Here is a 133,306-nt window from a genome sequence, read left to right as displayed (position 1 = left end):
TTTGCCCTCGGCAGCGCCGGCGGCAGCTTGATGGCGGGCTACATCCACGCCGACTATAGCTGGGCCACGATGGCCTGGGTAGTATCCATCTGGTGCGGTGTGGGCGCTCTCAGTGTCGCTTTCGGTGTGGGCGAGTTTCGTGTCGGTCCGCCGGCCAAGCCAAAATACAACTCTGCCATGGACGCTGGGGCCGTGTTGGCGCGTGCACCGGCTGCGCCTGAGAAGACGGCCGGTGGCCCTGTCTCTGCACCTGCTCAAACATTTGGGGCTGAAATTGGGGCAGCCAATCACTCTAGCGGGACTGCGGCTGCCGTGACGGGCACGAAGTAGCACCCCCCAACACACGACGTCTCAGAAACAGGACCGTCGGGTTGCGGCCATCGGATGTCGTGTGCTTCTGTGCGAATGGCCGATGGATGATGATCGCCACCGCGTTGGGCAGTAATGCAGTCCGACGGAAATGGCTGTGGCATCGACACTTTACACCGTTGTGAGATATGGTGTGACGTCGACTGACGTGACGAGGCGGGTGCAGGTGCAGGTGCAGGTGCAGGTGCAGGTGCAGATGGGAACACGACTGCGGATGCAACACCAAACGTTCGAGTAACCGCCCTCACCCGCCTCATTTGCACAAGAACTTTAGACTACGTCCACCCTCCAGGATCTACATTGATTCGTCCGACAAACCATAGACACCACTTTGTATAATCAAAAATATATAATATATTAACAAACGTATTGTCGTGTGCGTAAATACTACTCAAATCTCAATCTCGACGCGCCCAATGCCGCGGCTGACACACGACAACATGCTGTTGCCCGCAGCCTTCTCTTCGCTTGTCAATGCTGTGCCGCGGTGGTCGATGCGTCCGGCGCGCACAGTGACTTTGCATGTCGCACAGTTGCCCACCTCGCACGACGACGCCACTGCATCGACACCAAACTCGCGCTGCAGCACCTCCAGAAGCGTTTCGTCTTCGCCAACCCGCAGCGTTTTGGCCCGCGCGCCGCCCGCGTCGCCGTTTGCGTTGTCGCCGTTGGAGGCGTCTTCTGCCTTCCGCACCACAACGTCAAAGGGATCACCCGTCGTGTCGGCCGAAAAGGCTTCAAAGTGCACGTCGCTGTCGCTCAGCGAAGACGCACGTGTCGCCTCGAGGGCCGCGTCCATCATGCGCGTCGGACCACAAAAGCTAATGTGGGCGTTCCACGGCAGGCTGCTCACAATCGAGGCAATATCCATGCGCTGGCCTTTGGACGCGTCGTAGACAATCACCACGTCCGGCCCGAGTGCCTTGAGCCGCTCGGCAAAGGCAACCTCCTCGGCGCTGCGCACAGCATAGTGCAGCACGCAGCTGTAGTTGATGGACGTCAGTGACTCAAGATGGGCCAAAAATGCCGTGATGCCGACCCCGCCGGCCACATAAACGTGGTGGCTGGCGGCGGATACGATGGGCACTCCCGCGGCAAAGGCGCTGGCATGGACAATGCTGCCGACAGAGACAGCCTCGTGCAGGAAGCGGGATCCACCGCGCGACGTGGCCGCGTCGTAGGCAATGCCGAGCTCGAAACGGCGCTTGTTTCCCTTGACGATGGAATAGGAGCGGACAAGGCCCCCGTCTTTCTGATCCCCACCATCGCCGTCACCGCCCAGCCGCAGCCTGACATGCGAGCCGGGGTCCAGCTCGTCGTCGTTTGGTTCGGCGTCGGGCTTGGGCGGGTCGACCGCCTCAAACACAAACGACACGATCCGGGGTGTTTGCTTTGTCTTTTCGACGACGCGGAACGGCAGCCACTTGTCGTCCGGTTTGCCGTCGCCGCCCTCCGCCAGCCGCGCCTTCTTGCGCTGCTGCGCCTCATGCTTGGCCAGTCGGCTCTTGAACTGGTTCTTGCACTCGGCGCCGAACTCGTCAATCGCCGCCAGCTCTTCCACCATGGCCATCTCGTTGGGCGACCGATGCAGATACTCCTGCACGCGCTCCAGCGGCCAGGCCGGGTTTGGCCGCCGCACCAGCCGCACCTCGTCGCCCGCCTGCACCGTTCCGGGACGCAGCACGCGGTAGTACCACCCCGTGCGGCTCGTCTTCCACGTGTTGGGCGCAAAGTTGCGCAAGCCAAAGCGGTGGTTGAGCTTGAAACAGGGCTGGCGCGGCAGGCTGACTTGGAGCAAGAGACAGTCGCCCTGCAGATCCTCGTTTGAGAGGCCCGTGTGCGTCTTGCCGTTGATCTTGGGCCCCACGGCAAACACGTCGCCTATGTGGATGTTGCGCTCGTTGAGGTGCGCAAAGACGAGGTTCTCGCCAAAGCCACCGGAGCGGAAGCGGGCGGCAGCCGCCGGGAACTCCCGCTGCCACGTGGGGTAGTGTGAAGCGCAGTCTGGGTGGTCAGTCTGGAGAGCGAGGCAGGTACGGCGGGTCAGGCGGAAGGAGCGACTTACACCCGTGAACGGCCTTGTCAATGCCGCCATGAAAAGTGTAATCGTGTTCACTGCCGACGATTAGACAGGGCACAAAAATACGTGCTTCAACTTGGGCGCACACTCACTCGTCGACAATGCCCGTCAAACCCACCTTGACGCGGCCCGTACACAGGTCCTTGTCAATGGCCGACGTGATTTTGAGGCCCTCGAGCGCCTTCATCTTGCCACTGCGGACTTCTAGAATCACATCTGATGTGATAGGCTCGTAGAGGTCGAGCACAGGAGCTGACGGGGTGGCTGCTGGGTTGGTCGATGTGTTGCCCTGTGAAGGATCGGCCGAAACGCCGCTCTGGGTGCCGCCCGAGAGCGGGCTTTCCGGCGCGCGCGTGGTCTCACCCATGATTTTTTGGTTCTTTATATGTTTTTCTTTCGTTTCTTGCAAGTGAGGCTCAAAGAAAGAAATCAATTTGTTTGTAACGTGGCTGCACCGGCTCTGGCTGCTGTCGCGTGGGACAAAATGTGACGAGTGTGATGTTTTGTAAGCCGGGTGCCAGTGACTCTTCGCCCATTGGATTCACGAGGTCGGGCGCTACCTTTGCCCCGCTTACACAAGAAAACATGCCACTGTTGTTCGATACGGCGACTGCGCAGTAATTACTCCGCACAACAGAGGAAGAAGAGACTAATGCTAAGAATACGAATTGCAACGTTCGAGTTGCCGCTAATCAGCCCAATCAACAAAGGGCAATTCCGAGCGGTGCAAATTGTCTTCGAATCGACAACTTGAAAGGGGAAATGTAAACGCTTTGCTTATGAATTTTGGCTTGAGTCAACACAGAGATGGAATCAGCAATCTATGCCAAAAAAGCCAAGGGTAGGAAACAAGGAAAAGAGAAACAGGATTGAAAGGGGGAAAATAGAAAACCAAGAAAATTCAAACGAAAAGAGAAGAAGCCAATCTCCACAAGGAAATAAAGGGCCAAAACATGAGGCTGACAAGACCTGGCAAGGACCACAAGCGACGAGAATGGCGGTGTCGACTTCCAAAGCCAGGCTCGCAGAGTCATGAGCCAATAGAATGGCCCAATGCCTCCTCGGATCCTGCTGGAGGTTTCCACATGCGGCTCTATGTGGCTCGCCTGTCTCGCTTGTAGAGGAACCGCGAAAGCCTTGTGCTAATAATGCTCCCGGTCTGGACCGTTTCCCTTCCTTCTGTGCCGCCGTCCTGAAATATCTGGCAGATCGACGATGGAAGCGACAAAGGCAGAGCGGCTTCTTCCCACTCTTCCCCTTCATCACGTCGTCACCCACCATTTCGCATTTTCTGGTACGACGTAATACTTGCCACGCAGACGTTCCCTGCACGTGTGGTGCACGAGGCACGTCCTTGCTATTCCGCACTCTGCGGGACTGGTGCGGCTCTGTCGCCTTTCTTTCGGGGCATTTTCTTTTTGTCTATTGTTTATTTACGAATTTTTTTTTCGTCCCCCTCTCGGATCGCGCACTGCACAGCACGCACTCTCCGCACCCCCTGTGCCACCGTGTTTGCCGAGTAATGAGGTCGCTTGGTGGTTGACCGGTCCGAGGTTGAAGTGGCCAATAAGGCTGAACCGGGAGGCTGCCTCCTTGTCGTTTTCACCTTGTCCCCCTTTTCTCCCTACTGGGACTTTTGACCTCCATCGGCCACACACTCTGTGTCCGTTGCCCGACCGATTACTTAATAGCTTCCAATACATTGCAGTTGACGCAGCTGACAGGCCAAGAGACACGCCGTGACATGCTGTGAGACGACGTGAGGCGCAACGGAACATGGTAGCGTGACAGGCCAACAGAGTGGCAAGCTGAGGAATACGATCTGGCAAGAGGAGGCCCCAGAAGCTATAACAGGGCGGCCAACGGCGGTACGGAGCCGCATTCAACAAGACGTAGTAATCATCGACGCCGACGTGGCGCATATAGACGACATGGCTCGGGAACGGCTTTTGGAGCTTGTGTGATAAGGTGTTTGTTATTGTTTTTGTCACAGATCATGTCGTGCAGCGCGGAGTCTCACACGAACACCTGGTCCTACATGCCGTGTGTCTTGGGTCTCGATGGTGGTTGCAATTGCAGAGGGTGTGAAGTATACAAGTGACCAATAACGAAAGCTGTGGAGAGCTACGGGAGTCCAACAGTCTTGTGCCTCTTTTTATGGGATTGTTTTCTTTACACCGTTAATATTTGAAAACAGGGTTTGCCCAACGCCCGAAAAAGGGCTTGTGTCTTATGGAGGGACACGAAAGGCAGGCGAAGGAAAGACAAAATAAGTGGAAAGGCCCGAATGCGATACGCTTAAGAAACAAAAAGGGCAGCAGTCATATTTTGAGCCTCATTATTTTCTGTCGACTGGAGCGCTGAGCCCAAGCTCCCTCCGTACTTCGCTTTTTGTCCGTCTAGGACTGTCTAGAGATGGTTATGCCTGGATGGGCATGGATCAAGGCTGTTTGCCCCTCGCTGAGCCGTGATAATAATAGGCCTTGGCGGGGGAATATATTTGTAGTAATTAACGCAGAGCCTCACTTCAGGGACAAACGACAGGGGTGCCAAAGTGACCGACAAACGAAACGAACCAAGCGACCAACATGGAAATAAAGAAAAGGAGCAACAGACGTGAATGTGAGTGGGGTAAATAATATATCTGATATGATCGAAGTATACTTTTTTGTCGTTTCTGTCAGAGAGCCTCAAGCTCGCCACATTCAGGCGGCCGGGGCGACGGATTCTGGTGCTCTGGCCTCTGGCGGGGTGCCACGCAAGGTGTTCTGTATGCTGCTATGAAATAATCGAGAAAAATTCAAAGGAAGCAGGTCAATACAAGCAATCGACTGTCGAAGTACAAGCTGCAGTACACCGTAAAAGGAGTAACAACAAAAGCCCAACAAAAGAAGAAAAGAGCCGCCGATCCACTAACATCCCCATGCGCGGTAGCGCGCTTTGTCCCTTCTCATCCCTTTGACCTTTGTATTTAAATGCGTCTCATTCCTCTTCTTCCGCCGCTTCATTTACTTTTGCTCTCCATTCCATGAGCACATGTCCACGTTCTATATTTATTTCCACCTTCTAAATTCACCTTGATCTTTCAAATGTTGACTACGGCTTCCCTGTGTCCATCCGTGGACAGAGTCGTCGCCGCTGCCGTTTGCCCAACTTCCCTGTCGGCCGCTCTGCCTCTAGAGGCCTCAAGAGCCTCGCCATGTGCTCGGTCACTCGGTTCTCCTCGGCGGCATCCATCACTCGCTTGCCCAATGAGCTGATTTGGAACATTGTGCAGCTGCTCGACGTGGAAGAGGCATTCGAGCTGAGCAGGTCGTGCCGCTTTTTCCGCGACATTATGCGAGACGACAGCATCTGCCGTATGCTCATGGAGGTCAGTCAGTCAGTCAGTCAGCTTGTTGACTCTTGTTTTTGCGCTTCATTTTCTCCTTCGCCTTGTGCACCTTCTGACAGCACAGAGACACTTGCCTTTTTCAGACGAGTGCGTTCGCATGCGTCCGGCATGGCAGTTTGCCGCTGCCCTGAGAGCGGTCGCCAAGCGGCATCTGGCGATTGCCCATCTGCAGCCGTTTGCGGCCGCCGTGGTCGCTGAAGCGGACGTCCCCACTTACGGCGGCCGCAGCGGGAGTGTCGCCGGGAACGGCTCCACTTCACCCGGCAATGGCGGGTATACCCGCAACCCCTATGTCCGACCGGCGTCAGCACCGCCATTTGTCTATGCCGGCCAGACGCTGCTCTACATGGTCGGCCGCACGCTGCGGATTCTGCCGCTGCACGGCGGATCGACGGTCCGTAGAGAGATGACGGTCCATGTGCGGCGGCTCTTGAACGAGGCCGTGCCGGCGTCCCATGGCAAGCGCAACTTCCATTTTCGGCCGCTGCACTATTCCAGCGGTATTGTGTCGTGCGTCTACGTGCACCGCGTGCCGGGAACGGGCCACCAGGAGAGCTGGCTGGTGCTGTTCAACCCCGTGACGCGATGGTGCCGCAGCCACCGTCTGGCGCTGCCGCATCATCGGTTGTTTGTCCGCAACAACAAGGAGTACCTGGTCTTTGGCACGTATACGAACCGACGGCTTCCCGAGCAGGACACGGACGGCGAGGGCCTGGGTGGCCATGGAAGCAGCAGCTTGGCAGCGAATGCGTCAACGCCGACGCACAGCGGTCACCGGCGCTGGGTGCTGCGGCACTACAGTATTTTGGACGACGCGTGGTCGACCAAGGCCATCTTTGTCGACAACTCGATTGGCCTGGCAGATCTGGGCAGCAGCCTGTGCTTTGAGGTACTGGACGGCTACTTTTACGCGCTGGCCAACCAGCAGCGGTACTTGGACGAGGACAACACTGATGTCGACCGATACGACGGCGAGGAAGATGAGGAGGAGGAGGATGGCGACGAAGCTGGTGATATGGGCACTGGTTCCGATGCGAATGGAGAACAGAACAACAGCAGCACCAGCACCAGCACTAACGCGCTGTCGGGCCGCGCAACAGGCCTTTTTGCGCCGTCGTCGTACTACACTTGCGAGCGCTTCCTACTCAGCGACCCGCAGCGCCGTGAAACCCCGACGCGGTCATCATTGTGGCGACGGCGCAACGACGAGGGCCCCGTGGACGACCGTTGGACGACGCTGCGTCTGGAGAAGAATGAAGCCACGGGGCAGATTATGGCCGTCGAGTCGCGCAAGGAGTGGCTGCGTGTCAGCGGCGCGAGCAGCAGTAGGCGGACATACTACATGCAGCCGCTGGTGTGGAAGAGCCAGGCCCGAAATCAAAATCGAGATCAAAATCGAGATCAACATCCAAATCCAAGAGACGGGACCAGGATACAGCGACGGTCCGCAGCGCAACTGGCCCGCCGCCCCGAGCACGTTCACCCCGGCGACGATGCCGCGCGCATGATGCCTTTGACGCTCAGCCGCTGTGGCGCGCGTGTGTACAGCTCGGGAAGCCGTACGTTTCTGGATCTCTACTACCAGAACACGCCTGCTTGGGCGGACCCATTGGCCAGCCGCCCCCGCCTGGTCCTGCGCGCAGGCACACGGCGGACGCGTGTGCAAAGCGACAAGAATGACACCGACAACGAAGGAGGGGACAGCCTTTTATACCCAATGCGGGAAATCAAGAAGCGCTACGTGGACCGCGACGTGGTGACCTGGCCACGGCCGTATGGTAAAGGCGAGAGCGACAACAGCGACAACAGCGACAACAGCGACAACAGCAACAACAACCCCACCAAACAAGAAAAGGCGCTCAATGACACCCTGAACCCGCCAGGTTACTGTGGCGCCATCACAGCGACCTCGTGGGACGACCGGGTGCTCGTCTACGCGACTACCAGCACTGGCAGCGGAGAGGTTGGCACGCGGCAGGCCATTGTTGTCGTCAGTTTCGACCCTACACTGTGTCTTCCGGGGCTGGACAGGTGGGGGGAGGAAGAAACGGATGCCAAGGAAGACTGCGGAGCAGAGGAGGAGGGGCTGCCTCGGCCGGCTTGTCTTGTTAGCAGAAAGCGCAAGCTGTGCGACCTGGGTAAGGAACAGGAGCACGATGCGGGAGAGGTGGAGCAAAGCCAGTCAGGCCATTCGCAGGCCATCGACTGTCAAGCCATCGACTTCAACAGTCAGATGACAACAGTGGCCGATGAGAGGGGAAAAGGAAAGGACACCGTGCTGCTGTCGCCTCGTCCCTCTCGTCCTTTGTCACCCATGGATGTGGACGAAGAGGAAGAGGCTCAACGGAGCTGGGTCACGTCCGTCGAGCCTATGTACCGCGCCATCGGCCGTGGTTTTGATTTTTCTTACCACAAACGGAGCCGGACAGGGGGCTACAGTGGGCCATTGTGACATTTACAGTTGCATACGTTATGGAGAACGGAGAGGGTGAAAGGAGAGATGCCATGAGACGTTTAAAATATCATTATGTTTTTGCTGCCTTTTTTGCATGACATAGCTCATAACTTTCCAACAATGCAGAGAAGTGGAAAAGGGACGACACGAAAAGGTGTGAAGGAGTGAACAGAACGGACAGGCGAGGGTTGGGGGAAGCTGGGGCCCCTCTTTTATGACACAGGGCAGGCCGGCTGCGATATGGGGCAACGTGTGTACTGTTGTTTGGCCCTCGGGCGAGTAGGTTGGCTCGACATTTCCTCTGTTGAAAAAAGTGAGGCTGAAAGGCAGACAGAGGTAGGACTGAAATCGAGGCGGAATCGGACGACGGTTGGAGTGAAATTGTTTATGTTGGTGTTTTATCTCCGCCGTACCCCTCGTATTTCCCTTCCTCGCTGATACGAATTACGGCATGCTCCCTTGGCTTCCGTGTTGGGCACGCCATGCCATACTGTCTAGAGAAGGCGTAGGAGCTGCAGCAAGGATTGTTGTTGAAAGAGAAACGATGCAAGGTTGAAAGACTGAGATGGTATGCCTAAAATGACAGAATGCTAACCTTCTTTGGATTTATTTACAAACCGTCTTCCTTCCGAACTGCGCACAGAACTACCCACCGGACAATTTTAAGGACATACGGCCTATGCAAAGGCAGGAACATAGAGCTGAAATGCGATATAAAGCACAGAAAGAAACGAAAATAAAGGCTACGTTCGACGCACGGACGAGTTTGAACTGATACGTAAACCCACCCCACCCATGAGAAAGACTTCACTTTCAGTCCCATGACGCCGACTGGACAGAGAGCCTCAGCCTTGTCGAGCTTCCGTGCATCCCGCTTGTATCGAGGCCCCCTCTTCAGGCTCCAGTCTGGAGGCAACCCTTTTCTTTTGATTACGCAAACTGGCTGGTCCATGGCAATGCGGACATCTTTTCCATGAATATCATTGTAGAATTGCCCGTTTGGGCTTCCCGAAATGTGCAGATATGCGTCTTCGCCCCGCGTACCGTGGATTTTGGATCCCATTTTGACTTTCGAGCGGCTTTCCAAAACAGCGTCTTGCATGAGGTGCCCCAACAAGTCTCAGCATCTGCAGTGTACGTGGGGAAGACACCTCATTATGCAGGGCACAAAGATGGCGTATATGCCGCATGGGGGTGAGTATCTCGGCAGCAGCGTGTTCTGAGCCTGGTGCTTTGATACTAGCAGCGTCTTCTTCTCGGTCTCGGGCTCTGTCCCCCACGATCGACAGAGTTGAACGCCAGTGGCGTGTAATCTAGCCCATGGTCGACATGGAGACGCATGGGGGCTGTGGAGAGTCTTGCGGTATTATTTTATATTTTTGTAATTGTGCGTCTGTGATGGTTCGTCTCCTCCCTCTGTCTTCGACCATCACCACCCCAAGTCCGCGGCTATGCTTTGCGAAGCAAAAGACAAAAGGAGTGAAACGAGAGAACACCGCAAACAACACAACCGAGAAAAGTAGGACGACTGAACGGCAAACAAATGCAAAAGCCTTTGGTATACGAGTATTATCTATATGGCATATTGTACTCCATCCGTTACGATGACCGTGGAAATGATAATTGCAGAGCAAAGCAGCGCAAACGAATAAAAATGTAAAGTATGAGACAAGCCAGCTAGCGAGGCTTTCGGGGCTTCTAACCGTCAACCTGCACATAGTTTCCTGAACAGACGTCAGTTGCTAAATCATAACACTAGGGACATACGTACACACCATGGAAGACATACCTGGGAACTGCCCTTGCCGGCCTTGCAGCTTGCCCGTCCACCACTCGTTGACATTGTCGGACCGCGTGACAATCTCAATCACGTCGCCCGCCGAGAAACTCAGGTCGCCGTCCTGTGCCGCTGCATAGTCGTACAGCGCTGTGGCCGTCTCGGCTGCGGGCACGGCGCTCAGGCGCTGCGGCTTGGGTTTTGGCGGCGGCGGCTTGGACTTGGCGGCGGCAGCGAGGGCACTGGCGCTGCTGCCGACGTGGCTGCCGTACTTGGTCATGCTGTTGCTGCTGTCGACCTCGGCCGAGTACGGCGGCGGCGGGTGCTCGGCGGACGAGCTGGCGCGGCTGCGGTAGGGGTAGGTGGCGGTGTTGCCGGTGGCGGGCGACCCGGGCGGCGATGCGGAGTCGTATTCGCCAGAGCTGGGGCCCTGCGTGATGGCCAGTGGCCGGTCCTTGCGGCCCTCAATCGCCAACCGGTTGCCGTACTTGGACTTGGGCGGCTGGCCCGGCCGCCGGCCGCCGGTGGTGCGGAACTTGACAATCGACAGCTTCTCGGTGCGCTCCTGGATGTCGCCGCGCTTCATGTCAAAGGCTTCCTGGACGTCGAGCGTCAGGTTGAAGTAGCCAATGTCCACCTGCTGCATCTTCTCGTGCAGTGTGTAGAACACGTTGAGCTGCATGTAGTAGAAGGACTGGAAGAGTGGCTGGATGAACTGGCGCTCGAGCGAGAACAGCTTGGGCAGCTCGTCCTTGAGCAAGTCGTTAAAGTAGTCAAAGTCCTGGGTCGACTGCTCCAAGTCCGCCTCCGCCTTGTACAGCGCCTTTTCGTCTTTCAGAGACTTTTCCTTCTTGTCCTGCAGCTTTTTGAGCGCCGCCCGGTGCCGGTCGTAGTCCAGCTTCTTGTGCTCGCGCTTCACGGCGCATTTGCGGATCGCTTGGATGACGACCAGCAGCTCGTCGGCCGGCTGCACAACGCGGCTCTCAATCATTTCCAGCTCCGGCTTGAGCGTCTCCTGCAGGTCCTTGACCACGGCCTCGTACTCCTCGCACGCGCGGATGCCCTCGACGTTGCCCTCTGCAATAAACGAGTCCGGGTCCGACACGCTGCCGCTGATGGGTTTGTAAATCTCGGCAATGGCCTGCGAGAATTCGATCTGGTGGGTGAGCATGCCGTTGATGGCCTCGGCGTAGCGTTTGCTTTCTTCGTGCAGCTTCTTGGTCTGGGCTTCGAGGTCGTCGAACCGCCGCTCGGCATCCAAATAGATGGGGTCCTTGGTCTGCTCGCCCATGTTGAATTTCTGCCGGAATTGTTGAGGGGCCTGATCGGTTAGTTGTCTGTCTTTGTGTCTCTTTGTGAGCAGCGGCCCAGAGAGTCAACGTACCCGGGCAATGCCCTTGGAGAAACCCTTGAAGCTCATTGTGACGAGCCGGGGGGGAAGGTCAAGCCGTGAGAGAGAGTCGTGAGAGAGTCGCGAGAGATGCTGTGGATATTTCGAAGCCGTCGAAGCCGTCGACGTCGTCGATGATATTGAAACAGAGGATAATCGGAACGCTCGGCGACGTTTCGAGACGCTGGGACGGGCAAAAAATGTAGTGATAACGCTGAACGAGGGGTGAAGAATGCGTCACGAAGTGAACAAAGGTCGATTCGAAGCCAGAAGCCAGACTTACGTTGGCACGATACCAGGAAACGCCGCTGCCTTGAAGATTGCGCCTGTTGGCCAAAGCCAGAAAATCAGGTTCAGTGCCAAAAGGCCTCGGCGTGGTTTGGTGCGGCTGGCGGGCGTTTTTGGGTGACCTTTCGGGGCTTTCTGGGAAGGAGGGGATGGGCACCAAAAACCGGCGCTCTTTTGCACCTTCCCCACGATTTACGCTGGAGAAGGCCTGATGACGTTGTGTATTGCTTTTCTCAGTGCTGTGTCGCTCCTGCGGTTTACCGGCTAGCGATGGACTGGGTGGGCAAAGCTCTGGCTGCGCTTTGCTTTCTGCGGCGCTTGGCGAGTGGGTCTTTTGGCTTTCAGTGGAAGAGTGGGTAAGAGTGGCGTAGATCGTGGCAGTGGGCAGGACGTAACCGACGGGCACTCCGCGGGCAGGGAAGGCGCAGGGCGACAATGCGTCGTCAACAGAGAAAGAGAGGCGTGATTTACGGGAAAGAGCCAAGGAGCAATTTGGAAACCGATTGAGTGCGACAGGCGCAATTCATTGCACTCGGGAAGTCGCGATTGCCAGGCGTCGGTTGGCTGGCAGCCGACAAGACAGAGCGCCCGGTTAGCTGCATGCGAAGCGTTAAAGCAACTGTGCGAATAAAAGTAATCCAAGTACCGATAGGGCGTTGCAACGCCGCACGACACACACAAGCCAAGTAAGAGGATTGAGATGTCGAACCGTTGCGATGCTCAGTCGGACCAGCTTAGACGGGAATGGCTCTTCACATTCCTCTCACTGTAGATTGACTGTTTTCTTTGTTTGTCTGTTTAGTCGCAATTCATTGCCATTGATGTGCACTCCATCGTGCCTTACAGTGCACACTCAGTAATCGCAGGTTCCCCCTTGCCGAATTGGTCTACAGAGCGACTTCGCCTTGTCCAGCCCACGAACACTGACAGACAGCTGAAGCGGGGCAGGAGCGAGCTTTCTGACCGCCCTGACAAAACGAGAACAGACCCACCGGCAGAAAAGCACCCCACAATGGGATCTGTTGACCTGATTCGTCCAATCGGACAGTGGCAAAGTTGCTCCGATGTTATCACCGAGTGTCCTTTCCCCAGCTGAATTGCCCGTTGGAAACGGGAAAAATGGGAAAATGAGAAAATCGGCGTCGCAGGCGAAAAACACCTCCTCCCACCAGGACAGACGGAGTAGGTGAGCAACAAAGAAACGCGTGCAGGCAAACTGCATCTGAGGCGTGACAAATTCACGCCCTTCCTTTGATACGTCCGGTCTCCCCTTGCCTCCTTATCTCCATTTTCGATCCTTGACTCCGTTGTGGTCTTCCTCCTTTTTTTCTCTCCCTTCATTTCATCCTTCCCTCTCTCTCTCTTCTACGTCCTGTCCCATCTCCATCGCCATCGCCATCACATCCATCACCATGCCTTGCATCACATCCCAAGCCTTATTATTAAGGCAGGCCGCGCGCCTTGCCGCGCGGCCATCGGCTCCGGCTGCTTCGGCGTCGTCGTCGGCTCTGCGGAGAATGCACAGCGGACGGCCGCGGCTAGCAACGACGGCTGTGTCACAGTCGCAGACGCCTGCACAGGCACGGAGGACGTATGTGTCCGAGTCGAAGCGCGACAATGCCCAGGTCGCCGAGGCCACCAAGAAGATCGAGACCGCCATCCACCTCAACAAGAAGGACTTCCAGAACGCCCTCGGCGAGGTCCCCGTGCCCACTTCCGGCGCCGGTTCCGACGTCCTCGTCAGCCCCATGGCCGAGGTCCTCAAGCAGGCGACTGTCCTCGAGGAGGGCCAGCGGCCCATCTACCTCGACATGCAGGCCACCACCCCCGTCGACCCGCGCGTCCTCGACGCCATGATGCCCTTCTACGTCGGCATCTACGGCAACCCGCACTCCCGCACCCACTCGTACGGCTGGGAGAGTGAGAAGGCTGTTGACGAGGCCCGCGAGCATGTCGCTCGTCTCATTGGTGCCGACCCCAAGGAGATTATCTTCACGAGCGGTGCTACCGAGAGCAACAATATGAGCATCAAGGGCGTGGCGCGCTTCTTTGGCCGTTCTGGCAAGAAGAAGCACATCATCACGACCCAGACCGAGCACAAGTGCGTGCTCGACAGCTGTCGCCATCTGCAGGACGAGGGCTTTGAGATCACCTACCTGCCCGTGCTGGCCTCGGGCCTGGTGGACCTCGAGGCCCTTGAGGCTGCCATCCGCCCCGAGACGGCCCTGGTCAGCATCATGGCCGTCAACAACGAGATTGGCGTCATCCAGCCGCTGGCCGAGATTGGCCGCCTGTGCCGCAAGAAAAAGGTCTTCTTCCACAGCGACGCCGCCCAGGCTGTCGGCAAGATTCCCCTCGACGTCAACGCCATGAACATTGATCTCATGTCCATTTCGTCGCACAAGATCTACGGCCCCATGGGCATCGGCGCCTGCTACGTTCGCCGTCGTCCGCGCGTGCGTCTTGACCCCATCATCAGTGGTGGCGGCCAGGAGCGTGGTCTGCGCAGTGGCACACTGGCCCCTCCGCTGGTTGTTGGCTTCGGTGAGGCGTGCCGCATCGCACACGAAGAGTTTTCGGTAGGTTCCCTTTTTTCTCCCCAGGACTAATGGCCATGACCATTTCATATCGGCTCTGTTTGCTCTTTTTTTTGTTGGCTCTTGCCCCTACCCTTCGATATGATGATTTGCTTTTAAACATGCATGGCTTTCTGAATGTTCCTCTTTGAGGAAGAACCATGTTGAGAATTTGAGCTGCGTCTGATCTAAAGCCTGCTTGGGCTTGCTGCGTTGTGTTTTTTGCTTTATTGCTCCTCTGTTTCTGTCTTGCCCTGCCTTCCATTCGCATTGCTTTCAAGTTGTGTGCGATCTGACTAACACGCAAAAGTACGATTCCAAGCGTATCAAGTATCTCTCCGACCGTCTGCTCAACGGCCTCCTGGCCATGGAGCACACGTCCCAGAACGGCGACCGTGACCACTTCTACCCGGGCTGCGTCAACGTCTCCTTTGCCTACGTCGAGGGCGAGTCTCTTCTGATGGCCCTCAAGGACATTGCCCTGTCCTCGGGCAGTGCCTGCACGTCCGCTTCCCTCGAGCCGAGTTACGTCCTGCGCGCCCTCGGCAACAGCGACGAGAGCGCTCATTCGAGTATCCGCTTTGGAATCGGCCGCTTCACCACGGAGCAGGAGATTGACTACGTGCTACAGGCGGTGCGCGAGCGTGTCAGCTTCCTGCGCGAGCTCAGCCCGCTGTGGGAGATGGTGCAGGACGGCATCGACCTCGACTCGATCCAGTGGACCGCCCACTAAACTGAACGGCGAACTTTCGCTCTGGTCATGATGTTCATTTGTTCGTGCTCTTATTTTCGTTACGGTACTTTACGATTCGTCACGGGCCTTTACGGGTTGCGTTTGCGTGTCAAGGCTGGCCGAGAGTTGCTACGAAAATGAAACCTACATGCCTGAAGACTGTCTACGGCGGCTTCTTGTTTTCTTTTACTACCTTTTTGTTTCTGGGCTGGAATCTCTCCTATGGCCCTTTGGCCGGTCATTGTCATGCTTACGGTTATGCTTCATGAAGGTTTTGTCTTTGCCCACTACTTTCTCTCGTGGAACGGCCATCCCACCAGACAGGGAGATGATAGAATGAACATATCTGACGTTCCTCTCTGTCTAATGTACTATTTTATTCCCTTCCATCTCACTTGGCAAATGCTGAAAATAAGCTGCACTTTCGTGAACACCTGGTGTCTATAGTCCAAAGGGCGGGGAGACTTAATCGACTGACAAGCCTTAACAATACGTCGCACCTCGTTGACTACTCAGAATGTGCCATGAAAACGGACCCTGAATGCCCTGTAAATTATCACAGTTTAGCGTCAACGGCTGATTTTCAGGGACAGCACCACGCACTTCGATCGCGACAATCTCCGAGCCACATGCCCGCTCCACTGCGAAGAAGCCAATCGAATGTGACGGAGGACGTGAAGCAATCTATTTCGCAATCCGCACATGTTTCAATCCATAGGACGTGGCTCTACCATGTACAGTTGCCTATTATGGGAGCTTGGCCGTGGATGTTGTGGGTGCACTTTTTACAGTGACATCATAGCTGGTCTGGTCGCTGCGGGGCTCCCTCCAAAGCCCACTGTAAAAAGGGCACAGAAAAGTATATGACGTCATCGTCTTCGCGCTGACCTTTCTCTCCTGTCGCGCACTTGCGAAAGCCACTTCCTGTTTTGGACAAACATCGAGATCAAAGTACTGTCTCTAGTAAAGTCGGTAGAACGCTACACCTGTCATTGTCTAGTTAGGGGTCCGGACCTGCACGTTTTCGTCAGTCGCCATCGCCAACGAAGCTCACGCAAGGGTCGCGCTTGCCCCTGACAAGTCAGACGCGTCTGTCAACTATATAAGTCCCTACTTTCTCCCCTCTTGGATCGTCAGTTCTCCTCTTCGAACACAACCAACATTCAAAACCTTCACTCAGACACTCAGACACTCAGGCAAACAATCAACAAAATCCTCACCCTTTTACAACAAACCCACCCCACCAACCCAAAATGTCTTCCTCCAACACCAACAACAACGGCCCCTCCACGGTCCAGTCTTACATTGACTCCGCCGTCGGCACCGTCCAGAGCGCCATCGGCAACCTGACGGGCAGTGCTGGCCAGGAGAACGCCGGCGACGCCAAGAAGGAGGGTGCCAAGGCCGAGTACGACGCCTCGCACGCCACCGTCAAGGGCCCCGGCTTTACCGCATCGTCGGCCGGCGCTGTGACGCGCGACGACCCCGACCGCGCCACCGGCAGCTGGAACCAGACCATTGGCTCGGCCAAGGAGGCCATTGGCGGCCTTGTCGGCTCCGAGTCGCTCAAGTCGGCCGGCCGCGAGCAGAACCGCTCAGGCCAGGAGCAGGAGGCGCGTGGCCAGGTCAACGACTTTGTCTCGGGCGCGGCAGACCGCGTCAAGGGCACCATCGGCGGCGGCGTTGCAAACCTCACGGGCAACACCGGGGCCGAGGCTGAGTACCAGAGACAGCACGATGTGGGCAAGACGCAGCAGCGCGGCGCTGAGGTCGACATCCAGAAGCAGTCCGAGGCGGAGCGTGCTCGCCGCGAGTAAAAATACGATTTGACGAGTACGAATCATTTCTCTTTTTTCTTTTAGTTATATTGCTACATTTGACAATGTCACTCTATGAAGGAAATAAGCAATGCTAGCGGTTTATGAGAACATATATAGCGAAAATTTGAAAACAGTCCTTTTCGAGAACTCTTTTGAAATGATAAGGTGAAGAAGTGAAAAAGTAAAGTTTTGCAAAATATGCAAAACAACGATAGTCCAACAGTAAACAGTATTCGCTCCGTAACATTCCATGTTGAATGCGCTCATGTTGAATGCGATGTCGTTACGCTTTCCTTGAACCATCCCAGTGAACACGCCTTGGTGAAAGTACAGCAGTAACAGAAACCCGAAAAAGACCCAATAAGAACAGCATCGCAATCTATAGATAGCCTACTACATTTCGCTCTGAGACCATCGGCTACTCGTCGTCTCCATACTGCTCGCCGTACTCGGTCACAACCCACAAACAAAACTTCTCCCACTGCACGCTCCACTCCTTGAGACGCTGCGCTTTGATGCTGTTGCCCAGAGACGCCTCGCGGATGTGCTGTGTCCACTCCTCGTTGGTCTCGTCCTCAAAGGCCGACCACCGCACACTATTCTCGGCGAGGGAGCCCAGACCCGCGAGGCCCAGGTTTTCCCAACCCTGAAGGGCCTGCCAGAAGTCGTGCGAGACACCCTCCAAGTCTTGGCCCAGGATGGCCGGGTCGTCGTTGTTGAGGCCGCAGGGCACGCCGCGCGCCAACAGGGCAGGCAGCGGGTGCGACAGGATGCTGCCGCACAAACGCAGAATCTCGTTACTGATGGGACACGACTCGATGAGGATGCGCTTGTCCTTGACGAGATCGATGAGCAGCGGGTGCTTATACAGACTGAAGCCGTGGCCGATGCGGCGCGTCCCCAGCAGAATGGCGTCAAAGACGTTGTTGTCGGTATCGTCGCCGTCGCCCAGGCACTCGCCTGCGTGGAAGAAGAAGGGAATGTTGACGCCCTCCTCCGCACACTGCTTGCGGAACCAGAACAACTCGGGCAGCAGGTCCTTGAGTGGACGGCCCAGATCCTCCTGGCCCACAACGTCGTAGCCGGCAATCATCTGCGGGTAGGCCAGCTTGGTGGTGATGCAGTAGTCCATATTCTCGGTAATGGCGCGGGCGCCGAAACTGCGCAGCTCGGTCCAAATAAAGCGCAGGCCCCAAAAGGCATTGTTGGTCTCCTTGCGGAATTTCTCCACCTCTTCCTCGGCCACGCCAAACAGATGCAGGTAGTCCGGCTCGGGCTCCTCGCTGCCCTCACGGTGGTAGTCGCAGGGCCACTTGATGCGCACCTCAACCCAGCTCAGGCCGTCGTCGAACATTTGGCGCATCAGTTGGCGCAGGAACGCGCGCCACACGGGCTCGTAGTGGATCATGGCGCCCATCATCATGAAACATTTATGGAATTTTTCCCAGATGTGGTCGAGGCCGTGGTGCTGTTCGATGGCATCGAGCTGAGAGATGGTACAGCGTGTCTTCAGCCAGGCAACAAAACCCTTGCGCCCACCATCAGGGAACGCGTCTGCCGCCTCGGTCAGCAGCACCGGTGTGCCAGCCACATAGCTCGGGTCCCAGGGCGCCGGGTTGGCCTTCTTGGTGCCGCCGCTAGCCTTGCTCTCGGCCTCGGTCACAACGTGATGTGCGACTTTGCGGTAGGGAAAGGTCACGACACGCTCGGCGAGCTGGGCCGGCGTGGCCAGCGGGCCCGAAGTGCCGACTATGTGCAGGCCCGGCGTCTCGAGCAGCACGTTGAAAACAAACTCAAAGTTGACAATGGCGTCACAATGGGCGTGCAGAAGGGAGCCCTTGGGCAGCTTGCGTACAATCTTCCAAAGTGCGGTTTGCTCAATTAGGCCCTTGGCATGTGTGAACACTTGGCCGGGGTAGAGGGTCATGCCTGCACCGTCATCGCGGCCAGCGTCGGGTCCTCCCTCGCCCGTAGCAATCTTCTCCTCGAGTTTCGGCGTCCAGATGCGGCGGCGTTCGTCAGCGCGGATGCGGTCAACGATCGCACATGCTTTCCGAGCAATGGGAGAGAGTCCCTGGCGGAAAGCATAATCTGGATTGGGGGATTGGTAGGGAATGGATTAGCCTTCGAGCCTTTGAGCACACGGCAAGGCACGCCGAGCTGAGAAACTGCACATACCGCTCCTCTTTTTATGCTCCTCAGCGATCAAGCTCTCGCGGCCTTTGAGATACTGCTTGATGACGGCATCTTCTGTGGTGGGCAGCTCCGTGGACACGCTGGCCCAGTCTTCGTCGGTGAAGCCTCCCATAGTGCTAGAAAGTGTCGGATTGCGTGAGAGGTTCTGCCGCAGATATTATGACATTGGCTCCTTGGGTGTCGTGATTTTCCTTTGTCGAGTGTCTGCACCCTTGCAAACTCTTATACTTTTGTTGCACAAGTGAAGCAGGACGTGTAGGGCTACAGCCGCCGTCCGTAAGCGGTAAGAACGGGCGGAATGTCTGTCAACCACTGGAAACTACCGTGCAAGACGTGCAGCTGCAGTCTGTGGAATCCTAACGGTCGCCGTCAGCATGAGTCAGAAGCGGGGGCCCGAGTGCGAAGGGTGCATACTAGGTGCATCCGGGCAATAATCCAGAGGCTTCAGTCGAGAGTAAGCAACGACAACGGAAGAAAGAGGCAATGCTGGGCAAGGAGGGCAGCAGAGCAGCAGAAGCAAACTTGACGGGACCGGAAGAGGATCAGGTTCTCTGTCCACACCGAGTGCTGGTACCCGAAGGATTCGGTATGTAAGATATCGCGGGGAGAGCAGCGAACGCACAGTGCTCGCCTAGTATTTGTAATACCGGTCCAAAATTACTCCAGGGCAAAGCTCCTGGCGATGCGAAAAAGGAGAGATTCGTTGGATGGAGGATGCTGGCGAAAGTAGCAATTGAGAGTTAGAAGAGGCCACCAAAGAGGACGACGTTGAATGGTTTGTTTCAAAATAGGCAAGCATGGAGGACATGATGTTTACGCCTATTGCGGAAGCAGCCACTCGCGTACATTTGCATTCCTGAGAGGCCCCAACATCACAAAGCACGAGGGGTTACTTAGGCAGGCACCATTGGCACCTTCTTGCTGTGCAATCGCGCTATCGACCCCATCCGATAAGGAAGGCATGGAGGGGCGATACGGCGATAAGAGCTCCGGCAGACCTGTCCGATCAGGGAAGCCACGACGGACCCGCTGACTGCCGGCAGAGCAGGAGGAAAGTACTTTCCCTCACAAATACGCAGGGAAGGTACGACCAAGCCAAACCAATGCGTCACGGGGCTGACCACCGGCTTCCCTTTCCGTCAATGTATTAACTTTTGAACCTCTCCGATTTTTCAGTTTCCAAACATCGCGATTTGGGATGCACAACGGAAAAGAAGAAGCGTCTACGATGCCCCGCGGCGAATTGATATATAGATGGGCAGCTGCTATCACCGAGGTTGAGAGTCGTTGCATCAACACCACTTTCATCGCCTTTAGTCCACTTTAGCATCTTCATCTGCAGCATCAAAGCGTTTACGACACCTCATTTCTGGATTACTTTTATCACTTTTGTCACTATTGCCACTTAACTGCTTCTTCTTATTCTTCCTCCGTTTCATCTTCCTCTATCGTCCTCCTCTTTGTTCTCCATTCAGCGTACAATGGCATCCACCCGCAAGGGCAAAATCTCCATCGCCATCGATCGCGGCGGCACGTTTACCGATTGCTTCGGTAGTCGCGACGGCGAGCACATTGTCATCAAGCTGCTGTCCGAGGACCCGGCCAACTATGCCGACGCTCCGCTTGAGGGTATCCGGCGCATCATGGCGCATTTTTTGAAGCGCGACATTCCACGCGGCGAGGCACTCGACACGGCACAAATCGACTCGATCCGCATGGGCACGACGGTGGCGACCAACGCGCTGCTCGAACGCAAGGGCGAGCCCATTGCACTGGTGGTGACCCGCGGCTTCCGCGACTGCCTGGCGATCGGCAACCAGTCACGGCCGCGCATCTTCGACCTGGCCATCCGCAAGCCCGACGTGCTGTACGAGCAAGTGGTCGAGATCGACGAGCGCGTGACACTCGAGGACTACGCGGAGGACCCGGAGCGGCGGCAGACTGAGGCCCACGTGAAGGCCCGTACGTCGGAAGCCTCACTGCCCGAGACGGAGCTTGTGTTGGGCGTGTCTGGCGAGACGGTGCGCATTCTGCAGCGGCCGGACGAGGCCGCCATTCGGACGCAGCTGCAGGCCGTCTACGATAGCGGCATCCGTAGCATCGCCGTTTGCCTGATGCATGCATACACGTTCCCAGACCACGAGGCGCTGATTGGCCGTGTGGCGGCCGAGATTGGCTTTGGACACATTTCTCTGAGCTCGGAGTTGATGCCGATGATCAAGCTCGTGTCGCGGGCCACCTCCGTGTGTGCTGATGCGTACCTGACGCCGGCGATCAAGAAATACATTGCCGGCTTCCAGCAGGGTTTTGCCGGCGGCCTGGGCAGCAAGAGCGTCAAGGACAAGTCGGACGCAGACAAGGCCAGTGGTGCCGGCCGTGGAGCGCGCTGCGAGTTCATGCAGAGCGACGGCGGGCTGGTCGACGTGGACAAATTCACGGGGCTCAAGGCGATCCTGTCTGGGCCGGCGGGCGGCGTGGTCGGCTACGCCATCACGTCGTACGACCCCAAGACACGCATCAACGTGCTGGGCTTCGATATGGGCGGCACATCGACCGACGTCTCTCGCTACGGCGAGGGCCGCTATGACCACACCTTTGAGACAACGACAGCGGGCGTGACGATCCAGTCGCCGCAGCTGGACATCAACACAGTGGCGGCCGGCGGTGGGTCGATGCTCTTCTTCCGCAACGGCCTGTTTGTGGTCGGCCCCGAGTCGGCCGGCGCCCACCCTGGCCCTGCATGCTATCGCAAGGGTGGTCCTGCCACCGTGACCGACGCCAATCTCTATCTGGGCCGCCTGCTGCCCGAGTTCTTTCCCAAGATCTTTGGCAAGAACGAGGACGAGGGCCTGGACGTGGCCGCCAGCGAGGCGGCCCTCCAGAAGCTTACGGACCAGATCAACCGCGAGGCCACGACGGGCAAGACGATGAGCGTCGACGAGGTGGCGTTTGGGTTCCTGACAGTGGCCAACGAGAGCATGACGCGGCCGATCCGCTCAATCACCGAGGCCAAGGGCCACGACCCATCCAAGCACCGCCTGGCAACATTTGGCGGAGCGGGCGGACAGCATGCGGTGGCGATTGCGCAGTCGCTGGGCATCCGCCAGATCCTGGTGCACCGCTACTCGTCGGTGTTGTCGGCCTACGGCATGGCGCTGGCGGATGTTGTGGACGAACAGCAGCAGCCCGAATCCAAGGTGTGGCAGGAGGGCGAGAGCAAGGGCGTCGTGGGCGAGCTGCGCAACAAAATGGACAAGCTGCGCGAGCGGTCGCGCGCCGCCCTCCGCGAACAGGGCTTCTCGGACGACGAGATGGTGTTTGAAGAGTACCTCAACATGCGGTACCGCGGCACGGAGTCGGCGCTGATGATTGTGCAACCGACAGCGGATGAGGCCAAGGAGCACTTTGGCGGTGATCAGTGGGCGTACGGGCAGGCGTTTGTGCGGCACCACCGCTACGAGTTTGGATTCACGCTCGACGACCGCGACATCATCGTGGACGACGTGCGTGTGCGCGGCATTGCGCGCAGCTTCCGGTACGACGAGAAGACGGTGGACGAGCAGCTGGCATCTGTGACGATCAGCGACGTCAAGGCCAGTGACAGCGCAAAGCGGCACGACCGTGCCCGGGTGTACTTTGACGGCGGGCGCGTGGACACGCCCATTTTTAAGCTCGAGGACCTCGCGGTGGGCGACCGCGTGACAGGACCGGCGGTGCTGGCCGACGGCACGCAGACGATTGTGGTGGCGCCCGGCACGGCAGCGACAAAGCTGGCGACCCATGTCATCATCGACATTGAGCGCGACGGGCGCGGCCACAAGGAAACGGAGGCCACGAGCGCCGGCGATGGCGCAAAAGACCAGGCGGTGGACCCCATCCTTCTCAGCGTGTTCGGCCACCGGTTCATGGCGATTGCGGAACAGATGGGGCGCGCGCTGCAAAAGACGAGTGTCAGCACCAACGTCAAGGAGCGGCTGGACTTTTCGTGCGCCATCTTCGACGCCGACGGTGCGCTCGTGGCCAATGCGCCACATCTGCCTGTCCACCTGGGCAGTCTGTCGACGTGTGTGCGGCGACAGGCCGAGATCTGGCGCGGACGGCTCGAAAAGGGCGACGTCATCATCAGCAACCACCCGTCGTACGGCGGCACGCACCTGCCAGACGTGACGCTCATTATGCCGGCGTTTGACCGCAAGGGCGAGAACATTCTGTTTTACGCGGCATCGCGCGCGCACCACGCGGATATTGGCGGCATCACGGCCGGCAGCATGCCGCCGCACTCGCGCGAGCTGTACCAGGAGGGGGCGGCGGTCAAGAGCGCCAAGATTGTGGCGGGCGGGCGGTTCGACGAGGACTTGGTGGTGGACCTGTTCTACAAGCAGCCCGCCCAGTATCCAGGCTGCAGCGGCACGCGGTGTCTTGCGGACAACATCAACGACTTGAAGGCGCAGGTGTCGGCGAACCAAAAGGGCATATCGCTGATCGAGACGCTGTTTGAGGAGTACGGCGAGGACACGGTGGACCTGTACATGCGGGCGATCCAGGACAACGCGGCGCTGTGCGTGCGCACGCTGCTCAAGCAGGTCAGCAAGCGGTTCGAGGGCCGCGACCTGGCGGCGGTGGACTACATGGACGACGGCAGCCCGATCCGGCTGCGCGTGGCGATTGACGCCGACAAGGGCGAGGCTGTGTTTGATTTCGCAGGGACGGGCCCCGAGGTCTACGGCAACATCAACGCGCCCGAGGCCGTGACGTACAGCGCCATTATCTACTGCTTGCGGTGCCTGATTTCCGAGGACATCCCGCTCAACCAGGGCTGCCTGCGCCCGGTCACCGTCAAGATTCCGGCCAAGTCGCTGCTGTCGCCGTCGGACCGGGCGGCCGTTGTGGGCGGCAATGTGCTGACGAGCCAGCGCGTGACGGACGTCATCTTCAAGGCGTTTGAGGCGTGCGCTGCCAGCCAGGGGGACTGCAACAACCTGACGTTTGGATTCGGCGGCAATGTGGCGGGCAGCGACACCGTCAAGGGCTTCGGGTACTACGAGACGATTGCAGGCGGCAGCGGCGCCGGTCCGGACTGGGACGGCACGAGCGGCGTGCACACGCACATGACCAACACGCGCATCACGGACTCGGAGGTGTTTGAGCGGCGGTACCCCGTGCTGCTTCGGGAGTTCTCGCTGCGCACGGGCTCGGGCGGCAACGGCCAGCACCGCGGCGGCGACGGTGTGGTGCGCGACATTGAGTTCCGCATACCGCTGCAGGTGTCGATCCTGAGCGAGCGGCGCGTCTACCAGCCGTACGGGCTGGCGGGCGGCGAGCCGGGGCAGTGTGGCCTCAATTTGTGGGTGCGGCGGGTCGAGAAGGCGAGCTGGGAGGTGGCCCTGAAGCGGCTGGAGGCAGGCGAGGCCGCCGACAAGGACGCGGACGGCGACGCGGACGTCGAGATGGAGGAGCGGCAGATCAACCTGGGCGCCAAGAACAGCGCGCCCATGAACAAGGGCGACCGCATTATTGTGTGCACGCCGGGCGGCGGCGGCTGGGGCCCGGCAGGCAAGGCCAAGGCGGTGTCGTCGACGGCAGATCCGCAGCGAGCCTGGCGCAAGGGCACGCACGGTGCTCGCGAGGACACAGCGCTGCAGGTGTAGGTGGCTGGGAGTTTCGCTTCTCTGCCCTGCTCCTGCGTTCTTGTTGTGTTCTTGCAGATTTGCTACGAAGTTTGTTGTCATTGGATATCTGACGCAGTCAACAAACACGAAAGCTATTAGAACAAACCCCTTGTAGATGCAACTATGATGGGATCCACCGGTCAGTCAACGGCTTCTCTGGAGGTGAGATTTATTGTGTAAACAGCTTCTGCCCAGGTTCGCCAAACCCGTATGATAAACTACGTGATCTATTTATGGAAATGGCGGTGGGTGAGCCGCCACGAGTGCAATAAGCCCCAGCATCGCAACAAGCCACGAGGGACGAGCCCTTGAAAAGCAAATATGGCGGGGGGGACAGCAGACGGGCAAACAGTGAGTGCAATCATCTCCCGCGTCCAACAAATCTGATACCGGTCAGCGAGGGTAAGTGGTCCATGCACACACAGACCGGGGGAGTGCAAGGTGGTCAAAGTTGAGGAAACGGAACGAGCCACCCGCCGAGGTACCATGAACACAAAAAGACGTACACTGGAGAGGCGGTTTGTCGGCTATGACTAGCCTGGTCTGACCTTAGCTGGCTGTGTCCGATGGCCTGATCTCGCGGTGGCCAGGCAACGATGGTGGATGAGACTTGTGTGCACATTGTGGAATATTCTAGTATCTTAGTACTGGATGCGGCGATTCTGGACTGACGACAAGGGTCGTAGCCAGCCCTAAATGTCAATGCAGCACAGCGAGACGAGACGAGTACAGGTTAGACGCAAATAAATTAAGATCCGGCTATGCCTGTGCGGCTGGGCGCGCTTAAGTGGCAGTCCAGCGCCTTGTGGTTATATTTTACTTTGACGTATTGTTATTATTGTCGTTGTTTCCTTCTGCCCGGAAAAGCATAAAATGCCTCGTGGATTACATGACCAGGGGCATACGGATACCTGGGAACCACCAAGGAACACAAGGAGAAAACAGGCGCGGCAAACGCTCCAGTGCATCATACAATAGGAGCCGAGAGGGATCTGACACCGGCTCTTGCTTGGTTGCATCGTCGTTGTAAGTAAAGAAAGGCACGGAAGACCATCAGGCCGCCGTGTATTTTCCCAATTTGACAGTCATAAGAGGAGAAACAAGAGGCTTGGTACTGTGGCGTGGTGCATAATGTGTATCGTATGCTGTGTGAGGATTGAATCAGACGCGCTGTTGCCGGTTCTGGCATTGCAGTTATTTTTAATACCTTATGCATGCCTTAAACGTGAGTTTTTGCTACACAATGGCGCCCACGCCTTGATCCGTCAAGACCGACGCGGATAGCAGCAAGGAGGCCAAGAATAAACCAAATGGCAAGTCAGACGGAAGCACCGCAAAATACGGCGAGAGTCCACCAAGGCAGATGGCAGCACTGCCCGACGTTGCCTCGAAAAACGGCAGCACTCTTCGCAAGCCGAGGACGGCCAGGTCCGTCAACTAGGCTGTGCGATTATATGATCTAGAGAGTCAGAAATTAGGCAGGGAGCAGGCTGTGAGACGAACAGTGTCATACTTGATGTGGCACGTCCAGAAAAGCATGGCTGGCAGCGACACAGCTTGTTTGAAAATTTTTTGGCATTGATTGCTCAGTGTCCAACTGTTCAGCTCCTTCGTCCGAAGTGCGTCTTCCGTATGGTACCATATTCTGACGGTTCCTGGGGTTCTAATCCCCCTGACATACACGGACCGGCCGTGAGACAGATGTAGAAAAGAAAAGAAAGACCAGAGACCAAATACCAGAAAAGCCAGACGACGACAAAATCTGCAGACGGGAGGAGCAGAACAAGACAGGACGGTTTATCTGGTTCTAGACTAAAAGTTATATTGATGGGGTTTGTTGGTAAGCTTCCTTCCAAAGCCAATTGCCAGAATTGTCGTGTGGTAAGAAAGACTTGAGTGAGAGGCGAGACGAAATTGGTGACCCCTCCGACCTCGGACCTTGTTGTTTGCGTTCGATGCTTCGAGTTTCGTTTCCGTCATCCCCGTTTCTCATGGCCGTCTGCGTAAGCTGGCGTACTAAAATAAAATGAGAGACGGTGGCACTGCCATCGTAACAGGAACAGGAAAGTAGAATGACCTGCAGAACAAATGAGGGGAGTGGGGTGAGAAATGCAAAGATGGAGTGAGCGAGTCGGCCAGCGGCTTTCCCACTTCTCTCTGATTCTCCCAAGATGATCCCTTCGCTTTGTGCCGTCCAGCACGTTACTTTCCGTCCCAAAGACCTGTCGTTCCGTGATCCATATATCGTTAGGGAAAAAAGAAGAATAAAACAAAGCGAAAAACAAGAAGGAGGAAGGGGCCGTCCAAGCCATAAAAGATGCAAAAGGCAAAACGAGAGACTGCTTCCAGAGCAGCACATTATGAATACAATCAGCCAGAAATGCAAAACGCGGAACAAATCAAGAACAAAAGAAAACAGAAAATAGAAAGGCTAGACCCAGCCAAAATCGCTCCCAATATGCCCATCAAATGTGAAAAGGAAAAGAAATCCAAAAAGAAACACAGACCAGGAACCCTATGAGAAGAAGAAAAAAAAGAAAATAGAAAACAGAAACTCCGATAAAAGACAAACCCGTGGTATCCTAAAAGTACCATACTTTTCGATCCGTAATCCATATCCAGTTGCCAGAAAATCAAAACAAAACGCCTACTATGAGACCGTTTTCCTCTAATGCCACTGAAGAGACAAGGACAGAGGAAAAAGAAGAGACAAAAAGAGAAAGAAGAATAAGAAAGTGGTACAAACAACGCCTGCCCAGCGCATGGACTAATCGAGCCCGAGCGGTGGTAGGGAGGTTGAACGCTTCAGTAGGAGAAAAGAAGGGAAATACCCGCTGGGCAAGTGGGGGAGAATAGAGATGGAGAATGTAGCCACACTGGGTCGTAATGTAAACCACTGGTGGTCGTCTCACAAGAAATGAAGAAGGAAAAAATTAAGAAAATCCGGGGGGCGTGGCAGGAGGCAGATAGCCGTCCTGCCACGTCCCTATGCAAGTCCCAAAATCACGCTGGTCCACAATGTCCTTGGCCGATGCGATGCTGTGCTCCCAAAAAGATAAAAAAAAGAAAAAGAAGAAGGTCGAAAAGAAAGCACAAAAGGGGGAAATCACAAATGGTGAATATAAAGGAGCAAAAGGGAAAGAGGGCTGCCAAGAAGTGTCCAAAAAGTCAGAGGACCAGAAAGAGGGAACTGTGCTGCAAGATGCGAAAAACGTTGTCGGCCCTTTTACATATCGTCTTGAAAAGAGCAGTGTGTGGCGTCTCTTCTCAAGGCTGTCTTCGTCGTGTCTTCGGCAACGGATGGTTGGTGTTGGTGTTCGAGCTGTGCTGCCAAGCGGGTGTTCGTCGTTTTGTGTTGCCGACGATGAGCTAGGGGTGAAAGAAAAAAGAATGAGAGAGGACAGAATAGTGACATTGAGGAGTGGGAGGAGCGTGGGCCAAGAGAAACAAGCCGGTTCTGATGAAGAATTCTATGTCCTTCGTCTGATCCAGGAAGGTTTTGCTGGGCTAAGGCGGAGCGGAGCTTGACTTGAGACGATCGTGGCCAACAAAGAGATAGGAAAGCTGGGACGGCGAACGCACACTGGAAAATGGCCTCATCCGGAAGGAATAGAGATACCGCACCCAGGCCCAAAATTCAAAAATCTCAAACGGTGGCAACATCGTCGATGAACGACACCCCATTACCGAAGACAGAACACTTCACCGGCGCCTGCTGCTCTTGTGCGACTGGCTGCTGTAGTAACCCGAGTCCGAGTATGTGTAGGCATCGGAGCTATATGCCCCTTGTGGCGGCTCCGAGTGATCGACGCAAGTGTAGCCCACCGGAATTGTCCGCTCCTGGACTTTATGACCGGACTGACTGTACGCAGCACAACGATCAACGGCGTGCTTGTAGTAGACACATCCGCACACCGAGAAGCGCTCCACGAGACGATAACACATTTTGGCGATGCTGAAGCACTGATGGCACTTTGTTTGTATCTTAGGTTGGCGAGAAAGAAATGGCGAAGTCGTGATAAAGGAACAGGACGGCAGACTGGATGGAGCTCGCGTGTTGGCTTGGCTTGCTATTGCTCTTTGATTGTTGGTTGTTGCTCTGGTGTTTCTCGTTTATAATGAGATACTGAAAACAGGAGGAGGGGGTATCAGATAAATGGGCAGAGGAAAGAATATAAATACAAAGCTGCGTTGAAGAAATAATAAATAGTAGAAAGAAAAAAAAAAGAAGAAAAAAGAAGTGATGTAACAAAACAGGCAGGCTGGTGAGATCACTGCTTGTATGTGAGAACTTCGTGTGGAAATGCCGGAGGGGTACAGTGATAGGCCGGAGTTGAAAGACGAGACAAAAAAAGAATAAGAAGAATAAAATATAGAAACAAAAATCCCAAATAGGCGAACAAGGGTGGCTCAGTTCTGAGGCACTGGCCGGAGGGAAACTGAGGGAAGAGGGAACGGGGAGCGATGGAAACACAAGAAGACAAGACGACAGGAGGACAGTGGGACACGCGGACGAAAAGGCCACGCCAAGGCAGGACGTCGACTCAAGAAGGCAAACAATAGGATAAAATAAATAAGAGAGGGATCAAATTGGCGAAACAGAAGGACAAACGAAGGCAACAATCCTATGACTGTTTGTGAAAACGCAAAAGGACAAATGAAATATGGTGAAGAGCAAGGAGCATGGAGAGACTCATAGCCGGAACAACATGGGAAGGGGTGAGGGATGGTCTCGTAGCCTTATACTCCTTGGTAGCCTGGTGAGAAAGGCTCGTCATGAGGATGGGGATCATGTCGACAGTTGAGAGATTGGACGACCTGTTCAGGCAATCCACCCGGTGACTAAGGCGTACTTGGTGTGGGAGTTGCTGCAGCTCTAGTGGACTAAGAGCATGCAGGTGTAAGAACAGAAGTGGGCGCAGGGACAGGCACCGGAAGACAAGACGACATAAAACGAGAACGAAAAACGATACGCATAGAGGAAAGGAGACGTCCAAAAACTGGCCATAGGAGACCTTCCTGGGCTTCATTGTTTGCTTGGGCTGTCAAGGGCGCAGTCGGGGTAGAGATGGTGAGGAGGGGCGTGGGAGGGAAGGTGTGTGCCAGTATTACTATGTTTGTCCAAATATATGGAGAATGGGAATATTGAAGGTGTGGATGAGGCGGGTGGGAGTGTGCATAAGTGCGTGGGTTTAGCGGCAGATGTGAGTCGTGGGAGTCAGAACAGAGACAAGACGAGGAGAGGGAATAGGTTAACGAGGCTCAAAGTAGAGAGCAGCCTGCCGTAAATGAAAGCGCGAAACGAGAAATAAGACAAAAAATATCACAATTAAGGGCAAATCCGTGGGAAAGTAAGAGAAGGAAAGTAAGAGAAGGGTAACTAAACATGTTCTTTCTGGAAAAGACGAAGATGATTTCTGAAAAAACGAAAACGTGGGAGCAAAACTGAGCCAAAACGGGAAACGGAGTTGCGATGAAGGCAGGTTGTGCGGCCAGGCCTGGGGACCGTAGGATCGCGGTTCACCACCCACTGGATGGACACTGACTTGGTGTGAACACAGTTCTGCCCTATGGCCTGCATTTGCATTTGCATTTGCATTTGCATCCGCGTGCGTGTGCGTGTGCGTGTGCGTCTACCCGGTGCATCTGTGTCAGAATCTGCTGGCCACTGATTCTGCGGCCTTGACCCTTTGGCAAGATCCCGTCAGAATGCAAACATGCAGCAGGGCGATACACAGGGACTGTGTCTTGCACCCTCAGTCCTGCATCCTCAGTCCTGTATCCTGTATCCTGCATTCTGCGTCGTTTGTCCTATGTCGTAGGGCCGTGTGTGTGGGAGGGCGTGGCTTGTGATGCTGTAGGGCATTGCGTTCTCATTCTCACTTCCTCCCAAATGCGACAGCCGCGGCCAGAAAGGAAGGACAGTAAAGAACATCATGGCACGGCATGCCTGTAAGCCACGAGAGCGCCTATTAGCAGAACTGGAACTAGGCGGAAGTGCAAAGCCCACTTGGCTATGCCGGTCGCAAGGCACAAGGTGGAGAGCTGTCGGCCGCGCCGTTGACGGTTGTGGTATCGCTCGTAAACAAAGTCCGCAGCAGCTATTTCGAGGACACGGATCGACTGTCTGCCGGGGCTGCTCCACTGCCTAAAATGGGGTCCTGGGCCTCTAGAGAGAATGGCACTGAGAGTGAATGCGACGCAGCGTGCTTACGGGGCGTTTGCTCTTCGGGATGTTTGCCATTTCAGCTCTGTGGCTCTGTGGCTCTGTCATTGCTCTTGGTGCATCGGCATATGCAATAGGAAGCGAATCTGACCAAAGCCATCGAGCGACCGCCTGTTCTGGTGATATTCGTTGTTGCCTGGTTTGCCTGGTTTGCCTGGTTTGCCCAGCCATGCCTTTGTGGGAACCAGTAACCTGTGAGAATCCCTGCCTGATCCGTGACCCTGGCGCGAGTATGCAAGTCAGACTGGGACTGCCAGTCCCTGGGAGACAGCAGAGCACAGAACAAGGGCAAGCGTGGGTGCCGGACCTCCGCCTGGGATCGAAAATAACAGGTCGTTCCCCTTCCGATGCACTGTAAATTCAATGCGAACTGTTTTTATTTCGTCCTTTTCCACACTGGGACATATTTGTGCTGCCATTAGAGTCTTGTTACTGTTTTTGGTTTTAGTGCGTCTTGGGCTGTGGCTTGGGAGCTGGTATGATGATGATTCTTACCTTTTGTTACGAAACTGGTCCGCATATGCACAGTTTCCCCGTTATTGTTCACATCGCAAACTGTGCCGTTTACTCAATCGTCTTCATATGAGTGCTCTCCCTGAACAGGATCGTAGATTGGTTGGACGTTTTGTCGACATCACACTCCATACCGGCTTGTGACATAACCGCAAAACGAAACCTTGGTGGAGGCCTGGCCCGCTCTGGGCCTTACTGTGTGTGGCTTGCATATTGGCTGTAGGAGCAGCCTTGGGTTGCTCCAGCTCTGCGGCGGACAGCACCACGCACTTCGCATTTGATTTCTTTTTTCTCCAGGTGTTGTCTCATGCGAGCATCTGGTCGCATCCCAACATTCGCCATGCAGCAACTTAACACAGAATTGGTATGGGCAGGCCAAAAGAACCAGCTGAGGCTGAGAAACAGTCAGAAATGTTGAGGTGATCGTATCGCAAGCAACCCCGAGACGGCCTCCGTCTGTAAGCGCCGGCCTGATTCCCGAAAACTATGGGCTGCAAGCTGGCCTCCCCGATGCTTCCGTCATCTAACGTTCGTGTGCCCCGTGGGTTGCATCTTTGGTTTGCAAACCTCTTGCTCACTCTCGCATCGTGATGTGCCTCACGTAAACTGGCCCCCGCCGACCCCCCCTAGGAGTGGCAAATTGTCAAGTGGACATTGGGGATGAGGCCAGACAGACACAAAGCTCTGCGGGCCGTTATGTCCGAGTTACTTGCGGGTGACGCCAGCGTTAAACGTTGGCCGCGTCCATCTGTTCCTTGCGCCCCCGGCAATGTGTGCACCGAGAGGAGTTGCTCGTAAGGAAGGAGAACATGACGGAGGTAGATGCCAAATTTGGTCTGAGGTTGGAAAAGGTCCGTAAGGGCTGTGGCTGGGGGTGGGCCATGCCTGTCACTGTCATGGCGCGGTCGATCGGGGAGGAAGGGGGAGCAGGCCTGGCCAGGTACTGGGCTTTCGGGAGCCGTGATCTCCGTGCGACCTCGTTGTCAGCCCTAACAAGCAATCCTCGTACACTGGCCTGTGCGCCGCTGTATCGACAAGCCGGCGCATCCTCGATCATTGCAGGCCAAAAGCGTGTGCTTCTGGCGTGTATTGAGTGGGACGGCACGAAGTAAGAGGGCCTCAGTTCCACGGGCCTGGCGGAAGGCCCATGCCAAGCCCTAGTGTAAGAGCCAGCCTGGTCGTGGTAGTCTGGAGTCTGGCTGACTTGAGGCTGAGGGCTGCCGTTTTTAGCTTGGTGGCGAAAAGGGGAGCGCGGATTGAGGTGGATGGTGGTCAGGCACAAGGGGAGAGGCCAAGAGACTGTCGCGGAAGAAATGGACAAATGGGCAGATGAAACTGGCAATCGGAGAGGCTGGTGTTTATGCCCCTTTCCCCCTTCTCCTTTCCCCGAGGTCCTTCCCCAACTTGTTCCTTCCTCGTAGAATTGTTTGTTTGTTTGCCTGTGAACGGGGAAGGTGCCAGCATTGTTTAGAGCAAGACGGTCTTTGCGAACACCTTCCAGTGTTTGGGGAAGGAACGCCCCGTCCACAGCGCGCAAACTCCGGGCTGGCCAAAGCTTTCGGGACCATTTTGGCAGGAACAAGACCGTGGGAGAGGACTACAAGCAGACAAACCGCATTCAAATTAGGGAAGGAGAGACCGACTTCAGAAACATCCAGAATGAAGCGGCTCGTCGTCCACAGAGGATGGAAGGACCAAGAGGCACCCCGCACACCGTTGAGCAACGAGCGGGCTTTCAACGGTCGCCGCTTCCTCCCATTGCCTTACACCACTGTTCTGGCCATGCCGAGCCCCTGCTGACCACCAATGCTCCTTCCCCCGTTCTGCCGGATTTGTTTCGTTCGTGTCGTCATTTGTTTCTATTCTTAACCGCTTTGCATGGCGTTGTGTCTGGGTAGTGACTTCTGATTCGGGCAGTATCCTAATTCCTTTCATCGTCCCTTCCCAGCTCTATGTCGCCCTAGCTTCGCGCCTTCTGTGCCGGAATCCAGCACTGGTATCTTGCTGGAGTGGTTTTGTTGCTTGCTTATGGTCACAGCGAGTTTTGCCCTCTTTCAATCCTCACATCGACTCCAGCTCCCCCAAGCTTTCAACCCAATGAGGCGACTGATGCATGTCTCAGATAGCCCAACAAATGGCCGTGGGCCAAGATCGCCATGTCTTACTCGTCCCGCCCACGGCAGACGGAAACTCCTAAAGATGGTGGGCAGAGCGCGGCCACCCTATTGCTCGTTTCTTTTCTCTTGGCCATTGTAACAAGGGGGGATGAACAGGACAGAATTCAGACGATCCACTCGCTGCGACGACACCATGGAGATGTCAATATCGGCACACCACTACCCCCCTCCAAAACAAACTCACAGAGCTTGGCCACTATGAGTCTGTTGTGCTCGTGACTTGCTGCGGCGTCCAAGTCGTTCCTGGCACGGTAAGAGCACAATGTCTGCTCCAGGCACCAAAGGCGAAGCGGCTAGGAATTTGGTGTCGCATGATCCTGCAAGAGGTGCAAATGACACACTTCAGTGGTGGCCTTCTGGAAAGCTCAAGGCGTCAGCCCCCAAGACGAGGAGTCTTATTAAGACAAAGTGAAGGAGAAGGCAGAAAAGGTACTTGCAAAGTATGATAAAATAGGCCGTCACCGAATAACAAGAAAAAAAATACAGGCACAGGCGCTCTGCCTCGACACGCCCTCAGCCTTTCTGTGTCCCAACCGAGATCCTGCCGATGCAAGAAATACATGTCAGACGGAGACGACGATGGTTGACAGATGGGGATGTGGATGACTACAACGCAACAGCCAGGCTCGGCGTCTTACAAGGGACCTGGCTGCAACCGACGAAAGTGCGAGACACCTGCGATCCACCCAGGGCACGCACAATCGCGGTAATCAACAGTCCATGTTCCCTTAATGACGACAGTCCAGCCATGCTCAGCCTCACAGCTCCCGTGAAAGGCTGTCGACCAATGATGGTCGGGGAGGCATTACCACACAAAAACTGAGGAGATACACAACAGCGGTGCCGAGGCACTCGATTTCCGATTACTCATTCTATTTTTATGTACAATTTGTCGTGTTTGACGATAGTTTGCATCTGAGTCCAAGCATCGCCATGCTTGCTCGCTCTACAAGGCGTCCTCTACGGGTAGAGTGCAACCCTTACAGGAAGGAACAGGAAGTCGTCTCTAGCCCCACGCCTCGTCCCCAGGCTGGCGATCAATCAGCTGCTCTCCGTTTTGACATCAAACATCCCACACCTGTCAACAAGTTTATCATGAAACAGACACTACTGCTGCTTCGCGGACATATCGTCCCAAACGGTTCAAGGGGCCCAAAGAGCTCGAAATACGATCGCAAATGTCGGTTTGTCATTGGTTGGTGTACAAACTGCTGCCTGGGTGCTGCATCTGTGCCTGCAGCAATGCCTGCATTCGTCCCTTGGCCAAATGACCAAGGCTCCGGAGTAGCCGTGCCATTTCCCCCATTTGCTGTCTATTTTCTTGCAAAATCGACAGTGCTCCTATTTTCAGGTGCCTTTACCATGATGAGCGATGAAGACAAGGCGCAAGCACCAGACGACGCTCCTCCGACTTGCTTAGCACGATGTTTGATACGAACGAGGCACTTTCACGAAAACTGACCAACCACATCACCAACTGCAGTGTGTTCGCATCATCGCTATGTAGGTCCTTGAAGTGTGTGTGCAAATCGCAGATGTACCTGGCAGCATTGCACCCCACCGATGCAGTTCTGTTTTGTATTTGTCCTGCATGTCTCGGACGGCACCATGGATCGTGTCCCGTTGTATCTTCTCTTACCTTCGACTTTTTGCTATGTTCTGTGACGAGTCTGCAATAAGGGTGGGTTGTGGAATGTTGTTTCGGAAGACAGCCAATCACACTTGCCTTCAGCCCTAAACGAAAACCTGGAGAGGTGTGTGCCTGTGATCCATTTTGTTGGGAAAGTACGTGAGGACACAGAAACTCACCAGGTCAATGGCAGGAAAGGCCTCATGAATTGGATGCCATCCAAAATCCGACCAACCACGACCCCGGCCACCACCTATTTCTCCAACTCAGGGCTGCGCCTCGACGTCGGCGAGGCCTGTGGGTCCGAACCCATTTTGGTACATCGCTGTCAGTCGCAATGTACGACAAGGTCGTCGCCTACACAATGGTTGTACCTCTGCTTTTTCCCAACCACCTGTTCAATACCTCCCCTCTCCCCAAGGCTACTTGCGGAAGCCTAACCCTTCCCAGCCAAGTGGGAAGGAAGCACCATCGCTTAGGGTCTAAGCTACGGCCTCACCGGCAGATGGCCCATGAAGCGACCGTGGAGAAGGTCTATCCCTAAACCTCGTTTTGAGAGCAACGTGTTCGTTACGAGGAACGAGAACGATCAACATGATGGTTGTTCCCGACGACTGCGACAAAACGGGCAAGGCCAAATTCGGGCAACCTCCGCAACTTCCGTTAGCACCAACATACCAACGTGCTTTTGCGGCTTCATAGTCGAAATTCGGATGAAAACACTCCACCCCGCTTCGACGATACGACTTTCCTGTTACTGACGGTAAAAGGTCTCCTCTCTCATCTCGTCTCCTCTGGTTGTGGCCCAGTCTGGTATGTTTCCAGTTAACATCCAAGCTCGAAAACAAGTTCACTTCTCAACTGCGTATAAGAATCAGAAAACAGATAAACGGTGGACCAGATTTTACCACCCCCGTGTGGCTCGAGTTATTCAATACAGACGTCCGAGGGGTCGGTATCTCGACAACCACCAGCCACTACCAAATCATTGCCTATCAAGGTGGCATACACGTTCCCAGCCCAGGAGTCAGTGGAGAGCGGTCTGACGAAAAGAGTATCACGTATACGAGGGTACGCTTTGGATACCTTTTCTGGTTCAGACGCAGAGTTCAGTCTTCAATCGTCTTGGGAAAGCAAGTACGCAAGTACTCTCAGATATGGTGAGGCTCTGTCGTCCGTGCGGTGCAAGTCAAAAAGGCACATTGGTAAATCTATGAAAAAGAGTTGAAGAGAATGGTGAGTAGTACCCAAAGGTTGACCTTGGGATGCCTGAAAAAGATCACGACTATGAGTGTATGGCTCTTCAATGAAGATTTGCATGTGAAAGCCGACCCTTGACAGGAGCATAACCAACAGAAGTGGAAGCAATTACGAGCACGGCAGATACACAGACCCAACGCTCGATGAGAAACCATAGGGGAAGACGAAGGAAAAGCAGTCGGCAACCCACAGAGATCCAAAGTTAGACCAGAAAGCCTTGCCTGCAACTACCTGCACTTGTATGCAGGGCAGACGCCAAAGAATGGGACCTACAAGAATGCCTTGCGAACGATGAACGCCGAAGGATGGCCTTTTTTTAGTGGAACGCACCCGCCGTATCACCACTCCATAGTGCCTCAGAGCCCACGAGCTCACTCGCGGGCAGGACCGCTGGGACCACAAGGCCCCCGAGGCCCCCAACATCCACTTCAGTAACACAGGGAGAAATGCAGGTGCTGCCAAAAGGGGAAAGGCCCGTTTTGCATCTGCAGGTGAGAATGGAGACAGCAAGAAAAGAAGACCCAAACCGTAAACTGCAAGGTCAAGACGCAGAACGAGGTGAGCATATTTCGTATGGAGAAGGAAGAGGGCGGTCCAAGACGAGTGGCAAACGTCTCTTGTGCCTGGCTCGTCTATGTCGGTACATCCATCGTGTAATTTTAAAATCCAGCGAGTCGTGAGCCGCCATTGCGTCTTGTTGTCGACCTCTTGCTGCATCGCTCCTCCTCGTCCCCTCTCTCTTGCAGATACGTGTGTGTATGCCTGTATTACAGCGGGGTCCTGGCCCTGTAACCTAGGTGCGTGCCTGGTTAAAATCCACCAGCCCAGAGAACCATGCTTCGTAGGTGTGGCTGACAGTCTCTGCCCCTTACATGCACCCTTCGATTCTCTTACCTGCATACGACTGAATAGACACTGACAACAATACCATGTATATCTGGGGCGCGGCTGACAGGCGGCCTCCGGTTCTCTGACCTCGCGTTCCTGCGTAATTCTCGTTCCGCATCCCATGAAGCATCGTCAGCCAAAAGACACGGGATATTGCCGACCAGGTATTGCATTACTCATTCAAGAACGGGAAGTCGAAACGAAACGAGAGTAGGACGGCGCCAGTGTCACAGATTTGGCTTTCACATGTCAATCGACGGATGGATGGTACGAGCGTCGTTTATTGGACGTCGTGTAATGGGTTTATTTACGTTTGTGGGAAAATGTGTGTTTTGCTATGAACGAAACCTTTTGGGAAAGTCGTAACGAAACATGTAACATATAGAGCAGAATGAAGAGGAACAGTAAGTACCACAATTTGGAATGATAAAGAAACAAAACTTAAAACATAAAAATAAAAAAAATTAGAAAGTTCTTTTGAAGATATTTCTAGTAGACTTTATCAAAAATTTGTGTCTGTTCCACACCGCTGCGAGCCACTAATTATCATAAAATAGAATTGTAAAGTAGTGATTGGCATGACGTCTGATAATATCTACCCGATTGGGGCTCTGATTAGGCGGGCTTTAGGCTTTATGGCTTCCGCTCCGAATTAGTGTTAGAAAGGCCATTGTGTATGTTTATGAAATCATCATCCACTCCATTCCAAGAAAACCACGTCCGGACCCCATGTAATGAGTAGACCCTGTTTTGTCGTTTCTTCCTGTTTTTGTCTTACCCCTAAAACATCAAGCGCAATGGACTGTATGTACGCTGCCCCAGGTATAGGACTCACACCCAGAAACGGAAAGAGAAATTGAATGCGCCGTTCTCCCATGTAAGAATCTCACTTGCCCACTCCAACGTAACACCGGCTCCAATCTATGTGTCTATGTTTCATGCCCGCCGGGTCATGGCGGCCGCAGCCCCGGCGGCAGCCAGGTCCGGCTTTGACACGCTACTCCCGAGGGAGCCGCCGCTAACAACACGGCCAGCCGCCCGTGGGAGATTGCTGGTCAAGCCCCCCACAGTGCCACCGCTTGTGCTGCTGCCGCCCATCCCTGCCGTTCCGCTCGTCCGCTTGCTCATGCTCGCCGACGTCGTCGACGCCGATACGGCAGAGGCCCGTCTTGCTGACGCAATGGTCGGGGCATTGATGGACTTGTGGGCGCCGACACCCAGAGACTCCCGACCGGCACGGAGCGTCGGAGCAGCACCAATCTTGACGGTATTGCTGCCCCCCGATGTGCTGTGAGGGGGTTCGGGCAAGGGCCGTGGCCCGCCCGTGCCAGAAACGGATATGGTGTGGTGGCGGCGCACTGGCGAACCGTCGCGCGTGCTCAAGCTATGGCGGGGAACGGGCGGGCGGACGACGGCTTTTTGGCCCGTAATGAATTCGTGGCGGATGGCCTCTTCGGGCTTGAGGCGTCGGTCCGGATCCCACCGCAGGCAGCGGCTCAAAAAGTCGAGGAACGCCTCATCGTCGCACTTGATGACCTGTTGGAGAGTTTTGGACGACGGACGGCGCCGACGGCCCTTGGACGAGACGGTTAGGCGCGGCTTGCCCATGCTGTCGAAAAAGAGCTTCTTGCGCGTGCTCTTTTCGATCAGGTGCTTCTCGGGGGGGCCAAACACCTCCATGATGCACGCCAGTTGTTCCTGCTCGTTCTCACCGGGGAATATGGGCACTCCTGTGAACAGCTCAGCCAAGATGCAGCCCAAACTCCACATGTCAATGGGCATGCCGTACGTCATGCCCAAGATAACCTCGGGCGAGCGGTAGAAGCGGGACTGAATGTAGGTGTAGACCCTTTCGTTCTCAAAACAGCTGGAGCCAAAATCAATGACCTTGAGCTCCGTGTGCAGCGGGTGCCGTAGCAAGACGTTCTCAGGCTTCAAGTCGCAATGGATGACCTTGTGCTGCTTGAGGAGCATGAGTGAGCTGAGCATCTGCTTGGTGAAGCGCCGGACGAGTTTGAGCGAAGAGCCGCGGAACGAGTTGGCTTTGATGAACTCATAGAGGTTCATGTCCAGAAGCTCTGTCGAAATGCAAAGGTGGCCGCGGAAATAAAAGCTGTGCGTGAAATTGACCATGCTATGTTTGTTTTTCGGATCCTGTTACAGTTAGAATCTAGGCAAATTACTACAACAGTAGAAAAAAAAAGTTGCACATACCCATTCGCGAAGCTTTTGCAGGATGTTGACTTCGACAAGAGCCTGCTGGTGGAAACGCTTCTTGTTCCGGATGATCTTGACAGCAACAAGGACGCCTGTTTTGTGATCGATGCAGCGCACGACCTGACCAAAACTGCCCTTGCCAAGAAGATCGATAATCTCGTAGCGGTAAGCGAGGTGGTCGCCGGCAACGATAGCATAGTCACCACGTTCGTCGTCGTAGCCAAAGTTGGGAATCTTGTCCGAGTCTGGGTTGCCGGCCACCTTGGCTGCGTTTTGTGTACCGCAAAAGTAAATATCGTGGTAGTCGACAATCTCGCCACGCTCATAGATGTTGAGCATGGCAATGCGGGCAGCTTCCTGGTGGCTGACGCGCTCTTTGGGTGTGGCACGCTTGCGCAGGGCGTCGAGTGTGCGGGCCGCCAGCTCGGTGTCTTTGCGCCGGGCACCCAGTTTCCGCATTTCCTCTTCGGCGACAAGGTCGTCGCTGTCCAGGTCGGCAGTCCACATGTCATGGTGGTGACGAATGGACGTTGTAGACTGCTTCGTCTTGAGGATCTTCTGCATGACCGAAGACGTGTGCGAAGAGTGTGCGGTGTGCATATGGGAGACAGCCGTTCCAACCTCGGAACTAGCCGCCACCGTTGAAGACGCAGACGCGTCCTTGGCGTGAGGGCGGTCACCGTTGGCCCACGAGGGCTCAGGCTTCTTGTCATGGGCTAGAATGGCGTTAAGGCTCGAAGCAGAGCTCTTGCGGCGTCTCGAATCCAAGTACGTCCCCGGCGTCTTGGCAGCAGCGGGCGCCACGAGTGTCGGACTCTGGCTCTTCTTGGACGAAGGCATCTGGTTCATCGTTGCCGACTTGGGGACGCGGGGCGGTGGCATGCCATCGTGCTTGTCATTGATCGAGATCTGCCGACGGTGGCCGGTGTTCTGACGTTGGTCGTCTTGCTGCTGCTGTAACGCGGGCATTTGCTTGTAGTCGGAAGCAGGCATATCTGCTGGCTTGTCCGAGATGGAGCCACCCTGGATACTAAGGCTCGACTTGGAGTTGCTCCGCTTCCATGATAGGCTCAGCTTGCGACGCAGAGACGAGCCTATGGACGACGGCGTAGGGGGCTCGTCAGGGCTCGAGATCGGTGGCGGCGATCTTGGAGCCTGGCCCCCAGTGGATGTGGAAGTAGGCATGGGCTCTAGATACGATGCGTCTCCCGTGATGATGGTGCTGACGGATTCGAGCGGCGCAAACGCCCGGGATGGAGTAGGCGCAGGCGCGCGAGGTCCCGAAGGTTTCCGAATTGTCGATGCGGACGCTGATGCAGGGATTGGAGGCGGGATCGGGGTCATGAAAGAGGAAGGCGTTGTGTAGGCACTGTCACTATCGTCGCCGGGTGTCTTGGACGTGTTGAATGAGGCCGGGCCCATCGAATTGCCCTTTGGAGCCGACGACGAGAGGAAGGGCGAGATCGAGGGTTTATGGAGAGACGATGTCTTGGTCGCCTGCTCTGCCGCCGCATAAAAGTCAGAAGCGCTCGTGTCGTCATCGTCGCCGCCGCTGCCACCGCTGCCGCCGCTGCCGCTTTCTGTCAGCGTATTGTGGTGATGGTGGTGGTGGTGATGGTGATGGACAGATGAGCTGCTGCGCATGGCCAAAGTGAGCTCGGCGCGCTCCTCATTGCGCTGCCGCGAGAAGAACGAGCCCTTGGAGGCAGTCATGGGCGTGGTCGGTGTTTTTGCAATGATGCGCGAGGGTGGAGGGCTGAGGTTCCGGTCCGGTGTGGCCGCAATCTGCTCTTGTAGCGCTGCAATCTTGGCGGCGGTGGGCACGCTGAGCGGCTGCAGATTCATGGGAGGCAAGCGAAGTGGTTGCAAGTTCTTCTTCTTTCCAGTCATTGACGTTATGCCCGTCACAGTGTGGTTCGCCTTGTCATAGTCCTTTGTAGCTCTTGTGCTTGCCTTCCGCTGGATCTTGACGGGTGGGTCGAGACCCAGCGGCTGGGTGCCCGAGATGCTTGCCGTGGATGCGCTGTGTATGCTGCTACCATCGTAGGCCAAGTTCGACTTGCGCTTCTCGAAAAAGGACAGCTCGGCCGGAGACTCCTTGGGTGAGTCGTAGACTTTGGGAATGGCAGGTACCGGGGGCACATCTTCACTGTCATCAATGTTGGGAGTGGAGTTGTGCAAGATTGGTGGCTTAGGAGCAGGCAGGCGAGATCCTGTGTTGTTGATGCTCGACGCACCTGCACCTCCCTGGGGTAAGCGGGGTTGGATCGAGCCGGTCGAGCTGCGCACGGTGTTGAAGCTCATGGACGAGCCGATAGAAAAGCCGGAGCTGTAAGATTTGCGGTTGGGATCCGGTGTTGTTCTCGAGGAAGACGGAGTGGATGTCTTTCGCGGAAGCATCGAGGGCGAGCGCGACGAAGCGCGGAGATCTGACGAAGACGAGGAGGGAAGAGGAACGTTTGATGTCTGGGGAACATCCCGGTTGTTGTTGTTGCCGTTCGCGTTTCCTGTCCCGGTGCTGCTGCTGATACTGTTGCCGGCTGACATGGCGGAGTTTGTTGATGGGGGCATTATCGACATGCGCTTCATACGACGCGCGTCAGTCGGACTGACAGTTCGTGCACCGAGGCCGGTAGCGTGCGATGCGTGTAGAACCGGCGCCATGGACATGCGTTTCGAGGCGGTCGAGTGACCAAACGTCGCAGACTTGGTACTGAGGGTGTTACTGTTGGTCGATGCGCTGCCGTTGAAGTTACCGGTGCTGCTGCTGTGGCTGACGGTCCTTGGTGGCCGTTGGAAGCCCGAGCCCGACGCCTTGGTAGGATCGAGAGCGACAGATATGGATGCGCGGGACGACTGCTGGAAGGAGCGCGTTTTCGAGGCGCGTGAGCCATTGAGGTTCCTTGTAGCATCGCTACCGCCGCTGCTCCCCAGCCGGTTGCCGCCATCGATGGAAGACCGGGCAGAGCCGGAGATGGGTCGATCCGAGTTTGACGCCAAACTAGGGCGCCGCCGTGAAGCCGAGCGCCCCAGACCTGAGCTGAATTCAGAGTCCAACACGCCCGGGCCCATTGACTTTCTCGGCGGCTTGCCGATGTTGCTGTTGGACACTGGCGGGTAGTGGCTCTGCCGACGTTGGCGCGACGACGCAGGGATGACTCCAGCATCGGGCGCCGTGGCAGACGAGGTTGGGCCAGACAAATTCATAGTCTGTCGTGTTGTGATGCTAGGACGGCGCAGAATGGAGCCCGATTTTGAGATTCGCGACGAGCTCGCTATTGTCGACGCGGACGCAGACTGTGGGCCAACGACGCGCGTGTTTGTTGCCGTCATATTGCCTGTTGCGTTGTTTGTAGTCGATCCGGTGCCTGATGCAGTGGCTGCGGCAGCCACCGCAGCCGCATTGGCCGCAGAGCGCGGGCCGCTGGCCGACTGTTGCTCTACCATCTTGTCAACGGCGCTCTGGGCGTCCAGGATGCTGCCGTGACCAGAGGGCGAGGGGAACTGGGCGAGCTTGAAGTCAGTGGAGGCAGATTCGAGGCTGCTCTGGAGGTCGTCGAAGCTGACCGAAGGCAAAAAGTCGTAGCTCGCGCTTAAGCCAGCCAAGTCGCCTTCGGTGTCGAGATAGGGGTCGTCCGGGTCGTCTGAGTCGTCGTCGGTGTGGATGATCTGGGGCGGGAGTGGCGGTGGGAGATGCTGTGGAGGTTGTGGATGCTTGCTACTGCTTGCGGCGGTAGCGCTGGTGCCATTGCTCCGGCCAAAGGAGAAGAGCGAGTGGTTGTTGGAGGCAGAGGCGCTCAGCATCGGACTAGGCTGGTCGGCGGGTACGCCCCGAGTTGGCGACTGGGAGAGAGAATGGGATGCAGCTGGTGGTCGGGAGCCCGCCTGCGGCTGTTGGCTCCTCAGCATAGGAGGGAGCGGCAGGTCAAGAGGCCGATGCCCACGTCGCTGAATCACTTGTGTATATGGGATATGGTGCTGCAATGGATAGGCGACAAATGCTGGCAATGGGCACGCTGCTGGGCAAGAAGCAGGAAAAAAAATAGGAAAAAAAATAAAAATAAAAATAAAGATGAAATAAAGACGAAAAGCACCCCGAGTCTGCAAACGAGCGGACAGGCGATTGGAGCGCGTCGTTAGGACACCCAGTGGATAGGCGGACAACAGGGCAATACTCTATCGACTTGAGACCCCAAAGATGAGGCACAAAGGCGGTCCGGATCGCGAGCCCGTCACTCGGTCCAACAAGACCTTGGAGAATGTAGCAAACTACCTCATTCCGCACGATCGAAAGGGGCTGACGAGAGAGGCAGGCAGTGTCGAAGAAGCCGGAGAAAAGCGTCGAGGTTCGAGGCAAGAAGACACAGAGCTGGAGTGGGGGTATAAGAGGTGAAAGGGATGCTGTGGGAAAACGAACGTCGACGTCGATTTTGGCGATTCGAAACTCGAAACAAAAAAGGCGGTCCCGTTGTTAGCGTGGAGCAGCGACGGGTCGCGGGACCGGACAACGAGAAAGCACCAAATGCACAGAGGAAACGAGAGACAATGCTGATGGCAACGCGATGCGAGCAGTTGGGCGGTTGGATGTGGTGGGAGAGGATTGAGGGCGGCGAGAGGCGAGGTTCGAGGTGACCGGGAGGCGTGTGATGAACAAAAGACGAAAACGAGGACTGGACAAATGCAGGAGCAGGTTGGCCGTGATTTGTTGATTGCTCTTTCCTGGCCACTTGGGACTAGGACGGGGAAGGAATGGGGCACTTCAACCATCGCACAGGGGATGGAATTGGGATTCTCTGGCTGTCAGGTCTCTGAGGAAAGCGCGACTACAAGATGTTGTGCCCGAATGGAAGGAGCGACAGGAGGGGATTGGCCTGTGCGGGACGGAAAGTGGGTGGATTGTAAGCTAGTGGCTGCTGTTTCTGGCGACGACAGAGTGGCACAGGAACAGTGGGAAGGGGCGACCTAAAGGTTCTGAAAGCAGCAGGCACGACCCTGCATAAAACCAGCACAGTAGTGACAGCACAAGCAACATCCAACAGCTGCAGGGCGTCTGGGCGCTAGTGGGGCGCCGTTACGGGGCAATCCACGGTAGCGTACGGTAACAGGCCTGGTGTATGGAAGCTAACAGGAAAGCGCGCTGGCACTTCAGGGGACGTGGGGACCTGCCACCAGCAAGGAAAAGGGGCTTGGAAGGCTGGGCGAAAAAGGAGAAATGGAGCTCGACGGCACCTCGCGGAGGAAGGAGCGACCAACAAAACGAGAGGTGGGAAACCAACGATGTCGTCACGTCGTACTTCTCGGAGAGGCAAGAAACAGCCACCGACAAAGACCAACCTGTCCTATTCGCAAGTCGCAATATGCAATTCCACAGTTGATCGTAACGTGAGCACCGTGTTCCATTCCTCCAATCTATTTTCCAAAAGCGAGACCAGGCCACCAGGCCCACCATGAGAAATTGGCCTCTGTGGCAGGCCAAAACGGTCTGCCAGGCAACTTTGTGACAGTCCGGATCTCCTTGGGAATCGGCCAGTCTTGTGGAATGTTCAATTGTTCACAGACTTATAGAGCAATTACGTCGCAATTGTTCCAACCAAACTTACAGCAGTCGCGGCAAGTAAGTTAGCTTGAGATGCATGAACCCTGAATCCAGGGGAAAGGAAATAAAACTGTCTGCCGGGACGAGCTAAGCTAAACGCAAGGTGTCGACGCGTTAGAAAGGGGCACATTAACCAGCGCACCAAGGCGGAAAAAACGAAAGATATTACGACGCACCACAGAGAGACCCCAAATAACGGGGCGCTGATGTGATGGGCCAGTAGCCGCGAAGCTGAGAGACGAGCGAGGGCAGTTGATCTGGCGATCGGCAACAGCCAGTCAGAGACGGCACCAACGGTTTTTGTTTACGGGGTAATTAACTCAGACTGGCTTCCCAGTGTTTTGCCAGACCATTTCAGTTTGTTGATATAAAAGGTCAGCTATGTATGTACCGCGATTGTGCGGTTCCGTGGCGGACTGTTACTTTTATTGCTGGTCATATAGCAGCAGAGTGCAAAGAAAAATTGAGACGCGTCAACAATGCTGCTGGACAGGCATGGCTGCTGACATTGGCCATGTTTGATGATGGAACCCGTCCCTGAATTTCTGTTTAATGGGAACGAGCACCGACACTGGGTGTTGCTGATGCAGTGAGGTGAGAGACATAAAATTTGCATGCTGCCAAGAATGACTTCATTTGCATTCCAAAAAAAACGAAGGGCAATTGTTTCTTTTTTGACCAGTTATCCTGCACATTTTCGTCTCGGCCTTCGCTTTCATCACATACTGCAGATGGAGAGATTACCAGATATCGCATCTGGCCTGCCTCACGGCCGTTTGCATGCAGGCCACGAGACAGATAGATTAACCACGCCGACAATTCAGGAAACACCGACTGCTCATAACGACCCGGTAGTCCGTGATATGCACCTCGCTCATCCTTCCCCGTCCCATGTTTCTTTCATCTAAATAAATTGGCGGGCTGGCAGTATTCGCGACTCTGCTTTCTTTCGGAAATGTGGGCGAGAGGGACGGGCGGGCTGGCCCCTGCCACACACAGCAACTCTTTTCCTGCGCGATCCCACGTCGTCCGCACAAGTTGAGCCTGGGTCGTCAATACCGCCAATGTTAAAGTGGTTGACGCGTCGCGTCGCAACCAAAGGACGCCACTTTCACAACACTGGAATGGGCTTTGCCACCTGTCAACCGTGCTGCCAAGCGAAAATAACTATGGCTGGAAAGAAATATTTGTCGCAATTGTCGTACGGCAAAAGAGGTCACGATGCAAATTTGCAGCTCAAACAATCCAATTTATTTTCTGGGTCTCATCCGCAGTAACAACCATGACATGTGTCACCCAACGCACTTTTGCTGACTTTACTGCCTGCTCGTCTCGCATGCATGCTTGGTTAGTACCGAGTCACTGCGTGTTTCCATACTTTGAGTCATGGGGGTTCGTCAACGTCGGCTTTCGGAATGTCCTACTTGACCAAGGCGAGGCCTGCAGTAATCCATACATGGGTTGACTGCTTGCCATTGCTGAATAATGACCGTAGATGATGATTCTAGACACGGTCTTGATGCTGATCTTTCGTCGAAATTGAAAGGTTTTTCGTATCGAACAACATGAAAGTGAAGTCAAATATTGGCATACGCTGTATCGCAAGTAGCTTTCAATACCCTTTTTATGAGTATTGAAATTGAGTGGCATGAACCGTGATCCTAACAATAAGCGTGGTAAGACACATTTTTCACATGAGAAGGGGTTTGGTGTTGAGTGAGATGTTTTAAAGTGCGTCGTTATGAAGATTAGAGATTGTGTGCTTTTTCCTGGCGCTGTCCTTCCCCGCAACCCACTCCACAGGGCTCTTCCCGCCACTAAGCATTCTGATGGTGGCAGGGAAAGCATAGGCTCTGCAAGTCTCGAACAAGGTTGCCTACAGAAGCACGAGCCGAGCTAATCCCGCTACGACAGCACTTGCCATACACTGACGTCGCAAGTTCTTTCAGTCCATCGCTCCTGCCAGCCTAGATCCGGGCATCAAAACATGGCATGTGACTAAAGCACCGCCAACGACGAACAACTGCTACCGTCAGCGTCATCCTTTTACGATCCCATCGACAGACCCTTCGCTCCAACACGTATTGTGAACTTGCGCCACCCGATCGACACAACCTGCAGGAACTGCATAATTACGTTGTACCTTTATTTTGTTTCCGGCTTTCTTTCCACCATCGTCTCGGCGTCCCCCGACGGCGGTCTTTGGCAATGGACGAAATTGCCTACATGTTTTTGACCGGCCACGAAGACGACCCGCCCGAAGAAGAGACGCCTGTACCCGCTCCTGTGCCAGCATCACCGTCCCCGGCGGTGAGTAACATCAACAAGTCCGGCCACATGAGCCATTCGAAACTCGAGGCCGTTGGGGAAGTCGCCGACGACCAGTCGCAAACCGCCTCGCCGCCCGTCTCACCTACACCAGCAACACACCGGAAGCGGCGGGGCTTCCGTGACTTTCTGAGCAAAGCCAACTCTAATATACAGGATCAGCTCTTAGACAAGTATGTGGAAGTGTGTGCAAACCGATTCTTCTTTCTTTTCCCTTGTACTAATGCTGGTCCCCAGACTCTTTCAACAGGTGATCCCAATCGACAATAGCCACACAAATAACGACGATGCAGATTTGGGCTATTCAGACCCATCGTTTGGTGCGCCGCCGAACGTCAGTGATAGCGCAGCAGACACGGGCGGTCATGGCGGCGTCGGTAGTCTCGACCCCAACGACGACAAGCCTGTGAAGAAGCAACGGCCCGGCTTCAGCGTCGCAATCATGTCCACCAACTTCCGCCGTTTCAACGCACGCATCGGCGTCGTCTTTCGTTTTCAGAAGAAGGTGGAGCGCCTGTTGGCCTGGCGCCGTGCCTCACACACATTGTCGTTCTTGGGCGTCTACACCTTTGTGTGCCTCGATCCGTACCTCTTGACGCTGGTCCCGCCTGCTATTCTCTTGCTCGGCGTTCTTATCCCAGGCTTCATCACACGGCACCCGGGCACCTCGACGACCAATACGCCGAGCCTGGCGCTTCCCTCCGAGTACTACGCACGCGGTCCTCCGCTGGCACCGCCACACACCGTGAAGCCTGTGAAAGAACTGAGCCGCGATTTCTTCCATAATATGGGCGATCTGCAGAACAGCATGGAGGACTTTAGCGTGGCGCACGACAAGATTGTGCAGACGGTCGTGCCGGCCACCAACTTTGCCGACGAAGCCTTTTCGTCCGCCTTGTTTGTCGCCCTCTGTGTGACGGCCATCCTGCTCTCCCTCGCTGCCCATTTACTGCCATGGCGCATGATGTTTTTGGTGGGTGGCTGGGTGGTCGTGTGCAGTGGCCACCCGACCGCGGCCCGCCTTTTGCGTGTGTGGAAGACGTCCATGGGCACACCACCACCACCGGCCTCTGCACCCCGCGGCGACAAGGCCACGACGGATGGCAAGAAAGACGGTGCAACTGGCGGGGCCGTTCCAAAGACTGAGCCTGCGTCAGCCGCCTCCTTGTGGAATGCCTGGGTAGCTGCCGACATCATTCTTGATGAAGCTCCTGAAACGCGCGAGGTTGAGATCTTTGAGCTGCAGCGGCGGTCGACCGATGCCGCCGAGTGGGAGCCGTGGGTATTTGGTCCGAGCCCATACGACCCTCTGTCGCAGCCACGCCTCAATGCCAACGCGCAGGCCTCGTCCCCTGCTGCTGCGTTTTTGGGCGGCAGCGGCGGACGGCCCCAAGGCGCGCGTTTCTTTGAAGATGTACTGCCGCCTCAAGGATGGGAATGGAGCGAGAAGAAGTGGGCGCTCGATCTCTGGAGCCGCGACTGGGTCGAAGAGCGTATCATCACGGGTGTCGAGGTCGAGACCGAGGGCGAGCGCTGGGTGTACGACATGTACAACGAGCATGAGCAGCAGCAGCAACAGCAGCACCAGCTGGCAGCTGCTGCGGAGTCGACGGGAGGATCTGGATACGGAGACAGCGATTTCTACGCCGATAGCACAGGCTTGCACCCGCCGACGGCAACGTTCCGGCCGCAACGGCGCCCGCTGGGCCCGAGCTGGGAAGAGGGCGAGGAGGGTATGGGCCGGCGGGGAGAGTGGCGTCGCCGGCGGTGGGTGCGTATGGTCAAGAGGAAGAAGATTACTGTCACTGCATAGATTGAGGGAGATACAGACTGGTCAACTTGGTCTATTGCTACCCCAACTACGAGCATATGGCTCAAATTCCTGATAGCATATATGGCAACCTACCGCCTGCGAAGACAGTGCAACAAACAAAACCAGTTGGTATCCTTAACTCGAAAAGGCCAGAAAATCCACGACCAAAAGACAAGAAACCCAAACCATGCCCCACAAATTCCGGTTACCCTGAATGAACCTGGTATAAAAGGTATAGAAACGTGTAAATACGAAGGAAATGCGACGTATGCTGTAAATGGCGGACCGGCGCAGTGCATCTAGTTGATGGCAAGGTGGTCGAGGATGACGTGCACCGCCTGGCTGCGGCCCTTGCCCTCGTCAAGCTCGTCGGCCAGGTTCCGCGCGCGCTCCGTGAGCACCTGCAGCACCTCCTTGGTGTACTCAAACGAGCCAGTGCTCTCCATGTGCGCCACGGCGTAGCGCTTGACCTCCTCGTCGGTCGTCCTCTGCTTCAGAATGTTGAGCAGCTGCAAGTTCGAGGGGTTGGCCCGGATGCTGTGGATCACGGGGAAGCTGAACTTGCCCTCCGTCAAGTCCTCGCACATTCCCTTGTTCTGGCTGTACTCGGACGCCATCAGGTTGCGGTAGTCGTCCTGGATCTGGAACAGCAGGCCCAGCAGGTTGACGAGCGGCACGCAGTCCACCAGCGAGCGCGACTCGGCCTGCATCAGCTTGATGCCCAGCCGGAACAGGCCGCCCGTCTTGTGGCCGACCATCTCGAGGTAGTCGTCCTCGGTCGGACACGTCAGCGTGTCGCGCCAAAAGAGGTCCATGCCCTGCCCGCGGTGCAGGTTGCACAGCTCCTCGGAGAAAACGACCAGCGCCTTGGGGTTGCGCAGCTTTTGCACCTCTTGGAGGGCCAAAAAGTAGATGTAGTTGGCGCTGTTGATTGTCTGCGGCACGCCAAAGATGTTGTGGGCCACCGGCAACCCGCGTCGCAAGCTGCTCGAGTCCTCGACGTCGTCGACCAGCAGCGACGCCGTGTGCAGCATGCCGACGATCCGCGTGATAATCTCGAGAGAGTCGGCGGGGACCTCGAGCCAGCCGTTGAAGGCGTTTATGAGCTGCGTGCGGAACTCCTTGCCGCGCGTGCTGTTCAGGTAGTCAAAGGGCCCGCACACGATGCGCTCCTTCTCGTCCGTCCAGGTGCGTCGCGCGCTAAAATTGAAGTCTTCGGAAGCGTACCGCCGCGGGTCGGGTGGGGGTGTTGGCTGCAGGGCCGTGGCTGTGAGCACAGAGGTGGCGACGGAAGAGGAGGAGCCAGAAGCAGCGCCGGCGAAGGGCTTCGATGTTGGTGGCACAAGGGGCTGGTGTTTTGTCGGTTCGAGGACGGAGGCGGAGGAGGTAGACGGGGTCGGCTTGTCGGTGCTGCCAGTGCTGCCGGCGGCCAGGTTGGGGTTGCCTGCGGCGGCAGCTGATGCCTTTAGGGAGGCCATTGTGATGGAAGGTTTGCGGGGACGCCGGGTACCGGGGTTGTGTAGCCAGTCGGCCTCGGGGACAGACCGCAGCACAGAGGCTGATTTGCCGGCGCCGGTGGATGAGGAGGACGAAGAATGGTGATGGCGCTGGTGGGAGGTCGAGGCAGAGGCAGAGGCAGATGCAGATGTAGATGCAGACGCAGAAGAGGAAGGTTGGGGCAATGACGCAGAGTGCTGGTGCTGCTGGTGCTGCTGGCCGGTGGAGGAGCGTCGTGGTGGGATGGCGTTGGGAGATTGGAGGAAGGCCGGTGATGTCGAGCCGGAGGAAGATGAAGCGACTGGTGCGGACAGCATGGTAGCTGGCTCTTTCTCTTTTCGGCGGCCGGCTGATGGAAACATGTGTGGCAAGAGCGGGACGGAGATTTGGGACGGCGTGCAAGTGAAGGAAGTAGGCTCCTATTTCAACGAAATTTTGTACCTAACGAGGCAGGCGCGAGGCCAGCAGGAGCTAGGCAGGTTGGTGACTATTGGTGTGCTGTCCTTTGATGTCATGCGACCAAAGGAGCAAGAACGATCCACTGTTCCGTATCCCGCGGGAAGGCACGGAACGTTGTGGAACGTGGAAGGTGCAGTGCAGGCACCAGCTAATTCCTTGAAGCGTTATGCTGTAGGACTTGTTTATTGTCGCGTATCAATTGCTTGGTCCTTCGGAAGGCGTGACTAGGGAAGAGCGGGCGCTTGCCAGACTGTTCTTGCTTCGCCGCCAATTGCAGTGTAGGCCTTGTTCCAGGCAGAAGGATTTTGGGCGCCGGTGTTATTAGAGTACGCCTTGCAGGCCCAACCAATGTGGCGTGTTGTCAATGTCTGGAGTCCGAAAACACGGTGTGATACAGCGGCGAATATGCGCAGCAGGAAACGTCGATGATGTTGACAATAAACTATGGTCAAATTCAATTGGTCGAGTGGATGATGACGGGGGCTTTCAATGTAAGGCGAAATAGAAGTCAGTTCGGCGGGCAGGAGCTTTGGACGTAATAATGCGCGTCTCTCTTTCCATGTGACAGCTGATGCGGGGGCGAGTGCCGGTGAGTGCAATGTGTAAGTGCAAGAAGGCATGCACGTCGACGTCGTAAGCGTCCTGTGGAAACGGAAGTAGCGACTGGTCGAAGGTCCACCGCGATGGCGATAATCTGACCTGAGCAATTTGATAATGTAAAAGATGCAATTACGGCGTGTGTTGTAGATTCAAGTCGACAAAAGATGCGTCCGGGACGTGTGGTTTTGTTTCCATCGGCTTTTCTGACAAGCCGGGTTCCCACAGCATCCCCTGCATGCTTGGGCTGAGTTTATGCAGGCCCCTTGACCCAAAGTGCGCGCGCTTTGACGATCTTCTGAAAGGAGAAGCAAACCCGTCTTGAGCGTGCGCTGAGACAGTCTGTTTTGAGGGAGGGTGTCGCTTGTATTCCTTTCGCCTCTCGCGTCTTGCCCGTCGCTTCAGACCCTGCCTCTGGCAGCAAACATGGGCATCGTGGCCCAGTTGGTTTCACGTTTCCACGTGCCACACAAAGAGCCGAAGCTTTAATACGTTTCAATCGTCGCTACGGAAATGAAAACACTATTCATAATCCGTTGTAGGTCGAACCCGGTATCATCTCTTCATTTACTTGATCATGCGTTGTGGTAGTGGCTTGATGGCGATGTGGTGTCGTCGTTTGTTGATATTGTGGTCTTTTGTTTTAATATAGCGCCCATTCCGCTGTTCTGCCCTATCTGTTGCCCGTCCAGTCTGCTGTATCCTACGCTGCGAGGCGGTTGTGCTCCAATTGGGCTTAGCGCCACCAAGGCCACCACCAGCTGTATGCAGCCCAATGCGACGGTCTTGGTTGGTGGGTAGCTCCTGCCGTTGCTGGGCCATTTATCGGTGATCTAAGACAGCCAAACACACGGCAGGTGCCATATTGCGTGCAGCTTCCTTTTCTTATCTATTCATTCATCTGAACCATGAACATCAGAAAATCTCATGTCTTCTCCTTTTCTTGGTGATATATTTGCAGCCTTTCGCATGAGCACGCCTTTCTTTCGTTTCCTGTATTATAATTTATTCCGCCTTTCTCTTCTCACTGAAGGCATTTCGCCCCCGTTGACGAGTGCCGTCACCATTGTTTTCATTCTCGTCGATATTTCAGCTCCAACTTTTCTCAAACTCTTCACGATACCTCCTTTCACGCATTCTCCAATCGGCCCTCGACACTACTCTCTTACCCTCTAACGAGCCTTTTTCGACCTCCTCCTCCTCCTTCGTTTCCTCTATCCGCACGGCACAATGGAGGCCCTCCTTTCACTCGCATTCGACAACCTGTCGTCCTATGATGGTCCCAAGATAAAAAAGGCCTCAAGCAGGTCGAAGGCCTGCTGGCACCCATTTGCCTGTCTTCGTCCAAAGCCAAGAAGCGGCAATCGGGCCTTGACGAGGATCACCAGCAACAGAAGGGCTCCTATAAGACGCTTGAAGAGCTCAACGATGACCTGGCGTTCTTTGAGTTCTTCAAGCTGCAGGAGGGCTTTGAGTGGAACATTGCGCAGCGGCTGCTCGATACGCTCGACCGGCTGCTGTCTCGCGGCAGCGATGGGCAGAACGACCTGTTGATCCTCAGCACGCTCGACCTGACGCAGGGCGTGCTTCTGCTGCACCCGCCTAGCAAGGTGCTCTTTGCACGAGAGAAATACATGAACGTTTAAGTTTTTTTTTTTTTTTTTTTTTTTTTTTTTTTTTTTTTTTTGGCCGGTATCTTCTTTGCTCCTCTCGTTTGTCTCGGCCGTTATCTGACACAGCCAAGCTTCTCCTCGACCTCCTCGAACCCGTCAACTGCCCAGCCATCCAGTCGGCCACGCTGCTCACCCTCGTCGTGGCGCTCATCGACACGCCCCAGAACACCCGCGCCTTCGAGGCCCTTGATGGCCTGCTGACGGTTACGTCCATCTTCAAGTCACGGTCGACGTCGCGCGAGGTCAAGCTGAAACTGGTCGAGTTCTTGTACTTTTACCTCATGCCCGAGACGCCGTCCATTCCGCGGGCAGACGCGCGGGATTCGATGCCGGCGATGCTGCAGCGCAGCCCGAGCAAGCTGGCCAAGGCCTTTGGGGGCGGCGGGAACAGTGCATCGTCTGGCCGCAAGCGGCGTGGCGACGACGAGACCGACTTTATGCGGACAACCGAGGACAAACAGGCGCTGCTGGGGCGGCACCTGCACAACGTGGACGATCTGGTGCGCGATCTGACGGCTCACACGCCCTTTGGCGGTGTCGTGTGCTGAAGCAGGTGATGGTCCTTTCACACAGTCCGCTCTTCGACCGTCTTTCTCGACCCGATTTTCTTTTCGATACCATTCGACACGGCGTTTAGCGAAGCCATTTGTTTTGTTTTGTTTTGTTTCTGTTTCTGTTTTTGATTTTGATTTTGTTCATTTTCCATTTTCCTTAGTGCCTTTCTTTTTCTTTTTGCCTTTTGCATTTGTATTTGATTTCTGCTCCTGGCGCAGCTTCTTTTTCGCCCAACAAAACCTGCACCATCGACACAGGGCTGTATTACCATTGTTGAGCGTATCGTTGTCTGGCCTTCATTCCGTTTTTCTCTCTTCCTACATCCTCGATCGTATCTTGAGCATGGGCCAAGGTTGCATTTGCACTTTATGGTCCTCTAAAAGCCGCGCGCACACGCACATTGTAATATAATAGACATTTTTGATTGACATTCGCTTCTTGTTCATGACCTTCCTTGTCCCGTTACTTCATTATTATGTTCTCTGATTATCATACACAGCTCATTCTAACCTCGGACCACCGCCTGGCCGGTTGGCATTCTCCATTGGTGACACGACCAGCTCGCCCTGATCACCTCCCTCGGCAATCGGTGTCACTGCGCTGCTATCGCCTGGCCGCTCGTTTGGCGAAACAGTCTGCTGGGTGTACGGCGTCGGCACCTCGGAGCCATAGAGTTCATAGTGCGGCGTAGGCTCGGCTGCTGCTGCTGCTGCTGGTGGCGAGACGGCAACGTACGGCGCTGCTTGCACAGCGGCAGCGTCCTTTTCATTGTCACCATTGTCACCATTGTCACCATTGTCGTTCCGCCCAATATTGTTCTCCGCGCCCATCTCGGCCACGGCCCGTTGCCGCGAATCAATTTCGACAGGCGCCACAATATCGTGCGGGCCGTGCGGTTGCATCGGCACACCACCCACAGCACCATTGTTGCCTGGCGCAACGGCTGACTGGGCCACAGTGTACGGGCCGGGAACAGCATTGGGGCCAAAGTAGTCCTGGGTCAATCCGGGGAGCCGTGCATCCGGTTCGGATCCCGTGGGCATGGCCGGCGTACCCATGCCCGTTCCACCTGCTGCTGCTCCATCGCCACTGTTGCTATACGCAGCTGCGCTGCCGCCGACGCCTGTGCTGGCGGTGTTGCGCCGGAAGGCGAGGGGATGGCGCCAGGACCGCGTGGCGGGCGAGCTGGCAGCAGCCGACACGCCGCCCAGGCCGTCAATCATGCCCTGCTGGCGCAGCTGCGGCTGGTGCATCTGCGGTTCGTTGCGCGGCTGGCTCTGCAGGTCGTCATAATCGTGGGTGCCAAAGGAGGCGGGCGGCAGGGACGAGTCGCGGCGGACGCTGCCGCGCTTGGCATTGCGGTGACGCACGCAGGCCCAGGCGGCCGCACCGGCGAGCGCGCCCGCACCAATCACGGCGCCCAGGGCAATGCCCGCCTTGGCGCCGGCCGACAGGCTCTTGCTGTTGGTGTCGGTTGTCGTCACGCCCGAAACGGTCGCGCCAGTGGCGGACGCGCAAAAGATGGTGCTGGACACGACGGTGCAGGTATGGCCGAGCGCGCAGCAGCCACCACCCAGGCTTTGGGGGCAGGCAATCTGGCTCGTGGTGCAGCCGCTGGGCAGGGCGGACACAAGGCCAGATGTGTCGGTGGCGGTGGCGCCCGTTTGCGTCCTGGAAGGTGGCTGGCTCGTCGAGAAGCACTGGCTGTTGGAGGCACAGGTCTGGTCGTAGTTGCAGCAGCCGCCGCCAAAGTTGCTGGCGCACTGGAACTGGCTGGTGCCCTGGCAGCGACGGGCGCAGCAGGCGGAGTAGACGGAGGTGGTGGTGATGACCGTGGTGATCTTGGTAATGACGGTGTTGGCGCCGGTGACGACGTTCGTCGCAGGATTGGTCAGCGGCAGAGTGGCCGTTCCCGACACGACAAGGTCGGTCTTGGTCTGGGTCAGTGTCTTGGTCGTGGTGGCATTGCACTCGTACTGAGTTTCGTTGCAAGGCGAGCCGCAGGTCAGGCCGATGGAGCAGCAGGCGGCCTGGAGCGTCGTCGGGTCGATGATGCAGTAGCGGTCGTTTGCGCAGCAAAGCGTCGAGTTGATGTCGAGGCACGAGTGGAAGCCGGCTGCGCAGTCGGCGCTGTCGCGGCGCTCGACGGTCGGCGCGACGCCGTCGAGAAAGTAGCGCGGCGACAAGCCCATGCCGGCAAAGCCGGGTTCGGCCAAAAAGGCATCGCGGCCACCGTTGAGCGCAACATCGCCGTCATAGGCGGCGCGGCAGGCGGGGACGATGGCAAGGAGAACGAAGAGGACGGCCCAGGCCGTGGACAGAAAGCGGGAAGCCGAAGCCGGGGCGCCTGTTGTCGGTGCGGATCGTCGCAAGGGCATTGTCGATGTGTCTATAGAGAGGATGGGGACGAAAAGGAGGAACGACAAGGGAAAGAGAACAAAAAAAAATCAAATAAACATAAAAAAAAAATAAAACAACTCAGAGCAGGGAAAAGAAATGCTGCGCAATCAGGCGAGAGACAGGCCCCTTTACCGCATCATCTATCAGGTCGCATGCAGCCAGGGCCCAGGACCCTTGTTCGTCGTTCGGGGGTACTCTGAGATTTCTTGGCTTTGTGGCACTGTTTTCTTTGTGCACATGCAGCCTTTGCTCCTTGCGTCCGGAAAAGGTGTAAATGTTATTTAAAGCTCCAGGACCAACAGACAAGAGCTCGTCCGCACAGACAAAAGACAAAGGAAGATACGTCGAGTATCAAGTGACGGAAAGGTCGAGATTGGAAGAAAACAAGACGAAGGATTAACAAAAAAAAAAAAAAAAAAAAAAGAACAAAAAGGAAGGAGAAAGGAATGGAAGAAAGCAGCAGTCAGATCTAACACAACGACCGACACGAAATACGATTCGCGAGAGATGTGCGTGCGACAACGTGCATGCGGCGCACAACTGTTTGTAATGACAACACTGCGCAGGTGGGCGGAGGCTCTGCCAACGAAATTAAATCGAAAATCAAAAATCAGAAAGTGCAGAAAATGAGAAAACGACCAGGGTTGTTGCGCATCCTTTAGCCGTTTTTCGCTTTTCGTCCAGGGTCTTCTCCGGCGCTTCGGATGCTGCAGGAGGGATCATGGACATGCAGAATCTCGCCGATCGGGAGTCCTGCAGGTGATTTCGGTTCGACGCATGTCATGCTTTGTTCCCTTTTTGCTCTTGTTCTTTTCCCTTCGTCTTCTTCGTTTTGTTCTTCTTCCTTCAATTCGTGATGGCCTTGCCAAATGTAGCCGATCCGACCAGATGCAAGCAAAGCTCCGAACGGAAAGAAAATCTGACAGGCAAGACAGCTGATAGTCCAAAAGAGACATACGGGCCGTCAGACATACACGTAATGTGTGGCTGCCGTGGATTTGGATTCGTTCGGGCGAGAGCGATGTGGCGGGAGCCTGTCGCAGCCCGTTTCCCAGCCCGCCCATGAGTAATATAAGGTTGCATCGGATGGAGAGAGGGTGTAAGATACCCAAAGCAACACGGCACAGGTCATCTTGATCACTACATCGCCGCGAAGCTTAACGTCCAAACTTGACGGTGAAGATTTGGGAAGTGAGGCTGGAGAGGACGGCAAAAGGACCAGACACACAATCGTATACGAGCCGACGCGCTCCGTTTTCGATCCCGTTTCCCGTTCTCGCCACCGTCTGCGCGTCTGCCGTAAGATGCGTGGTTGCGTGTGAGAGGAGTGAGGCGCGAGAGATTAGTGAGGCAAAGCGTGAGGTGAGACGACATCACAGAGTGGATGCACCTGCCGTGTATGACAAGTAAATACGTGGACAGAAAGTGGAAGGAGCGAGCGCTAGTACCTGAAGGAAGGAGCGACGGCGCGCGACGTGCTGCGAAGACATACAAAGTGCAGGAAATGGAGGTAAAGGTTGCTTTAAAACGGTAGCGAATGTCAATTTACAGTCTGAAGATAAGCTATGTAGATAGACTCTGCGTTGGAATAACTACATGTCGTAAGATGTACTTTCGTTGTCGAAAATGCCAAAGTGCCTGTTGAAAGGCGGAAAAACACCAAGATTTACTGTGTATGAGTGCTGGCAGTTGTTAATAGTGGGGCTACAGTGGGATTCAAGGACCGCCAGTCGTGCTTTCCTCTTTTGGGTACACGTCCACCGGCCCTTCCCGTCTATCAGCTCCTCACTGCCAACGTCCTTTCGGCGCCCCCGTCTCGTCTTCGCCACTCTCTTTACACACCGCGCTCGTCACAGTACCGTGCCACCTCCTTGGCCAGCGTCGCGCTCTGGCGGATGACCATCTCCATCATGTCGTCGACATCCTCGCCCAGCCGCGTCTTGGTGGCCGGCACCGCGCCCGCCGTCGTGCCCGTGGCCGCTGCATAGATGGCCTGCATTTCCGTCAGCACGGCCTGCAGCTGGTTCGGCAGCCAGGTGACAATGGGGCTGCCGCCCGTCGCCGTCGGGTGCGACGTGCGCTTGAGGATGTACTCCTTGCCGAAGCACCAGTGGCGCCAGCGGAAGTCGCGCACCTGGTTGAGGATCTGCAGCCAGAGACGCACGCTCTGGACGGCGTCCATGTCCTCGCCGCTGACGGCGCCGCCCCCGCTCAGCGCATAGTCCTTGACGCCGAGGTCGCCCGAGCGCTGCCGCACGTACGCCAGGAATTGGCGGTGGTTGCTGGGGCGGTACTGCCGGAAGTCCTTGAGGATGGCCGTCAGCGGCGTGTCGGGCATCGGGATCTGCAGGAAGCTGTCCATCAGGGGCACCATGGAGTCGTTGGCGCCGGACTCGCCGCGGAAGCTCAGGCGCGTGACGGCATCGGGACGCGCGGCCTCGAACCCGTCGGCGCCCACGCCCTCGTACGCCACGCCGTCGGGGAACATGCTCTGGGAGGTGATGCCAAAGATGAACGTGCGGAAGCTCGTGTACTGCTCGGGCCGCGACTTGGCCCACATGGTCTCCATGACGCCGTTGATGCGGGTCAGCGCCGCGACAATGCGCTCGAGGCCATGGTTGAACGCCTCGCGACCGCCCTGGCTCTTCTTCTGTGTCTCGACCACGTCCAGGCAGTCCACCGTGCCGGCCACCAGCGGGCCCGAGTTGCGCACCATGTCGACGTGCACCAGCACAAAGCCGGCCTCGCTCGACGTCGGGTCCAGGCCGTGCTCAAAGGCCCGGATCAGACGCAGGTTGTCATACTCGAGGCCCTTGGCGGGGTCCTCCAGCCGGTAGTTGAACAGCGCATAGCTGCCGGCGTACTCCATGAACGGCTTGAACCCGCACAGCCGCGCCGTCCGTGCAATCGGCCGCGCAATGCACGCCGGCAGCACGTCGCGGCCCAGGCCGTAGGGCTCGCCCTTTAGGAAACGGAGGTGGCAGGGCTCCAGGAGAAAGGCCGACGCCAGGAACGCATAGTCGCGGTACAGCGCGTTGAGCAGCGGCAGGTTGTGCTTGACGCTGGGCTCGTCAATGGCGTCTGTCAGGTCGGGCAGCAGCTTGTCCTTGAGAATGGCATCGCCCAGCTTGCCCTCCGCCAGCAGACCGGGCGTGCCGTCGAGGCGCTTGACGGGCATACGCGTCAAGAGGTCCTCGAGCGGCGCAAACACCGCCGGCAGCTCGACGACAGGCTCGGCCCGCGGCAGGAAGCCTCGGGTCTTGGACACCATGAACGCCGGCATAGACGTGTCCTGGGGATGGGCATCGTCGAGCACCTCGAACGAGGTGGCGATGGTAGGGTCGTCAACGATGATGGAGCCCATTGTCAGAGAGGATGTGTGGGGAGTTATGTGGTGGCAAAAAGGTAAGTTGGTGAAGATGGTGCTGATGGTGATATTTGGTGCTGAAGGCGGACTTTTTTTTGAAAAGAAAAAAATCAAAGAATGAAGCGTCTACGGAAACGGGGGGATGGCAGAGTACCGGAAAAGGGAATGGTAATGCCTGGGAAAGACTACCAAAAAGTCGTGGCCAAGTGGTTGCGGCCGTGTCCAAAGCCGGCGCGCGCTGCGATTATATGCATCGAGGCCGGAATGGTTCCGGCCACTTCGCACGCTCATATTCCGGCCTCATCCACCAGTCCAAGTTGGCCAGTTGGTGCCAGGATGACCGCCCACCGCCACTTTTTTAGTCAAATTTTTTCGCGCCTTTTGCCCTTTTGGTTTTCACCTATCTTTCCATGACACAGAGAAACTCGTCCCCCGCTCGAATGGAAATCGTTGGATTTCTGAAGGACTGGAAATCACGAACGACGAGAACCAGCCAAAAGCCAAATAGGGGCATCCGGCAAACACTCACTTTACTCGGCGTCACTTTTGCAAAAATACGTCCAAAACTGCATATAACGTTCTCGTGCGTCACACAACTATTTATTTGCCTGTCTGTTCTCCCTTTCGTCTTGTTTACTTGTCTTCGTCGCGATGTCGTCGTCGTTGGGTATTACAAGCGTTGTTCCGCACTCGCACCTTCCTGCACTGTGGAGCAAATGCAGTCCAGCGCTTTTGCTCCGCTCCTTCCTCACTTGCCCCTTGACTTTCTTCCTTTCCCCTTCCATTCCCCTTCTCTCGTCTCCACACCCCGTTCGCTCCTTCCCCTTTCTGGTTGGCCCGTTCGTAGCCGAGACCAAGACGCCGTGTCGAGATACCAGGACAAACATTCACGTGACGTTAGGCCGGCCTTGCCCGGCCTTGACGCCGACACCGGTTTAGGAAGGTGCAATCTCGCTCTGCTACTCCTGTGGACAATCGGCGCATTCTAATGCAAAGTGTGTTCGTATCTCTGTCCGGCCGTTGGCAATATCGAGAACCTGTATGGCCTGGTGAAACCCGGCTGTCGTTTTTCCATTCCTTTGAAAGGTGTCTACGAATGCCGCGTTCGCCAGGCGCACCCAATAGAATAAAATCAATATGTAAGAACACAACATTATCTATATTTTGCATACTTCGTATCTATTTAGATAACTTGGTGGTCCATGGAACCTATTCGTACACCACTTTGCCATTATCGCAGATGACGCTGGATAAAGGCGTTTTGATGCACGGCCAGACGCATACGCTTGCCAAAGACGTACAGCACCAGGCCGTAGATGCAGCCGACGCCGTGGATGGTGCCAATAATAAAGTAGACGCGCACAGGGCCCGACTTGGCCAGCCACGTGTTGATAAAAAAGGCAATGGCAAACGTCATGACGGCCTTGACGAGCGTGACGGCGGCATAGGCGTCCTGCGCATGCTTGCGGTGGCAGTCGAGCAGGTACGTGTTGGAGACGAGGGACAAGATGGAGCCCGAGAAGGCGGCGACGCCAAAGAAGAAGACGGGCGCGAACCAGTGGATCTTGTAGTGGATGGCGAGCCCAAAGCCCCAGTAGCCGGCGAGGCCCGTGAGGAGGGCGGGGAGGCACAGGATGTTGCGGAACTCGGGCTCGTAGACGCCGCCGTTTTTGCGCGACATGTACGTGACGAGCCAGTCGGCGACGGGTCCGGGGATGAAGTTGCCGACAATGTTGGCGACAAAGGGCGAGAGCACGGTGAGGCCGACGGCGCGGGTCGAGAAGTGATAGGGGGCGACGGTGAAAATCGACGACAGCGAGACGGAGAGCGAGGCCGAAAAGGCAACGGCGCATCCGTAGGAGTAGGCGGCCCAGACGACGCCGGGCAGCATGTAGGTGGCAAAGGGCGCGATGAGGGCCCTGAGGTAGTTCTCGTCGCTGTAGCGGCCGCTGAAGATGCGGAGGGACTGGGCGTAGGCACGCTTGGTCTCGATCTCCGCAGCCGTGCCGGCCGACTCTGCGTCGAAGTCGGTCGTCTTTTCGTCGACGTTGCCCCCGGACGGGAGGTGCTGGTCCGATACGCTGGCGCTGGCGGCACCGCTGCCTTCACGGACCTCGTCCGACAGCAGCTCCAGCACGTCCGTGTCGTACTTTTTGGCGCGCACATAGGTCGTCTCGGGCGCAAAGAAGAAGAGCGCCACGACATAGGCGGCCATGAAGATGACGGCATAGCGGAACGCCCACACGTAGCCTTGGCCGGCGACGATCTGGCTCGCAATCACCTGGCCCAGCGAGTTGCCGCCGGCCAGGGCAAAGTGCCACAGTGCGAGGTGGAAGCCGCGCTGGTGGACAAAGAACAAATCGCCCACGCTGGAGCTCACCAGGTACTCGAGGCCGCTGGCGCCGGCACCCCAGAGCGCGCGGCCGGCATAGAGGTATTGCAGGTTGTAGGGGTGTGCCAGCAGCACGCCGTAGCCCAGGACGGACACGAGGCCCAGCAGCAAGAAGATGGGCCGCTTGCCGTAGATGCGAGCCAGGGGCGTCGTGAGGATGCTCGCGATGCCCATGCACAGCATCAGCACGGCCAGCGAGCGGGACATTTGCGTGACCGTGGTGCCGACCTGCTTGGCCATGAGTGTGGCCGACGGGTTAAGGAAGTAGCAGGTGCCGGAGGCCAGGCCGGTGCCAAACGACAAAAAGTACGAGTGGAAGATCTTCTTGGCGCGCGGCCAGTTGAGCGGGTCGTTGACAGAGTCGGATGGCTGCGGCACAAGCACGATACCTTCTTCACGACCGCTGCCGTGCTTGAGATGCGCCGTCAGGGCGCGGAGCACGTCCGTGTCGCGCTCGACGTGGACGGTGCCGGGCACCTTGACATTTTGTTGCTTTGGTTCGAGGACCCAGAGACCCATGGCGAGGAGGAGACAAATAAAAGGCTATATAAAACAAGAGGCGATAGGGAAAGGACGTGTACAAACAAGGTGACGAGATGGTGGCAAGGACTCAAAATGAGGGATCAGCAGAAGAGAATGTTGTTTCTGGTCGGCAATCCCGTCCCTCCTTCTCGTCACAATTGCCAACGACTTCATTTTATGTATGGTGTTCGCCGCGTTGATGTAGCAAGGCCTGCATTGGACCTTCCACCGACCTCGTGGAGTCTTTGGTAGACTCGTGTAAACTCCCGTCGAGTCGCTATCACGCAAGAGGGATGCAATATTTTTCTATTTGCTTTGGTCCCGGACCAAGCCCTATGAACCGGAAAGGTTGCGGTTAAGACGGCATGGGGAGGATAGCCAACTGCCGCTCGGAGGACGAACCCGCGTGGAAGGTGAAAGCTAGGCTGGCTTGACCGTTGAGCAGCTTCTTTCTTTTGTTTGGGCTCAATCGTTGATTAGTTGACGTTTCCGAGGCACGCGTCTGGGACGGCGCGACGGTGTAGCCGCTTTGGGCATCGCCGGAGCCATCACCGCATTGCCGTCGCATCGGCCTTGCACCACGCCGAACGTGCACACCCATGGCCTCGTTATTCCCGCCGGACCTTGTTGAACATCCGGGCATTTTGTATTTCGACATAAGTCGTCACTCTCCGGATTTCCGGGCGGTCGCACACGGGATACAATGGACAAATCACCCAAGAGTCCATCACAATGTTGCCATCGGCTCGTTTCGCAGGATGTGTTGATGCGACGAAGTGACGACGGTCTAAATAAGAAGAGCCTACACGAGCCAAAAGACGGCCGTGATAGTCGATACACAGAAGCTAGAGTCAATGCATACAGTAAACGAATAGACCCTAGCACTGACACACGCACGTTCGACCCACGTTACCATGGCATCTCTCGAAATCCCTGCGGACCTGCCCCTTTTCCAGGAGGCCAAGGACAAGGTCGTGATTCTCACAGGCGGCGCGACTGGCATCGGCGAGGCGACCGTGCGCCGACTGCACAGCCTGGGCGCCATTGTCAACGTGCTGGACGTCGATCGCGCCAACGGCGCAAAGCTGGCCGCGGAGCTGGGTGCCGGTGTGCATTTCTACGAGGGGTCAGTGTCCGTCTGGGCCGACCAGCTGCGCATCTTTGACGGCGTCGTCGCGCAATACGGGCGCGTGGACATGGTGTTTGCCAATGCGGGCATCGACGAGGTGGTGGAGGACGTGTTTGTCGACGCGGTGGACGCAGCGACGGGACAGCTGCAGGAGCCCAGGCTGTTGGTGCTGGACGTGAATCTGCGCGGCGTGATTCTGACGACAAAGCTGGCGCTCAGCACGTTTCGGCGGCAGCTCAAGGCGGCCGAAAAGGAAGGCGCGGCCGGCACGGCAAGAACGGGTACGCCCGGCAACACCCGCAACACCCGCGGCGGCAGCCTCGTGATCACGGGATCGGCCGCGTCGTACCTAGACACTCCGGGCATCCCCATCTACAACACAGCCAAGCACGGCGTGCTGGGACTGGTGCGCTCGCTGCGCGACCAGCTGGAGGGCGAGACGCACGGCGCCATCCGCATCAACCTGGTGGCGCCGGCGTTTGTGCAGACGCAGTTTACAGCGCACGTGCTGCACCTCTGGCAGCGAGAGAACCTGCCAATCAACCAGCCGGCCGACATTGCCAATGCTCTGTTGTTTTTGGGACTCAACCGGGCATACCACGGCCGGGCCATCTACGCAGCGGGCGGGCAGTACGCAGAGATTGAAGGCGCAATCGAGACGACGCGCAACGTGTGGTTGGGCCAGCAGTTTGAGGACTGGATCCAGAAGCGCAAAGCCAACGGCATCCGGCTGGGGAAGCAGGACGAGTAATGGAGGTGGGTGGATAGTATGTTGTGGATAGTACGTTGTGGATAGTACGTTGTGGATAGTACGTCGTGGACATCGGCGAAGCCCAAACTAGCATAAGACGGACAGTGGGACCGCCAGCCTCACCATAACGGACATATCCCCAGGGTCTCAGGGCCTACCGCCGAAAGAGATGTCCGGTCGCCCGTTGGCGCCTGGGATTTGGCTTTTTACTTTGTTGCTAGCTCCATCGTTGCGTCTTTTTAATTCATAGCTCGTCTCGCATCTTATGACGCTCGTCGTCTCTGTCACACCATACATGCCGTCTGTATTCCCCCACCGCACCCACGACATGTCCGACTTTTCGTACCTCTCCGAGGAAGCGGCGGAATGGACAGAGTACGCCAAGACGTGGACGGCGCCGGTGCCGCCAGCCGGAGCGACGCCGCAGCAGATCCGGGCAGCCGCCAACACCAACACGGCCAAGCTGTTTGACGCAGTGGTGGGGCGGCCGGCAGACGGACTGACAGTGACGGAGCATACAGTGGGCGAGAGCAGCATTCCGGTGCGTGTCTACCGACCGACGGCGGCTGCTGGTGACGACGGCCTTGCCGTGTACATATTCTTCCACGGCGGCGGCTACTTCCTGGGCAGCCTCGACACAGAGGACGCCAACTGCCGGCACCTGGCCCTGCAGACGGGCGTGGCCGTCGTCAACGTGAACTACCGGCACACGCCCGAGCACGTGTTCCCGTCGGCGTCGGACGATGCCTGGGCGGTCTTTCAGTGGGTGGCCAGCCAGGGGGGAGCGGGCGGCGACGGCCTGAAGCTCGACACCAGTCGGATTGTGGTCGGCGGAATCAGTGCGGGCGCGACGCTGGCCATTTCCGTTGCTCTCAAGGCGGCGGCCGAGGCGCAGTCCCAGTCACAGCCGGTCGTGCGGCCGCGTGGGCTGGTGCTGACGACACCGGCGACGGTGCACCCGGATCACTTCCCGGCCGACTCGGTCAAAGGAGAGCCGTCGCTGGTGGCCCACTCGGACGCGCCGTTTATCAACGCCGCCCGTCTGCGCGGCTTCATGGCCCTGTACCAGCCGACGCCGCCGACGCACCCGGCCGTGTCGCCTCTGTTGGTGGACGGCACGACGCTGGCGGCGCTGCGCCTGGAGCGTGTGGCCGTCCACGTCGCCGGCCGCGATCCGCTGCGCGACGAGGGGCTGCTGTTTGAGGCGAAGCTGCGCGCCGCTGGTGTGCCGACGACGCTTTATACGTATCCCGGGCTTCCGCACGCGTTCATGTCGCACCCCAAGCTGGCGTCGACACAGGTCTGGCGCGAGAGGATGTGGGAGGATGTCAAGTCGATTGCAAACGAGTAGGTGGCGGGGCGAGCGGTGCATAAAACATAAAAGTCGATTTTTATACAATATACATGCTAGCAGTAATATACGAATAAACGAATAAAAATGTATTACACGCCCAGTCGACAGCATCGACCTCTCGTGGCTCGCGCCGTCACATTGTGTGCGTCCCGCCATCCACGAATATTTCTGCCCCGGTAATGTAGTCGCTCGCGGCGCTCGCCAGAAAGACGGCCACGCCTTTAAAGTCGGCGGGCCGTCCCCAGCGCCCGGCCGGAATCTCGGCGACGATCTGGGCACTGCGCTCTGGGTTGTCGACCGTCTTCTGGGACAGCGGCGTGTGGATCCAGCCGGGCGTCAGCGTGTTGACCTGGACGTGGTAGGCGGCGAGCTCGGTCGCCAGCGAGTTGGTCAGCTGAGCAACAGCCGCCTTGATGGGGCCGTAGACGGAGAACCGCGTCATGGCCCGATGGGCCGCCAGCGAGGCAATGTTGATAATCTTGCCGCCGCGGCCGCGCTGGGCAAAATGGGCGCCGAATTTCTGGGACAGGCTGTAGACGGCGTGGAAGTGGATCTGGACGACCTGTTCGCGGTGCGCGTCGGTCTCGTCGAGGACGGGCACGAAGCCGCCAGTGATGCCGGCGCAGTTGCAGAGGATGTCGACGGACCGCTGGTCTGCGTGGAGGACCTTGTCGACGGTGGCCGTGATCAGGTCTGGCTGCAGCAGGTCGACCTCGTAGACGTCGACACGACGCCCTGTCTCGGCGGCGAGTGTTGTCGCAAAATCGGACGTCTCGCCCGGCACCTGGAAGATGATGATGTCGGCGCCCGCCTCGGCCAGGCCGCGCGCCATGCCGCCGCCAATACCTCCATTGCCGCCCGTAACGACGGCTGTTTTGCCCGTGAGGTCAAACAGGGAGATGACGGGCGTCGTGTCGCCGTGGCACGGCGTGGCCACGACCGGGAAGGCGTCTGCAACAGGAAACGAAGGCATGGTGACGGCCGACGACATTCGTTGGCGGTCCACCGAGGAGCACAAGTACAGAAGCTTGGTCGGCCCACAGTCGGACTGCCAATCTGACGGAGAACCGCTTCCGACCAGAGGAGCTAGAGAGTTGAACGCTGGTCGCGATGGCGCAATCGCTTTGGGCTATCGCGGCGATACCGAATAGGTTAGGGCAATGGTGTAAGTGGAAGACGCTACGAATGAGGAAGAAAGAGGGTAGAACGGATAGAAAGAAAATGAAGAAAAAAGAAAATTAAAATAAATCAAATAAATCCAAGTAAATCAAGAGAACAAGTCCGGTCAAGGAGCTATCCAATGGATGCTTCTGTGCCTCTGTTGATAGAGGTCACAGTCGTTGTCGCTGGTTGATTCGAAGTTGCTGTCGTCGTCATACCCTTTCATTCAATCGAACACCTCCACGCCATCATGACTGCCCAAGACCTGCCAGCACACGGCGTTCTGCCGTCCACAAACGGCACGTCGGCCTCACCTGCGCCTTCGACGTCACCCTCGCCGCCGCTCCACGTCGTCGTCGTCGGCGCTGGCATCGGCGGCCTCCTCGCAGCCATTGGCCTCCGCTTCGACGGCCACCGCGTCACCGTCCTCGACCAGGCGTCGTCCTTTGGCGAAGTCGGCGCCGGCATGCGCATCCCGCCCAACAGTTTCAAGCTGCTGCACCGCTGGGGCATCGACCTCACGTACATGAAGAAGACGTACTCCAACGGCAACCGCTTCCTGTGCTACGACGACGGCCGCGTCATTGCGGACATGCCGCACGGCATCCCCGAGTGGGACTTTGGCGGCAGCTACCTCATGGTCCACCGCGCCGACTACCACGCGGTCCTGCTGGTCAAGGCGCGCGAGCTGGGCGTCGACGTGCAGGCCAGCCGCCGCGTCGACGGCTACGACTGGGACGCGCCGGCTGCGATTCTGAGCGACGGGACCGCCGTCCAGGGCGACCTCCTGGTGGTCGCCGACGGCGTGCAGTCCAAGGCCCGCGAGGCGTTCCAGGGCCACGCCCTGCCGCCCGTCGACACGGGCGACATCTCGTACCGCGTGCTCGTGCCCGGCCAGGACATGCTGTCGGACCCCGCCATGCGCGACCTCGTGTCGCAGCCGTGGGTCTCGTCCTGGTGCGGGCCCGACGCCCACGTCATTGGCTACCCCGTCCGCGGCGGCGAGATCTACAACGTCGTCTTCTGCGTCAGCGAGGCCACCATGCACGACCAGAAGCTCGCCGAGAACGAGACCAAGCTCGTCATCGCCGACAACGCCGAGCTCGTCGAGCGCTTTGCCGCCTGGGAGCCGCGGGTGCGCACGCTGGCCGCCCTCGCCGGCAAAGGCTTCCTGAAGTGGCGCCTCTACGACCTCGACATGGTCGACCACTGGGCCCACCCGTCCGGCAAGGCTGTCTTGCTCGGCGACGCCGCCCACCCCATGCTGCCCTACATGGCCTCGGGCGCCGCCATGGCCTGCGAGGATGCCGCCGTCCTGCGCACCGCGCTGCGAGGCGCGACACCCGCGACGCTCCGCGACGCCATTTCGACCTACGAGCGCGTCCGCCAACCGCGCGCTTCGGCCCTGCAGCGATGGGGCCGCCAGCTGCAGGCGTCCTACCATCTGCCGGACGGACGGCAGCAGCAGGAACGAGACGCCGCTATGGTCCAGGACAATGACGCGAATCCTATTTACTGGGGCCATGGTGCGCGTCGGGACTGGTTGTTTGGCTACGATGCAGAGGGGGCGACCAATGCAGCAGTACAAGCAGGAGCTGCGAAACAGTAGATGGCTGGGTGGTGTGGACTCGTAGTTTCATTACCAATTTCATAACCAATAGAATGACGACTGTTAGACTCGGTTCATATGGTCTATATATGGATATTGCACCTCCTCAAGGACCCCCACCCTACTTCATATACCAGCCGAGGGGCTCGCCTTTGGCCTCCTTGGGCGACCGTCCATCGCCAAAGTACGTGAACCGGTTCGGCCCCGCAAACTTGAATGCAAAGTCCTCAAAGCGCGGCTCTTTGATAATCTCCATAAAGTGGTTGACCGAGCCCGGCCACGGCCCGACCACCGGCCCGTCCCGCGTCCCGCTCTTGTACCAGCTCGTGCAGTTGCCTGAAAACGACAGTCCGCGCATCAGGTCGTTCTTCCACGCGTCAAACTCGCGCGCCGCCGCCTCCGTCACCACAAACGACTGCACGCGCTGCCGCTGCAGCTTCTTCTGCACAAACGCCAGCGCGTAGTCCAGCTGCGCCTCCATGGCACCCACGAGCGACCCGTTGCTGATGGGCGAGTTGGGGCCCAGCACCACGAAGTAATTGGGGAAGCCGGGCACCGCCACCGACAGATACGCCGCCGCGCCCTCTGAGCGCCACTTGTCCTGCAGGTTGACGCCGTCCAGGCCGACAATGGGAATCCGCGGCACAAACGTCGTGTCGTAGCCCGTCGCGCAGATCAGCACGTCCACCTCGTGCAGCGTGCCCTCGTTGTCGACCACTCCCTTTTGGGTCACGCGCTGGATGCCGGCCGTGACGACCGTCGAGTTGGGCGCCGCCAGCGCCTCGAGGTAGCCGTCGCCCGGCGTCACGCGCCGGCAGCCGAGCTCAAACGGCGGCACCAGCTTGTCGACGAGGTCGGGGCGGCCCGCCAGCTTCTTGCGCATCGCTGCGCCCACAAACGCCTGGCCCTGCTTCTGCGCCGCCGAGCTCTTGTAAAACGACGGGAACCGCGCGTTCATTGCGTGCTCAATGCTGCGCCGGTACTCCCGAAGCACCTCGGGCTTCTCGCGCCACTCTTTGCGCTGCGCCTCCGAGTACCGCGTTGCGCGGCCCTCCGTCGCCAGCTGCCACGCAAAATCGGGCGCGATCCACGTCGGCGAGCGGTTGAACGACACGAGCGACTGCACCTGCGGGTGGATGGCCGCGACGACCTGGATGCCCGTGGCGCCCGAGCCCACCACGCCGACTCGTTTGCCGGCCAAATCGAGGCCCTGGTCCCACCGCGCCGTGTGCACCAGCGTCCCGCCAAAGTCGTGCAGGCCGTCAATGGCCGGCCACTTCCAGTTGTTGAGCGACCCGCTGCCGTTGATCAGCACCTCTGCCTCGTCCGTAAACACGTCGCCCGTGGCCAGGTTCTTGACCGTCACCGTCCACACGCCGCGCGCGTCGTCCCACACGGCCCCCTGCACCTCGTGCTCGAACTTGGCGTTCTCGTACAGCTCATAGTCCCGCGCCTGTGTCTGCAGCCACCGCTTGATCTCGTCGCCGCCCGCGTAGAACCGGCTCCAGTCGGGGTTCGCCCGGAACGTGTACGAGTACCCGTGCGCCGGCACGTCGCACGAGATCCCCGGGTACGTGTGCTCAAACCACACGCCGCCCACGTCCGTGTTCTTCTCGTAGATGCGGTACGACAGCTGCTCCACCAGCCGCGCCTTGTACGCAAACGCCACGCCTGACAGGCCCGCACCGATGAAAATGGCCCGCACAGGCCGCGGCTCGTGTGCGTACGTGCTGCTCACAATCGGGCTCGTGTTGTCGGGGAAGAGGGCCGAGACGGCCGGTGAAATCGGCGATGGCTCAGGCGCTGGAGGAAGGACGTAGCCGGCGGTGCCGGTACCGTGTCCGTTGGTGCCGGTGGTGCCGTTTGACAGAGTCATGATGAAGTGTTGAAGTTGTAAAGGCAAAAGGACTCTGTACGTCGTAGATTGTCCAAGAAACAGAAAAATGTAGACATAAGTGCAGGCAGCTATATCACCAATACCTTTCCTCTGCCCCTCGTACTTCGCGTCTTTGTTTCCGCACAGCGATATCGCCGTGCCTGGCACGTTGTCGGCGCTACCTGCTCGCTGGATCTGCTGGCGCGGTGACGCCATTCACGCGACTTGTGCGCAACGGTCTCCGCTACAGCACTAACACCAGAATTGCCTAATCGGGTAACGCCGAACGGATGCCGGCACAGCCCGCGGGTGGCAGGTTTGCGAAATGGAAGGAGCGAACGATACAGACAGAAACAACAAGCATGATCACAAATACAATGCACTCCACAGGAAATGGGAAAGAAAACACGAATGACGTTTCGCCTATCGATCCGCGCGTTCGCCTACGCCTTTGTGTCCGCTAGCCACGCCCGCACAATCGCGTGGAACCGTGTCGGCTGCTGCACATTGACAATGTGCCCGCAGTCGGCCACCACTTCAAGACGACTGCCCGTCGTCTCGGCCAGCTGTCGGCTCTCGTCCACCACCAGTTTGCCGTCGTCGGCGCCGACTACAAAGAGCACTCTTCTTCCATCCCCGCGGCTGCCGATGGTGGCCGCCTGTCCCCGTAGATCCATCCGGTTCAGGGCCGCCGCACTGGCCTCGAAGCCCTCGACGGGTGTCTGCACGACAATATCGGCCACCTGGAGGGCGAGTTTCTCGTTCTCGGGCGATGCTTTGGGCCACTCGTTTCCAAACCACCGCTCGACGCTCTGCTCGGCCTGTGCGCGAGCGCCGTGCGAACGGTAATAGGCGGCTCGTTCGGCCATCCGAGCCGCGTCGCCAGGAGCTGCGTGTGACCGCGAGCCCACAACCACAAATGACGAGAAGCGGTCCGGGTAACGAGCAGCCAGCGATACACCAACGCCGCCGCCGATGCTGAGGCCGATGAACGTAAGCGGCGAGGCCACGCCGATCGTGTCCAGGACGGCAATCACATCGTCGGCCAGGTCGTCCATCGAGTGGCCCTTTTCGTAGTCAAACCCGTTGGTCGACGACAACGGTGAGTGTCCGTGGAATCGCGCGTCGTAGCGGACAATCGTGTGTGTCGGCGCAAACTCGGTCGTAAACGTGTCCCAGAGCGCCGTGGTCGCCGCCAGCGAGTTGGCGAGCACAATCACGGGCTTGGATGCATCCAGAGGCAGTGCCGGCGTCACCGAGTAAAAAAGGCGAATATCAGGCTGCGTTGACACCACGGCAAAGCCCGTAGAAGAGGGTGGAAAGGAGGCCATTTCTGTGTGCGGTGCAAATTGTTATGGGTTATTGTGAGTTGTAGTTGGGACGTGTGTGGTCCCTAAGCCACCGCGAAATATATGTGTCAGTGTGGAGAAACCACGCCTTTCCGGTCTTCCTATTTTGTTTTCTGAGCGCTATCATCCTTAGATTCTTCCCGGGACATTTATTCGCGCATGGCAAGCAGCTTCATTAAAACAGTTTATTTTAATCTTGATCTATTCTGTTTTAATGTTCGGCCTCTCTTTTTAATTAATAACTAAAACACCCGCTGTTGCTGCTGGCCATTCGTGATCTCTGCCTGTCCGTACGGCTGTTTTCTCGCCCTCGCCACTTTCTTCCCACAGCGGGTAGTCCGTGTATCCATGAGGCGACTCCACCTCGTAAAATAGGTCCCGATTGTACCGCACCACGGGCAGCCACTCGTGCACTCGCCGTGGCAGGTCCGGGTTGGACACAAACGTCCGTCCAAACGCAACCAGCGCCTGTCGTGCCTTTCCGTCCGCCTCCACTCGTGCCTGCTCACTGTCCACCCGCTCCCGCGCCGTCTGCGCATTGTATCCCCCCGCGAAAATGACGGGCGATGTCGTGCCCCAAATATCCGCCACAAAGTCGACCGGCTCGGCCACAAGGTGCGCCGGGAGGTCGGCGTTGGCCTGCACACGACCCTCAATGACGTGCAGATACGCCAGCTTGAGCGGCTTGAGACGCGTCACCAGGTCCGTAAACTGCGGAACAGGACCCGCCATGCGCATGCCATGGTGCCGGCTCCAGGGGCTGACTCGGTAGCCCACGCGGTCGGCGCCAATGGCGTCTGCAACGGCCGTCGCCACAGCCACGGCAAACCGTGACCGCTTCTCGATGCTGCCGCCCCAGTCGTCCGTGCGTTTGTTGGACACGTCTTGCGTGAACTGGTCCAACAAATAGCCATTGGCACCATGCAGCTCGACGCCGTCAAAGCCGGCCTCGATGGCGTTGATGGCGGCCTGCCGGTAGTCGTTGATGCACGTCTGGATCTCGTCTTCGGTCAAGGGTCGCGGCACAGGTGAGTCGGGGCCGACAGGCACATCGCTGGCAGACAAGACTGGTGCACCACGCTTGACGGCGCCCGGGCGTGCTGCCCGACCGCACATCCACAGCTGCACGTAGACAAACGAGCCGCGGTCGTGCACGGCCTTTGTGACCGGCTTCCAGGCGTCGATTTGTTCTTGTGTGAAAATACCGGGCGTGTTGGGAAGCGCCGCGGAGCGTGGCGACACTGACGTCGCCTCCGAAATGAGGAGTGTGCCGGGTACCGATGCACGCTGTGCATAGTAATCTGCCATGAGTGGCGTGGGCACGTAGTCGACGGTGGCCCGCCGGCGCGTCATAGGTGCCATGACCACGCGGTGGGCGAGGTCGAGGCGGCCGACGCGGACGGGCGAGAAAAGGGCGGAGTCGGGCATAGCGAGTGTGGTGACGAAGGGTGTCGAGTTGGGAGAAAGAAGTGCTTTGATTCACAGTGCGAACGGATAGAAAGCGAACTGCCCGTGTAAGTGGTGGTATGTTGATGTATTGACGCCGAAAGCGATGCCGTGACTCTCAGGTTTGTCGTGCCTTTTTCCGTCTCGCCTTTCGATTTATTTTTTTGCGTCATTCGTTTTGACATGGCCAAAGTGACGCAAGACGGCACCCGTGAAACCAATAAAGCAATCACTCCTCCCCCCCCTTCCCTCCCAAAAAAAGACAAGGCACAGAAGGGCACAGAAAAAACAAATGACCCCAAAAGTACGTCGCATCGGTGATGCTCAGAGTGGAATAGCGTCCAGGCCCACCCCTCGATGATTTCGTCGTGTTAGCGTCCCTGGGCTCTTGTCGCTTTTCTTTCTCCGGCCATGCATCGCCGAATCCTGGTTCGGTTCTGTTGAATTTGGGTCGTATTCTTTTTTGTGTCTTTTTGTGCCTGCTTGTCTCTTTTCCCTCTTGAATTCGTTTTCTCTACGTCCCTTCGATCTCACATAGTTTTGCCGTCCCCAAACTGGAAGAAATCGAGCCTAGTTAACTCACGGTTAGCTTGCATCACGCAATCTTCGTCCCCTACGACGTCTTCTCTCCGTTTCTCTCTTTCTCTCTTTCTCTCTGTCTCTCTGTCCTGTCCTCGCTTCGTTTGAGGCCAGTTCGGCATCATATCAATCTCATTGGCTTACCATGTATCCACATCCAGCGTCGCCGGCAGACCACCAAACAGCGGCTGGTCCAGCCCCGACCATATACCGTCCGGGGAAGGCAGGGTCCACGCGCTGAGCGAGGCGCTGTCTGCAGTCGCATTGCCAACGACCATCTCTGTGTTGGGCAGCGTGTCGGCGTGATAGAACTCCGTCTCGACAAGCTGCCGCATATAGGACTGCGTAATGTCGCTCGACGTGCGAAAGCCAGGGAACAGCTCGTGGCCCGAGTCAAACGCGGCATTCGTAGTTGCTGTTGTTGCTTTCGCCGTCACCGGCTGGAGCAGACTGGCCTGCAGCGCCTCGAACAGGCGGTGCACGAGCGAGGCGCTGATCCACAGCTGGCTAAATTCGTAGAGCTGGTTGAGGCACAGCGTGTACTTGCGGCGGGCGTCGTCGCGCATCGCGGTGTTGTTGGACGCGCCGGCCAAGTGGCCTTCAATGAGGAAGAACAGCAGACAGTTGAATAAGGAGCTGGTCAGCTGCCCTGTGCACCGCAAAAGGTGGCCGTGGGCGCGCATGTTGCGGATGATCTTGCTGACCATGGTGGCGGCGGCGATGCCGCGGGCCTTGCCGTACTGGTGCTCGGCGACGGCGCGGGGCGTCTGCGGGCGCGTCACCGACACCTCGCGAAAGCGCAGCATAATATTGGAGCTTGAGACACGCGTGGTTAGCGAGAAAGAAACGGTTGTAGGATATCGGAATAGAGGAGACTCACTAGTAAAGAATGTGAAGAAAAGCTGGCCAGAACCGGTGGCCCTGCACGTCGTCGACATCGTACTGCACAGCGGCAGGCACGTTGGCCAGCCATTCGCGGCATAGACGCAGACCGGCGTCGTTGTAGTTGTCGGAACGGAGGCCGACAACAGAAGAAAAAGGGGCTGACGTGGACTGTGATCCGGCAGTCCCGTGACCTGCGTGACTTCCTTGGCTGTGGGTGCTGCCGTCGTGATAATTTGTCCGTCCGGGGAAGGAGCCACCCAGCTGCTCCTCCCTCGCGGCGATGGACCCTGTCAGTCGCAGCTGCAGTTTCTGCTGCACAAAATACTGGTTGTGGATATGCCTCATAGCCTCGGCAACGCGCGTCTGCTCAATCATGAACAACACCTCGGCCTCGCTGTAGCTCGCCCACTGCCCGCCCGCGGCGCCCGTCGGGTCCTCGTTGAAGTCGTGCGGCGTCAGCGGGTGCACGTCCGAGTCGTCGAGCGAAATCATGCACGGCAGGCCATGGCCCACAGCGACCCCGACGTCGCGATTGACACACGACCACCAGATGCGCTTCCAGAGGCCCAGCTCGGCGTTGGCTTTCGACACCGACGCATCCGTCTGCCGCGGGTACTGGTCCCATCGGTGCATGCCGATGCTCTGGGCCGTGTTGATGGCGTCCACGGCGCAGCTGCGCATGTTGCGTCCGCCGTCGTCCTTCTTGTCCCACCACCAGGTAATCATCAGCAAGGCTTGCACCACCACCAGCCGGCTGCGCTCGTACCCCGTGTCCAGCAGCGCCTTGGTTGCGCGGTAGAATCGCCAGGCGCTCGCGTGGTTGGTGCCGCGCGCGTCCAGCAGCGCCGGATTGCGGCAGGCGCGGGCGGCTGCTGTGAAAATGGCAAATAGCAGCAGCCGGCTCTGGCGGCGGCCTGCTCGGAAATCGGCCAGAAACGCCCAGCGGTTGACGACGGGCGACGTCGGGTGTACGTCGCTAAAAAAGGCGTCGATGAGGTCAGCCTGCAGGTCGACTGGTGGCAGGTCAAAGGCGCCTTTGGCGCGCAGATAGTCGACGTCGGCAGCATCCAGGTCCGTCACTTCGCGCTCCCAGTCGAGTGTGGCACGTGTGCCCATTTCGACTTCTATCCGGTCGCCGCCTGCAGCGCTCGTCGCCGGTCCCGTCCCAATGGCTGTGTATGATGCGGGTGTGTGTTGGTTGTTGTTGTACCCACTACGGTAGTTTCGGTCTGCATATGCCGAACTGTCGACGCTGTAGTTGCTGCCGCCGCCGTTGGCATTCGCATTGGACACGGAGCTGGTGCCTGCCCCGAGGAAAGGGTCGCTGTTGTTGTGGCTGTCATGCGTGGTGGCACTTGGCGTAAAGGACGACAATACGGCAGCTGCAAGCGCATCATCCGAGGCAGATGTGTTGTTGTTTGTTTTGGGGTTCACATTTACATAGTCCTCGCCCCTCGACGCTCGAAACGATGGTGCGTACGAACCAAGATTGTCCTCTACGTATGCTTCGAACCGCTGCACAGACACATCCGCTGGCGCCCGTGGTGCAGGACTGGGCTGTCGTGGGAGAAGAAGCGCTGATGCTGAGGCAGACGGTGGTGGAAGTGAACGAGATGGCGATGGGAGAGCATGCGCAGAGTTTGCAGCATGGAAAATGGGCTGTGTCGTTTCGAATATGCTGTTTGGGTTGGTCGTGCTGTTTCCACCAATGCCGCCGTCAACGCCATCATCCTCATCACCGTCATCATCTTCATCATCGCCGCGGGTGTTGCCGTTAGTTACAACGTCAAGGGTTGCCTGGATCGGGCCAGCTCGTGTTCGACCATCGATATGCATCCTGCTGGGTCAGAATCGGATTTGTGCGAGGTAGTTGTAGGTCCTTGTCGTCTTGTCGTCCCAACTTACACACACGACGCACTGGCAGACAGGCAGTTCTATATTTGTCAGTATACCTTTGCATGCAAACAACAATGGCAGGAAAAAATGGGATCAAAACGTACCCTGCATGGCGTATTACCTGGCAGTGATCCTAACAGTCAGTTTTTGCTCGCAGTCGGTCGTCGATCTGAAATCGCAATAAACGATTTCATCCACCTACCAGCATCGCACTTGATTTTGCGCTCATGACACCGCACGCAGGCTGTGTTTGTCCGCTTCCGCTTTTTATTGAATGTTGTCGGGTCGACTTGGATGTGGTTGACGTCGAACGTCGTGATGGGCAGGCCGGCTGTCATGTTAGTTCTTGCAATAAAAAAAGACACAAAATCAAAGTACATAATAACCCCGTTTTGTAGCCTACCTCCTGCATTTCTGGTCATGGTCGGCAGATACACGCTCCCACAAATTAAATCGGTATTCCGGCGTAACAATACAGAAACCACATAAAACGACGCCGAGCGTTGTCGTCGGCGATGCACTAAACGAGATGTGAGCGGCGGAACTGGTGGCCGTCATAACCTACAAACTTGGGGGCCGCCAAGGGTTAAAACAGAAGTGGTCCAGCACGTCTCATCAACCAATCCAACAATGACGTGCGCGCTAATGACGCCCGAAAGCTAACAGACAACCCCCGTTTCCCACACGATATTTGCGACGTCCTGTGTAGACAGAACGAATACTACCGGCAAGGTTCATGTCGTTTTTGAATTGTATGGCGGACGTTGTAATTGTAGTTGGTAGAATTGACATGCTAGAAGTTCAGTTAAATCAATGCAAAAATTTATCTCAGGACTTTCGTCGCTGTCTCTCTTTTGTTGCTTTCTTGACAGGAAACACGAGTCTCAACACCTTTGGGACATATTGGACGCACGTATGGATCGTTTCAAGAGTGCGGCTGCAGCGGTCAACAGGTCAGAGGTGTCTTGAATATAAAAGCTGCGTTTATTAAGCTGATATTGTGAATTATGAAAATACCTCTTTAAGGAGGGTTCAAGACAATTTCGCCAGCCACCCGGCTGCATCACAACTATCATGTGTTTACATCACTGAAATCCTTTCCAAATCTGATAGACACCTTGGATTTCCTTCCAAAAATTCATGGCCGAGATAATGACGCCTCCAGGCACTTCACATGAGATATTCTTTCTCGAAATTGTAGTAACTTTTCGTAGAACTCCGTATATTCGCTTAGAAGCCACTCACCCGGTGCACATTTTCTTAGCAACAATCTGATTCGTAAGAGTTTCGAGCAACATACTGAGGCCAAGGTGTTGAGGAAGTGTACATTTTCGGCGTCGAGTATGTCTCGCAAGGCTGCGATATTATGTAATCAAATTATATGGCACGTGACGCCTCCCCCGAGGACGGCGGTTGGAGCGCCCGAGGTGACGACTGCCGTCCCGCACGGCCCGGACACAGGTGGTTCTGTAAACGTTGTCGTAAGGGTTTATCCCGGAGTATTATCGACGTCGCTTGCAATTTGCAGATGCAAATTGGTTCAGCGGCGCAGTTTGGTACTGCGGCAGCATCCCTTGAGAGGCAGCAAACTCCCCAGCATTTCCTATCCCGTGCTGTCAATGATTCATGGCTGGAAGATAAAGAGTGACCGAAAAGCGAAGTGACTGAGAAGGCCTTTGCCAGATGTGTCAGTGCTGAAAGAAATGCCGTGCTTTGCATAGTAATGGCCGTCCGCCAGCTTAGAACGTGGGCGCATGGGCCATACGACGCTGCTCGGCTCTTTCCTCATTGTTGCCTCTTTCCTCCGTTCTAAGAAGCGTGGGTGCTGTCTCACGGAATGGGGCAATGCGGACAGGCAAGGAGCAGTTGGAGCAGTTTCGGGCAGGTGGGAGGCAGTGACGCTGAGGCAACACAACTCTTTCCCATCGAATTATTGACAGGCACCATTTTAGGGCCGTCCGTCAACCGATCTACCAAATTGCACGGTTATCGCGACAAAGTAGAAATGGTGAAAGAAGTGCGACGAGCAAAAAGGTCTCGCCAGCTCATGGGCACTGTGTGGACTACCGTTGCCCAACGGTCTCTCGCTCCTTCCGTTCATTTTCTCGTTCCTTCTTCTCCGGGAACACTTGGGCGACTTAGATCGATTTTACCCAGTAGTTCTTTCCGAACGTTGCAAAGATGCGCGCAAAACAGCACGTCGGCCCCTCACTCCCCTATCGCTATTGCCATCCCAGGCCGCTCTTGTCACGGTTAGAAGGTGCAACTGTCCATTACAGCGACTGTGATCGGAAATGCGTGCGTCCTGTGGGATGCGTCTGTCTCACAGTATCGCACCTGAGCGCGCATCCTCAGCTCCCTGATTCCTGCATCCTGGCTGGCGTCAGCCGGGAGTTGGCGAGACTGACAGGCGAATGGTGGTCTGCGCCACCAAGTGGAAAATGAATGGTCGCAGGCTGTGTCTGTGTCCTGTGTGTCCTGTGTGTCCTGTGTCGTGTCTATTACTTTGTTCCTTGGCTGCTAGGTGCTGCTCCGTAATGCCGACAGAAGCAGCCAGAAACGCAAAATCCAGGCGGTAAAGCCACAAAACGGGTGACGAAACAGCAGATTTCAAAGGGCAGAAGGCAGCACATCATCACCAAACTGACTCCGTAGTCGCTCCGTGCCTCGCACATGTTCGGCACTGTGTGCCCCTGACTGTCAATACAAATGCGCTAGTCCGCATTTGGAATCAAAACATGGACCTGATTGGTTACATCCTCCTTTTTTATGGAGCAGCTTCCTGCCTCAGGCCAGCGCTCTGAGCCTTCTGGCGTGTTATTGGCGTATTTGGCGGCCGAATTAAACAAAATAGCAAAAATAAATGCAAAAACACGGGCCCCAGTCGCCAGACTAAAACACTTGCTGCCACGGGCCAAACCACGTAACTTACACAGTTCTCGTTCCGGGCTCGCCTGGAGACTTCATTCAGCATTTTGGCGGCGCGAACAAGGCGAGAGAAAAAAACCCATCAAAAATGCGCCCTCCTTTTTTAGCTGTCCAACGCTCCGGCCGCTCCCATTGCGAGAATGGCCCCAAAACCCAAACCCTCTATTTCCCCCAGGATGCCTTTGCACGCCACAATAAAATCCCTTTCGCTCCCCCTTCCCCCGTCGGCCTCAATCGTCGCCATCCCATCACCATCATCACCATCGTGACCAAGGCCCATCGACGCCCATCACCACCACCGCTCCACTGCTCTCACCACCACGCCCATGATTGCCCCTGCCGCCGACTACGTCCGCTGTCGCGCCCATCTCGCGATCGTCACCGCCCAGCCCACCGATTAATCGATTGAGTGGCTGCCAGCACAACGCTCGAGAAGACGAAGAGGATTCTCGTTGGGGCCGTCTTTGGCTCTTGTGCCAACGCCCTTTTTTCTGTCTTCACGACCGTCCTTTTGTGACTTGATTTTTCGGGACGTCTTTTCCACACCGTGTCTCTTTTGTGCTTTGAGGTCGCCTTTGGTCTCCTGCAGTCCAGCCAACTCCCACTACAACGCGAATTTCGTCCACAGGCGGCGTTGACATCGAAAGGGTTCGAACACACCTTTTACAAACTATCATCAGTTTTTTTGGGCACCGTCGATCCAAATAAACAATCGAGCCTCCCTTGTCGGCTCACGCTTTCGACTGCTTTTGTTTTCTCCCATACGCATTTTGGTTCTTCTTTGGTCCACACGCCCATCACAGTATGTCATCGAAAGACCGCCGGAAGTCAGAGAAGTTGGACAAGAACGCCCCTGGCATCATCACCTTGACCGTGTCTCCCGACAAGCTGCGTGCTATCTTCCCCGACAGCCACGAAAGCACTGTCTCAGACACACACACACCCGCCCCCTCGACGCCTCTGCCCGCCAAGGACGAAGACAACGCCGAAAACGCCAAGCTTGCCGCTGCTGCCAAGGACGACAACGCGTCCGAGTCGACGCCTGCAACTCCCACCGGAGCTGCTGCCGATACACCCGTCTCGTCCTCGACCATGGGACCACCCAACGGAGCTGCGGCCGCTGCAGCCGACGAGGAGAGCAATAGCAATGCCGCCAGCAAAAAGAGGGGCAGCCTGAAGCGCACGGCCGCCGCTGCCGGTGTCGATGGCACTGCCAGCGCCGGACCGGCTAGCACCAACGGCGACACACCGCAGCCCGCTGCACGCGTCCGCAGCAAGCCAGGACCCAAGAAGAAGGCCAAACTGTATGTCACTCCCCCTCAGCCCTTTTGGTGTGTGTGTGAGTGTGTGTTTTGTTATGGACACTAACAGACCAGTGAGGACGGCGTTGAAATTCGCGCGTCTGCCGCTGGCGCACACAAGCTCGGCCCCAAGGCCAGCATGGGCGCCATCAATGCCGGCCTGCGCGCCCTCGACCGCTCCGGCAAGCCCTGCCGCAAATGGGCCAAGGGCAGCTTCCAGCTCAAGAGCTTTACCGGCGTGCATTGGAGCATCCCCCGCTGGCGTGCGCCGCCCAAGACGTCCGCCACCGACACCGACGGCGGCGACGAGTCGACCTCCGCCACGGCGTCGGCCGACGGCACGGGCAGCAACAAGGAGAACGGCAAGGACAGCAACAGCGACAAGAAGGACCAGAACGCGGGCGCCAAGACCAACGGCCATGTGCATGGAGTCACCAACGGCGATGCCACGGCTCCGCCCAGCGACGTCGACATGGCCAACACGAGCGCCGTACCGAGTCCGTCTGTCGAGCCGGCCACCGAGGCGGCAACACCCGTTGCCGCGGCAGCATAGAAGGAGACCCGTCGACTCTGTTTTCCTTTTCATGTCTCCTCTTTCCTTTCGGTCCTTCTAGCGGTTTTGTTATGGTAATGGTTGTATTTGTTTTTCTCACGGCGTGTACAATAGTGATGGCTGCGGTCTCTGTTTTTTTCTTCTACAGGTTGCTTTCTGGCGTTGGTCAATAGTCTATCAGGCCCGTGTCATTTTGTGCGTTTCTTTGTTCTTATCGATGTCTTCTTCGGTCAAAAGGGATTTATCAGGATGGGGAGTTGGGTATAGGGCGGCTATCAGGCTTGTGTTCCGCCAATTTAAGCAAATCATCTTCCAGTGCTTTGTCTGCATCTTTTGCTCTGCGTTTCTTTTCAGTGCTTGCTGGAGGTGGGTTCACCTGGAGCAGAAGAATGGAAAAGGAAGACCATATGTGCAGCGACCCCCCAGTATTGAAAAGTTTTTGTCTTCACCACACACAGTGTCCTCCAGCGTGCCATAGTTCACCATGTTCTTAAATGCTCTCTTACCTCAACTTCGAAACATCGAAACCTCATATGCAAGCAGCCCTACGTTGTAACAATATAAAAGGCACTTCCCATTGTTCCTTTCTCACCCGTACACACATCCTTGGCAGTATTTTCTTGCGTCTAGATTGCTCCTGGCTGCAATATGCTGTGGCCGTGTTCTCCCATCCTGCAAACAGATGGTCCAGTGACCACTCCTGCAAGGCCAGCCCAGGACTGGTGTAGCTCGAAAAGTCCAGCTGCTTGCAAGTGGTGGATGGACCCACTCTGATGTGGATGCTGGCACTTATTGATCTGGAGGTACATACTCAATTGTGGCTCCCCCCGCAAAACCACCAGCAAGCAGCCTCGCTCGCAAAGTACCCGCTAAACGACTGTCGATTAGCCCACTACCGAAGCAATCACCTCAACGATTCCGTCAGCGACAGCATGTCTCGCCTACGCTGCAGTCCAGGGCCTAGGTCGCATCATTCATATCTCTATTCTGTACGGAGTACAGGCGGTCCCTTCCAGCGTTCTGCCGTCATGTGCACTGCTCTACCTCGTGTGTCGGATCGGTCACGGCACAGCTCGTATCTTGAAAGTCCTCGAGCAGAAGCAGGAAATAAGATGCTTTCCTAAAACATGCCTTTTTTCTGCAAAGGCTCGCCCCTTCTTTTATTTTCGGACAACAATTGAAAAGCTGGTCGAGTATGCCCCGTTCGCTCTGGTCTCAGGTGTTTCGAACTGCCCTGTAAAGCATCCCGTGATTCGTCGCCCCGTGCTAGCTGCTCTTTGCTACAGCGCTTAGACGACCACTGCAGAACACCCTCCACGGCGAACTAGCACACGATTACGCACCATTCGTCCTTGCCAACCTCGACCGCGCCCGCCACCAGCTCTGTTAGCCCATCCCTCCTTCCCCCATCGCCAGTGTCCAAGCACAACGGCAGCACGACCCGCCATCGAAAGAGAACCGCACCTCTCTCCTCTCGTTTCCGAATACTTCCCCCCTAAAGCTTTCCTCGCCGTTCTGCCTGACGATCCCTCCACGACAGGCTGCTCTCTCCTCCCATCTTCGGCGCCCAACGCTGACTTCACTACGGCACACACGATTGGCAGCTCCCATCAACGCCAGTTCCCTTGCATTGCTTATCTCAACGCCTATCCTCGGAGCGGAGACCTCAACGGCGTCAATCTCAACACCACAGAGCATCCAAGAGTCAACGACACGTGCAGAGCAGACGACGACAACGGACAACGAACAAGCGGGTAAGGTGATTAGACGACCGGCCGACCGACCGACCGCCTAGACCCAGACAAGCCGGGTCGACACAGCACGAGAGCCGACGCACCGCTGCTCTCGGCATTTGCTGTCTCGGGCCTCATCTTTCGCCCTGCATCATCTCCTCTCTTTTCTCTCCGACGCCCTGTCACCCAGCGCTCTGGCCAGCCTTTCTCAGTTTCCACCGCGGCGTCCATTTTTCTAGCGTTTTCGGGACGCCACCTCCCTGTGTCGGCCATCATTTGATACGCCAGTTGATGATTGTCTTCTGCTCGGCTTCTTGCCGCTATCTATCGTTTCTACCTTGACTTGACATCAACCAGACCTTCGATACGCACACCGTCATCTCACGAGCCCAAACGACCGATTGCCGGCCTGCCTGACCTGAGACTAGATTCTACTTATTTCTCTGGCGTATTTTCATCCTCGCCTGTTGCACCTTACCTGTGCAGCTTGCGTCCCTCCCAAGCGACATTCCGTCGGTCGTCTGCGTCCCCCAATCCGACAATGTCAAACCCATACTCTTATCCCGACTCGGGCTTGCCCACCGGCCTGCCGGGCTTCTCGCCACGACGGCCCTCCTACGCCTCGGCTGCAGGTAGCCCCGGTGGCTACGGCCGCTCCGGCGCCACCTTCCAACAGCTACTCAACACCACCAATGCCGACGGCTCCGAGAGCAATGGCGCGAACTTCCACACGAGCATACGGCCACCTTATGGCAGCCACAGCAGCAGCAGCGCCAACCTGACCGGCAGCAACGACGACGACGCGGATCCCATGTGGTCCGGCCTGAACACGAACGTTCCCGACAGCGCCCTAATGCGTCTGCTCGGCTCGCGAGGCCAGCTGCCCTCGTTCTCGCGTGCGTTTGAGCCCTTCTTGCGAGGCCCCTCCTACACGGATGCCCCGGGCACGACGATCGTTCCCAACAACAACGCGGGCTTCTTCACGCCTTCCTACCTCCGCGAATCGGTGTACGTCCAGCGCCTCGAGGAGCAGTACAAAGCCAAGGTGCAGGCCGCACGCGAGAGCCAGCAGCTCCACGCACGCCAGCCAGCAGCGGCCCAACCAGGTGCAGGGGCATCCAGCAGTGGTGGCATGATGCTGGGAGCAGGCAACCTGGGTGGACTGCACGGCCGGCATAGCAGCTCGCTGTTGGGTGGCGGCGGCAGCGGCGGACTCGACGGCCTCAGCACCTATGCCAGCCTGACCAGCATCAGCATCAACAACGGCCCCGGCGGCCTCGGCAACGGCAAGATTGGTGGCCCCGGGTCGCACCGTGGTCTGGCATTCGATGTGGTCGAGAAAGGTCTGGGCGGCGGAAGCGGCAGCGGTATTGGCATTGGCGGCAGCAGTGGCAGCGGCGGCGGCGGCGGCGGCGGCGGCCTGGCGGACGACGAGGAGCCCATGGCACCCCTGCCGTCACGCTGGGACAAGGACGACAAGGCGTCGTCGCTGGACGTGTTGTCGGACGGCCTCGACGTCAAGTTCGCCGGGTCCCGGTCCGCAAGCGACCACAACCAGCACGCTCAAGAGGCCGGCTCCGTGCGCGCCGACCACTACATGCCGCCACAGTGCGGCATCTACTACTACGAGGTGACGATTCTCTCCAAGAAGCGGGAAGAGTCGACCATTGGCATCGGCTTCTCCGAAGCATCAGCCAAGCTGTCGCGTCCGCCTGGCTGGGAGCCCGGCTCGTGGGGCTATCACAGCGATGATGGCAACGTCTTCACTGACCATGGCTCCGGCAAGAAGTACGGCCCTTCGTTTGGCCCAGGTGATATTGTGGGCTGTGGCGTCAACTTTCGGACGGGCACCGCCTTCTTCACCAAGAACGGCGAAGATTTGGGTATGCTCCTTTTGTTTCGTTTGTCCTTTCTTATTTCTTTTTCTGTTTTAGCTCTGTCGCGCGGCTCCTTCCTTCTTCTCGACCCAACTAACCAACCGCTCCTTCCCAGGCGTTGCGTTCAAGGACATCAAAAGCTCCAGCCTAAAGCTCTTTCCCTCCGTTGGAATGAAGAAGCTGGGCGAGCACATTCGCGTCAATTTTGGGCAGGTGCCTTTCACTTTTGATATCGACGGTGTCATGAAGGTAGGAACCTATTTCCTTCTTTTCCCTTTTTGCGTGTTTTGTACCGTCTCGCACTTTTGTTTTGTTCTGCTTCGTCACCAGTTATGCGTCTTCGTTTTCCTGCTTTCACGACATCTCATGCAATCCACAAACTGTTCTCCCATTGTCTGTTACTTATTTATTTTTCGTTTGCGTCCTCCTGCATCCCATTATCGACCGAATGTCGGAACCTCTGATACCTTACCACATCCTACCTCCGTTCATATATGGTTGCTGCTTTACCCTCTACATTGTATTCCTTATCCCAACACTACCCTATGTCATTGTTTTTTGTATCTTTTATTTCGTTGTCGCCTCTCTCGTCGCCTTGCTGTTTCACATGGACCCCGAGGGCCAAGATAGCAGCGTCGATTTGGTTGGGGGCGGCGCTTTATGAAAAGTTGCACAGTCTTTCGCCGTGGCCCATGAACTCGAAGCAGAGGTTCCACTTTCAGACTGTTGTCGGTCTGCACAGGCTACCAGAATCCTAGTTGCGCGTGGCCGCGACGGTGCGAGCGACCAGGCCGCCAGTGCTTAGATGGCAGCACCGAAATCGGCAGCACCCAAGTCACAAGCGTCATTGAAACCCGTTTCGTACTGGATTTGTTGTTTTGTGCCTCATCAGTCAAGCTCGCCTACTAGTGTGAGCGATGTTTTAACTATGGGCGTTTGTGTTTGGCGTCGTCTGGTGCAAATTTTGGCCGTCTTGCTTTCTACGTTATCCTTGTTGGCTCGTCCGGTTACTAACGAGACTTGTATCACAGAAAGAGAAACAGGACATCAATCAGCAGATTCTGAAAACAAGGTACCTCCCGTCTTTTTCTCATCATGTCGGGCCCATTGCTTGGAAGCTAACGAACCGGAAAGCACCGATGATCTTGCAACTGCTACGAGCGAGACCGACCTTGTCCAGCAGCTGGTAAGTCTCCACTCGTACGTCTTGTCGACGTAAACAACAGGCACATGTTAACACGAAGTAGGTCCTGCAATTTTTGCAACAGGACGGCTATGTCGACACCGCCCGCGCCTTTGCGAAGGAAATCGAGGCCGAGAAAGAGGCCCTAAACATCGACTCGAAGCACCCCGTGCGGGGATACAACATTGCCGACGACGAGGATGCCAACAAGAGGCAGCGCATCCGCCGCGCTGTGCTCGAAGGCGACATTGACCGGGCGCTCGAGTTGACTAAGGCAGACTACCCGACCGTGCTGCACCAAAACGAGACTGTTCATTTCCACCTGAAGTGCCGCAAGTTCGTCGAAATGATCCGCAAAGAAGCCGAGCTGAACATTGTTGGCAGCGGCCATGGGTCCAGCAATGCCAATGGTAGCACAAATGGTGCCGACCCAAGCCAGGCCGGCGGCGATGCTGCGAGACAGGCCAACGGCCACAACCCGCAGATGGATGTCGACGACGTCATGATGGTCGAGGACAGCGGTACGGCGGAGAGCCAGCCAGCGGACCAGCCGGTGAGCCAGGCGCTGGTGCAAAACGCAGTCAGATACGGCCAGTATCTGCAGATTGAGTTTAACAGCGACATGCGGCCGAAGATTCAAAACGCACTGAACGAGATATTCTCTCTATTGGCATATCCGAACCCGCTCAAGCAGCCGGAAGTGGCGCATTTGCTGGACCAGCGAGGACGGGTGGCAGTTGCCGAAGAGCTCAACTCGGCCATTTTGTGTATGTTCCGTTCCCCTTGCCCTGATCCCTGTCTTTACCACGTTGAATGTAGAGGTTGATTCCGACACTAACTACGCCAACAGTATCCACCGGAAAGTCGTCGCGCTCGGCGCTGGAGAACCTGCACGCGCAAACCAATGTGCTCCTCGAAGACCTGCGGCAGAACGGCGGGCCGGGCTCGTTTGTGACGATACAGGGCGTGTTGGACGGCATCCCACAGCCCTATACGCCATAAGTGGCGCGGTCGTCGAAACACTCGGATCATAAAGCATCCGTCTTTGTGTTTGCTGCCTGTGTCCCCTGTTTTATTCTCTCATTTTTTTTCTTCTTTCCGGTGCCTCGCTCGCCAGCTCTTCTTCATATCCAGGTGTTTGTTTTGTCTCATTTTGTACTTATCCCTTCCATGGTCAACTCTCAGGCGTTTTATTTTTATTGTAGGCCTCTAGGTACGGGACTCATTGGATCTGAGAGTTTGTCTTCTGCAACTGTCTCTTCTCTTTTCCCTTGGTTTCGACGTCGTGTGTTGCACTGGGCGCATCAATCATACTTTACATTTCATTGTTCCTTATCTTCACTGTTATAGAACAAGGCGTTATGAGGCGTTTTGTTTCCATGTCCATTTCCATCTTCCGTCTCGCTCCTTTTTTCCCACGTTGCCGTCTGCCGGCTTACGTCTTTACACCTGTTACCAGCCGCCCTGGGGGCCTTTAATATGACCGACCGTAGAAGACAGAATGCAATCCACTTCGACGTACTTTGTCCATGTGCAACCATTTGTGTATTTCTATGGGTATCATAACAAGAGGGGAGGTGTTGTACAAAAGCAGCGCACTGCCACTCTCTTTCCACTGACTTTCCACCTGCTAGACCTGGATCCAGCTCGCGGATGTGTCGGCGGCTGGAGTCTTTTCGGCCGCTGTTTCCGACCCATCCACATCCTGCTTCGGCCAGTATCGTGCCACAATGCGGTCGCGGTGCTCGACCAGCCGCGGGTGCGCACGCACCATATCGGGCAGCACACGATTGTGCCACCTGAAGCGGGGCCGCCGTCCGCTTTGGTCGTTGTCATCGTCGTCCTCCAGCAACAGGTGCGTGTACGAAAACACGGCCGCATCAAACAGGGTCGGCTCGCGGCTGCCAAAAAAGTACCGGCCATCTGCCTCTTCGTTTGCGTCTTCCCCCGCCAACAGCGTCGACAACGCCGCCAATGCAGCCTCTGCATCGCGGTACAGCTGCGCCGTCGCCGACGCCGTCACGGCCTGTGCACCGCTGCTGCTGCCCCAAACCTCGGCGGCCGCGGCGGTGCGCAGCTGCCCGGCCAGAGCGCAGCGGATGAGCGGCGACGTCGAGGCGGCATGGGCGTAGAGGCGGGCAGCAATGGACTGCCCAGATGCTTTTTTTGGTGTGGATGGCGTGGATGACGTGGATGGCGCAGTCTCGTCGAGGTAGACGGCGTGCAGCCAAGCGCGGCGCAGGCTGGTATCGAGCAGGGCTTGGTAGGCGGCGGCCTTGGGGTTGTCACGCAGGGTCGAGGGGATTATAGTTGACGATGACGACGATGACTGTGACGCCTGGGCATTCTTCTTGACAAATGCCGGGAAGTCGTGGGCCGGAATGGGCCGTGGCGGCTGTGGTGTCGTTGTTGCCTTTGACTTCGGCTGGGACGGCGTCCTCCGTCGGGCGGGCTGCAAGAATGGCAGGGCGCCGGTGGGCGAGGCATGGTTGGACGAGGCAGCCAAACGCACAGGGATGTCGGCAAACCGCAGGAATGTCTTGAGTAACAGGTCAGCATCCTTTTGTTTTGTTCGTTTTCGTCGTCACGGTCTTCCATCGCGAAGAAGCTCAACTTACCTGCCACTTGAGACACGTTGGGTTGAAGCTCGCGCGGCCACGCGCGGCGTCGGCGGGTTCGATAAAGACGTAGAGGGTGGGAAGAAAGCTCAGGTTGCCGTCTGAATCGCCTGCGAGGTCGTTGTCGAGGCTGTCGAGGCCAGGGTCGTCGTCGCCGGGCAGAGCATTTGCTGGATATGTGATGAGGGGCACGAGATCGAAGAGGCGTTGGAGGGGCGCGGGGATTGGCGGGAAGAGGGAGGGCGGTGATGACGTCGAAGAGGAAGCCATCTTTTGCGTTTTCTGTGTCTTTGGTGTGCCGGCGGGCTGTTGTGGCGGCGCTGTTGCGGGCGACATTGAGAGGTGTTTGAGAGAGAGGCTGTTTCGATGAAGTCGTAGTTGAAGTAAAGTTTTTGGGGGCAAGACGACTCCACTATAAATTGGCCGTTTTGGTGGGGTTGCGTTCAGTGACGTTGAGCCATGTGAGGCGCTATTTCAGTGAACGTTAGGGCGCTTCTAGGCGGCGGTCAGCAGGCTGGCATTTCGTATGTTGATGCCACCAAGTATGCACATTCACGTCATGACAGGACGTTCTAATGAAACAAAAGTACGTTTGTATATTCATGGCAGTGAACGTAATTCCTATAAACAGACATCGCCCAGAAAGGAAAGCTGCCGGTACTGAGCATCATGGGTCGTAAAGCGCAGGCATAAAACACGGAGAAATATTGCAAAAGAGAGATGAGGCCGTCGAAACAACAAGCAGAAAGAGTCTCTGGCTCTTATGACGGCTCGGACAGTTTGTCGGTGGCTTCCTGGGAGTTAGAAACAACGTTTGGTTAGAAGATCTGCCTGTGGAACGGACGCAAAACTCACCTTCCAAGTGGAAAAGCACGTTGGAGCGGTAGTTCTTGAACATCTGGGCAACAAGCTCGACATCCATGTTCTGGATGTTAATGTCCTAGACGAGCCAAAGTTAGCTGTGCTCCCGTGGCATCTCTCGTGGCATCGTGCCGCTCGTCAGCGTCATGTCTGGAGAGCACACACCTGCAGTGCCTTGTTCATGACCATGACGGCCTCGTTGAGCTTCTCCTGCATATTTTGTTAGCTGGTCTTCGCCGTTGTGGGTTCCCTGCCCATATCCAGCCATTTCGATTGCCATCCGTCTCATCTCCCACCATCTTGTCTCTACATACCACATTCGTGATGATGCGCGACAGCAGCAAGTTCTGCTGGTGCTCGTGCGGGCTCTCCTGTGACGGGTCAGCCTGTATGTCGCCGAAGAAATCAACCATCTCATACTGGGGGCGTCCCGTAAATTTGGTCATACCATTTTGGTCTATCGAGAGGTCGGCGTTTGCGAAGCGATTGAGTAAGTAAACAAGAAGCCATTCGCACGCGGCGCGCGTCACTACGAATCGTAAAATGGCCGTTGGTGGGGCCGCTGCGTGCCAGAGTAAGTAGGCGGTGTGCCTCGGCAGAATATGACCGCCCGACCATACCCGCCAGAAATAAGATATGTTGGAGCTCTACAGGGAGTGCTTCTTTGCATCTCGACTTTCCACAGCCACAACTCGTCTCCAGCGACACCCTCACAATGGCCACCCAAACACCCGAACAGATCGCCGCACAGGCTGCGCACGTCGAGCTCATTGAGCAGCGTGACATCCACTCTATCCACAAGACGTTCCGCAACCCGTCGTGGAAGCCGAACCAGCGGCGCAACAAGAACGTCAAGACCATCCTGGGCGACGCGTCGCGGCGAGAAGCCTCAGCTCTGGCCACGCCGCAGGAGAACAACAGCGGTGCCAACACGCCCCGGGCGTCGAGAAACGCGGCGGCGGCTGCGGCGGCAGCGGCCGGGAAAGCGGACGATGACGGCGACGGCCTGTCCACGAGCGGCGCGTCGACGCCGGCCGGGCCGGCGACAGGCAGCAATGGAGGGGCCGGTCTGCCGCCCAACCTGGCCCAGGCCAACCGCAGTCTGTCAAAACTGGTGCTCGAAAAGAGCCTGCGGCTGCCGGGGGCCGCCGGTACTGGACATTCGGCGGGCGCCGCGGCCCTGTCCGCCGTGGGCGCGTCCGCCCCCAGCGTGACCTACACCAACATCGAGAGCGCGCCGAGCCTGGCGCCGCAGCGGCGGTACTGCGACATCACGGGCCTGTCGGCACCGTACACAGACCCCAAGACGCGGCTGCGCTACCACAACATGGAGGTCTTTGCGGCGATCCGGAACTTCCAGCAGGGTGTGGCCGAGCAGTACCTGGAGACGCGCGGTGCCCACACGGTGCTGAAGTAAGAGAAGGAGGAAACGGAGTTGGTTTTTCGGAAGAAGGGTTATTTGGGACAGCGGGCGTTACGCAGGCGTTGCGGATGTGTTTCCAGATGCATTTACGAATGGACATGGCCATCTTGTACATTATAGCTCAAGAAAAGACGACAATATACACAATGTACACAATATACACATCCAATGTATGACCCTCACAAATCGAGCCCCAGCTATGCACCCGTCGCCTCTCAGCGACGTGAGCGAGCGCGGTGCTCCGGCTTAATCGTGGTCAAGAAGAACGTCTAATCTCTGCCATCCAAGCAAGCACGAGGCTCGCTCGTCGACTGACCACCGAAAACGTAGGGGGATAGTAATCGGTTACCATAGCAGGACGCCAGGTCGTCGTGGCAGTGGGACAGATCGGTAGAGAGCTCCAGAAAGGGACAGACAGCCGCACTCAGCTTGAGCCGCCCCTTGAACGCCTACTTAGGCATCCTTCGTCAGACTCGCATCGCGTGACAGTCTTCAGTCGCGCATGGAATAAAATGCGTTGCGCACTAGGCAGATGCATTCCATGCAATTCAACTGTTCGTTCCGGCAGGGAAGAGGGGCTCTTGTTGCGTTGTTCAGCTGTTGCTCTTGTGCTTCCACGATCGTCGTTGTTGAGAGGAAAAGGAGAGAGGAGAGAGGAGAGGTCAAAATTTTCGACAGCAACGGAAGAGTGGAGGCAGTCATTACAGTCTACTGAAGCCTACTGAAGCCTACTGAAGCCTACTGAAGCCTACTGAAGCCTACTGGACAGGCGCACCCGGCGCGCGGACCTTCCTTGCTGGATCTACTCACCGCCTTGGCCTGGTCTACCCTTCCGCACCTGCCCCAACAGAACAAGCATAACTGGTCCCCACCACCAAATCCGCCACTGGCGAGGGGCATGTGACAGCGCCAAAAGGGAAGGCTCCAGGCACTCCTGCTGGGAAGCAGCAACCTGTAATTAGAGTCCACCGAAGTTCACTGCGGGCAACCACCATCCACCCCGCCTTCCCCTGTTCGGAGTTTCAACCCATGCGAGGTCCCGTCTCACCAAACGACCAGTCGTTCAGCATAGCCGCCACCAGTTGCCTTTCTGCGCTATCCAACTGTCCAACTCGCATTTTCGTTTCTGCCTCTGACATTGCGCATTGCGACAACCACCGACATCTTCCAGCCTCCGTCGTCTCGATCGATCCGTGTCTCTCTCCGGTGGCCTTGTCGCTCGACTGCCCGCTCCCCTCGCCCCCTTTTCGTTTCGCCTTGCCTTTGCATCGACAACCTACTTCACCGCCACAGTCGACGTCTGCCACCCGTCGCCATCATGAAGCTCTACTACATTGGTGTACGTCAAGCCAGGCAAGAGTCGGAGGGGAACACACGTCTTTTGTGCCCTGCAACGACGCTGACAACCCACAGATCATCCGCAATGAAGGCGGCCAGAACAAGTCTGTTGAGCTCGTCGCCGAAAAGGACCTCAGCGAGTACTCCCGCTTCACCCGCTCCAGCATCGGCGAGTTCATGACGCTCTTCTCCAAGACCGTCGCCGAGCGCACAAAGCCTGGCCAGCGCCAGGACGTCGAGGAGCAGGCCTACACCTTCCACGCCTACGGCCGCAGCGAGGGCATCTGCGGCATCATCATTTCGGACCAAGCCTACCCTCCGTGAGATTGCACTCTTCCCCCTTCCCCCTTTCCCCCTCGTTGCTTCTGCACTCTGTATTAACGCCCCGTCAGCCTGGTCGCCCATCAGCTGCTCGGCAAGGTCGTCGACGAGTTCCTCGCCGCCAGCCCGCGCTCTGCCTGGGCCACCGGCGAGCATCCCTCCGTCTCCTTCCCCGAGCTCAAGGAGTACATTGTCAAGTACCAGGACCCCCAGCAGGCCGACAGCATCATGAAGATCCAGCAGCAGCTCGACGAGACCAAGATCGTCCTGCACAAGACCATTGAGAGCGTCCTCCAGCGCGGCGAGAAGATTGACGACCTCGTCGCCAAGTCCGACGGCCTCAGCGCCCAGTCGAAGATGTTCTACACGCAAGCAAAGAAGCAGAACTCGTGCTGTGTGGTGATGTAAATGGGTGCCGGGGGCCGAGACGGCCGGGCTAGACGATGACATGCATGCGAGGTTGGTCTGTTTGGGTCGTCTATTATAATTACGTCTGTTTTGTTTTCCTTCATTGTTGGGATACCATCATAATATGGTACGGCGTTTTTTCTTCTTTGTTTTTATTTGTAGTTAATTTTCATCGCATTATAACTCTTGATATCGGTTTCTAAATGATTTGATATATGACATTGACTGTGAAGTACGAAACATAATTTAGGTAATTGGACAAATCAAGTAAACGCTTCACCGTTAATTGTGTGCCTTTTTTGGGGGAAATAGAGTTTAGCTGGCAACCTTGTCTCGGACAAGTAACTTTTTGTTTTATTTTTCTTCAATCATGTTCATGCTTTCTCAAATCACGAGTCGTTTGTATCGGCTGGACCCTGTGCATCTCTCCTTGTCATGCTTTAAGACGTCAGTTCCAGCCGACAGGGTAAACAGGAATGGTGAAACAAGTCGGCGAAAGTGTGTTAGAGAGACTTGGGTGTTTCACTAGGCAAATTATCATAGTAGGGTCATTTCTATATTTGCATTTATATTTCCCTTTATATTGAGTGTCCTGTTTGTCGAGGTCCAACTCGTGGTATCGCACATAGAGTAGTGAAAAATAAGGAAAAGAAAATACGGAACCAGACTTGTGGTCCAAGTTACGAAAAAAAAGTGTGCAATGAAAAGAAGACTGTCCCAGACAAAATAAAAATAGAGTGCCAGCCCAAGAAAAGTAATAAGTACTAGACAATAGAAATGAAAAGGGGACTCTGCCCAGCCGGGGGAAGGTAAAAATCTCGTCGATCAAGACGGAGGAAAAAAGAAAATAAGAAAAGGGCTTGCCCTGAGCATAGCACCAGCTCCCAGGGACAAGAACGAAGTGAAAGGAACATAGGATGAACGAATGATATGGCACGGAGGACTACACTGCCTCGAGGATGACGCGCTCGCTCTTGCGGTTCTGCGCCAGCTGATACGCCTGCATGTTGCTGTTGCTGTTCGCGCTGGCGTTGTTTCTCGGCGACAGGTACCGCAACTGCTGTTGCTGCTGCTGCTGCTGCTGAGAAGAAGATGCCGACGACATCGCCCAACCACGACTACCGTTGCTGTCGTTCTCGCCGACGTACTTGTAGTTGTTGACAGTTGTATTATCGAGCGACGTCGGCGCAACAACCAGGGTCGGTGTCGACATTTTCGTCTCCTGCAGTCGCTCGTTGCGGCCCAAACGGAGCGTGGCCGACCGTGACGGCGACGAGGACGAAGACATCGGCGTGGTCGAAGTCGTCGTGGTCTGGGCTGCGGGCACTGCCAGGTTATTTGTCTTGAGTGGCCTCAGAAGCTGCCGCTGCTGCCGCGACACGCTAATCTGGCGCGCAATGGAAATCTCCACGGCCGACTTGAGCGTCGGGTCCGGCTCTTCCACATCGAGCTCCAGCGACGTCGTCGACGCCGGTGAGCCCGACGTCCGGCTGCGCAAAAGCTTGCTCGTTGCACTGCCAGCACTGCCCGCACTGCTACTGGACACTGAGCCTGTCGATGACGGCGGTGAGATCATCTGCCACTGCGGCTCCTCGATCACCGGTTTGAACGGCTGCAAAGTCTGCTCCACAGGGTAGTCCATTTCTGTGGGAGAGTCCAGAATCAGCCTCGACTGCGTCGGGTCGAAGTGGACCACCGATACAGGTGCAGGTGCTGGCGCTGGTACAGACGTCGGCATAACTTGTGTCTTGGCCGGTGGTCCGCGACGGTTCAGCATGCTTGATGGGTTGCTGTGACCATTGATATCGCTGCGGAGGGGACTCTTGTTGTATCGTTGAGATGCCGATACCAACAAAGGTTGTGCTGTCTTCTGTGATGTGGACACGGCCACGCCCGGCGGCTGCTGGAAATGAAAACCAGCTCGTGTGGGTGAGCGCGTGGTCGCGGAGGTAGTGTTGGACCGAAGTCGCGGCGACAGCAGCGGGCTATTGACGTTAGTCGTATTGGTCAAGGCCGGTCCGGAGGTGCTATTGTTGTCAGTGTTGTGTGGTCGGCCAGGAAAGAGCGAAAACGCAGGCGACCGCGTGACGTGCGGCGACGTGGCCCGGCGCTGCAGGCCAGGGCTGGGCAAGCCGTTGATGGCCATTGTGGCGTCGGCTGCGGCCGCCGCCGCAAAGTCCCGCTCAAAGTCTTCCTGGCGGATGCGGTCGTTGATGTTCTTGAGCTTGTCCAGCGTGGCCTGGCGCCGCGCAAGCAGCGACGATGCAGGCTGCCAGGACGGACCACAGCCGAGAAGGTTGCCAAACATCACGCTGTATCGCTCCAAACGGGCCTCGGGAATTTCCACATCGAGGTATGGGCTTGCACCCAGCATTGGTGGCGGCATCAGGTAGTTGCTGTCACCGGCAGGAGGATATCCACTTGCGGCAGTGAGATTGGCCATCGTGTTGTTCCCTAGACCCATAGGCATCCGATTGGAGACGACGGGTGCTTTCCGGAAAGCAGGCTCCGATGCCTTCGACCGTAAGAATGGACGTTTACCGCGGCCCTCCTTGTTGCCTGGGGCTGCTGTAGCTGTGGCGGCCGGTACTCCAAACGACGCGGGGTCAGGCGAGGAGCCGTTGCTCGCTTGGATGTTTGTGATGGTGGCAGGCTCAGGGACGATCTGGACAATAATTGGCTGGTGCTTTTTGCTGCCGCTGCGAGTACCTGGCCGCTCTGTTGCCACGGATGCCGACAAGGCATTTGTGGATGTTGGAACGGCCGAGGTCATGACAAGCGACGACGCGTCGCTAGCTTCGAGCGACTGGGATGAAGCTGTCGAAGTCAGAGTGGACTTGACTGGGTCGTGATGCCGTTTGCTGCTAAAAATGCCAAACAGCTTTCGTCGCGTCGTCTTGGAGCGTTGAATGGGCATAGTGTCACCGTTACCGCTTGTGGAAGAAGACTCTGAGGCGGCAGCGAGGCTCTCGTATGTCTGTGCCATTTCTCTCGGCTGCCACGAGGCATATGTAGCCGGATCTGTCCTTTGAAGGCGGTCTGCCTGTGCACGCTGCGGGGGCCGGAAGGACGTAATAGGCTCCGCTGGCGAAGCGTTGACCGGGCTTCCGAGAGCCATGCCGATCTGGATCTCACCCGACATCAGCGATTCGGGCGAAGCACGGCGAGTCGGCCATGCACCTGGCGGGTCAAGGCCACCGAGCTCGGCCACTGTGGTAGGCTGTTGGCGGTTGGGAATGTGGAAGGCGCCGCTGCGTGCTGCTGGAGGCCGCGTCCCCAGGTAGAGATCGTCGCGGGAAATCCGCCTGTCAAAGGCAGCTGCCGACTTCTTTGACTGGGATCCGAGGAACATGTCGTCCCGCGATATGCGCCGGTTGAAGTCAGCAGGTCTGCCGGGTGGTGCGAGCGAGCCTGAAAAGGCAGGAGGGCCAGGCCGATTCAGGGCATTGCCGCCTGTTTTGTTTGGCCGCGAAGTCATATTAGCTGCAGCAGTGTTGGCCGAAGAAGAAGGCGTTTTGGGAGGCGGAGGCAGCGGCAGTGGCCGGTTCACGTATGGGCATTCTCGTTTGCCGTCGATACCAGGCGATGGCGGTCTCGAGCCAGGCGATACCTTGTCAGTTGGGACTGGCTTATCGTTCCTTCTGAAAGTGGCAGTATTCACGTTATTTTCGTTCTTGTCTTCAACGAGTCCCAAGACGGTCGACGTCTGCAGCGTTGGCTTGGAGACAAAGCCGGGCTCGATGGACGAGGTGTTGGAAAACGAACTGGTGCCGGTGTTGGACGAGGAGGGAGAGGAAGAAGACGAGGGAAAGGAGGACGTTGAATTGAGAGACGTCGAAGCAGAGGTAGAAACAGAAGCAGAAACAGAAACGGACGTGTCGTTTCTGGCACTGGCCATGGGGATAACAATGGCAGGCACATTCGAGGGGACCACCATGGTCGAGAGCAGAGACACCGGCGCGTTTGGGCCGTGCGTCTTACCCTGGCTTGTCGCATGGTTCGTGGAGGCCGATGAGGCGTTTACAGAAGCGTCTGCAGTGTCGTTCCCATTCTTACTGACACCATGTTGGTGGTGGCCACCCCCTCTGAGGGATCTGGAACGACTCAGGATGGAGAGCATCCTGCGTAATGTCCTGGGCGGAGGACAGGGATCCTTTCGAGTGTTGGCAGTGTGGATGCAGCGATGTTGCAGCGAGCCCTGAAGCGGGTTGAGCGGGTTCGATGGCAGGCTAGATGTCGCAGACGTCTGCGGCCAGGTGCAGCAGCGCTGGCGATTTTCGTGCTGGCTGGACAGGGTATGCCACAGGGGTTTGGCCTTGGTGTGCTCTTTCGTTGGTTTCACAACGCAAAAACGGGAGGGGAGAAAGTACAACAATAGAATGAGAGACAGCTGTTTCTTCGCAAGAAGCGAGATGGAGAACGAGAGAATGAAAACAACAGCGGAAATGGACGCAGAAAAATAGGGTCTGTGTGTATTACGGAGCGCTGACTGTTAGAACAGGGGGTAGAAACTATGAAAAGTGAGTAGAACGAGGCGTAAACAAGTAAAGGTAGTAAGAAGTAGAAGTGGATGAAGCAATAAAAGTCGGTGAAAGAGTGAATTCTCGGTGGAGAGATGACAAAAATGAAAAAGAGAAGACTCTCAGACGTTCAGACCGAACGAGGAAGAAAGGGCAAAAGCCGTTGGTTATATGCCTTCACATGAGACTTCTTTATCTTTTGCCTCTTCCATTCCATTTTGCCATCTCGCACTGCTTCATAAAACGCACTTTTGGACTTGGACGGGACGCAGCCAGACCAGAGAGTGCTCTGCAGAGCGACAATCCACGGACGTGTGAAGGGACACTCGCAAAGAGCCGGGGAGGGGGGAATGGTGACAGATCCAGGCCCATCGCCAGGCACTGCCGAGACTGTGGCAAAGAGGATGGTCATGAAGATGGGCGAGGATGGCCAAAGATGGTCAAAGAGGGTCAGGAATGATGGGGGATGACATCGACAAAAGATGAACCGCATTCATCCAGTTGGCTGGTCGGATACGACGTACGGGGGACGCCGGACAAGCGAGCTGTCCGCAGCGGTGTCGTGTGACGACGCCTTGCACCACATCGTAAAATAGCGAGGCAATGGCTTGTTTTCCTGCGAAAACAAACAGCTCTTCAATAGTCCCTACTTGACTTCTCGCTATCAATGTTTGAGATGGATGGGACGGTTATTTTCAGAAGGGTTGATCGTCGTCATGGGTCATGGGCGTTTGGGGTATGGGTGAATGCTGGGGGAGGTGCTGTCTGGCACCATGGTTGCATGGTTGACATGTTGACGTTTAGAGAGGAAATGTGCAAAGAGGTGAAGGATGGCAAGATGCGATTTTGCGATTTCTTGTGGGAACCGTGGTTTGAGGGATGCGTGCTCCGTCTTTGCGAGCCAATCGTAAACGGCAGCCACGGAGGATCCGCAGGGGTATGGGCGGGAGGAGCGATGGAAGATGAGAAAGGGGAGGGGAGAATTGAACAAGAGAAGGTGCGACCCTACGCCCGCGGACGCCACTTGGCATTGGAAGCGTATGTTTCAGATTGTTCCATGATCATAGGAAAAGACAGGGAAGGGGCGATGGGAAGGAACTGCAATTGCACATTGGCGAAGTCATACCGCACAGCCGCTTTTCAAATGGGCTGCACCGGACGTATAGCATGCAGATTCCGTAGCCCGCGCCGCTCTTCCGCTGCTTCCAGGCTATCGGCCGACGTGAAGAAAAAGGCTGTCGTGAGTGCATGAAAGGAAATACCGAAATCCGACAGACAGAGCGACTATTTGTGTTTGACTGAATTTTGGCATTTTGTTCGTGGTGTGGCTGTTCCTTCCTGTTTGGGTAGTCATCTATATCGTGCTTTCCTTATGAGGACTACCGTACTTCGCTTATACGCTCCTTCCCTCATGCTCAACCTCACAACTAACCGTGCGTCGAAGTGTGCATCGTACCTTCTTGCGATAGACCTATCCGTAACTTCTGTTTATGTAGCAGTTCTTCTACCAAAGAGCTGCATCTTGAAAAAGGGGCAACGCCCAATCCAGATTCCCCAACTTGAGATAGTTGTTTACACGAAAAGCTGCCTCACACTCGACTTGTTTGCGTCTTACAAGGGTGAGCCAGCCATTCGTGTAAACGATTATTTGCATGGCCTCCAACGATTGACATGCCTTCAACTTTGTCAGATTGCGGCGGCACGGATGCGCGGCATGCCGTCCTTGGTTCAAATGACAATCATTTCGTTCGTCTTGTTCGTTTTGTTGACCACCCTCTCGGCCCCATCGCCCCTGTCTGTTGTCTTCTTGGTACTGTCTTTGCTACCCTCGATTCGGCCTCTAGCGGTACGGTATAACGTCTAGAATGGATCGGTTTCGACAATCCGGAAGCCTTGCGACACTTGGTACGGCTGATTCAAGAGCATCGTCTCATCTTCGTTGCGTCGAGTCCACGTCACAAAATCTTCTCTCCATCTCCATCGCCAATGGTGTGCTCTCCAATTTCTTGCCCTGTCCACAATGGTACAGCACGGCCAGGAACGACTAGCCACTGACTGCAGCGATGTCTTACACATATCCAAAGTCTAGACGACCATTCGCCCTTTGTGAGAGCATCCACCAGCCGTCATATGTATGTCGTAAGTCGCCCAAAACTAGCAGCGCCTTTTCCGAGTCTTCCCGCACACAGTCATGTACCGTGCGAAAACACTAGTACTGTGCCAAAAATACTGTTACAAGGTCGGTATTTTACGTGCCTCGCTCACCTCTTCCGCTCGATCATACGCACTGTGGAGTCCATCGTCATCGCTGGGTCGGTATCGCGCACTAGTGGCTGCGCAAGCCGAGCAATTCTGCAATTGCCTCTTTCATGAACCCTTTTTTCTCCTTTGGGCCGCCTTCGAAAGTCTTTCTGAATTTTTTTGGTGCTTTTCTCTACCTCGTTATCACCCAATCGCACGCACGGCTTTCGTCCGGGAACAGTTCCATGTGCTCTCTCGGTTTCGTCAACGGCTTTTCAACGACCTCGACATGCAGATCCCCCCAGAGTTGACTCCGCAATAAAACCCCCGGCTCTCTTTATCTCTCTCATGTCGATTCTGCTGCGCTGTTCGCTTCTCGTCTCCCGAGGTTTGCCCGGCTTTACACTTGCTCGTCTCGGCTTTCTTTGGTTCTCCATTTCTCCATTCTCGCTATAATTTCTTTGATCTCACGCGGAAGCCGTCAGAAGTAGTATTTTGTGTTGGAGAAATTCGTCTCTTTGCCGTTGCCATTCTTGTTCTTAATCTTCTTTTGTCTCCCTTTACATCATTTTCGCATTCCGATCCCGCCATTACCCCCAGTACGCCCCCACGTTCACGAGCCTCGTGCCCTCGCACAATTGCGCCGACCATCCACACGCGCAAATTCGATATTACAATACTTTTGTTTTTCTCTTTCCCTACGTTTTCGTCGGCTGTCTCTGGCCGTCTTCTCGTCGCTTGTCAGGACAGTAAAGGACAGTCTCGCTCGGGCACAACCCCCTGCGTTTCCCGTCTCACCTGTGCCCGGCCCTTGTCTCTTCATCGCACATTATCTCGACGCTTTACCACGGGCCAGATCGCCGTCCCGCAGCAGTACACCTTGACCGGTCCAGCCCGAGCTTTGACAGTCGCATCCGCCGTCTGTTATTTCCAGTCTCAGCAAGTCATTAATATCGAGGAAACCTCCGAGGAAGAAGGAAATCAAAACGCAAAATCCACTCTCTTTTCATTCTTCCACGCGGCTCAACCTCGATACCCGTCTCGCCTCGTCCTCGCTTGTTGCCGTTTTATCGAACTCTTCCAATCTTCTTTCAGCGCTTGCAGATGTAGCACTCTTCTTCCGAATAGCCACATCTCGACACTTATTCCGGTTCCGATAGTCAGAAGGAGACAAAGCACTTTTCTCGTAAGTTGCTGATTTTGTGCTGCTTTCTGCGAATATCACATGTACTTTTTTCTAGTCTCGCGATTTACTGGCCTCGCCAATCGGCCCCCAATTTGGTGTCCCGTTATACGTCGCCGTTTTTCTTGCGTTTGCTCAGTTTAGCCGGCCCTATTCGCTTAAACCGCTGGTTTGGCCTTTTCTGCATTTATTATGTTTTTGTTTGCATTCTCTCTTCTGCCACAATTCTAGTGAGGCTTCTCTCTACTTTATCTCCCGCGCAATAACGAGGCACTGCCGTGTTGTCATCTTTGTCTCGGCCTTGTGGCTCTCTGTTATCTGTCATTTATTTGTTGTTGCGTTCTGCCATTTCCATTTGTTCATTTTGTTTATAAACCTCGGTTGCGCACACCGCATTTGTTTCTTCGTTTCTCGCCTCAACGCCGACTTCTAACAGCCTCCGCTAGTCTTTCTATTTCTCTGTCCCACCACATTCAAGTCCACCCACCACAACGATGAACGCATCGCAACAGGTAGCCGCCGTCGCCGGACGGTCGTCTTCCACAACGGCGGCAACAGCAGGCGGCAAGATTGTGCCTCCATCACCTATTACGGTCAAGGCATCGACGACCGAGTCCTTCCTCAAAGACTTCACCCTCGTCGCCGAAGCCGCAAAACGCGCCCAGGTCGCCGTTATGATGCGCGATTTTGAAAATGTCGGCCTATCCGGGTAGAAACGGAAGTTGAGTCGAGCCCAGGGAGTCGGCGGAGAAATCGGGTACAACGAAGGAGATCAAGCCAAAAATCCTCTCCAGCCACGACACCACACCCGAAACAAACGTTGCGCCCTGCAACACTGACAACACCATCGAAGTCGCCATCAGCGCCTCCTCGTTTGCGGTCTGATTGTCTCCTTCGTTCGATCTTGGAGATTGCGAACGGGCGGTCCATTTCCCTCCGAAACGGCTTCCGTCATTGATACACTCCTCGCTACACTCGACAGACCCGCCTCTCTGCCTGACCTACGTTTTGTGTTGTTAATTCTTTCTTTTCTTCACCCCTCGCATACATGGGGGATGTTTCTATGTTTTTGGGAAGCCGGAATCTATTGGGCGTCTATTTGGATTTGAACTTTTTACGCTGGAATATCTGGGATTTTATTGCTAGGGCGGCCCTCTGCTTTATGACTTTTTCAACCGTTTTTGTACCTTTCTTTTTGCCAACGAGCACATTCCATTTCATTCCTCCTTTCGGGCGAGATAGAAGGCTGGGCTGTCTTCGTAGGCAGCCCGAGACGGGTTTTAATATAGAATCTGCTTCTTTGTTCCCTTTATATCACAGATTCTCTTCAGCTTCATATTTCCACCACTTCTCTCTCTTTTGCGGCTCGGAGAACGACAAGTTCGCTCATATTGTGTAATGTACAATCGTTCACCGAGTCGACTGTTGTGCATCGTCATGGGTTTTTGTCAGTTTGCGTGACCGATAAATAGACGTTAGTGAATCACTACAGAGCGGTGACGTCTTCTTTAGTTGCAATCCATTAGGCCTCTAGACGCCGGTCCAGGGAATAGACCACCTTTCGAAAATGAGAGGCTCACGACGTTGTCCACGTGCTAAGTTTGAATCAGTGGCGGCGATGCGTGGCAGGCACCAGACCACAAAAGATAGAAAACGTCATTGCACAAAAAGATGGGGAAGGGGCCAGGGGAAGAGGGGAGTTGGTTGGGGACGGCAACTGCCCTGGGCTTTCCCTGGTCCGGTCTCGTCGGTGCAATCGAGGCGGGCTCGCGGGACAAGGGCAGGAGCGATCCAGAGGCTCCATCGACCCCCAAATCCAGCCCATCAGCGTGCAGCTAAATGACTTGGTATGACCAATTTCGAGTTTCTCCGCCTTTGCTGCTTTGCACCACAAGAAGTGCCCCCCCGCGGAACCTAAGATACGTCGTAGTCAGTAGCGCGCCATGTCTGATTGGGGCGAGTCACCTACCAAAGGACCCAACCAGCATTTGGGGGCCATTTTGTTAGCACTGCACTCGCTCTTTCCTAATGGGTAGCGAGCCGAGGTAACTTGGTTTCGCTGCGGAAGGCACGACTGGGGAGGGTACTTACTGTTGATTTTCAGTTCACACTTCGTTTTAACTTCGTCCCAATTCTCTTTCTCGTCCGCGACGCTCCGTCTTCTTGCGCCATATTCTCTTTTTCAAGCCAACAGCCGAAATCCTTCCTGCAACACTTTCGCTCCCACACACCGCAACAATGTCCAAGTCATTCACCCCGGCAGAGGTCGCTAAGCACAAGACCGATGATTCTGGCATCTACATTATTGTCGACAACGGCGTCTACGATATTACTGGTGAGTTTCGCTCTACGCCAGGAGCAATGCACCGCCAGAGTAGCGAATGACTGCTAATCGCATCCCAGGCTTCGTCGATGAGCACCCCGGCGGCGCCAAGATCCTGAAGCGCATGGCTGGCCGCGACGCCACCAAGTCGTTCTGGAAGTACCACAGCCAAAAGGTCCTTGACAAGTACTCGGACCGCCTCAAGGTCGGCACTGTAGGCGAGGCGTCGAAGCTGTAAGGTGTTGCGAATAGACGATAGACGATAACGAAATCGACGGCAGCAACAGCAGAGAGCCGAACCGACTGCAGACCAAGACAAGGCCAAGCGAGCCAGGACGGAAGGATGTTGCATCGAAGCGGATGGCGACTCGAACCGAAGCCAGGACAGTTGGCATGTCACTCTGCAAGGGACAAGAGTGGGCGGAGGCTACGGACAGTACATGTCGGAATGGGGGCCGAATCAAGTCGTGTAAATACCATGTTGAGCAACGCTGGATGTCTTGGAGCTCTCGAGGCGATTTCGGCCTTTGAAGGAGTTTTGGGTGACATTTAGACGTAAATATAGGGGCATTGTATACAATGGAAAACTACGACTCAACTCACAACGAGCGGTCGCAAAGCATAAAACGTGACAGCGTATTTTGTATTATCGTGAATGCTTTCAGGAAAGAAATACTCCTGTGAACATACTTGAAGGGACATGGGAAATAAACGATGAGGCAAATCTCATACACAGATACATGAAAAACTCCTTGTGACAAAACCCGAAAGCCCAAAGCCGTGAGGCCCACCAGAGCCACTGTTTTGCTTGTACAAGAGACGACAAGAAAACGAGTGTGTTGAGAGAAAAGAGGAGGGTGAGGAGAGCGAGAAGGTAGACGTCGTCAATATTAAGAGACAAAACTCCGAAACGCCCTTCGCTGCGAAATACACCCAAACCGAAAAAGAAGAAGTAAATAGGAAGTCAATGGAGAAAAGAAACAAGAAACAAGAAAAAACGACAAAATAAACCGATTAACCAAACCGGTGGGTGTCGTGGAAAGGAGAAACGCCGTAAACACCTTCTGGAAGGGAGGAGTCGAGCTCCTATTTATTGGAACCGTCCCAACCCATTTTCCATAACCAAATCCGATTCTATTTTTGTGTAACCGGGTGCTGTACGGACGGGACAAACAAAACATAAAGGACAAAAGAATACTAAAGAAAGGCAATGGAAAAAGACACAAGAGAAGGAAAAAAGGGTCCGCCGGTGACAAGGGTTGGGGGAAGAGAAGCATTCGTGTCAAAAGGGGACCCTGCCCGGGTTGGGACGCCGCCGAAATGTCAAAACTTTTCGAAAAGCAATGTCGTTGGGACACAAACGTGATCTAGACATAATGTTACCAAGTCAATCGTCAATCGTCAAGACGTGATATGAAGATATAACGTCGTCAGGACATAGGTCCCCCCTGCCACCAGGTACATCTATGCAGACGAAGTGGGAGGCACAGGTGCCAGGGCTGGAGCCGGAGCTTGCGCCGGAGGAGAGGATGGGGTCAGTGTTGGCTTGGACGGGGCAGTCGTGGCAGCTGGAACATCTGGTGCGGTCTGGACGGTCGGGGCAGCGGGAGCAGGTGTCGCGACTGGAGCAGACAGAGCGGCCGGAGCAGACGGAGCGGCCGGAGCAGACGGAGCGGCCGGAGCAGCTGGAGTTGCTGGAGTTGCTGGGGCTGCTGGAGCTGCTGGAGCTGCTGGAGTTGCTGGCGCTACCTTGACAGAAGGAGCAGGTGTGGTAGTTGGCGCAGGCGTGGTGGCTGTTGGAGAGGTGGCAACCGGTGCGGCCTGGATCGGTTGAACAGCCGGAGGCGCTTGGACTGCCCGAGCGGCAGGAGTAGGTGGTACTGCCAGTGTGGCGGGAGCAGCTGGAGAAGGTGTGGCAACTGACGTGGTCTGGACTTCCGGGGAGGCTTGAACTGCCTGAATGACATGAGAACCTTGAACAACTGGGTCAGTCGGAGCGGCCGGAACCGGCTGGGACGGTTGAGCAGCTGGAGCAGCCGGGACCGTTTGCTGCTGTGGTGCAGGAACTGCCGCTGCATGGGGCTGTCGTGTGGGAGCGGGAGTAGCAACTGGGGCGGGAGCCGGCGTCGTACGTGCCAGAGCAGCAGCAGCTGGAGCCGGCATGGACGACGCCAGCGTCAGACGGTGCGCGTCAACAACTTTCTGAGCCTCCTCCATAATCAACTTCTCGGCGCCCTCTATCTCTCTGCGCTCAGCCTCGGTCTTGGGCCGCATCAGCGACGCTTCGGTAAAGTCGAGCACGCGGTCAATGGCCGACAGCACAAGCGCTTCGGCCATGTCGCCCATCTTGCTCTTGAGCAGCGACGAAAAGGTGTCGTTGAACGCGGCGAGTTTCGCAATCAGGTCCGGGTCGGGCAGGGCACTGACAGCGAGCGTGGCCTTGACGTTGAGAAAGACGCCATAGAGAATCTCGTCGAGCTGCGCGTTGGCGTTGATCGTCTTGGTCAGCCCCAGACCGCGGTTGGCGACGGCCATGGCGATGCCCTCCACGTTCTCGGAGAGCGTGTTGGCTTGCGTCACGACCTGCGCGCGGAAGAGGCGGACAAGGTTGACGAGTTCCTGGGACACGGCTGGCGGCAGCTCGCTCGGCGCTGGTGTGCTGCGGGGCGTCGCTGTCGAGACAGCCTGGGCAGCGGCCGCCGAAGCAGGAGTGCCAGTAGCCGACGTGGATGCCTGTTGGAGCTGCTGTTGCTGTTGCTGGGCTTGCTGTGGCTGTTGCGGCGGCGGTGGCATGCGTTGCAGTCCCTGTGCGGTCTGCTGAAGATGCTGAGCTTGCTGTTGATGCTGTTGATGCTGTTGCGTCTGCTGAGTCGTGGCCTGTGGCGGCCGGGCAGAAATCGGGCGCATCTGCTGATCGGCGTGGTCTTGGTTCACAACACCACCAACTGCGGCAGCAGGCTGCTGTTGGCTGCGGGGTGTGGCCTGGGCGAAGGGGAATGGAGCAGCAGGCTGGCTGGGGCGCTGTTGCTGCTGCTGCTGCTGTTGCTGAGGCTGGTGTTGTTGCTGAGGCTGGTGTTGTTGCGGCTGTTGTTGTTCGTGACCTTGGTCCTCCACCGAAGCATAAATGTGTTGCGGTTGAGGTTGGCCTTGAGCTGCAACTCCGTTGCCATTGGCGTTGGCGCCGTTTGGCGTAGTACCGGTAGGCAAGGGCGCAAAACCTGCCGGAGCATGCTGTTGCTGCTGCTGTTGAGGCGGAGCCATCGCGCCTTGGGTGAACTGCTGTTGCTGAGGCTGACCGACGTACTGTTGGCCTTGCTGCTGGAACTGCTGCTGCGGCGGGAAACCTTGGACGTAGCCCTGCTGCTGCTGTTGCTGCTGCTGCTGCTGCTGCTGCTGCCACTGGCCGGCGTAATTCTGGTAGGGCGTGGCGACTTGGTTCTCGGGCGAGCCACCCTTGGCACGCTTCTTTCCGGCGTCCAGCTCGACGCCCAGCACGCGGTGCCACGTGCTGGTGGCCTCGTCTTTGCGAAACGCGACGTTCCCGATAAGGTTGTGGCGGACGCTGCTTTCCCAGCCCTTGGTCTCAACGCAAAAGTAAAAGTACTTGTACTTCATTTGGATGCGCTTGTAGATCTGCTTGAGCGACAAGCCGTGGGGCACGGCTTCGGTAAGCACTTCGTCGATAAGAACGCTGTAGTTCTTGCTGGGTTTGGTCTTTTCGGCGGCCGTGTAGTCGTCCGCATTGAGTTCCAGCGGCGGCGTCTTGTACCGCTCGACGCGGCCCCGATTCTGTCCGGACGGCCCGCCGCCGCCGGCACCACCAGCACCAGCACTGCTCCCCTCGCCGCCGTTGTCTTCCATGCCTCCACCACCGAAACCGCCGGCACTGACCACATTGCCGTCAGGACCGACCTCGATGAAGCCGCCATTGCCGTCGTCAATGAGCTGGCCTTCTTCGCCAACCCTGGGCTTGCGCGGCTTGTATCTTCGCTTCTCGGGCTGGTTTTCGGCGCCTTCGGGCAGCGGGTGCTTGCGTGGGCGGCCGACCTTGCGCTTGACAGGAGTCTGGCCGTCCATGCCGGGCGTCCCGGCCACACTCGGCGTCCCGGCGGCGGTGGCCGTGCCGGGGGTGCCGAACTGCGCATTAAACGGATAGCCTTGAGAATCAACATTGCCGTCGGGTGTGCCGGGGACGAGGTTGTCAAGTCCCTGGTGTCCGTTGGCGGTGTTGTCGAACCCGCCATTGGCAGCATTGCCGTTGTTGGTGGCAGCACCCTTCCCTTTGGCGTCGACGTTGGCAAGCTGCTGGTGCAGAGCGGCGGCGTCGGCAAGTTCGCCGGTCGAGGTAGCACCAATGGCCTCGAGCAGCATATGGGCGGTCTGCTGGTCGATGGGGTCGGCGTTGGGGTTGTTGGGAATAGGGTGCAGGTAGTCCATACTCGGCTGGTTCATGTGCGCCTGCACCAGGTGGAGGTCGTGCATTTCGACATCATTCTCGTCGAGCCGCCGCTGTTGCTGCTGGGCTGGCTGGCCATCGGTGGACGCGGCGAGAAGAGGCTGCTGTTGTAGTTGCTGCAGCATCTGCAGCTGTTGCTGTTGTTGCTGCTGTTGCTGGTGGACTTGTTGCTGGGCTTGCTGCTGCGCATTTGGCGGTGGCTGCTGCTGCTGCTGCTGCTGCTGCTGGGCCTTGAGTTGCGCCTGTTGAGATCCCTTTTGGGCGGTCGCGTCTTGGGCTTTTTTGTCCTGCGAGCCAGAACCGGACGCCGCTCCTGCTGCAGGATTCCGTGACTTCTTTTGCTTGTGCCGCATGGACTGGATGGCCTTTTGAAGAAGCGTTTCTTGCTCGGGAGAGAGGCCGCCGTGCTCGATGCGGTCCTTCATTTCGCGGATCGAGAAGAGGCCGTTCTTCGGAGGACGACCGGGGCCGCGCTTCTTTGGCTGGCCAGCGTCCTTCTGCTCGCGGAAGGTCTGCATGATCTCGGCGATCTCGGCGAGCTGCTCGTCCATTTCGGCAGCCGCAGCAGCAGCCTCGACGCCGTCGTTGAGTGGGTTGGTGTCGGCCGCATTTGCCTGGGCAGCGTGGGTCGCATGCGCCGCGTTCGCCGCCGCCAGGTTCGCTCGCGTCTGCTCGGGGCTCAGCTGCTGAGCTTTCGGCACTGTTGCGGTCCCTGAAGCCAGGTTGGTTAGTTTTGCGTTGCCGTTGGAAGACGGCGCGGTGTATGGCGGATTGGAGGATGAGAAAGTGGCAGTGTTTGTGTGGTTTGTGTTTTTTGTGTTGGTGGCGCGGGAGGCAGCCTTGGCCGGGGCGTGGTCCTGACCGTGCGGGAAGAACCGTGCCACCGCCGACGGCTCGCCGGCACCTAGGTCGGCGTCGTCGTCTTCCTCGCTGGTGTCACGAGCGTGAGGCGAGGAGCCGTTATTTTTCTCAAACTCAAAGCTGATCTCTTTGCCGCCTGTGGCCTGTGCTCTCCCATTGCGTCTCTTCTTACTCTTGCCGTGGGGCCCGTTGACGAACTCGGGCTCGCCGCCGGTCATGCCGTCGGGGACGTAGCTGATGGCGAAGCGGAAGTGGATGTCCTTGATCTGGACGCAGTCGTTGCTGCGCAGCGTGGCGGTATGGCCAGCAATGAGCTTGTCGTTGATGAAGAAGCCGTTCTTGTGGATAGGGATGGCCTCGAATGTGTGCGTGTCGGCGTTGAAGCAGATCTTCATGTGCTGGCGAGAAATGCCCTTGGTGCGGCGCAGCATCTCGTCGAGGTTGCCGGGCGAGTGGATGCCGATAAAGGGTTCCGTGTCGGCAGACGGCATAAAGTCGTTGACGGTCAGGCGCTTGGAACCGGGCGTGTGTGCAACGTACTCGCGGTCCGAGATCGGGTTCGGCGCACGCGGCACCAGCTCGAGATCGGTCTCTTCGGCCTCGCCCTTGGGCGCAGCCGCGTGCTGTTCGTGCTTTGACGGCGTCTGCTGTTGCTGGTCCTGGTCCTGGTCCTGGTCTTGGTCTTGGTCCTGGTCTTGGTACTGGTCCGGCATCGGCTCGTCTGCATCGGCCTGGCTGTTGCGGCTGCCGCCACTCCCTGCTGAGGCTCCCGCGCCGCCGTTGGAGTGCGAGCTGGCAGGACGCGACGACTTGCGCTTGCGGCGTCTGCGCTCGGCGGACCGCGAGGGACCCAGGAACCCGCCCTCCTCGCTGACGTACGAGCGGCTGTACTTTGGCACGCGAGGCGGCTCAAAATTGCCGTTGTCGAGGCCCTGGGTGTTGCCGTTCTCGTCGATCCCGCCGCTGCCGCCCTGGGTTCGCATGCTGTGTCCTGCCTCTTTTAAGCGGCGGGCCTCGTCGACGGCGAGCTGGTCGCGGCCGATGAGTACGCTGTTGGTGGTCATGTGGAAGACTGCGTCGGCAAAGATAAGGCGGGCAAAGGAGTGAATGTGTTCGGTGTCCTCGTCGTCGGGGACGTGATTGTGGCTGTGGCGTCGCAGGGTGGTTTTGCGTGGCGGCTGGGTTTCGTCGGCGTGAAGGAAGTAGTCGTCGGTGCCGGGGAGGCGCATCGCGGCCGGGTCGACAAAGGGAGCGCCGCCTGGGGTCTGATGGGTGTTGTTTTGCGACTGAATTTGGGATTGAAGCTGATTCAAGGCCGTCACATCGTTGTTTGTTTGGGCGGCACCCGCCGGACCGGCCGCGGCGTCTTCCTGGCCCGGCACCGACCCAAACATGTACATGCCGTCGATGATGTCGGCCGTGGCCGGGCCGGCGGCCGCGTCAGTGGGCGAAGTCATCGCTGCGGACATGGCAGCTCCTTCGCCGAGGATGTTGTTGCTGTGGGCCCCAGTAATAATGGATGGGGCGATTGGGTTCCGACGGCCCGTCGCTGACGTAGGGTAAGCCTTCGATATCAAAGGCAACGGACTCGTATCTCGTAGACACGGACAGTGGGAGGGTTGGCGCAAGGGGTGCGAGAAGCGAAGTGAAGCTGAAAGTTGGCGATGTTGGATTGTTCTGAAATGCCGTCGTGGGGGAGCGGCTCGTCTTTGGGCGGTGTGTAATCGAGGGCCGTGATTGGCTAATATTGCCAAGTCCAAAAAAAATTTGGCAAAAAAAAGGAAGGAAGTCGGGGCATGATTAAAGTGGGTCTTGTCAGTTTGGGCCAATCCAGCGCGTGCACTGGCACATGCCAGTAAATAAGCGGGGCCGAGTCGACATGGGCGAATCGCGTCTAAGCGATCTCGAGACCGCCCAATCGAGCCTCGACCTCAGCGATTTCACGAGTGATAGACTGCACGACAAGCACGTACGGGAGAGATTCTTGGCAAAATCTGTGTTAGTTTCTGGGACTTCCAAGAAAAAATCGGGTTTTTTATGTTTTCTGTGTCAAACGAATGTCGGGAAAGAAGAAAGAGCGCCTAAATTGAATTTGTTAACATTGCGTATGGCTGGACGAAGAAGTTGAACAGAAAACTTTTAGAGGAAGGAAAACAAATACTAAGGCAGATGCAGTGAGCGCGCCGATAAGTGCAACTGCAATATTTCCATACCGAATGCTGATAGCTCGTTAGCATACTGTAGAAACATATATGTTGCGAGTGGTGATATACGTCGTCCACTATGTGCGGCATTGGAACACAAAGTGCAGATTAATCGGCATCGTGGCCAGTCATGACCAGCTCGATGATGACGCAGGTAGACTACTTTGGGGCCACAGGAAGAATGAATTATGGAACGGCCCTGCCCAGCTGGCCTGCCCTAGTATCGAACTCTGTTCTGCTTTCTTCCTTACATTACCGTCAACAATATCCTTTATGGGCACCATAGGAGAGTTGTCTACTATGACAAGAACTACGACTAGAGTTGGGAGAGAAGGAGGGGACGAGAAAAAGGGGGCGTATGAAAGAAATGCAAAGGCAAAAGTCCCATATGTACAAGTATACACCATACAGGAGAAGACCAAAGACAAGGGTAGTAATATATATATTTAATAAAATTCTACGCGCCGCTTTTCGGCATCATTAATCTCCGTCATCCCGTGCTGGTTCTCGTACCCTTATTGCAAACGTCTATGAAGCCAAAAGTGTGCTTGATTCATCGGGGTGACCTGGACGACGGAGACGGCTGTGGCGGCTGCGCCGAGCCTCAAGCGCGTCTGCCAAACGGTAGGCGCCGTGACAGAGCAGGCCGGCAACAAAACCGACGGCGTCATTCTTGAACGCCAGCAGACAGGCGGCCGTCATAAGCATGACCGTCCACCGCTCGCGTTTCTGCTGGGCGCTGTACGATGTATCACCACCTTCGTTGAGGGTCGCACCCGCGGCTGTCAGCTCCAAGCCGGCGGCCAGGACAAGCACACCGAGGAAGCTGCGCGGAAAGGCACGCAGGAGTTCCAACAACGTTTCGCCCCAAAACAGGCCCAACAGCAGTTTGGCAGCGCCGAGCAAAATAACGCTCGCGCCACTCCGCGCACCGAACCGGTACTGGGCAGCCAGTCCGCCAGCGCCGTGGCAGACGGGCATGGCACCAAACCAGCAGCCGACAAGGTTCATGGCGCCGACGCTGCAGCCGAACGCCGTGACGGAGGTAGCGGGTGTGAAGGGCGACGACGACGAGAGCGATAGAAGGGGCAGAGCGGACGGTGAGAACAGCTCCTCGGCCAAGGCGGACACGGCAACGACCGAGTTGAGCGTCGTTAGAGGCAACTGCGCAACGGCCATGGCCCAGGCATTGCTGGACAGCCAATGCGGCAAAACCAGGCGGGGCGTCCACAAGGCGAAATGGGGGAGCACGTGGCCGGCATGGTGGCTGTGGTCGAGCAGCGCAAAGACGAGGCCAAGCAGAAACACAACGAGGGCGAACGGCAAAAAGGCTGTACGGACGGACGACGACGACGAGGGTCCCACTGGGGCCATTCGCTGCGTCAAGAGCAGACCGGCAAACGCCGCCAGCGCCCACAGCCGGTTGTCCAGCACCGATGGGTGGTCCAGCCAGCCCAGGCCACCTAGTAAAGACGGCCCGCCCGCCGACAGCGCCAGCGACAGGCCCGCACCCAACTGGATGCCCTTGACGACCGGCACCGGCACGACCTCGGCGAGACGGCGCAGCAGGCCCGTCACGGCCAGCAACAGCACGACACCGCTCACAAGCGCCCCGGCCGCCAGGGTGTCGCGCAGCGAGGCGTTCTGGGCAATGGCGGCGGCGGCAATGGCCTTCATGGGCTGGACGGGCAGCGGGATGCCGAACCAGAGACCCGTGACCATGTTGAACAGGCCCGAAAAAACGAGGGTCGACGACAGCGACACGGATCCCTGGAGGGCGAGCGCGGCCATCAGCGGCAGCAGCGTGCCCAAGTCACCCAGGGCGCCCGAGATCTCGGCAAGCGGGCTGCGGCGGAGCGTTGCCAAGCTATGGCGGCCGCTGCGGGCGACGTGCTGCCAGGGCCAAGCCGTCATTGTGGTGATTCGATGTGGTCGACTCGTGGTAGAGTGGACCGTAAGAGTGTCCGTGTCGGAAGAATGCAGGTTGCTGGACTTGGCGCTGGCGGTAGAGATGGCAACGACCGTAGAGATGGTAAAGGCCACACGCAAGTCAGGCATGCGTGTCGACAGATTTGGCAAAACCCCGGCCGACGACAGATGATGCACAATTGAGGGCTGACGGCAGTCGCCGATGGGAAAGGCATGTAGCCTCGCAGTTGCCCGATAGCGACTTTCAGCAATCAATTAGCTCCCGCTGGCGTCTTTGTCCAGTGGCGGTTGTTGGGGGCTTTAACTCTGTAGGGGAGTTCAGGGACTGCCTGGAAGGAGCCACCCGCAACGGACTATCCGCCGTAATTAGCTTGCCGTGGTCTGTCGCTGCCACAGAATTGAGATGCCAATATAGTCACGTGGGATCACAGCGTCGTTGAGGAAGGTGCATCCAAGACGGAAACAGTCAGGACGACTAGTGGCAGTGATATCTATTGTTATGGAGTGTTGAGGACATCGCTTTCTCTTGCGATACTCTTCAGCGCATTCACCGACGATCAGTGTCGTCTTAGCGGGTTCCTTCCCTAGCACCGGATGCCGCAGAGGGACGCAGGAAATCGGCATCACGAGCGACAGGTAGGGGTGGCCACTATGAATGCTATTGACGTAAACTCGTCGTGATCCAAAGACAAGGATACAACGTAACCAAAAGGTCTTGAAATCTGTGTCCTGTTTTCGGAGTAGTCCGTTTTCGATGTGGTTGCAGACATCGCAGACGGGCCGTTAAGTCGGTCCTCTGACGTCATTGTTGGCAGCAAAGTAGTGCAAATGGCTGTGGCTCGAGTACTCCAGAGGCTTGACAGCTGTGAGAATGGATCAGCACGCGTATCTGTCGAATGGGTCTACATGTGTGTATGTCGTAGATGAGCAGACACGCCAATGATATCTAGAACTGTATAGTGATATCACAGCAGAGGTGCAGAAAATATCCTCTCTAGATTAACAAGATTCACACTCATACTTCGGTAGCTGCAGAATCTTATCGTGAAAGCGTTCACGTCAAGTCACATACATGCAATTTATTACAGTACCGTTGATTTATTAATTTGGTTGTTTATTGACGTCTTTGATCTTATTATGGTACAGATTGGTTTCTTTGCAGAAGTTGCGAGTAAAAAAAAAAAAGGAATGGGATATCATATAGATCGAAATGGGGAAATTGGTTTGCAAAAAAAAATCAAAATGGCGGATATTGCGTCTTGGAACTTCAGTGAAAATCAAGTGGTATCGCCTTGTAACTTCGTCAAAACGATCGTGAGTGAGCCTGCCGAAGCAGTCGTTTTTGGTCATACACCGGTCATTATGGAGCTGTCGTCAACACTCCCTCTCTTCAACACAAACATTGGAGTTTTTTGTTTAAAAAGTTACACTGTGCTGGGTGCAGGTAGTGCCGCTGCCGTGCGCTTAGAAGAAGCGGCGGCGGCGGGGCTGCGCAACGTAGGCTGGGTCGACCTTGTTCGAGTGATTGCGCGAGCGGTGCAGACGGGCGCTGCAGCACGTGAAGAAGACAACCAGGGTGCCGAGCAGCAGGGCGATGGCGGCGGCCAGGATCAGCCAGAGACCGACACCGTACTTGGCCGAGGCGCCCCGGAGGTCGTCGTTGACGTGCTTCTTGACAATGTGGAAGAGCACAAAGTCGGTAATCAGGACAATAACGGTGATGAGAAACGCGACGAGTGAGACGAGCGCGCCAAGGAACGAGCCGATGACACCGGCGCCGACAGCCAGCAGGAACGCAATAAAGGCAACGCCCGTGGCAATGGGGTGCAAGACCATGACACGGGTCAGGGCCTTGGTGGAGTCTTCCGAGGCGTTGGAGAAGTGCTCGTCATCGTGGATAACCGCAGCAGGGTTGTAGCCAATCTTGCGGGGCGAGCAGACATTGTGGCCGTCGGCGGTGTGGATGGTGCAGTAGCCGAACGTGCCAAAGGTGATGGCGGACTGGTGTTCGCTGGTGCCGTTGGCCAGGTCGACCTTGAGCAAGGAGATGTTGTCGACGACGGGTGCCGAGATGGTCGTGACCAGCAGCAGGATGGTGGCGGCGAACAGCAAGAAGCTGCCGATGTGGTGGAAGAAGCCAGTGCGGGCCATTGTGCTTGTTGTCGGAAGACAGTAGGTCAGGCAGAAAAGAAAGGGTGTGTGTGACAGAGAGAGAGAGAGAGAGTGATGCGAAGCTCAAAGGCTGGCCTTTGTGAACCAATGTAGGACAGAGGAATGTAAATGATAAAATGGAATGAATGAGAAAAAGAAATAAAACGTGGGATCAGAGGTGGCGGGACGGGCAAGATATAAACGTCTGGGAGTGTGTGAGAGGCGACCCTTGACAGAAACTGGGGAGACAGTTTCAGACAGGAACTGGGCACAAACAACGTCGTCGAACAACGAACGGCAAGACGAAGGAGGGCGCAGGCTTTGTCCCAAAAAGGGAATACGCCAACACAAGACAAGGAAGACTGGAGACGAAAAAAAGGCAAAGAAATAAAACAAGGTACAGATCGTCACAGGTACAAAGGTACCTTGTCACGTCTGCAAAATGTGCTGTATGGAGCAACAATACACCCTCGCGCCATACGACGTATTACGACGTTCTCTTGGGTGTGTGAGGGAACTCCGTATTGTGACGGAACGCACTCTAAAATTCAAACATCGTCACTGACTGGACAGGGGGTGGGTCAACACGACACATGCCACTACAGTGGCGTTGCTTTGGTTTTGTTTGGGTGGAGCTGCAAAATGGCTGTCCTGTCCAAGCGCACTTCGTGGAAGCGTCATGGGCAGGGCGAGCAGGGGTGGTGAGACAGGGGTGCGACGTCACTACGTAGTAGACTTGTGCATGCAAGCCCAAGTGCCGTTCCAGCGTCCGTCTGCAGTCTCGTGCATTGTGGGCGGTTTGTCGTTTTGTGTTCCTGCCTTGGAATCGCCCAAGTTACCAACGTCGTCACTCTGCAGGGCTGCCTCCCTGAGCTTGCTTGGAGGAAGCTTGGTTCGCTGGTCTTGGGCGACGGCCAGGCCGTACCATACGTCGTCCAGCCACGAACCGTCTTTCCGCTCATGCGGGTTGCTAGTGCCCTTGGTCACCCTCTGCCTCGGCCACACTCGACGCGCAAACTGCTCAGGTATCGTGGAGCTGTCTTGGGGACACCTCCAAGCTCTGGTTGTTCTACCTTTCGGGTCCTTCCAGGCTCCAGACAACCCTTTTTGCACTTGCACACTGCCACACCGGAAAAAGCAACACGGGAGTCGAAAGACGAGCCCAATCAAAGCTGTGAAAGAGACACAGAACAGAAAGCCCAAAGAAGGTAAAGGCGGGGGCTGACAACTACCGTTCGGCTGACGACCAGTTTTGACCTTCCTCTCATGTTCTTTTTTTGGCTTCAGCTCTGCTCGATTCGATTTTGCTTCCGTCTTCCGCCCAGTCTGCTTTTTGAACTGGTAAGGAGCAGCGTCGTACGACGAGCGCTATCGTTTTGACTTCTCGTAGGTCTTTCTTTGACGGTCGTCGTCTTTATTAAACGTGATCGCCGTCGCTAAAGATGGTAGCGGAAGGTTAGATCAGGCACCCTTCCAGTCTGTCGCTGCTATTTCGGACTCTTGAGGCGGCGCTTCCAGGGGCTTTGTTCTGTACCAATTCGCTATTCCGCTTTAGACAAACGTACAACTTCTCCCGTGTTTCTATTTTCTCCTTTAACGATGCATTCGGAGAAGTTCGAGCAAACTTTTGTCTAGCGCGCCATACCCCCAGTTCAGGGCAAGTGCGACGATGGACCCTCGGGCCTTGCGCCTGGGAAGGAGGAAGGGAAGGAATGAGGGTGCCTGATGAGCTTGGCCACAGCCCGCCTGCGCAAAGTACGTCATCATATGGCAGTGAGTGGCTGGTGGGTGGGGCGGTTGTAAAACGGAAAGGGCCAATGGCACCCCAACAAGACAGAAACAAAAAAAGACGAAGTGAAATCATTTAAACGGAAAGAGCGAGTGGGCCCCAATTGACCTGAACAAATAGCAAGGAAATGGCCACGGTCAAATTGCTCCGGAAGTACGATCGGACATTCTATGAAGTACGGAGTAGGTGCATCGAACGTGCGGACAATTTCGAACTTCAAAGGCGCTCAAAGTACACGTTGAAGTGCTCGACTTCGTCGTACTTTGTAACAATGTACTGCGCGCCATGCTCACTTATCCTTTGCATCGTCATGTCTTCATTTCACGATGCTCTCGAAGGGCTTCAATACTACACAAATCAAGGCAAAAGGGGGCGCCGGAGAACGCTATCGTTCGTGGACCACATTCTGGTTCGTTTCCCTGTTCTGCTCGAGCGGCCCTTTCGCGCCGTAGTTGAAGGGGCTTGCTCCGTTGTAGGTGGATCTCTGCAGCTGGATTTAGAGTATTTTTAAGAAAGAAAGAAACAGAAACGGCAAGGCAAGGCAAGGCAAGAAAGTTGTGACATCTTTCGCGACACAGCTCGGACCAGGGGGTGTTTGTGTACGGAGTAATGAGGTCAGTGTGCTTTCGGCGTTGTCCTCGCCTTGGACGCACCCCATGTCGCTTCAGGCCTGGACCTGGAGCGAATTTGCACTAATCCTTGACTGGCGCTGGCCAAATGGGCCACCGCCACTGGAACTAGGGAAATGGGCACAGGATATCACAGGGGACCTTCAGATCGAGGCCATCAGAGGCCCATCGATGTTTTTGACTCCCCGTGCTCCTCTTTGTCGGTTTGTTTTCCTGGTCTGGGGCGGGTCTGGTACCTTCCGACCAACACGCCAAGCACGCTTTGGTCTCTGTGGCTCTTTAAGAACAATAGAGAAAGGAAATGAAGCGAAATGGAAAAGGGCACAAGCAAATGAGCCGAGTACTTCCTCTCATCTGCGGGTACCACTGGCACACACGATTCAGCTGGACTGTGGCTCGGTTTTGTGCGTATCCGGACAGCCAAATAGGTAGAGTCGCGTAAAATACGAACAAGAAATCAAAAGTCGGTATTGGGATGAAGTACACGGAGCCAACAAATCGGTTGAGGGGCCGCGCAAAGGGCACTGACGGCTCTCAGGCAGAATGCGGGAAATGATTCGTTTGTGAAACAAAACGGGAAAATGGGGGATAGAGAAGGACACAGCGGGAGGGAACGAAATACCAGACGACAGGTGATAAGGGGAAGAAGAAAAAAAAGAACAGAAAATCCACTACCCGTATTCAAGACATAAAACGTCCTTCGTAAAACGCAAAACGGAGCCCGTGATAAAAAACCGCAATTTCACTAATACGGTTCGCTCCAGGTATACCTGATCGACAGTGCCACATGAGACCAAAGGAGAAATATATATATATATATATATATATATATAAAGAAGAGAAAAAGGAAGTGCCGAGACAGATGAGCGCTCAATTGCACCTATGATGTAGACGAAGGAAATGCTGTAAAGGTCTGGGCTCTCCAGAGTCCATCTCTCAACGAGGACACGACCTATGATCAGCCTTTCGATAAAGTAAACAGAGGACCGTTAAGGTAACGAACAACATGATGTACTTCTGAGCTCCACCAAAAGTAATCTTACTACCCGCGACTCGTCACCTTGGCATCGGCAGGACACTTTCAAAGTACGACGTATGCATGCTCACCGCTGCCGCGCTGCCTCCAATGAGCTGACCCATATTCGCAGCCGAAAAGCACGGGTCAACACCAATGGGCGCAATGGGGTCAACCGCTCCATCTTTCAGCCGTGAGCATGTGGCGCTCTGGGATTGGTTTCGTTCGGCCTGACAGACAATAGAAAAAGTGACAGCTGGCCAGCCACGCGACCTGTTTCGGCATTGATGTGTACATGCAGAGAAATGCACTGTACATGTATCGTTGTGACAGGGCACTCCAGACACAGCTCATGCAGCCCAGAACGATCATCGCAAGGTAACAAAGCAGCTTTTATTACCGTTGCTTTCCATAATCAAAAACACGGCTTGTCTAGTACAAAAGCGCAAGTGCAAAAGACAAAAGAAGCACAAGATGGAGGGAAACAAAAATGGCATACCGGAAAGTCAATCCCGCAAAGCAAGTAAAAAGGAAACATAAGAAACATACGAAAACAAATCAGTCAAAAAATAATCCAGGTCCAGAAAAGGCGTGAAGACTGCGCAAGCTGGCACTGCCACGTAATGGTCTGTTGCTTTCATCAGTCCTACAAAGCGCCTGGCATCATATCCTGTTCAACGTCTCTTAGTCCATCGGCCGGTCCACCAGCGTCACAGCATACTGGGAGTGCCGGTGGCTTCCCGACTCATCAACACTCCCTGAGTCGGAAGCTGGCGCTGCGGCACCTGCTGTGGAGGCGCCAGTGGTACCGGCTGAACCGCCTGCTGCTACAGGCACGATCCGCCGGCCGCCGACGAACCGCACACTACTCCGGTTCACGTTGCTGCGCTTGTCAGCAGGCGAACCAGACGAGGTGCCGTCCGCAGGCAGGGCCGAGGCCTCCAGGCCCGATGTACCACCGTTGGCACCCGTAGCTGACAAGTCAGCAATGCCTGCCGCTGCTATGCCGTCACCCGGCACCTCGAGGCTCGAGCGCTTGACACCCAGGATGGGGCCGATGCTCTGCCGGTGGCGTTCAACCGACGCCGTCGGGCTCGTCTGGATGGGGAAGCGCGTCTCGGGCCCGCCAATGCTGCGCTCCCGCCGGTGTGTGCTGGCGCGTGGGCTGGGTGCCGGTGACGTCGCACGGCTGCGGCCACCGTTGGCCTTCTCGAGCAGCGCCCGCGTGCGCTCCTCCATGTGCGCCTTGCGGTTGCTCTCGTCCGTGCTGATGGCGCGCGGCCGGTTACCCACACCCACACCACCATTGCCCGGGCCACCACCGCCGCCAGGAGTGTTAGCGGCAGCTAGGTTACCCGAAGGCCGGCTAATGGATGACGAGTGTGTCAGCGCCGACAGGCGCTTGAGCTCCGAGAAGATGGCGTCCTTGTGCGCAAACAGGTCGCGCACCAGCCGGTATGCGTGGCGCTCCTCCATCGTCAGCGAGCTCTCGACCCGAGGTCGGAGCACACAAGGCGCAATGGTCGTTGCCAGTGCAGTCACGTACGTCTCGTCCGCCGATGTCAGCTCGATGAGTCGCGTAAAGTGGTTCATGCACGCATCGAGTGTCGCAATGTTCGTCAAGCGCAGCTGCGAGAGCGTTTGTTGCAGCACCGGCACACGGCGTGCATCGTCGGGCATCTCACCGGCTGGCGTCTGGTAGATGGTCCGGATGATCTCGTAGACGTGGGAGGAAACAAGGGAGTCTGGAAAGCGAGAGGGCGAGTTGTTAGTAACAAGAGGTGATTGGTAAAATGGATATGTAAAGATATGTAAAGCGGCGGGCACATACCGGGAAGTTCGCGTAGATAGAGCTTGAGCAGGCTGGCAATGGTCGGAATATCGAAGTCCTGAAGGATCTCAGGCGAGAACGTCTTGCCGTGGTTGACCTTGGCACGAAGCTTGTGCACCTGGTGCAGCGGCACCTCGATCAGCCAGACGTTGCGCCGCGCCTCGTCGCCTTCGAGGTCGGGGTAGTGGTGGTCGAGGTACGTCAGCAGTGTCGTGACCACAATGGGAACACGCTTCTTGTCTGCGCGCGCACGCGCCTCCAGGTCCACGCCAAACGTATCCTCGTCCACCCGGTTGTAGTAGTTTTCGTACGTGACGACCTTGGGAATAAAGCTGCCGGTGCGGTAGTTCTCGAGCAGGTAGCGCAGATCGCCGAGAGGCTGCACCGTCTCCTGGTACAGCACGAGCTTGTCGACGGTCGACTGTAGGCTGGGGATCACGTTGCTGATCGTGCCCGAGAAATCGAGAACCACTGTCTTGATAGCCTTGAGGCGATCGAGCTCGCAGCGCTCCAGGAAGCGCAGGTGGTCAAAGATGGCTTCCTCTAGCTCGCAGCGGAGCTCGTCCAACCGCCGTACACCAGCCTTGTAGCGCTCGTCAGCCTCGCGCGCCTCGCGCCGCATGCGGTCGCTGGGCGTCTCGTTGGGATAGGCTGTGCCCAGCACGTTCCACTTCTCAAGGTACTCGTTGACGGTGCCGATGACGGGCGAGTCGATGGAGTTGGGGTCGGTGCCGGCAGCGTTCAGCGAGAACGTGCGGCCCAGCGCAGCCTTCTTCTCGGGCACGCCGCTCAGCTGGAAGGCCTTGGGTCGCCACTGGTACGACATCTTGGAGCTGTTGGCGAACGTGTTTCCGACATTGCCGACGAGCCGCAGGAAGCCGTGCGTGACCAGATCCTGGCCAATACGCTCGGCATAGCTGACGCTGCTGGTATTCATGTTCTTCTGCAGGTACTCAACAATGTCGGAACCGGCCGAAGTGTTCTGGTACGTGCCGAGAATGGGCACCTTGGTCTCGCCCATCTTGATGTTGTTGAGCATGTGCGCCAGGATCTTCTTGACCTGGTCGGGCTGGTAGGTCTCGTCGCCGATCTCGTAGGGCTCCTCTTCCTCCTCGGGCCCTTCCTCCTTGTCGACCTTGATCTCGGGGATCTTGTTCTTGGGGCTCGTCTCGGGGTCTTGGAAGGCCAGCTTGTTCTCTTCCTCGAGGTCTTCGAGCAGCCGCGACTTGTTGAAGTAGTTGTTGCGCAGCTTCTTGACCTGCTCGAGCTGGCGGTCATGTGTCTTGATGCGTGTCTGCAGCTCGTCCTGGTTGTCCTGAATGCGTGCCTCGTGGGCGTCGCACCAGCGCGAGAAGGGATTCACGACGAGGTCGCGGATGTTCTGCGCAATCTTGCGGTGGTTGCGTGCGGCGTCTTCCATCTCCATGCGGACGCCCTCGTAGGCCTTGCGCACGCTGGCGCCGTCGTCGCGCGAGAAGCCGCCTTGGACCTTGTCGACGGTCAATGGGATGTCACCAAGCTTCTGGCCGTACAACTCCTCGGCCTCGGCACGCATCCGGGACACGATCAGCAGCTGCCGGTTCTCGATGACGCCCTGCTGGAGCTTGCTGAACAGGATGCCCAGGCCTAAGAACAAAAACAAAAGGAAAAAGCCGTTAGCTGTGTCTCACCATGGTATCCACGGAAGTCGCCATGTTCAGAGCCCGGCCTCCTGGTGAGCGCCTACCTGCAGCATAGTCCGAAGACCAGAAAGAATCTGCGAATCCAGGCATGACGGGCGACGCCGAGCCGGGTACGCGGGGAAGAAGCGAAGGGTTTCGGAGACTGGGATCGACGTTCGAGACTCGAGTCGAACTGCAACGGTCTCGTCAAGTCGATGCGGGAAGCAAAAGGGCGCGCGCTAAGAAACGATTACCGCAGAGGCGGCTCGAAGGGAATATGGGACCGGGCTTCTGCCCCGTCGTATAGCAGAGGGGGCAGCGTCAATGTCGACTGTCGCTGGACGTTGAAGCTTTTGGTCGTAGAGTGACGATGTCGCCAAATAGCCGAGACAGTTCGTCGAGCCGTGGCCAGGCTGCAGGAAGTCTGCAGCGAATGCAAAATCGAGGATGCTGATGACAAAGAGAGTGGGCGAATGAAGAAGCGCTGGCCGCTGTCGAACAAACGGGATCGTGATAGTTACGCAGCACAAAGGACAAGGAGGCAATGCGAAGATGATGCAGCTGCTGCAGAAAAATAACAACACAACTGGCAACGACTGGATAGGAAGGCACAGCGCAGGCCAAGTCAGCCCTAGTTCCTGCCGTCAGCTTTCAGCAGGAGGTTGTTTGCACTTTACGCCTGTGACCCAGACGTCCGCAAGGGGTAAGAACGCGGCCCCAATTTGGACGGTTCTTGCCCCTGCCGTTGCTGGCTGGTAGCTTTGCGCCGTTCCTTCCTGCTCCACTACAGCGCTGTACTGTGCTCAGCGCTGTGGCGCACGGTATGTTGTGGCAGTCATACGCGGCCGCTGATTGGTCTACAATTCAAACGGACTCCAACGGCGCATGTCGCTTTCCCTCTTGTCCTCTTGTCAGTGGACTTGGAAGGAGCAGGAAAACGCCTCGACCTCCACTTTATATTGGCTTACGAGGAGGGAGACCCCTGAAGCTCATACATGAACATACGCTCCGCGTCTTCAGTCAGTTGACCCAGCAATGCGGTAATTATTCGAGTACTCCGTAGACGCATGAGGATCAGTGTGCACAGGTCTTTCTGCAGCCATGAAACAGAAGCGCCAGGAACGAAACGACGATCTGTCTCTATTCGCACTGTAGGACGGCGCAGCAATTCTGGGGGTAGCCGTGCGAGAAACTATAGTATACAGTGTTTGATGTAAAGCGACATTCGTTTCCTTGCCAGTTCAACAGAGGCATCAGATAAACATCGTCGATAATGGTCTTGGACGCTTAGGCCTCTTCAGTGTGCTCAAATACCCGGCATCTGCGGTACAGTGCTGTTGTCAGAGTTTAGGCTGTCTTGTCCTCACTGTCTTTTATTCGCACTGTTTTGCGTACCTTCCTTGTAAGCGATAGCGAAAGCTCCAACCCACTTACCAAGCAGCTTCCTCATCCAGCTATCTCAACAAATTGCACGTTCCTCCTAGAGATGGCGACATAGACGGACAGTCACCAAGAGCGCCTTCCCTGTGGTGTGCCGTTTCCGCCCCTCTCGGCATCTGCCTCTTTCCTTTATTTCAACATCGTCGCTTGGTAGCTGATTGTAAACCGATTCCAGCTCATTGCAGCTTCACACTCATACTCCAAGTTCCAAGCGTGAATCTCACCCCGGCAACAATGGCCGACTTCCAGGCTCACGAAAAGGCAGGGTATTCCTACCAGCCACTTGAGCTGACCACCGACACCAAAGCAGACCGCCCGCAAACACTTCTGCAGCGAGTGAAGCGGGCGCAGCTGTCAACGTCCGCCATTGTCGTGCGGGCATTGGTCCTCGTGGTCCTGACGCTGCTGTTGGGCCTGCACATGCTCCACGGCCGGCACATGATGCCATGCCGCAGCGGCCGGCACCGTTCGAACCTGACGGTGGAGGAGCGAGTGGATAAGATCCTGGCGGCGACGCCGCTGATTGACGGACACAACGACTTCCCGATTGCGATTCGCGCGTACTTTAACAACCACATCAACAGCGACGAGTTCCGCAACGGGTTTGAGAAGGACGGGCTGCCGCAGCATGTGGATCTGCCCCGGCTGCGGGCGGGCAAGAACGGCGGCGCGTTCTGGAGCGTGTTCGCGCCGTGCCCCAAGAACGGCACGGACTTGTCGGACGCCAACTACGTGGCCAGTGTGCGCGACACCCTGCTGCAGATCGACCTCGTGGCGCGGCTCAAGGAGCAGTACCCGGACGTGTTCTCGCCCAACGTGAATAGCTCGACGGCGCTGGCGGCGTTTGAAAAGGGCCAGCTGATCTCGCCGCTGGGCGTCGAGGGCCTGCACCAGATCGGCAACTCGGTGTCGAACCTGCGTCTGTACCACGCCCTCGGTGCGCGGTACGCGACGCTGACGCACAACGTAAGTGACCCAGGTCCTCTTCGTTCGTATTTACCAGTTTTGCCAGGACTGATCACTCACCCGGAAACAGTGCCCCAACATATATGCCGACGCTGCGCTCTGGGAGAGCCCATTCCGCAAGGCACCCAAGTTCTTTGACGGCCTGAGCGAGCTGGGCCGCAAGGTGGTGCTGGAGATGAACCGCATCGGCCTGATTGTGGACCTGTCGCACACGAGCGTCGACACGATGGAGGACGTGCTCGGCGGCCGGCCGGACGAGGAGGCGGGGTGGCACGGCTCGCAGGCGCCCATTATCTTCAGCCACAGCAGCGCGTACAGCGTATGCCCGCACCCGCGCAACGTGCCGGACCATGTGCTGCAGCTGGTCAAGGCGCGCCGCGGCTTGGTCATGGTCAACTTTGCGCCCGACTTTGTGTCGTGCCACTGGACGGGCAGCCCCGAGGAGGCCAACGGCGTGCCGTCCTTCTTCCCGGGCAACTCGACACTCGAGCACGTGGCGACGCACATTTTGCACATTGGCCGTCTGATTGGCTTTGAGCACGTGGGCTTCGGCAGCGACTTTGACGGTATTGGATCGACGCCGCGCGGCCTCGACGACGTGGCGGCGTACCCGGCGCTGGTGGCAGAGCTGCTGCGGCGCGGCGTAACGGACAAGGAAGCGGCGTTGGTGGCGGGCGGCAACGTTCTGCGTGTCTGGCGCGAGGTGGACGCAGTGGCCGAGAAGCTGCAGGCGGCTGGTGTCCCCCCGCTCGAGGACGACCCAGTACGTTTGAAAGAAGACACAAGTGCGTAGAGAGGTGACATTGCACAAAGGACACAACTAGGCTGTCAAGCTGTCGAGCTCTCGACTTCAAGCTGACAAACTCTCAAGCTGTCGAGTCATAGCCGTTGGACTTCTTGAACAGATACAGCTCCATTTCTTCCGTAATCGTACAGGGTCCAACCCCATCTTTAGATGTGTATATACAAAGCTTCATAGCACCGAAAAAAGCAAAATGCATGTCTGGTCATCGGTCGTAACAATGCTCTTCCGCACTCTCCCTTCCTCCCCTTTGCCTCTGCCTCCCACCTAGCGCAGCCTTAACCGGTCCGCTCGACCCTGTTGAGCTTCCGAGCCGTCATGATCTGGTTCCGCGTCTTTTGGCCGCGCGTCGGCAGGTTCATGGCGTGCCGCTTACCGCGGTAGGTGCCCATGTCGCGCAGGCGCTTGATGTTGTCCTGGACGATGCGGCGGGCGTCGTTTTCTATTGTCATGTTGGACAGTTCAGCTGTGAGGCTTGTGATGGTCTTGGCCGGCAAGGAGCCGATCTTTGCACGCGGGTGGATGGAGAATTTGGCGAGGATGCGGGCCGACGTCTGCGGGCCGATAGCGTAGAATCTCTGCAGTGCTTTCTGGGTAGGAGTCAGCGAGTGAATAAAGGACGGGAGAGACGGAGCACTACGACGACGGCCGAGGGTAGTGGAGGTCCGCACCTGGACGAGCTTCATCTCGTGAAAGTTGACGCCGAGGATGAAAACCATCTTGGCGGTTGGAGGGTTGCTGTGGTGCCGGAAGGGGACCAGCAGCAGTGTCTGTGTGGGTGGGTTGAGTTGTACAAAAGTCGGATCGTCGTTATCGGGTCGTTCGTCGTGAGAACGGCCCGTGATCGAGGTCAATAGCGATGGCGATGGTTCGACTAAAGGTATTTGTCGGAATGCATCTCGAAAATTTGGCCTATTGAAGCTGGAAAAGTGGGTACTTGCATTTTTGCGGCCAGTGCAGGGTTGTGATTGGCCAGGAAGCAACGGCCTGTGAGCCAGCCTTGCTCCTGCCGTCCAATAGCCAATAGCGGCCACAAAGGCCCTAATTTTTCAGTATAGCCAGGCTGTGATATCAAATTGACAACAACAACAACAAAACGCACGGCAGACTTACGTCAACGATAGGTTGAATTTTGGTGCCTGGCTTCAATTCAGTTTGTTATTACTTTTCACGAATGTTTTTGATCTGTTTTGCTTCTCTATTTCATGCCCTACTACGACCCCACAGGACGACGCCTTAATTTTTAACTACACCACCTTTGGACTCAAGATCATCATCTTCAAGTCCAAGCGTTTTTCGTTTGACTACTAGGATGGTGTCGTAGCGCAAAGCTGCGTAGCTGCATCTCAGAGACACTGTCATAGACGCTCAGGGGCGCCCCAGCCGCCATGAGACCAGAAAGGTCGCTGCCGTACGCGGACGACTTCGCATCGGCAGACGACTACGTCGAGCAACTGCTACACTATGTGGCGTCAACGCCCGTATTTCAAGTGCTGTGCGGCGGCGTGCACATTATGGATTTTTACACGACAGAACCGGGCCTTTTCTATTCGGTAGTTCCGGCCGACTGGCAGCCATTTCTACTGGATCGCACGCCCATGGAGCTGCTCGACTTTTTGCTGCGAGACGACGTCGATGCGTCTGTTGCAGCTATATCTTCCAGCGGTGGCCGCGTCCCACCGCCACCCAGCCTCGTCCACTACGTCCACGACGTGCGGCGGTTCAGTCTGCGGCGAAACTTGCCGCCGGCGACGGCGGCTGCGGCTACGACAGCGAAACTGCCGCGCAAAATTACCATGGGCATGAATGTCAAGAAGATACACGAGGTGACGCAGTTTTCCGAGTATGTGGATCGCTTGGCGGACGCTCTGTCAGGCGATATGCCGACTACGCCCATTACGCATCTAGTGGACGTCGGCAGCGGACAGAACTATCTCGGGCGCGCATTGGCCAGCAAATCGAGGGCCAGTGGCGGTGAGAGCAGGCGTCTTCGTCGTGGCGTTGTTGCAGTCGAGAGCAAGGGCCACAACATTGCCGGTGCCAAGGGTCTGGACATGATGACCGGCGTGATGGCGGCGCCAGTGCGGCCAATGCGCAACAAGAAGCTGTACCAGCAGCAGCTGCTGAGCCAAAAGGGCGCGGCGGCCAAGCAGACGGACAAAGTGCGGAACCGGGTTGCAAAATTAGAGCGTGGAAAGGTCGAGAAGGATGGCGACGACGAGAAAGAGGGTGAAGATGGTGACGAAGGTGAAGGGAGTGAACGTGGTGAAGCGGACCCGACGGGCCCATCCGAACAGACAGCGGCGACAGTGCCAAAGCCAACGATCGTGGCCGACATGCGGTCCAGGAACGAGATTGCCGCGGAAGCGTACGCACAGATCCAGGAGAATCAAAGCCAGAAACAGTCACAAAAAGATAAGGATAGGGAGATGGCAGCTGAGGCAGACAACCTCATCCAGTATGTCGAGGGCCGGCTGGAGAACGGCGACCTGTCGCACATTCTCGCTCAGGTCCAACCGTTACGGCAAGAAAATGAAAATGGAGAAAGCGAGAAAGACAGCAACCTCAGCAGCCCGTCTAGCTTCCTCACAGTCTCCATTCACTCGTGTGGCAACCTGTCGCACTACGGCCTGCGTGCACTGGAGCTCAACCCGGCCGTCAGAGCCGTTGCTATTGTTGGCTGTTGCTACAACCTATTGACGGAGCGACTGGGTCCACCGACCTACAAGGTGCCGGGAATGCAGCGGCGTCCGACACTGCAGCCGGTCAACGGTCGCGTCGTGCGCGAGGAGGAGCGGCGGGACCCGGAAGGCTTCCCCATGAGCGAGCGGTTTGCTAAATATACACCGGAAGCAGACGCCGATGAAGGGATCCGGTTCAATATCACGGCACGCATGATGGCGTGCCAGGCGCCGGCCAACTGGACCGAGGCCGAGAGTGAGGCCTTTTTCACGCGCCACTTTTACCGCGCCATCCTGCAGCGCATTTTCCTAGACCGGGGTGTGCTGCAGAGAGTCCGGCTGGGAGACACGGCGAAGAGCGACAATGCTCCCGGCGACGAGAGTGGCACCGCCGTCACGCCCATTATTGTCGGCTCGCTGCGCAAGGCGTGCTACGCATCGCTCCCAGCTTACGTGCGCGGCGCCGTGGCCAAGATGGCCGCACAGGGGAACGGCTATGGCGCTGCCTCGTCGGCCGAGAACGCCGCAGTCAACGCAGCTGTCGCCGAAAAGATGGCTGGGTTGACGGATGCCGATCTAGAGGAGTACAATGTGCGCTTCGGCGGCAATGCGCGGCGGCGGCGCGAACTGAGCGCCGTGTGGTCGCTCATGGCTTTCAGCGCCGGCGTCGTCGAGTCAGCCATCGTCGCCGACCGCTGGCAGTACCTGCGTGAGTTGCAAGCACGCGGGCTGGTGCGCGACTGCTGGGTCGAGAGTGTCTTTTCGTACGACCAGAGCCCGCGCAACCTCGTGGTCGTGGGCATCCGAGGCGACGGTGGGCCTGTGTGCGAGCCTGTGTAGACTACCAGATGGACATGGGACATATTTTATAGGCATAATCGCATGGGCGCCGTGTTTGGGTTTCTATCTATCACTATTTTTGTTCGTAGCCTTATGGTTTTGACATGTTTGCTGCGTATTGGCCTTCAGCTTAGTACTTGTCTCTTACCGGTCAGTTCATCGTCCGACCCGGTCTGGACCACAAAACACAGCTCGCTTGTCACCCGAATCCGTCGTTTCACTCCAGGATGGCAGGTCACCACCAGGATTACCGTCAGGATTACCACCACGATGCGACTGCTTTGGTCATCGTCTAATAGTCCGTGGCGTTATTGTCGTCTCGCTCAAGATGCACTTTGGGCAGCGAGGCCATCTGACCCCAATCGCCCCTCCCCACGAGGACAGCCCGTTCCTGAGCGTGGGGGTACATTCCCCTCGTTTTCATTCGGCATTTTGCAACGTTTCTGCTTTGTTGGTTTGCTTCGTTGTTGCTTCCCCTCTTGTGATCACGAGCAGCCGATGTTCTTTAATATGGCGGCCCTCGTCGTTCCCTGTGCCCTCTCTCCCACCCTTCTTATCCAAAGAAGTCGTTGCGGTGATCACCTCATTTTGACCTTGCCTTTGCTTCTTCGTATCGTCCACCCTGCTCGCCGTGCTCGCCCTCTTCCCCATAAACGCAATTGACGGTTGTCCTCGGATGGTGGGTCCACCGCAGCTTCCTTCCGTTTTCGCTGATACTTGCACTCGCACCTTCCGCAACTCGGACCATCTCGAGTTCACAACTGTCTTTGACTCCTTCCCGGGTTGTCAACTAAGACAAGCAGCCTGCGGAAAGCAATTCACATAACCACTTAATTTCCACCCTGACAAAACTCTGATATTTCACGGCTATTGACGGAATATCAAGTTCCCCATTGTTAACTCACGTTCCATCTCTTATCTATCTCCGTCTCCCACTTTCTCACCTCCTCAGTTTGTCTTCTGGCCACCGAAATCGCAGTCTGTCGTGACATCCTGCGGCCTTTTGTTGGCCCTCTGCAATATAAAAGGGAAAAAGGAAATGAAAAGCGGTAAGATAAGTTCTTTTTTCTGTATAAAAAAAAGAAAAAGAAAAAGAAAAGGCTCCACATCCCCCCCTGCACAACTCGGACCACGACGCGTTTCCCCTGAGATGCCGGCGCCAGCCAATTTACGACAGCTCATTACCTTATTTCATTGTATGTGACATTAGTTTCTTTTTCTGTCCTTCTTTTAACCTTCTTTTTTTCCCCTCCGCAACAACGGCTGCACGTTTTCTGTATGTTCTGCATATTCTGCACATTCTGCATATTCGTCACTAGCTCCTCGCTTCATGGTGTCAGTGCCACATAACGTCTCGTCCTGTCGTCTTGACGGCTTCCTTATCGAAATGGGACGTTGAAAACGAACTCTCACCGTGTGCAGCTGGAGCCTTTGATTCGTTTTTCAATTCCCTGCCGGTTTTTTCTCATGTTGTCCCACTCTCGTTCATTCCTATTTCCTATCTCGGACTCCTTCTTAGATCCCTCTTTTTTAGCTTCCCCACGGCCGCCACAACGCTGCTTTAACGCCTTCTGAACGTCATCTTAGTCTTGGTCCGGCTGTTGGAGCTCCCTCCTTGTCCTTTTTCCCCAGTTGTTCTCCTTTATCGCCGCCAATTTGGGGCCCATCGAAAGCTATTACTGATTGATCGATTTTCTCTTACGTCGTTCCAGTGATCACGCAAGGCTCCACCACTAGTCGGCCACTGGCGATAGCATTATACCATTGTGATAATGCATCGCCATAATACGAACTACATTCTTTATCGGCATACGGTTCCCAAGACACGCATCCGGACCGGCTCATCTTTGTTTCTTTTTTGATGCTGTTGTCTTCGTTTCGGCTTTGTCACTGGACCTGCTGTATTCTTGTCTTACCTTCTTTTGTCGCCATCTTACAGTGACTGGTCACGACTCAAAAAAGCTTCACCGAACCATCGCCTAAAGCAGCGTCTCCCTGATACGACCAAACAACTAGCAACCACAACACCTAAACGCACGTTTCAGTCTCTCAGCATCACGGAAACGCACCCTGCCTGGCGGGGCAAAACCTCTGGCACAGGATGAATGCCCAGGTTTCGTTTCTGGTGAGTCCGCTTAACATCACGACGCTGCGGCATCACAACTTCAGTGCCTTACTGCCTCACAGTGCCTCTTGGCTAACAACCATAGGATGGCGAGCTGAGCCTCATCCACATTCCATTGGACCTGTATTCGGTCTTCTTCCAGCCCATCTTGCAGATGCTCCTGCCCCAGGCGCACAGCCTCTCCAAGCCAGAGGATGACCCCGACCCGCCCGGGGGCCTCACATCCGAGTACACCCACGCCTTCTTCAATCTCAGTATCACCCCCGTTGAGTGCTCCATCGTCTGCCACACCTATTGGGCGACCCACGTCTTTGCGCCAGCACTCCAGGCCGCCACCGAGCACCTGCCTGCCGACGTGCTCAATACCGTGTCCATTGCCAAGGAAGCCTACATAGCACTTTGTGTCATGAGCGGCGGCATGGACGCCGGCTCGCGTGTTGTCGATCTGTCGTCGCCACTCGCTCTGGCCGGCATCCCCCTCTTCTTTATCACCACATACTACTCCGACTTTATACTTGTGCCCAGCAAAGACCGCCAAAGTGTCCTCCGGGCGCTACTGTCCCGTGGTTTTGAATTCTCCGAGCTCGAGTCGTCGTTTGTCTCGCCGGGCTCGCTGTCACACCCGCAGTCCCAGACGCATCACCAGCGCGGCGGGCCCAGCAACAGAAGCAGCGGAAACAATATGAGCAGCAACATCGCCAGCCTGCCGTCGCTCCACCAGGTCGACCTCGATCCGCTACCCACCAACCCGGCCGAGCTGCAGCACCGCACATTCAACCTGCTGCGAAAACGGAACGTCGTACCATACATTGTCCCTGGTCTGAACTTGGCGCACTGCTCTGGCAAGGGCATCACGAGCGGCGGCAGTGGCAGCGGCGGTGGAGGTGCAGGAGGAGGCGGTGGTGGCAGCGGCGGCGGCGGCCACCACCTCGGCGGCCACGGGCCCCAGCGTCGCGGCACGCAGCAGCGGGAAAGCTGGGTCGACACCGTAGACACACGCTTCTACACTTGTTTGGTGGCCGCCCTGGCGCTGCCCCCGCGCTTCTTGTCCGTCACACTGGCCGCGCCCGACCCGCCGTCCGTCCTGCTCGACAAGACGCTGCTGCCGCTGTTTGGCAGTGCACTGGTCGGCGACGTCGCCGGCGACCTCGCACCCATCTTCCTCGACCTCGTCACACTGCCCTTTGAGGCCACGGGTATTGTCTCGGGCGTCGCTGGCAAGTTGGTTGCCGAGATGGGCAAAAACGACAACGCGCCGGCCGAGCTGCCCGAGCTGTCCTACCTGTCCACATCCAAGGCTGGCGCAGTCATCCTGGCGAGCGAGCACGCGCCGAACGCGCTGCAAACATTGCAGCTACCACTCGAGAGTGACGACACCTCAGGTAAAGAGGGGGAAGAAGAGAGTCGAGGAGCTATCAAAATTGGGTGAGCGAACACAAAAAGCAAGAGCAGATAGCAGAGGAAAAGCAAGCAAAATCAAACGCAACAGCAAATGATAACATTTCCCAAAAAAGATATTCGAAAAAGACAAGACAAGCGTGCATGATGGAGGGTTGTCCGATGGGGGCCATGCAGTGGTACCCTACCAGTTCGAGAGCCTCGTAAAAACGAGCGACGTTGTGGCACAACGTATCTGAGACGAAAAACAGAACGCGGCAATCCGGGCCCATTAAGAAACCAGAAAACAGCAAGCAAAGCAGACGATGACAGAAAATAGAAACATCTGGTTCAAAAAGTTGTTCGCACGGCAGGCACCGTATTTTCGGCGTCCGTTCTTTCCATTTGCAGGTTCCTTCCACGACCAGCTCAGGCATGTGCGAAGTCAAGTTCGCAGAGAAGGTGCGCGCCCTGCATTCGATCAAAAAGTGTGCATCGTTACTTCCTTTCGTTGGTGTGGTCTTTTTGGGAGGGAAGGAGCACAGCCCGCCTAAATTTAGACTTGGCACCTCTCCCAGCAGCAAAACAATTGCAGCACGATTGCTCACGAAATCGGCCAAATGCGCAAGGTGGTGCGGCAGGCAATGGCAGGTCCTATGTCGTCAGGCGATTGGGTCGTCCCAGTCGCTAACGAGGGTGCATAGGGATGCCCCACCAGCCCTTCCCAAGCCCCGTGTCGATTTCTCAACTGCGCGGGTCGCTGGCTGGGCCAGTGGTTGGCCAGTGCCTGCCCCAGTTCCTGGCCAGCAGGCCCGTCGTCCCTTCCGTACATCTGTCAAACGAACG

The 133,306-nt window shown here is 56.5% G+C and overlaps 40 protein-coding genes across 40 annotated transcripts in view; 19 read left to right on the top strand and 21 right to left on the bottom strand.

Annotated features, from left to right (window-relative positions):
• The window catches only part of SPBR_07057 (MFS transporter), a gene marked incomplete at both ends in the record, with an annotated part of 1,662 nt that extends 1,332 nt beyond the window's left edge, over positions 1-330 (top strand). The window contains one exon of the mRNA XM_040765312.1: positions 1-330. This exon is cut by the window's left edge and continues 1,332 nt beyond it. Coding sequence (XP_040616583.1) covers positions 1-330 — 330 coding nt within the window.
• A 430-nt stretch (positions 331-760) lies between these two features.
• On the bottom strand, positions 761-2,816 carry SPBR_06840 (uncharacterized protein; the record flags this gene model as incomplete). Its single annotated transcript, XM_040765096.1, has 2 exons — positions 761-2,344; positions 2,568-2,816. 2 exons carry the CDS (start codon positions 2,814-2,816, stop codon positions 761-763), a joined length of 1,833 nt encoding a protein of 610 aa, XP_040616582.1.
• Positions 2,817-5,648: 2,832 nt separating this feature from the next.
• Positions 5,649-8,295, top strand: SPBR_06619 (uncharacterized protein; the record flags this gene model as incomplete). Its single annotated transcript, XM_040764875.1, has 2 exons — positions 5,649-5,826; positions 5,927-8,295. The coding sequence occupies 2 exons, from the start codon at positions 5,649-5,651 to the stop codon at positions 8,293-8,295; spliced, it is 2,547 nt and encodes an 848-aa protein (XP_040616581.1).
• A 1,701-nt stretch (positions 8,296-9,996) lies between these two features.
• Positions 9,997-11,495, bottom strand: SPBR_07177 (bar adaptor protein; the record flags this gene model as incomplete). The annotated part of the gene is made up of 3 exons (XM_040765431.1): positions 9,997-10,022; positions 10,088-11,396; positions 11,460-11,495. 3 exons carry the CDS (start codon positions 11,493-11,495, stop codon positions 9,997-9,999), a joined length of 1,371 nt encoding a protein of 456 aa, XP_040616580.1.
• A 1,670-nt stretch (positions 11,496-13,165) lies between these two features.
• Positions 13,166-15,062, top strand: SPBR_06927 (cysteine desulfurase; the record flags this gene model as incomplete). The annotated part of the gene is made up of 2 exons (XM_040765183.1): positions 13,166-14,332; positions 14,652-15,062. 2 exons carry the CDS (start codon positions 13,166-13,168, stop codon positions 15,060-15,062), a joined length of 1,578 nt encoding a protein of 525 aa, XP_040616579.1.
• Positions 15,063-16,315: 1,253 nt separating this feature from the next.
• SPBR_07904 (mismatched base pair and cruciform DNA recognition protein) lies at positions 16,316-16,879 on the top strand (the record flags this gene model as incomplete). Its single annotated transcript, XM_040766158.1, has 1 exon — positions 16,316-16,879. The coding sequence occupies one exon, from the start codon at positions 16,316-16,318 to the stop codon at positions 16,877-16,879; it is 564 nt and encodes a 187-aa protein (XP_040616578.1).
• Positions 16,880-17,300: 421 nt separating this feature from the next.
• Positions 17,301-19,190, bottom strand: SPBR_06931 (adenosine deaminase; the record flags this gene model as incomplete). Its single annotated transcript, XM_040765187.1, has 2 exons — positions 17,301-18,973; positions 19,061-19,190. The coding sequence occupies 2 exons, from the start codon at positions 19,188-19,190 to the stop codon at positions 17,301-17,303; spliced, it is 1,803 nt and encodes a 600-aa protein (XP_040616577.1).
• A 1,369-nt stretch (positions 19,191-20,559) lies between these two features.
• SPBR_06393 (5-oxoprolinase (ATP-hydrolyzing)) lies at positions 20,560-24,726 on the top strand (the record flags this gene model as incomplete). The annotated part of the gene is made up of 1 exon (XM_040764650.1): positions 20,560-24,726. The coding sequence occupies one exon, from the start codon at positions 20,560-20,562 to the stop codon at positions 24,724-24,726; it is 4,167 nt and encodes a 1,388-aa protein (XP_040616576.1).
• Positions 24,727-28,449: 3,723 nt separating this feature from the next.
• Positions 28,450-28,692, bottom strand: SPBR_08034 (uncharacterized protein; the record flags this gene model as incomplete). The annotated part of the gene is made up of 1 exon (XM_040766284.1): positions 28,450-28,692. One exon carries the CDS (start codon positions 28,690-28,692, stop codon positions 28,450-28,452), a length of 243 nt encoding a protein of 80 aa, XP_040616575.1.
• Positions 28,693-38,377: 9,685 nt separating this feature from the next.
• Positions 38,378-43,462, bottom strand: SPBR_06338 (dual-specificity tyrosine-(Y)-phosphorylation regulated kinase; the record flags this gene model as incomplete). Its single annotated transcript, XM_040764595.1, has 2 exons — positions 38,378-39,595; positions 39,656-43,462. The coding sequence occupies 2 exons, from the start codon at positions 43,460-43,462 to the stop codon at positions 38,378-38,380; spliced, it is 5,025 nt and encodes a 1,674-aa protein (XP_040616574.1).
• A 4,000-nt stretch (positions 43,463-47,462) lies between these two features.
• Positions 47,463-49,395, top strand: SPBR_06915 (integral peroxisomal membrane protein; the record flags this gene model as incomplete). Its single annotated transcript, XM_040765171.1, has 2 exons — positions 47,463-47,765; positions 47,833-49,395. The coding sequence occupies 2 exons, from the start codon at positions 47,463-47,465 to the stop codon at positions 49,393-49,395; spliced, it is 1,866 nt and encodes a 621-aa protein (XP_040616573.1).
• Positions 49,396-49,694: 299 nt separating this feature from the next.
• SPBR_07163 (geranylgeranyl diphosphate synthase, type III) lies at positions 49,695-51,209 on the bottom strand (the record flags this gene model as incomplete). The annotated part of the gene is made up of 1 exon (XM_040765417.1): positions 49,695-51,209. One exon carries the CDS (start codon positions 51,207-51,209, stop codon positions 49,695-49,697), a length of 1,515 nt encoding a protein of 504 aa, XP_040616572.1.
• Positions 51,210-52,713: 1,504 nt separating this feature from the next.
• SPBR_07211 (cell division control protein 14) lies at positions 52,714-54,169 on the top strand (the record flags this gene model as incomplete). The annotated part of the gene is made up of 3 exons (XM_040765465.1): positions 52,714-52,741; positions 53,236-53,558; positions 53,693-54,169. The coding sequence occupies 3 exons, from the start codon at positions 52,714-52,716 to the stop codon at positions 54,167-54,169; spliced, it is 828 nt and encodes a 275-aa protein (XP_040616571.1).
• A 507-nt stretch (positions 54,170-54,676) lies between these two features.
• Positions 54,677-56,554, bottom strand: SPBR_06937 (uncharacterized protein; the record flags this gene model as incomplete). Its single annotated transcript, XM_040765193.1, has 1 exon — positions 54,677-56,554. One exon carries the CDS (start codon positions 56,552-56,554, stop codon positions 54,677-54,679), a length of 1,878 nt encoding a protein of 625 aa, XP_040616570.1.
• Positions 56,555-58,410: 1,856 nt separating this feature from the next.
• On the bottom strand, positions 58,411-59,940 carry SPBR_07153 (indoleamine 2,3-dioxygenase; the record flags this gene model as incomplete). The annotated part of the gene is made up of 1 exon (XM_040765407.1): positions 58,411-59,940. One exon carries the CDS (start codon positions 59,938-59,940, stop codon positions 58,411-58,413), a length of 1,530 nt encoding a protein of 509 aa, XP_040616569.1.
• Positions 59,941-61,174: 1,234 nt separating this feature from the next.
• SPBR_07045 (uncharacterized protein) lies at positions 61,175-62,854 on the bottom strand (the record flags this gene model as incomplete). Its single annotated transcript, XM_040765300.1, has 1 exon — positions 61,175-62,854. One exon carries the CDS (start codon positions 62,852-62,854, stop codon positions 61,175-61,177), a length of 1,680 nt encoding a protein of 559 aa, XP_040616568.1.
• A 917-nt stretch (positions 62,855-63,771) lies between these two features.
• Positions 63,772-64,737, top strand: SPBR_07624 (uncharacterized protein; the record flags this gene model as incomplete). The annotated part of the gene is made up of 1 exon (XM_040765878.1): positions 63,772-64,737. One exon carries the CDS (start codon positions 63,772-63,774, stop codon positions 64,735-64,737), a length of 966 nt encoding a protein of 321 aa, XP_040616567.1.
• Positions 64,738-65,065: 328 nt separating this feature from the next.
• Positions 65,066-66,088, top strand: SPBR_07579 (uncharacterized protein; the record flags this gene model as incomplete). Its single annotated transcript, XM_040765833.1, has 1 exon — positions 65,066-66,088. One exon carries the CDS (start codon positions 65,066-65,068, stop codon positions 66,086-66,088), a length of 1,023 nt encoding a protein of 340 aa, XP_040616566.1.
• A 136-nt stretch (positions 66,089-66,224) lies between these two features.
• SPBR_07730 (2-deoxy-D-gluconate 3-dehydrogenase) lies at positions 66,225-67,064 on the bottom strand (the record flags this gene model as incomplete). The annotated part of the gene is made up of 1 exon (XM_040765984.1): positions 66,225-67,064. The coding sequence occupies one exon, from the start codon at positions 67,062-67,064 to the stop codon at positions 66,225-66,227; it is 840 nt and encodes a 279-aa protein (XP_040616565.1).
• Positions 67,065-67,502: 438 nt separating this feature from the next.
• SPBR_07283 (salicylate hydroxylase) lies at positions 67,503-68,861 on the top strand (the record flags this gene model as incomplete). The annotated part of the gene is made up of 1 exon (XM_040765537.1): positions 67,503-68,861. One exon carries the CDS (start codon positions 67,503-67,505, stop codon positions 68,859-68,861), a length of 1,359 nt encoding a protein of 452 aa, XP_040616564.1.
• Positions 68,862-68,982: 121 nt separating this feature from the next.
• Positions 68,983-70,737, bottom strand: SPBR_06999 (cyclohexanone monooxygenase; the record flags this gene model as incomplete). The annotated part of the gene is made up of 1 exon (XM_040765254.1): positions 68,983-70,737. The coding sequence occupies one exon, from the start codon at positions 70,735-70,737 to the stop codon at positions 68,983-68,985; it is 1,755 nt and encodes a 584-aa protein (XP_040616563.1).
• Positions 70,738-71,180: 443 nt separating this feature from the next.
• SPBR_07687 (uncharacterized protein) lies at positions 71,181-72,068 on the bottom strand (the record flags this gene model as incomplete). Its single annotated transcript, XM_040765941.1, has 1 exon — positions 71,181-72,068. The coding sequence occupies one exon, from the start codon at positions 72,066-72,068 to the stop codon at positions 71,181-71,183; it is 888 nt and encodes a 295-aa protein (XP_040616562.1).
• A 249-nt stretch (positions 72,069-72,317) lies between these two features.
• SPBR_07409 (NADPH dehydrogenase) lies at positions 72,318-73,514 on the bottom strand (the record flags this gene model as incomplete). Its single annotated transcript, XM_040765663.1, has 1 exon — positions 72,318-73,514. One exon carries the CDS (start codon positions 73,512-73,514, stop codon positions 72,318-72,320), a length of 1,197 nt encoding a protein of 398 aa, XP_040616561.1.
• A 737-nt stretch (positions 73,515-74,251) lies between these two features.
• On the bottom strand, positions 74,252-77,230 carry SPBR_06545 (uncharacterized protein; the record flags this gene model as incomplete). Its single annotated transcript, XM_040764801.1, has 3 exons — positions 74,252-74,927; positions 74,992-76,833; positions 77,091-77,230. 3 exons carry the CDS (start codon positions 77,228-77,230, stop codon positions 74,252-74,254), a joined length of 2,658 nt encoding a protein of 885 aa, XP_040616560.1.
• Positions 77,231-80,624: 3,394 nt separating this feature from the next.
• Positions 80,625-81,674, top strand: SPBR_07555 (uncharacterized protein; the record flags this gene model as incomplete). Its single annotated transcript, XM_040765809.1, has 2 exons — positions 80,625-81,124; positions 81,197-81,674. 2 exons carry the CDS (start codon positions 80,625-80,627, stop codon positions 81,672-81,674), a joined length of 978 nt encoding a protein of 325 aa, XP_040616559.1.
• A 2,274-nt stretch (positions 81,675-83,948) lies between these two features.
• SPBR_06455 (ran-binding protein) lies at positions 83,949-87,469 on the top strand (the record flags this gene model as incomplete). Its single annotated transcript, XM_040764711.1, has 4 exons — positions 83,949-85,290; positions 85,400-85,533; positions 86,532-87,234; positions 87,318-87,469. The coding sequence occupies 4 exons, from the start codon at positions 83,949-83,951 to the stop codon at positions 87,467-87,469; spliced, it is 2,331 nt and encodes a 776-aa protein (XP_040616558.1).
• Positions 87,470-88,097: 628 nt separating this feature from the next.
• On the bottom strand, positions 88,098-90,392 carry SPBR_06727 (mitochondrial outer membrane protein; the record flags this gene model as incomplete). Its single annotated transcript, XM_040764983.1, has 5 exons — positions 88,098-89,006; positions 89,086-89,255; positions 89,941-90,025; positions 90,112-90,156; positions 90,261-90,392. 5 exons carry the CDS (start codon positions 90,390-90,392, stop codon positions 88,098-88,100), a joined length of 1,341 nt encoding a protein of 446 aa, XP_040616557.1.
• Positions 90,393-90,661: 269 nt separating this feature from the next.
• Positions 90,662-91,363, top strand: SPBR_07835 (INO80 complex subunit C; the record flags this gene model as incomplete). The annotated part of the gene is made up of 1 exon (XM_040766089.1): positions 90,662-91,363. The coding sequence occupies one exon, from the start codon at positions 90,662-90,664 to the stop codon at positions 91,361-91,363; it is 702 nt and encodes a 233-aa protein (XP_040616556.1).
• A 1,324-nt stretch (positions 91,364-92,687) lies between these two features.
• Positions 92,688-93,436, top strand: SPBR_07793 (uncharacterized protein; the record flags this gene model as incomplete). Its single annotated transcript, XM_040766047.1, has 3 exons — positions 92,688-92,708; positions 92,783-93,027; positions 93,100-93,436. 3 exons carry the CDS (start codon positions 92,688-92,690, stop codon positions 93,434-93,436), a joined length of 603 nt encoding a protein of 200 aa, XP_040616555.1.
• A 943-nt stretch (positions 93,437-94,379) lies between these two features.
• On the bottom strand, positions 94,380-97,373 carry SPBR_06542 (uncharacterized protein; the record flags this gene model as incomplete). Its single annotated transcript, XM_040764798.1, has 2 exons — positions 94,380-97,200; positions 97,312-97,373. The coding sequence occupies 2 exons, from the start codon at positions 97,371-97,373 to the stop codon at positions 94,380-94,382; spliced, it is 2,883 nt and encodes a 960-aa protein (XP_040616554.1).
• A 4,501-nt stretch (positions 97,374-101,874) lies between these two features.
• Positions 101,875-102,093, top strand: SPBR_08041 (uncharacterized protein; the record flags this gene model as incomplete). The annotated part of the gene is made up of 1 exon (XM_040766290.1): positions 101,875-102,093. The coding sequence occupies one exon, from the start codon at positions 101,875-101,877 to the stop codon at positions 102,091-102,093; it is 219 nt and encodes a 72-aa protein (XP_040616553.1).
• Positions 102,094-103,618: 1,525 nt separating this feature from the next.
• SPBR_08011 (uncharacterized protein) lies at positions 103,619-103,941 on the top strand (the record flags this gene model as incomplete). Its single annotated transcript, XM_040766261.1, has 2 exons — positions 103,619-103,715; positions 103,784-103,941. The coding sequence occupies 2 exons, from the start codon at positions 103,619-103,621 to the stop codon at positions 103,939-103,941; spliced, it is 255 nt and encodes an 84-aa protein (XP_040616552.1).
• A 1,226-nt stretch (positions 103,942-105,167) lies between these two features.
• SPBR_06330 (uncharacterized protein) lies at positions 105,168-110,477 on the bottom strand (the record flags this gene model as incomplete). The annotated part of the gene is made up of 1 exon (XM_040764587.1): positions 105,168-110,477. The coding sequence occupies one exon, from the start codon at positions 110,475-110,477 to the stop codon at positions 105,168-105,170; it is 5,310 nt and encodes a 1,769-aa protein (XP_040616551.1).
• Positions 110,478-111,752: 1,275 nt separating this feature from the next.
• On the bottom strand, positions 111,753-113,138 carry SPBR_07262 (sulfate transporter; the record flags this gene model as incomplete). The annotated part of the gene is made up of 1 exon (XM_040765516.1): positions 111,753-113,138. The coding sequence occupies one exon, from the start codon at positions 113,136-113,138 to the stop codon at positions 111,753-111,755; it is 1,386 nt and encodes a 461-aa protein (XP_040616550.1).
• Positions 113,139-114,617: 1,479 nt separating this feature from the next.
• Positions 114,618-115,304, bottom strand: SPBR_07843 (pali-domain-containing protein; the record flags this gene model as incomplete). Its single annotated transcript, XM_040766097.1, has 1 exon — positions 114,618-115,304. The coding sequence occupies one exon, from the start codon at positions 115,302-115,304 to the stop codon at positions 114,618-114,620; it is 687 nt and encodes a 228-aa protein (XP_040616549.1).
• A 4,117-nt stretch (positions 115,305-119,421) lies between these two features.
• Positions 119,422-122,340, bottom strand: SPBR_06555 (uncharacterized protein; the record flags this gene model as incomplete). Its single annotated transcript, XM_040764811.1, has 3 exons — positions 119,422-120,482; positions 120,569-122,194; positions 122,295-122,340. The coding sequence occupies 3 exons, from the start codon at positions 122,338-122,340 to the stop codon at positions 119,422-119,424; spliced, it is 2,733 nt and encodes a 910-aa protein (XP_040616548.1).
• A 1,563-nt stretch (positions 122,341-123,903) lies between these two features.
• SPBR_07159 (membrane dipeptidase) lies at positions 123,904-125,428 on the top strand (the record flags this gene model as incomplete). Its single annotated transcript, XM_040765413.1, has 2 exons — positions 123,904-124,635; positions 124,706-125,428. The coding sequence occupies 2 exons, from the start codon at positions 123,904-123,906 to the stop codon at positions 125,426-125,428; spliced, it is 1,455 nt and encodes a 484-aa protein (XP_040616547.1).
• A 287-nt stretch (positions 125,429-125,715) lies between these two features.
• On the bottom strand, positions 125,716-126,156 carry SPBR_07971 (small subunit ribosomal protein S13; the record flags this gene model as incomplete). Its single annotated transcript, XM_040766222.1, has 1 exon — positions 125,716-126,156. One exon carries the CDS (start codon positions 126,154-126,156, stop codon positions 125,716-125,718), a length of 441 nt encoding a protein of 146 aa, XP_040616546.1.
• A 669-nt stretch (positions 126,157-126,825) lies between these two features.
• SPBR_06803 (uncharacterized protein) lies at positions 126,826-128,958 on the top strand (the record flags this gene model as incomplete). The annotated part of the gene is made up of 1 exon (XM_040765059.1): positions 126,826-128,958. The coding sequence occupies one exon, from the start codon at positions 126,826-126,828 to the stop codon at positions 128,956-128,958; it is 2,133 nt and encodes a 710-aa protein (XP_040616545.1).
• A 2,101-nt stretch (positions 128,959-131,059) lies between these two features.
• On the top strand, positions 131,060-132,512 carry SPBR_07213 (uncharacterized protein; the record flags this gene model as incomplete). Its single annotated transcript, XM_040765467.1, has 2 exons — positions 131,060-131,083; positions 131,169-132,512. The coding sequence occupies 2 exons, from the start codon at positions 131,060-131,062 to the stop codon at positions 132,510-132,512; spliced, it is 1,368 nt and encodes a 455-aa protein (XP_040616544.1).
• Positions 132,513-133,306: the final 794 nt, after the last annotated feature.

The sequence above is a fragment of the Sporothrix brasiliensis genome (assembly GCF_000820605.1).
Source record: "Sporothrix brasiliensis 5110 chromosome Unknown Cont20, whole genome shotgun sequence".
Lineage (NCBI taxonomy): Eukaryota > Fungi > Ascomycota > Sordariomycetes > Ophiostomatales > Ophiostomataceae > Sporothrix > Sporothrix brasiliensis.
Note: the sequence above shows the minus strand (reverse complement) of the source record. Positions and strands in the feature narration are given on the sequence as shown.